This window comes from Trichoderma reesei (assembly GCF_000167675.1).
Source record: "Trichoderma reesei QM6a unplaced genomic scaffold TRIREscaffold_32, whole genome shotgun sequence".
NCBI lineage: Eukaryota > Fungi > Ascomycota > Sordariomycetes > Hypocreales > Hypocreaceae > Trichoderma > Trichoderma reesei.
In genome coordinates, this window is record NW_006711179.1 from 15,584 (window position 1) to 150,535 (window position 134,952).

Genomic DNA, 134,952 nt, shown 5'->3' on the forward strand with positions numbered 1-134,952 from the left:
CCAAGCCCGTCGCGAGGCTACGTGAGGATCCGTTCAAGGATGAGATGGTGTAGCCACAAATGTGCTGCGGCCTATCATTGAACGAGGCTGGTTCCTCCATCCATCCACGCATCCATCCCTCTAGCAAAGGTGCACGTTATCACTATCTAATATCTACCACTTCTTTGATAATGGAAGTGGTGAGATATAGTAGATGAGTGGTAACTGAAGCCTTTCGCTGCCTCAGCCTCGCTGATCCTGCCCAAGGGCCAAGACGCATCATCTTCTGACGACAAAATGTCACGTTTACGACTCAGTCAAAGGCCACACCAGACTTGTTGTTGCATCTCCTCGGACTCTGATTTTCCTTTGTTACTACTCACTACCGGCCTTCATCTCTCGTTATCTCACCCCCACACACACACACCCACACATCCCCTCCTGCCGGCACCGGCTAATGAGGGAAAAAAAGACTCCATCTGCGGGATGCGGGGCGATTTCACCTTGGGGAACGAAAGGCTTTTCTTTTGCCAAAACAGGGAACAGAACGAGCGCATCTGAGCGCTTTGGACATGGTTCACCGTATCGGCAGCGATTACTCCAAAGTTCGACGTTGAGCGCATGAGAGAGAAAATCTGCATTTTCTTTTGCCTCTCTCTTTGAGAAAGCAGGTTTCCAGCCCGGTGCAAGGCTTCTTCTTTCAGGCTGGTGCATGCTATCTACCCCATTACAAGTACAACATACGAGTACTAGGTCAGGGGTGCAGGGGGGAGGGGGACCGCAACGGGTGAGAAAAGAGGGCTAGTTCAGGCACGCGGAGTTGTGGCTGCTTGGAGGGGGGGAGGACAAAGTTGGTGTGTGGGTGCGCGGGCGTCGGAACCAAACAAGAAACCCAGAAAAACTGGTGGTGTAATATATGCAATGTCCGCAATTCATGTGAGCTATCATCATTTTGGGCTTAGGTGTCGGGAGTCGTCACTTTTTCTGGTCTTTTTAGGTCATTGGCGGATTTTTTTTCCCTTTGTTATAGTAGCCCCTGGTCACGTTCAGCATTTTTGCAGGTCCCGAGGCATGTGAGGAGATGAGCTAGCTAAGCTGGGCAGCGTTCAGGGCACGGTCAGGAAGAGGAAGGAAAAGAAGGAGTTTCTTGTTTTGTTCGAGGTTGGGATGGGAGGGGATGGGAAGGCGGCGGGACCCTGGGGAACTGGAGGCGGGAGGTGCTGAAACACGATATAGAGAGGCTGGTAGACTGGATATGGGATATCATACTTACATAGACGGAGACAAAGATGAGCAACTCCTTGAACAATAAACGATCAACAACAACTTCGTCATAAACCTGTCACTCACCTCGTCCACTTGCTGCCGCTCAACTGCAAATCCGGATTGCCATTGTCATCGCGATCATCGAACTGGAAAATGCATGGTAACAACCCTGGAATCAGGGCCTGGCAGCACCTCGGCGAAGTTGTCCCATCTCCTCGGCGTGTGGAGCTCCCCTCACCCCTGCTAGCTCTTGCACTCTCTCTGCCGTTGCAGAATTCAAGAGATAGAGGCAATGGCAATGCGACTACCCCTATCGGCACTGGGCAAAAGGTCTATGGCCACTGGGTGGAGCATACTAAAGGCTTAAGCTCATGACGGCGCCGCACTAGACAAGCAATACCTGAGAGCCCTTACAAGCAAAGAGCAGATCCAAGTACCTACCAGTACTTCCTCCACAAGTCCTGAAGTGCAAGTGCAGCTTCTACTGCCTTTAAGTGCAGCTTCCACTACCTTTAAGTGCAGCTTCCACTGCCTTTAAGTGCAGCTTCCACTACCTTTAAGTGCAGCTTCCACTACCTTCAAGTGCAGCTTCCACTACCTTCAAGTGCAGCTTCCACTGCCTTCAAATACAGCTTCTACTGCCTTCAAGTACAGCTTCAAGTGCAGATGCGCTATAGGGCACCAGCAGCAGGGCTTCCAGTGCCCCAGGCGCTATAGGGCATCTCAGCTGCCAAGGGCCCTGGAATCAGGTACACTCTCCAAAGGTCCTGCAAGAAAAGTGCTGCCTTAGCGCGGCACGGCGCCGAGCTAATGGCTCTAGTATGCTCCACCCAGTGGCCATAGACCTTTTGCCCAGTGCCGATAGGGGTAGTCTGGCAATGCAGGTACAAAGTACGTGCAAGTGGTTTGAGCTCGCTTTTTTTGACAAGGGGGCCATGAGGGCGAACGTGTTCGTAGTTCGTATTATCCATAGCCACGGAGGGAAAGATACCGAGTTGCACTGAGGAGGTCGTCTGTCAGCAGAACATCCAGCAGGAAGCAGGAGAGAATCGCGGCGCTGTTCGCCCTCAAGGCTCTTGTCTTGTCCTCGTCGTAGCTGTTTAGGTGACCATGATACAAGCCAGGCCAATTGCGCCGGTTCTCCAAGCAAACACCAATGCGCCCTCTGCGAATCCATCACATCTCAACTCTGCCAAGCAGTGTGTGCCCTAGTCACCCGGTTTTCCACGGACTTTGACGCAACTGGAAAGCGCAGAATCTCAATGCCCTTCACATGACTTACAGGTTGTTCTCGTACGGGCGTAGCCGGTATAGGCATGCTTGACTGGGAAGTGCGGAGGACAAAGTGGTTTTTGGCGGGTAGAGTCGTAGGTGGTGGATTATTACATCGCCACACCCTCTTCTCCTTCTTCCCTCCCTCTTGGCGCGTGCCGGTGTGCCATCGTTCGTCAGCATCTTGTCCGTCACATTGCTACCAAGCTGCAGAGTAGCAGTGATAGATGGCTATAGTAATAGCTTAGTAGTAGTGGTAGCCAGTAATAGTAATAGTAGCTGGTAGAAGTAATAGCTACTCTCAATGGTAGCAGTGGTAGCTGGTAGCAGCAGCGCGTTACAACCGCGGCACACCCTGGCTTATGCTGCCCAGTTGCGACAGCAGGGCAGGCTTGTTCAAGACAAATTGGCCCTGATTGCTCTGCTTGCTTGCCGGTTCTAGTAATAGATGGCTGCACTATCAGAGCGCTGACCAAGTCGTTGCCGGTTTTCGAAACCTTGACTGGGTATGACAAACTGGGAATATCCTACGCGCGACTTGCAATATTGCGCGGATCCGTTGCGCTGCTGCACAGGTGTATCAGGACTTGGCCGATCTAGCTGAGCGCATCCGTGCGCGCGGGCAGGCGAGACTTGCCCCCAAGTGGTGGTAACCGTGCAAGTCGGGGAAGCGTGGGGAGGCCCAGAACCGGAGCATCGTGATCCGGCCCAGAAGGTCATGTTCCAAGCGGGAATCGCCTCGCTTCCTGGCGGAGGAAGCGTAGGGGCACCGGCTTGGTGGTGCGGCCGAGAGTGTCAACCAAGGTGTGCAAATCGCCTTGACAGATTCCCTTGGCCCTGGAGACCTCATCAAACCACAGTGGGCTCTCCAGGCCCCCGAGTCATGCGGACGCCCAGGTCTCGATTGTCCTAGCATTCTAGACAAGCTACTGCAAGAAATTGACCAGGCAAAGATGTGATAGATCAGCAGCCCGGACAGCAACGTTCTGGTACAGGAAAGCCTGATTTGCCCAAAGTTGCGAGAGCTGCATCCCCCTTGGACCGTTTTCCCGGAAGTGGTTCGGAGCACGAGCTGCAATTAGGACGTTGTTCTTATGGTTTCCCGTATTCCTCAGAGTCATTATATGCGTACTACTCGTGCTTGGAGCAGAGTGCTTTATGATGAACACACCGCTCGTCGTGGGGCATCTTCTTCATGGGCAAGGCCATCAGCTCGTGGTCGCGTTCGGTTCCCTCGGCACCTGGATGGAGACGAGAGCAGTGGCCCCAGGGAGCTGGATATATGATCTTCTCGCTTGGCACGTGGCGAGACGACCGCAATCGTTCATGATCATCAGCTATGCTGTCATTTCGAAATGTTGATCTGGAACTTTTTGCAAACAAGTATGAGTGTACTTGTATGTAGCTTGGGGGCGTTTGGCGTTGAGTTTGTTTCGCAAGTTGCGTTGTCAATGTCTGCATCTGAGACCATTGCACGTTACTGTTCCTTTGGGTAATAGGCCAATTCTCCTCGAAGGCGCAAGCACGCCTGAAAATATGGCAAGACAGGCAGAAGAGTTGGCAACTTGGTTCCACGTATTGACATGATTTGGTTTGTTCCGTACTCAGGAATTCGCTTCGTCAATAATTGCAAGCTCCAGAGCCCGACATTGTGAAACTGCAGGTGAATAAGGAACATGTTCTGGATTCAGCCCTTTGATTAGGCTGAGCCCATGATCAGGGCTAGGTAGCGTCGTCATTTCCAATCATACCTGGGACAAGCCGAGCTGGTTGATGGTCTCGAGGCGGTGAGGCGAGGCCTATGTTGAATTGAGACGTGTTACAGGTGAAAGACCGGGCAGCGCCGGTGGAGTTCACCGCGGTCAGTGAAAAGGCACGTTGCTCCGGCCATTGACTCAGGTAGTTGGGTCGCCCTCGATGCCTCATCCCTGCCGCTCATCTCTTTGCTTTTGCTGAGATTTGCTGTGGAAACACTTCCCTCCGCAATGCACGAGTCAAGTAGGCTACTAGCATACGCTGCTACTAGGACGCATGCGGGACGCTCTGCTGTTGAACGTGCATCTCACACCCAAAGCCTCCAGTTCTGCTTCGTACACGGGGCGATATGGAGTTCTCTTGTGGAACTTTCTGATGATGAGGATAAGAGCCGGCTGTCGGCCGAAAATTGTGACGCTATACGCAGATCGAAGGGGTTTAATTCAAGTTGGTAGGCAGCAACTTTGAATTTTGTATCTGAAGTTGACATTGCAAGAGGTTGTCGATCAGATGTATCGTGCAAACTCAACGACTTCCACACCCAAGCTGCTCCAACATGTATGGGCCGCACGAGGCATTCGAACTGCGTAGTAAATGGTCGATTGAGAATCAAAACCTCTGTTCAAATCTGAGAGGGCGTTGGCTGCCATCGGCAACCCACAGGGTGCCCTTTGCCAGGTTCATGCCAGACAGCGCGGGTTCTATCAGGGCATCGAGCCTTCACCGAGACATGGCTCCAGAGTCGACGTTCTCAGGCATTGGCGGCAGTCGCGACAACGCAAAGCTGGTCGTACCAGTCGCTTCAGTATCGTCCATGTCAGTTGCTTAGGACGCCTGGTTGTGCCCTTGATGACTTGTCGTTCATCCCAGCACCCATTGAACGGAAACCAATAGCTGATGATGTTTGACAACAGCTCCCAACTCTGAGTGACAGCGAATGCCCGACTTGGCGATTGCGAGCTGAATCTGACATCTCAAAAGACGCTCCTGATGCCCGGTATTACCTTGACCAACAGGGCTCTTCTTCTTCAGAAAGATGCTGTTTGCCACGTCAATACTATTGTCCTCGAAGGCTGGCGTTCGCAATCCAGATGAAGATTATCACTTACACCTTCAGATATTGCTGAACACATACTGATGAAACACCTCGGCCAATCAAGCTCCAGTGGAGCTAATGTGGCCACTGCCGCTCGTCTTCCCGCAGCCGTATGATTGGTGGCTGGTCATTTCCAAAACGGGACAATGGCCAAGAAACCGATCGAAACAACTCTCGGTCTTGATCCATTCTTGCACGCTTCGAGCCACCAACTTGCGATATTTGACATATCTCTGGTGAGATGGGGTTGTTCAGAGTCCATTCGAGCATCTTGGGCACTCAAAGTACTCAGCAGCGCTGACAAATGGGCCCTTTGTCATTAACATTCCAGTAAAGGCCGATTGTTTTGACGGAGATAAGCCGCTGTCTTGTGCCCCTCACGACTTTGTTGATTGGATAAGGATCGGAACTGCAGTGCCGTCAGGAGACGGCAGAGATTTCGCCGCGTCCTTGTAGAACGCAACTGCTGTCTGATAATAGGCGAGGGCGAGATTGCCAAGGGCCAGAGTTGTTAAGCTCCGAATAGCGTCTTTTGTTTTCTCCATTTAGACCGTCCCATCTCTATAGACGTGGCCGACCAAGAGCGAAAGGTGCCGAAACGAACATCAATGGCCACAGTGAGGGAGGAAGCGACGGCGGGTGAAAAGGATTCGACCGGCCTCTCCAAGCTCTTTTGGACACCGCCGTGGCTGAGATGGAATCCAGACAAGAACTATGAGATGTCGTGGGCCATGGCCTGTTTCTTTGGATTCGTAAGACTGCCCATCGTCGACTTTCCATGGCGATGCTGACTGACGATCATACATGTCTAGGTAGCCGCATTCAGTGTCGCAAACCTCTATTATACCCATCCAATTCTTCACATCTTGGCGCAAGACTTTGGTATCTCGGATGAGCGTGCTTCGCTGGTTCCAACGCTGCTGCAAGCCGGCTATGCCACCGGGTTGCTCTTCATCGTCCCCGTCGGCGACATTGTCCGTCGCCGGCCCATGATCATCAGCCTGGTATTCGTGACGTCTCTGATTGTAAGTTTGAGAGCCTGCCTCCTTCTCCTTCTGTTGGCTGACGCTTCGAGAAATAGTGGCTTGGCTGTACATTGGCCCAACAGTTTGAGGTATTCCTCGGCTTGTCCTATGTCATCGGCCTCTTCACCGTCACACCGCAACTCATGTTTCCTCTGACAGTACGCTATGCCCCTGCGCGGCACCGACCCACCATGACTGCCATCGTCATGTCTGGACTCGTCTTTGGGATTCTGGTGGCTCGTTTGCTCTCTGGTATTGTGGCCCAGTATAGCCACTGGCGCAACATCTACTGGATGTCGTTTGGCCTGCAAATATCCATCGTCATCTCCGCCTTGCTGTTCATGCCTGACTTTCCCGTGCTGAGGCCCGGCGCAACCTATCCCGGTATCCTGCTCAAAATGGTACAGCTGCCGTTCCAGCAGCCCGTATTAACTCAGTCAGCACTCATTGCCTTTCTGCTCATGGGAATGTTCACCTCGTTCTGGACTACCCTGACGTTTCAGCTCGCGGGTCCGCCCTTTCATCTCTCGACTCTGGTCATCGGCCTCTTTGCTCTGGTGGGCATGTCGCCGGTTCTCTTCAGCCCCATCTTCTCACGTCTCGTCATGACACGCCTTCATCCGAGCGCCACCTTGATCATCGGCCATCTCATCCTGCTCACGGCTGTCTGCATTGGAACCTTTACCGGGACGTTCTCGCTGGCGGGACCCGTTATCTGGGCCAGTGTCGGAGACTTTGGCATGAATGTTGTGACTGTGTCCAACCGAATGGCGTTTGCAAACATCGAGCCCACCGCGCAGAACGCGGTCAACTCAGTCTACATGGTGTCCACTTTCTGCGGCCAGTTGTTCGGCACGAGCGTAGGAAATACGCTGTATGCGGGTGGCGGATGGATCAGAAGCGGCTCATTGTCCATCGGTCTGGTAGGCGGAGGGCTGCTGCTGGTTCTTGTCCGAGGGCCTCACGAGAAAGGCTGGATTGGCTGGTCCGGTGGCTGGGAGGTGAGGCTCAAGAAGCTGCGCGAGCGAGAGGCGGAAGAGAATCAGGTGGCGGAAGAGACTCGAGTGGCATCTGACGTGACGGAACATCCATCCGACGAGGAGGCGGGCATCCGGCTGGAGAGCGAGGCAACGGAGAAGGTGTGAAGCGGTGAAGCGATGAAGAGGCATAGAGCTTGATGATTTCATGAGAGATGAAGATACACGGCAGGCATTACTAGAATTTGCTTTTTGTTCTCTCTCTCGTTTGATGTTTAAGATACCTTACGGTAAGGTAGACATGCTTAGGTAACGTAATGGTGCTAGAGTCTCGATAATGGTTGCTCTTTCCGATTCTTTGTGATTGATGAGTCCGGCGGGTGGCAGTTGATGCCGGTTTGCTCTTGCCTTCCCGTTGAGCAGCCTCTGCAGATGACGCACACCGGTTTCCTCACTACCTAAGGTACCTAGGTACTAGGTACTCGCAGTATGTGCTCAAAGCTGAGAACCTAATTCATGGATCTTGGCGGTCTCTCGACTCAAGCCGGCTATACTTTCATATCGGGTGCAACAAAGGATGGCTTTGGGGGATATAACTACCAGGTATAACAATCCCAAGGCTACAAACCGCTTCAATGAACTGTGGATAGGCACATATGTCCACGTGTTGCAGAATGGCTGCTGCTGCTTATGTAGACACCTGTATTTCCAACACAAAAGAGACGCTATGTGAGTGTGTAAAAGCAAACGCCGGATCCCTCCTCCAGAAATCTTCATCTTTCTCAGTAGTAAACATTTGTCAGGCTCATCACCATCCCCACCAATAGACTCAGCGCCACGCCAGAGCCCACAAAGACCTGCCACTTCTCGCTCCAGACATCGGAGCGAAGCAACCAGGCCAGGCTGCCTAGTGGGAAGAAGAAGCCCACCATCATGCCGCGAATCATCATGTCCAGCACGGTCGACATGCCGTTGAAGTCGTCCTCGGCAGAGGCATCCGCCGAGGGAATCTCGCCGGCGTTGCTATCGATCCAGGCATCCTCCATGCTGCGCAGAGTGTCTGGCGAGGGCATAGCGTCCGGTGCGAAGCCCTCTGTGCGGATGGAGGCGAACTGCGTGCGCAGCGTCTCGATCTCGGAGTGGGTGAAGCCAGTCTGGAGGAGGCGGTCGAAGCCGCGCGGCCGTGGGCGTGTCCATGCCGAGGGATTGCCGTTCGGGTGAGACGAGGCGGCGCTCGACGACTCATCGGGGGGGTTGGCCGCGGCGGCCTGCTCTTGGGCCAGCTCCTGGGGCGTCAACTCATCGCCGATGGAGCAGTTGATGTAGATCCTCACGGGAGCTACGGGAGCGTCAACAGCCTTGCCCTTTGCCTTGGATCTGCTCCAAGAGTCATCGCTCTTTGAAGGGGTCGAGGCCGGAGGAGCTGATGGCGGCTTGATGCTGGCGCTGAGGGACGCAGAGTCGGAGAGGAGGCGGCCCTGGTAGATGAAGCGGAGGCGGTTGCGCGAGGAGATGCGCTCGCGTATGAGGTTCTTGAGCGACGCAACTGTTGTGGTATGTGGAGATGGAACGTCCAGGTCGAGATCGGGGAGGGAATTTGAGAAGCGGATGGTGAGATGGTACGGGGGAGGAGCGGTTGATGAGCCCGAGGAGAGTGGCAATGCAGGTGCTAGAGATGCCATGGTGGCTGCATTGTTCGGTTCGCTGAAGCTTGTCCAAAAGAAGGAATGATGTGTGAAATAGAAGAATAGGCTTGAGCGAAGGAGATAGGAAGCGATTTGCTTATATGAAGGTGTGCATTTGTCTGCAGTCTGTTGCGTGAGTTGGTAGCGACCGAGTCTTGCTTCCGATTGGCGCTCTCGGTCTGGAGAGGTGAGGCGACTGGTGGGTGGTATGTGGTGTAGCAACACAAGGCGTGGATCAGATTGCTTCTCCTTGAATATATATATCTCTTCTGATAGGAGGTCTCACAATATCCGATGCGTCTAGACAGATGGGATTTGAAGAGTCCTGGGGAGAGTTCACGTCTTGAAGCTGATGCTTACCTACATATCAATGCCTCTGATATGTATGACGGACTGTAGTAGGTAGTCTTGGTAGTGTAGGGTGACGCTTGCACAGCTCGGCTTGAAGCTCAGCTCCTACAGAGGTACGTACGTCTGCCGCCCCACTTGCTCGACCCCTGCTTGTTTGTCCTAGAAAAAGTGGCCTTGACCGCCCGGCAGAATCGCCCCAGGTCCAAGTTTCCCGAAACTCCAAGCTGCAGCATCAAGCAATCAATCGCCTTCACTTGTGCTTGCATCTGCCAATCCCGTCGCCGCCTTTTCCCGCTAGTCGCCATCACGCAGCTTATCGCATCGAGAGCTGCGCGGCCTCTTGCGAGCAACTCGAGCGGCAGCACGGGCGCATCATGGCGCCCTTGAGGGGGAGGCTGTTGACCTGCTTCTACTGCGGGAGGCGGTCATCCATCCGATACGATGGCCGGATACGCGACTTTCTGTGCACCAACTGCGAGGCGACAAACTACCTCGACGAGGTTCGTCAACCGCTTTTCTTTGTTATTCCATTACAAAGATGTGATATGAATCTGTTTCCGATAATGCTCAGTTGGCTCACGATCATGGACGCAGAATGGCGACGTCACCGATCCCCCTGCCCTCGAATCGTCCACGCCGAAGCGCTTCGCCAAACAGCTACCATCCCGACCGGCGTCGCCCACAGACAGCGTCTTTTGTGAAAAGTGCCTAAAGAACCAACGCTTGTTCACAAGATCGCTGGCGCAGTATTTCCCCGACGACCCATCTCACCCAGACTACCCCGAGCTGGAGCGCAAATACTACCGCTATCGCAAGGACCTGGAGAAACGCTACCCCCAGGTCTGCGCCGACTGCGCAAAAAAGGTTGAGGAGCGCATAAACCAAGCCGGATACACGGCAAAAACGGATCATCTACGACGGATGATGGAAAAAAGCCGAAGCAGGAGGGCTCCTACGAAGACGACCCCCCTTGACGTGGCAAACGCCATGGGACGATGGCTGTGGTGGGGAGGCTTTGTTATCCAGATCGTCTGGCACGTGGTGAGCGCGTCGTATATGCTGGACAAGAACGAGAGCGGCATGTACGATCCGGACGACCAAAGCTACACGAAGCAGTTGATTACATGGTCGAACTGGCTTCGGGCTTTCTTGCCCTCGGCCGAGACCCTGATTGGATGGAGCATCAAGGCCGGGTTTCTCTCTGCATGGTGGAATCCGCACTTTGTGCAGTTCAACCGCGGTTTCACGCGGCATCTGATGGGGTTCACGCAGTGGTATTGCTTCCAGGGCCTCATCATCTTCTTTCGATACATCTTTCGCTCGGTTCTGGAAATGCAGGGCGGTCAGGCGCAGTCCGCGGGGGCGCAGCTTAGCGCGCACTTTGCCATGATGTGCATTATGGCATTGGTAAGTGTTTGTCTGTCATTTGATTCCCGTGGCCTGTCCCAGTTTCGGGTCCGTTGGCTGACCGTCCTCCAGATCTACTCCCTTGCTAGGGGCTCGATCAAGGTTGACACGACCCCCCTGTTTGGCGTGACTGAGCGGACAGTATCAGCAAAACATGTGCCTTCTTCGACTCCCAGAAAGAAGATTCGAGAACCAAGGACGCTCGCCGAGGCTCTGACCGAAGCACTCGAATCAGCAAACCCGTCACCGGTCAAGACGCCATCACGGGTGCCCAACTTCTCGCGGGTGCAGGATTCATCGGCGGTTTACCATCCATCGCCGCTCAAGGATTTTACGCCCCGGCAATCACAGAACCCATTGCTGGCGCCTCGCTTTAATCCTCGTCCACACCAGACAACGCACGATGAGCTTTCCTTCGCCGGCTTCAGCATATCGGACAAGTCGCCTCAGAAGCTTGTTCGCGGCCAAGACCCTGATGCGATGGACTGGTCCCCGGTGCCAAAGCATATGCAAAAGTCTCCCTATCGCGCATTTCAGGACGCTCCTGTGTCCCAGCTTGGCTCTCGTCCTTTTGGACAAGCTCCCACGCAGCCTGATGCAGGGCCATTCTGGTTCAAGGTACCATCGGCACCGACGAATCCGGCTCAGCGACTGCGCAACCCCCCGAATGCCCCGCTGATCAAGAGGGCGTTTTCCGTCGAGCCAGTCAAGGAAGAGAAGAGCTTCAGCTTTGGAAGAAGCTTCCTGGACGAGAAACGGGAGGAAGTGCCCCGAGCGAGCAGTGTGGACTTTAAGAGTCCCAGCTTCTTTGCGCCAGAACGCCCCGACGAGACGGATGCGCTTGCGGATGCTCTTGGGCAGAGCTTCAGCTTCGAGAGCGTGATTGGGGATGACCAGTCGGACTCTGAAGAAACAGTCGTCAACGAAGAGCTTCCTATTCTTTCGAGCGGAGAAGCGTCGCACAAATACGATCTCTACTTGCTAATTGCCATCATCCCGTCTTGGTTCCTCCCTCTGGCTATTGCGACTCCTTATACGCGGGAGCTCCGGCTTGCTATAGTCTCTATCGCAGGCATCATTGCCATCCGCAGCATAGGTGGTGCCACTCAGCAGCTCCTGGGTGGCGACTCCAAGTCGTCTAGCTTGGCCATGTACTTTGCTTCTCTTGCGAGTGTGGTAGAGCTGAGTGCTCTGTGCTGGACGGGCTGGCAGTTGTGGACGAAGGGATTGGATGTTTTTCAACATGGTGCTGGCGTCTTGGCGTTTATGCTGGCTCATCAAGCGCTGAGGGGTGTTTCCCTGAGACAAAAGCCATGATCGGGATGGCTTAGACTTTTCTATTGCTTTTGCTTTTTTTTTTTTTTTTTTTTTTTGCATTGTCTGCGAGGCGTAGTATATACTGAAGCATCGGGGCCTTTGAACCAGTGAAGAAGCAAGGGATGGGGCTTGTTTGTATAGGTAAGCATGGAGCAATGGGCACTGGGAGTTTTAGGATAGAATGGGCATGTATCATAGGCTCAAGCATTGTACAAGACTTTGTATGAAGAAAAGACATGGGAATTGGTTGCTTTACTTGAATCACGAGGTTGACACTGGTCGAGCTGATGGTGCATTGAACGTGCAACTCCAGCCCAGTGGCGCCCAGTTATACACGCCTCATGTCAAATCTTGAAAGATCACGATCCATTCTTCTTCTTATTGCTCATATTCCATTGCTATTCCCCTCCACCATCTCTCTCTTCACTCCTATTACCTCGCTGTCTTGCTCTCATGCATTCTCTGATCAGAAATCATCAACCAGAAAAGGCTTAGCGCCATATGCCGTCGGTACGTACCCTTCAACCTCCCCAACTCCACCATGCTCCAACCCGCGAATGACATGTGATGCAACCTCCCCAGACAACTCAGTACTAGCATGTTGAATAATCCGACAATTGCCCAGCAAGCAAAGTGAGTCTGTTTCCTGACAATCTGGCATGACATGTTGCTCACAGCCCATCAGATGCAAAGCCTGTCATACAAGTAGCATTCTGCTATTTAGTCCAGACGAATCCTCCAGTCTCCATACCCTCGACGTAGATGCCGAGGTCCAACTTTACCGCCCTCCGTCATCACTAACAACACCAACACATCCATCATCCATCAACCTTTCACCTCAACTCAGCCCATCCCACCCATCCTCAGCCTCATCCTCATTCCAACCATCCATCCTCATCATCTTCACTCATCCTCATCAACTCATCCCAGCTTTCAAACTTCTCTGAAAGAAATGTCCACCCCCCTCTTCACAGTCCCCATCCCCCCCCTCGGCTCCCACCCCGGCGGCTCCATCACCCTCACCGAGCCCCAACCCGCCGTCTACCTCCTCACCCTCGTCTCCCCGCCAGACAACCGCCTCACGACCGCCGTCTGCAAGGCCCTCCTGGCCGCCCTCGACCTCCTCGAGTTCGGCGGCCACCCGCCCGGCGTCCTCGTCACCACCAGCGGCATCCCCAAGTTCTACAGCAACGGCCTCGATCTGCAGCATGCCATTGACACGCCCGGCTTCTGGGCCCTGTTTTACTCTGTCTGGCACCGCTTTCTAACGTATGGCATCTCACTTTCTCAACCTTCCGTAACATCATAAGATCAAAAAGTTCCATTGACTGACATGTGTCTCTCTCTCTCTCTCTCAATTGATAAAGCTTCCCCATGCCCACCATCGCCCTCCTCAACGGCCACACCTACGCCGGCGGCCTCATGCTCGCCATGTCCCACGACTACCGCCTGGCCCCTTCCCCGCGCGGCTTCCTCTGCCTCAACGAGGTCCTCTTCGGCGCCGCCCTGCAGCCCCCGATGGCGTCCCTCTTCCGGGCCAAGCTGCCGTCCAACGCAATCTTTCGCAAGGTCGCCCTCGAGGGCCACCGCTTCACGGGCGAGGAGGCCGTTGCGGATGGTCTCGCGGATGGGCTCGCGCCGAACGGGGTGGACAGCGTGCTGGAGTTTGTGAAGGAGCGGGATCTGATTGAGAAGCCCAAGAAGGGCGTGTATGGGACCATCAAGGGCGAGATGTACAAGGATTTGATTCGGGAGCTGAGGGGCGCTGGCTTGGAGGCCGAGGATGAGAGGTTCAAGAATGAGATGAGGAGGGAGGCGGAGAGGAAGGAGTTTGGAAAGGTGTGGGTTGAGCAGTGGCGGAAGGAGAACAAGGCCAAGCTGTGAGGGACTATTTCTACCTACCTACTTACGTGTATGTATGCATCTCTCACTTTGCCAAATCTTTTATACACTGGTGCAATATTGTTCTGAAAGGACCCAACGGCAAGGGATCGAATGCCTCTCCTCTTCATGTGCCGCGGCGTATGTCTTCTGAAACGCATTGTGACCCCAGCAGTGTCGTGTTCCCAGACGCAGTTTTGTTTCCAATGATTTCTTTGCTGTCTCTCCCTCTCTCCCTTTCTCTCTCTCTCTCCTTCCAGTTGCCGTTTTGTTCCGTTCCCAAACAATTTCCTTTCCTGATAGTGGCCCGATTTGATCAGAATCTTCAGCGTTGTTCGCTTGTTCCTAAGCTCCTCGGACCTTTTCGGTGGCTTTCGTATTCACATGTTCAGTTTCAAGTGTCCCATCGAGTACTAGAGTTGTTGCTATACCTATAGGGCAAGATTTAGAGTAGGTTTCGTGCAACCGACCTCTTATCTCATCAAGTCAAGGTAGGGTAGTTAAAATAAGAAACATGGCGTAAGCCATGAACTGTCGCCTTTGTCACCGGAAATCTATCGTGTGGCTTGTTGACCTTACAAACTCTATCTCGGTTCCTCTTGTCACTCGCGTCTCAATCTTCTTGTTGAGAAGAACAATGTATGAACCTTTCTGGTACTGCTGCTGATCTGGGAACCCTGTTAACTCTGCTGTTAATTTCAAGCGACTGCAGTCTGGAGACATCCTCCGAGCGCGACAGCTGGTTGTGAAGCCTCTGTATCATTGCCGTACCCCCCTTTTCCCCAACTTCTCCAAGCATACGGCACTATGTACTGAACCTTTCGGGTATTTTCGTCTCATCTACATTGCTTAAGGAACAATTCTCCATCGCTTCAAGAACAAAAGGTTTCAATGTCGGAATACCTCCGGTCGGGAGAAGAGCTGGCTCACACTGGCTCCCTCTGGATATAGACGATGTGTGCCCCCCCTTCTCTCCTCCATCCCGCAGAGCAAATCAACGGATCTCCACAACAATTTTCATTTCAACTGTTTATACCATCATGATTGACGTGAATTGTCAGGGATGACTATCCTACATTACAGCATCAGGAATGAGGAGGGCTGGCAAACCGTCCTTGTGATACTGTGGAGGCGGTCTCCCACACCTGGGAGGAGACGTACAATCTCGCCTTGCAGTACAAGGGTTGTAACATGATACACTGAGTCTTCGATATCGAATGTGAGATCAGAGAGCCCGCCAATACTGGACAAAGCATTAAGGCATACCGCGATATGGTCCATGCCTGCCTAGATGAGGCATACGACCATTTTTTCTGGTTGAGCAACCGAAACAAGAAGAACTGGCAGATGGTTTTGATAAGCAACGAAGCCCAGCCTCAATCTTCTGATCGGCGAGCACATAATTGCCATGACCCTCTTCTACTTTCTTTAGGTACATATCTGATCTTGCTACTGATTGTTTATTGGCTGTCCTCTGCTCAACTGGTGGCGTTGTCAAGTTTATGCGAACGACATTGAGTTTTCGGTACAATTACAAAGTTCATCTTCTTATGGTAGTGATTCGTATGCTGTTTGGGGCTTAGTTGGCAACAGCTGCAAAGTCCTTGCGTGCTTGAGAAAGGGACCGGATCCTGTTGTACACGGCCTTATCAGATATTTAACTTTAGGGCCAAGGGGTGGCTCATGAACCGCCTTGTTTACGCCTTTCCCGAGATACATCAAGGCTTGTGTTGTTGATGGCTTGGCTCTATGGCATATACAGACAAGTTTCTCGGTTCAAAGGGCCCGGAAAGATGTACTCCTCTCTCTCCGAAGCCACCAGTTCCATGCAGCCAACCTCGAGGTGCCCAGATCATCTCAGTAGAGTCCGATAATGGCAAACCCCCTTTCCTCCTCCGGCGTCAACATAAAAAGGCCAGCCTTGAACTTTAAACCGGCGTTGAATAATGCTATCCAGACTCCCTTTGAGGAGTGATTAGCAGCGCAACATGTCCCCCCTTGGCTGTCATATAAGAAGGGGGACTCTCCCCCGGCCCCCAGTCAACTCATCTCGATCCTTTACATCCATCTTGAGAGACAGCTTCTGTACAATATTGTGTACAATAACAGCATACAACTGTCTTTGTACAACAATTGTACAACAACTCACAACTCTACGAGCACTATTACACATCAAGCTCACAACAGCCACAACCCCAATCTCTCAACGGAACCCAACCATCTTTAAAGAAAAAAAGAAAAGAAAAAAAAAATACAACATCCCAACCGCAAGAATGCCTGCCCCAAGCCCTGAGGAAGCAAACCTCTACTACTACGACGGCATCGCTCCCGGGCCCAAGCTCATCGCCCGGACCAGCACCAACGTCTGGGAGTTTGCCGCACGCATCTCCCTCCCGGTCACTAAGTTGACCCACCCTGTCCTCCTGGAGCGCTTCTTTTCTCCCGACCCGGACGACAACCAGTCGATCTTGATTGACGAGATCCTCGATCTTCTGATCGGGCAAACGGTAAGGGGCATGACCCTGCTGCATTACAGCAGCAGCAACCAGGAGGGCTGGCAGACCGTCCTTGTCATCACCGTCGAGGCGGGGACCCTGAAATACAAGGAGGGATATGCTCTTGCGATGCAGTGCAAGAAGTATGTGGAGAATCACGACATCTATGATGTTGAGTGTGAGGTTCGGGAGGAGGTGACTGATACTGATGGACAAGTGGCCAAGGCATGGAGGGATGTGGCACTTGCATGCTTCGAAGATGTCGACAACATGGAGGAGTTGATCTAACTTGCTCTATGAGCTTGTGAATGAGGATGGGAGGCAGAGGACTATCTTCATGGCAGGTGGTAGGGTTGAGGCGTTGTCTTGGGTAATGGATGGAGTAACTTTATACAGGAACTTCTGGAAAGTAATCATGGTTTGGCAATTCGAAGTTTTCGATTGACGGAGTAAAGGGGCAACTGGATTGGTATAGTCATACACTTCAGGTATCATGACAATATACACGAGTGTCATCAATAAGTGTCTCAATAAAAACTTGAGTGTCTGCAAGCATCAACTCAGCCAGGGAACGTTATACCACAAACAGGTAACACCAAGCAGACAATATCCTCAAAACCAGGTGTGATTAGCGTTATACCAATGCTTGTTCCTATGTGTCTATAAAATTTTTATCAACTGGTATTTCGATGAAGTGAACTGACAAAACTTGAGCTTCTAAGCTTGACGTTAAGAACCAGCTAGCAGGAGCATTATCTCTGTATACCTATCAGAGAATACTTTCTTTTCTCAAAAGCATTATATATTTTCATGTCACCTCGTAGTTAAGCAAGTCGCCTCTCGTTGCGAGAAGAAAACAAAAGGAATACATTGATATACCTAGTACACAACCTACGAGTCTAATTCAGCATAGCCAATTCCAAACAACTTCTTGAAGAGAGGCAACAGATCTCTGTGCAACCTCTCCCAGGTTCATTTTCTCTGCAGCCTCTCCTAGATTCGTCGGTAGCATGGGCTTTCATAAAGCCAATGAATCAGATCGTAAACACCATTCTTCATGTTCAACACTCTGCTGTGTTAAACCTTCTGCCAGAATCGACTTGTCCTTCTATGGAAATTTTGTGCTGTAATCAAAAAATCAGATCCTCATCAAAGGCTATCTGATATCAGAGTATAATCGTTATAATCAAGCATACAACCTCTAATGTGTAGGCATCAAGACATATAAACCGCAAGTGTAATCAAGAGAACCCCCAATACATACACCAAGATATCAAACAAGCAACAAACACAGCGCTCAACTTCCCGCCGCATAGACAAAAACACTACAAACTCTTCAATATCTTGTGTCAAGCATATGTGTATTCCCATCTAATACGCCATCCCAGCAACTCTGAAATCTCCCACCGTATAGTTTCCAAATGCTTTCGCTTTCGTCTTACAATCAATCAGCCAACATCTATTTCCCCCCCTAATGCCACTCCACCAAAACGCTCAAAAGCAGAGATCAAACAAACAAATAAATAAACAACAGAAAAAGCAGAATAGACTACAACGTGATGGGTATCATATTCAACACTCGTCCAAAACCCTTCTAAACCTCTACTCTTGTTCTTCCTCTCTGTCGCCCTCAAACTCTCCCCTACAACAACACCATCGTCTCGGATCCAACCCCTCCTACTCCTCATCTCCCTCCTCCCCTTTCCCATTCCCCTCCGCCTCAACACTCGACACACCACCACTACCATCCCTCTTACTCAACCCCAGCCCCTCCCTCTCAGCCTGAATCGCCTTGGCCCTCCGCGCCTCCACATCCTCCCGTCTAACAACCTTCCTCAGCCCCTCGCTCGCCTGAATCAAGCCGTCAATGCTAATTGCATGCTCCGTCATATGATGATTGATGTACGTATACACCGCCGCCGGCGTGTCGCACTGCAGGAGATTGCTCTCATTCAGCTTCAGCAGCGCCAGCGCGACCTGAAAGAGAAACGTGCTCCCGTCGTTTGTGCACAGCACCACGTCCCAGACGCGAAACAGCGCCTCCGCGCACAGGCAGTCCGTAAACACGGAGAGGAACCACTGGAACGTCAGCGCCTCGAGCTCCACGGACAGCGAGTCCAGGTGCGCCGACAGCTTGGGCAGCACCGTCCGGACATACTGCCTCAGCACCTGCTGGTCCGCCCTCGACGAGATGAGCGAATGGTCATAGTACCCCTGCGGGAGGATATTCTCGATAAACGACGCCAGGATCCAAAACGCATCCTCCGCAGACGGCGTAATCAGCAAGATGTTGGCCGCAATCAGGTTCATCCCCTGGCAGTAGCCCACGTCCTTGTTCCGCCGCGAGTACGCCAGCAGCACCTCGTTGAGCTTCTGCACGCCGGGCCCCTTGCGGAAGAAGATGTTGTCCGTCAGCGTCCGGTTAATGTCCATCTTGATCTGGCTCACCACGGCCGCGTCGTCGCCCTCGCCGCTCTGCGACACCAGGCTGTCGTAGTAGCCCGGGATGCGCAGCGCCGTCGCCCCGGAGCACTCGGCCCAGATCTTTGCGCGGTACGCCACGGGGATGCCGCCCAGCACCAGCGCCTTGAAGCCGTTCCACTTGGCCCGCCCGACCTTGCCCTTGTTGCCCAGGTTGGAGATGCCAATCATCTCACCGTCCGCCACCCGGGCCTCGGGCAGGATGATGCCCGGGCGCTCGTAGCGGGCTTCCGCCGCCGCCGTGGCCGCGGCCATGGCGGCCTCGCCCTCGCGGTGCCTCTCCGCCCTCACCTTGCGCAGGAACTCGTTCCACTGCGCCGTCTTGTCCCGCTGCAGAGAGTCATGCAGGTCGCTCAGCTGCTGGAGGAGCAGCTTGACCGGCTCCGCATCCTCCTTGACGAGCATACCCGACGTCAAATCTTGCTGCTGCTGCTGCTGCTGCTGTTCCGACGGCGGCTGCGTGAGCGTCGTCTCGTTGTCAATGGCCGTCGTGGTGCTCGCCAGGGGCACGAGCCCCGACTCCGTCGGCGTGATGGCCGGCGAACGTGCCGAGCGCTCAACGAGCCGCTGACTGGACGCGGTGCTAGCCCGGTCGTCGGTGCCCTCGGTCACGGACACGGCCGTGGCGCTGATGCCCGGCGTGTGGCTCAGCAGCTCGGTGGGAAACGTCGCAATCTTGAGGTAGTCCTGCCAGCGCTTGGCCTTGTCCTCCCCAGGACCTCTCTCCTCCTGCGAGCTGGGGCTGCCGGGCCGCGGCTCGCTCGACACGCTCATCTTGGGACTGGGCGGCTCGTCCATGACATTGGGCAGGATGCCCGCCCGGTTGCCGTTGCCCAGCATCTCTCGGCGATCGCCGTTGCGGAAGTTGTGCGCCATCTGCGCAGCCTCTCGCTGCCGCTTCTTGCGCCGCTGGTCGTATATGAAGCCGAAGCGGTCTGTGAGGTACTCGCTGTTGGGGTAGTTGTTGTACATCTGCGTTAGCGTCGGGGGTTGTGACTCGGGAGGCAGGATGGCGTCCATCTCGACGGGCCCAAAGTTATCGGGCCGCAGAGAGGACGAGCCGGGCGAGCTCCCGGAGCCGATGCCTCGCACCTCCTGGGTCTGCAGCTTGGCGCTGGCCGAGGCCGTCGACGGCGTGGACCGGCCCATAGCCATGAGCGCCTTGGGACCGCCGGCAACAGACACGGCGCGCGACGAGCGGCTGGTGCGGTTGCTGGCAACGGACCCCGTCCTGGCCGCCTCCGTCCGGGCAGCACTGCTCGCGGCACGCCCTCTGGCCTCGGCCTCGCGACTCGCAACGGCGCCGCCGGCGACGAGCCGCAGCGTCAAGCTGGCGATGGATTTCCGCTCGGGCGTGGAGGCCGAGTGTATGCTAGACGGCCGGCTGGAGCTGTTGTTGCCGGGGCTGCCAGTGGTCTGGGCCGGGGGCTCGAAGAGGTCATCCTGCAGCGGCGGACGTTGGCCGAGGCTCGAATGCGATCTTATGACGGTCGATCTGTTGGAACCGTCTCTCAGCGACGTCTTCTTAGATGTGCCGCCCCAGAGATAGTCCTTCCAGCCCTTGAGCGTGCCAGCCCCCTTTGGACTCTCCGAGCTGTTGCCCGGCGCAGAGGCGACGCTGCTGGCCCGAATCGTACCGCCCGCCACGTCCGTCTCGCCAACCGCGCTCTCCGTGACCGTGTCGCGCATGGCGTCGCTCATGAGGTCGCTGAGCCCGCCGCCGTCCCGCTGAAAGTGCCCGTTGCTGCGCAGCTCGCTCTCGACCACCTTGAGCCGCGTCTCCAGCTCGAGGCTGGACAGGCCGCACTCGCGTATGATCTTGCGCAGGGCCCGCTCGCGCTCGTCGGCGCGGCGCCGCAGGTTGGCAATCTGGGCGTCCCGCTGCGCAAGATCGCCGGCAATCTGCCTGACGAGGGACACGGCGCCGTGCCTGGCAATCAGGCGCTCGAGGTGCTTGTCGTCGGCCTTGTGCAGGGCGCCGGGGACTGTCTGCGACAGGGGCGCATCCTCAAAGAGGGCCTCGCGGGCCGAGTTGCGCCAGGTCAGGCTGTCGACGATGGAGGAGGAGCTGGCGCCGCTGAGGGCCTTGACGCGGGCGGGTCTGTCGTCGGGCTGGCGGATGGCGGCCTTGAGCTGGTTGTGGTCGGGGTTGTCGTGGTGATGGTGATGGTGATGGTAGTCGTGGTCGTGGTCGCGGTCGTGGCCGTTGAAGGCGTCGGCGAAGCGGTCGGTGGCGGGCAGTTCGGGCGAGAAGCTGGGGAAGCTGGTGAGGGACTTGTCGCTCTCGGCGATGCTGCTGGCGGAGCTGCTGAGGTGGTGGTGGTTGAGCAAGCCTGCGCGGGCCTTGCCGGGGCGGACGCTGCGGTGCGAGCGGTACGAGACGTTGCTCGACTGCGAGACGGAGCGTTCGAGCCGGGGAGCGACAGAGTCGGGCTGGTCCATGCTCCTACAGTCGCGCGCGAGGGGGCCGCCGCGGGCAGGACGCTCTGGCCTGGCGCTGTCGATAACGGTGGTGGTGGTGGTGGTGCTGGTGGTGATGCTGATGCTGTCGATGCTGTCGATGTCGATGAGGTGCCGATGACGATGACGATGACGATGACGATGACGATGCTGGGGTTGGAGGGGGGATTTGTTTGCTGTCGATGATGTCGTCCGAGTTGCAGCCGTTACACACACAGAGAGAAAGAGAGAGAGAGAGAGAGAGAGAGAAGAGCTGCGCACAGGGACAAACAAGAGCGCGGGCGTGACTCGAGGCCGGAGGAATGCAGAGAGAGCCCTCAGACGCAGCCGAGGGGCATGGCGATGATGAATGGGGGAGAAGCTGGTCGTCGGTTTGCTGGGGAAGAAAGCAGAGCTAATAGGGCTAAGATAGTTGGATAGGTAGCGGGCGATCCAGGGTCCAGGATATTACAAGTACCTTGAGTACCTACGTAGGTATGTATGTACCTTGGTACTAGCAAGAATTAAATCAAGACGAGGGAGGAATGATTCTAAAGGACCCTTGGTTTTCTCTTTCTTAACAATAATGGAAATGTCTCATGAGAAGCCGTCAAGAATGCGCAGCTCGTGATTTTATGTTTTTTCGTCTTAAGGCGATGAACAAGCTTGAAGTAACTACCTTAACAATCTGGGAGCTATGCTACCCTAGGTAGTTGGAAGGCGAAGAGGCGGGACGAGGGGGGCGAAAGTCATTGACATGGGCACTTCGTGCTACTGATGGACCACACGAGCTTCTTTTCCCTTCTCTTCTCTCCATACGTATGATCATCCATTTCTTTCTCTCTCTCTCTCTCTGTCATCCGAGAAATCTTCCAACCAAGCACCAACCAAACACACTTATGCTGGCAGACGTTAGACGTCACGAGAGCCCAACCCCACGACCCCCGTATTCCTGCCATCAAATCACAGCGCTGTTTCTCTTCTTCTTTCATCTTATTCGAGATTGGAAAAAAAGGCTCGCTTAATACGAATTAGACGGATTGGGGTTATCTCCAGTCATCATGACAAGCAGTACCTATATGACTCTTACTTTGTGCCTTATGCTTTTGTAGCGTACCTATAAACTGGTGCTCAAGCTGAGACAGGCTTGTATTATTACCACTACCTTAGTCTAGCTCCCCAGCGTCTTGAAGCCCAACTGCGTGAGAAATGAGGCCCGAGACTTCTCCCCATTGAAAAGCATTGGGTGCCGATTGAGCAACTCCAGACGGCTGCCTGCCAGGCACTCATACCATACTCATCATCCAGGTATTCACCGTCACCATCAGGCATAAAGCACAGTCATCACTCTCACTATTTCACATGCAAGTCCTTCACCTTGATACGCATCTGCAGACGTCAACACTCATGACAAGCACCCCCCACATCTTCCTCAAATCACACACCCACCAGTCGGTATAAACGAGTTCACGCCAACACCTTTTACCTCCGCTCCCATCATCATCATCCAGCCTTAGCACCCAACTGAAGCATCCAATGAAACAATCACACATACAAGGCGCATCTCTATCCTATCAATTAGTACCTCCGTGCCCATCCTCAGAGTCATAATCCTCAGTAGCTACGTCAAGAGAATGCCCACACTCACCATCTTCTTCACATGTGCCTCCAAGCTGTCAACAACACACATATCCCACCCACCATTCAGTAAGAGTATTAAACATACTATCATCACTAGCAATGATCCTCGCATAGGCATACATCTCTGGTCAAGTTACCTCTACTCAATCAATTGCATGAACCTTTTCAGATAATATCCCTCTCCCGCCGCCCTCTCATGAAACGCAGCACATACGCATTGCTCTCCCTCCTCAAACACCCCTTGACACAACCCCCAAACGCACCCAATCACAATCACACAACTTTCACATGAGGTATAATCACAAAGCAAACGTATAGAGACAAAGTCTATGCCTCATGAGAAGGCAAGGCAAAAAGAAGATTAATAACTATAAAAATCGGTGCTAGGTATGGATATCATCATTCGGACCCAAATCCCCTTCTAAGACTCTTACACAAAAAAACAAAAATGAAAAAACGCCCGGGTCGTCAAAAAGAGATCCAACACTAAAGAACAGAAAAGGCACAAAACTTTCCTTTCCATCAAGGGCTGCCAACAGTAAGAAAAGGCCAGAAAATCATAGCCCAGAACCCCAGCCCTCGTGCCACTTTTGAGACGAGAAGAGAAAAGAGGCAGAAATAAAGAAAACGCCACCTGTCAGAGCTAGAGGCTCCCTATCCTGCCCGCTCTTGTGTCATGACACGCCAATGCCATGCAAAACCGAATCCAATGTACTGCTCCATCCTGGTAATTACCAAATTACCAAAACGCCCAAACCAAAAAGAAAGAAAAAAAAAGCCAAAAATTATCATTACTTTTCTTCACCCCCTTATTTCATCCCCTTTTTGCAGAAAGGACGCTTCCTCCTTGGAATTGCCCTAGGCAAAACTATCCTCTGCGTACCACTGGCTGAACTTCACCAATACGCCACACTCTTCAGCAGGTCCCTATGCAGTGCTGATGGACGGCGATGGAGCCGCTCCGTGGTGTTGCTGTTGCTGTGCGGATTCAGACTCGCCAACCAGCGTGTCCTCCAGCTCGGGTACAAGCCCATCGTCAATGAGCCTCTGCAACAGCACGTCTTTGGCCAAAGTCTTCTCCCTCACAATGGCCAGGCCGTCCAGCCTGCGGAGGCGCTTGCAGCTAGCAACGTACACCACCTCGTGGAGACGACGACGTAGCCTCGTAGTCTCGTCCAGGCGCTTGCCAAAAGTCTCGTCTCGATCCATGTCCGCGTCTGGCATCACAAACGAGTCGGCGCTGCCCATCTTATCCGGGCTGATGAGCATCTGGACCGGGGGATAGAAGCCCTGGGTAATGGGGTTGTCCCGCAGATCCAGTTCCGTGAGATGAGGAAAGTCGGTCAAAAGCTCCGTCACCACCACCGTGTCTGAGAGTCGGTTCCCCGCCGCGAGCAGCTTCTTCAGTCGCGGGATGAATCGCAACGACGACAGATCCCGAATGGCGTTGAAGTTGAGATTCAGCGTGCGCAAGTTCGGCATCAGCTGCCCACACTCGTCGGGCAACACCTCCAGCCCGCAGTTTGCCAGCTCCAGGAGCTGTAGGTTGAGGAAGTCGGCCTGGAGCTGGAACGAACCCAGGTAGTTTCCAGACAGGAACAGCTTGCGTATCTCACAGGCACTGATCAAGAAACTCAGATCAAGCGGCGCGTCGCCCCGCTGTTCTCGCAAGGAAAGGCTGTCCATCCGGCGGACGTGGCGGAAGCCAGAGATGTGGCTGATGCGGTTCCGATCAGCGTGGAGCGTCTGCAGACTACCCAGGTGCCGAATGTCCAGGTCTTCGATATCGTTGTCGCTAATGTCGAGCTTCCGCAGCGTCTTGTTGACCTTGTCAAACACGAGCGTCTCAAGGTGATTGTCGGAGACATCCAGATGAGAAAGCGAAGGCAGAAGGTGAAGACCTTTGACCGACGATATCTTATTCGAGGCCACGTCGAGCTCCGTCAAGCGCCCCCACTCGATGTTGGAAAAGTCAAGCTCCTCAATCAGATTGTTGCGTGCTCTGAGAGAGAGCAGGCCATCGTGGGTATCCAGCCCATCAAGGCTCGTCAACAGATTGTTATCTGCCCGCAAGCTCCGCAGGTGAATGAGTCTCTTCAACGCCGACAAGCTCTTGACTTGGTTGTTGGAAATGTCAAGGTACTGCAGGTGGATGAGATGGTCCCACGATGTGAGCTCCGTCAGCATGTTGTTCGACACCTTGAGTTGCCGCACGCCTTCGGGAGTGCCCTCCAGATGCCCCAGTGAGTTCTTCGACACGTCCAGCGTGGTGATTCTGGAGCAAAGCTTGTTGAGGCCGTGCAGGCTGGTCAGCTGCTTGTCCTGGAGGGTGAGAGAGGTCATATCCTCCCAATACGGCTCGTGTGGCTGCGCCTCGGAGAGCTTCTCCACAAGGGTGCGCAGCGTCATGGACATCACCTTCTTGGACCCGTCGCCCGTCGCCATTCGCCTCTGTCCCATGACGTAGCTCACCTCGAGCCCAAACGACTTGTCGTGATTGTTCATGGAGAATTCGGACAGCGGGCTCAGCGAGAGCTTTCCGACGTTGCGGCCAATCATGAGACTGTCGTCGGCCTTGAGCGAGACGGCAGCGTGCGCCGGAGTGCTCATGAGGAAGCCAAAGCCCGAGCCGCCTTCTAGCGATTTGAGACTCATCATCGTGTTGTCGCCGATGAAGCTGAGGTGGCGGTCCTTCTGAGCTGGTGTTTGCTGGTGCTGGCTCCGGTTGCGACTCTGATTCGGCAGTTCCACCGTGCTCTCCTCATCCTGCTCGTCAATCCGCGAGACCGGCCTAGGCGTAAACTTGCCTGTAGACATGGACGTGGCGCGGATGGTCCGCAGAGGGTCTGGCGTAACTACCTTCGCGCCGCTAAACTGAGCTGCGTGGAGCGGAGGCGACTCGGATGATTCACCGGGCACGGGGTCGTCTTCCAGGCCTTCTATATCCTCAGGAAGCACGCCCAGGATGATCGAGGCAATGGGCGACGTGAACGATATCGTAATGTTGCGGCGCTTCGACGACAGCCCATCGCTGCTCGTCTTGGCCTTGAGAACAGGCAGGCGGCTCCCTCCGTCATCAGCACTCTTAGAGCCCTCACCAGGCTGGGCATCGAGCTTCTCAATCTCCCCCCTGGCCCTTGCCGCCACCTCGGGGTCAAGTGGCTCATACGCCGCGAGAGTCGTGTAACTCTTGAGTGAGTGCGTTTGGGCCGAGCTGTGGCGAGACGTCTTGCCCTTGCTGCTCGCCATGTCTTCGCGGCCGCGAGGGGTCTGTTTCAGATGCTGCATCTCTTCCGTCATGTCAACGGACAAGTCTGGGATGTTGGCAAACGGATCTTCCTCGCTGTCGTCGGACCCTGAGTTGTGGGATTTCAGAGAAGCCTTGGAGTCCTTGTTTCGAATCCAGATATTGTTCTGCTTGTCCAGATACATGCCGCCAATCTTGTCCGGAATCAGGTGGGACACGCTCTCGGGGGCAATCATCTTTCGCGATTCAGAGCCTCGAGACGAAGAGGTGGGAAACAGGTGGCTGGTGGAGCGAGCAGAAGCGCTGGAGAACAAGTCATGAACCGGGCTCGTCGTTTCACTCGCAGAATCATAATTCGAACCGCCGCCGCCGCCCCCACTGGATCGAATGCGGCTGGCTCGGTCTACCATGCGTTCAACCTCTTTGGCCGCGCGAATTGCGTCCTTTGCGAGGCCCATAGACCTCATTGACGAGGAGATCACATCACCCATGTCGCTCATCTCCTGGTACTTCTTGAGCCGTTTCACCAGCTCGGGGTCCTCTTGCTGTCGGGCCTGTCTGGGGATCGGCTTCCCGTCTCGACTGGGCGGTCGCGAGAAGGGCTCGGCCGTTGATCCGTCGGATTCCTCCATTGTAGCATTCTGCGAGGCAACCCCGGCCTCCAACTCGGATTCCTCAAGACTGGATAGCCCGGGCTGACTGACCTGGTTGCGGATCATGGCCATGATCTGGGCAGCTTGATCCACAAAGTCCTGTGTCCGTATAGACGGCTTGCGCTCGCCAGTGGTACCGGGGCTATCTGGTTCATCCTCTTCCTGGATCGACGACCTCGTTGGCGAGCGGCGCGCCCTCCCTTGAGAGACGTCATCCTGAACTGACTTTGAGGTGTGAGCGGAAGAATGAGACTGGCGCCTGGACAGTCGTTCTGCATCTTTGAGATCGATGGAGTTTGAGCGCTCCGCCTGAGAGCGCCTCCGCGATTTGGAGCCAGGGCGAGGCAGCTTTGGCACGATTGACTTGCGACCGTCGCTGCCGAAGGCTATATCGGAGCGATGGAGCGTTCGGCGACGCTTTGGTGTCGGATGCTTGGAGGGAGACGCTCTGGGCCGCTTGCCTTCGGACCCGTAATCCCGCTTTGCGGCCCAGGACTCGTCGTAGGCTTCATCCTGCGAGCTGACGGAGTTGGCTGGCGAGCTAGACATGGAATCGTATTCTTCAGCATCAGCATCGACCGAGGGAGTCTGCGAACTGCTCTTGCGACGGCTCCTGTGCACATGCAGGGAAACGTCGTCATGGAGCCACGATGACGGGGGGACGAGTTTGAGGGGTCCCTTGGCGGCCAAGGGAGGATGCAATGGAGTCGTCTTCTCCTTGAAAAGGAGGCTGGAATGTTCGGCGGGCGAGTGAGACAAGTCGTTGGTGAATTCATACCCTTCCAGTTCACCAGCCCCAAAATGGCTGACATACCTCTGCGCCCCGGAGCTGCGGTCAACTCGTTTCTTACTCGGGTCACGGCTGGGCGTGGAAGGCGAAATGTCTCCTCGCGAGTTCATGCCAGACAAGCTCTCTTCAAACTGACTGATGCGTCGCAGCAAGGTCTGGTTGGTAAACGTGTCGTACGGCCCAAACAGCTTCAGGGGGCTCGTGCTGTTGGACTGGTTGCTCGTTTCGCGGAGTTGCCTCTTGTCAGGGCTTGGAAACGGTGCGTTTGGCACGTTAGGGCTATCGAAGAAGGAATTCATCACGTTCGAATCGGCGTCCTGGGTCCGGAGCGTTGGAAACTGTTTCGGCGTGCTTGCCTGCAGAGAATCCTCAGGCAGCATCTCGGACCAGTCCTCGCCCAAATCAGGACTCAGACTGCGGTGCTGCAGTGACCCCTCAGGTGAATCATTGCTTCCGTATGAGGTGTCAAAATGATATTTGATCGAAGAATCGTCGCCGGCGTCGGATTTTGGAGGTTTCGCCTCCACTGCGCTGTCGGAGGCATTGTGCGAAGGATCCAGAATCATCTGATTGAGCTGCAGTCTTTCGAGTCTCTCCCGCAGCTCTTCCGTCGGCATCTCCAGGGGGGTGAACTCGACCCTTCCGTCCTCGTCGCTGCGCTTGCCGATCAAGATGGGGCTGAAGTCTTCGTTTCGCGTATAACTCTGGCCACTGGCTTTTCGAGATACGCCTTCAACCAAGGAGGGGATGTCGAGGTAGCTGCCCTCTTGAGCGACTGCGCCTTCGTCTTGCCTAACCTCTTCCTGCTCTTCCTCTGCTTCAGGCCCTCGGGAGTCTGTTTGCTTGGCCTCGTCTTCTCCCTCTTGTTTCGTGGAGTGAGCGGAGAGATTGACGGGGCTATCACTGCTCAGAAGCGATGCGTCTGAGTGGTCGTTTTGGTCATCCTCAACGTTGAGCTTGTATTTGATCTCCCGCGGGGGCCTCCTAGGGCTCGGACTCGGTGTGACCTGGTTCGGGGAAAATTCGCCGTCCTCCTCGTCAGCGTTCAGCTCCTGGTCGGGGTCAAAGGTATTCGTCGGGTTGTTTTGCCCTGGCGGGCTCGATGGCAAATCGGTGTCGTATAAATCTGCAGTGGCGGGGGATTCGAGGTGTAGAGAGTTGAGATTGGGGAGCGGCGAACTGGGCAGAGGAGAAGGGGGTTCGAAGTTGGGCGATGGAGACTCGAGGTTGGGGGAAGGAGAGTCGAGGTTGGGAGAGGGCGAGTCGACGTCGGCTTCGCTTGACGGCGGCGGCTTGAACATGTCCTGCAGGCCAACAGCCGCCGAGCTAAAGAGGTCGCGCTGCTCGCCATATTCAAGCTTGCCGTGCACCAATCGTCGCTTCCACTCGGGCGTCTCGGATCGCCCGCGGGCGGCAGGCGTTCGCTGCCGGGCGTTCTTGTGCACCACGACGGAGCCCGTGGTCGAGGAGAGGGAGCGCCCTACGTGGCCCTTCTGCGACGGCTTGCGATCCTTTGCGAACTTGAGCAGGCGCTTCTTGGGCGACTTGTTGTCTTCGGAGCTTCGGTCGCCCTCGAGAATCGTCATGCTCTTGTCCTGCGGCGGCGGTGCAACTACGCCGGGATGCCTCCAGCGCGGTATGCGACTCGGGGTGATTTTCGGCGACGGCGTCGGCTGGCTCTTCTTGGTCGACTTGACGAGGGGAAGCGGCGCGGGCGAGGATCCTCGCTCCGACACCCAGTCCTCGGTCAGCGAGTCCAGCCAGGCGTGCGACGACGACATGGTGACGGCCGGTAGAGACGCTGCTGACAGGGGATGAGATGCTCACGCCATAGATGGAGGTGCTGTAGAGATACTGGACAAAGGCTATGCGGGGTCCGCGTCGAGGCAGGGGGAGAGGCAGAGCGGCGGCAGAGGCAGCAAAGTGAGACAGGTTGAAGCTGCTGGCGATGCGCGCGCACTGCCGTCTGGGCGCGCAGAGGGAAGAAATACTCGGCGCAGTCGGGGCGCGGACACGGCCGAAATGGCGGCGTCAAATGTCGGCAGAAGATAGCTGTATAGTAAGATGCAGGCTGAAGATGCGGGAGCTGGTCGCATGGGAGCGCATGCAGGGGATTCGGTCGGGAGGCGTCGTTAACGGTACTGCTCCGTACTTGTACATACGAGAGGGAAGCGATGATGCGCGCGGTCTCCAACAAGTGGGAAAACAACAGGGTTGCTCATTGGCCGTGCGAGGGGTTGCCCTGACAACTGTGCTCGCACATCACGTGCAAGCTCTCCGTACTTTACGGTACTGCAGTAGGTACCTAAGGTAAGGTACCTAGGTACCTAATATGACAGATGGAGCGAGACAAGGCTATGATAGATGAGGTAAAGAGCTCTAAGATTGCCGGAATCTCGCCAGTCTTAGCTGTCATCTAGTTTGCGACCCATCGAATAGAGAACTTGACGTATTATTGGAAGTCCGTGCTGGATCATCAGGTTGATAGTACTACTCCTTTTCATGCAGTGTCCGTACCGTACCTTATGTATCCCCTATATGCACAGCAGGCAGAAAAAGGAGTAGTACTAAGGTAGCTGATGCAGCGTACATGTACCTTAGAGACAGGTAAAGTGCTCCATGCATGGATGCTTCCATTGCTGCAGCTCGCCAGCCATCAGGGAGGGCTCCGCTCTTTACGCGGGCTCACGTGACCGCGCGGGACGCGTCTTTCGTCATGGGCGGATCGCGCCAAAGCGGGCTAAGCCTAGGTAGAGCTTGCCTGACCGTAACTCACCTTGAGGCTCGAAACAGTTCTCATCTCACGACCGCTCTCAACTGCCCTCGGCTGCCCTCAAGCTGCCCTTGCGTCAACCAGTGTCGCCCCTCGACCAGCCTGGAGTGAGACGCAGATGAGGGGCTTCTCTCAATCCCTTGGCTCGGCGCCCGCGGTGTTGTGAGCCTCTTGATGCCGCACGCATCCCTTCGATAACCCGTTGATGCCTCAGCACCACCACCACCATGGCCGCGACGGTGCGAGGAGGCTCAATCTATTGCGAGGCGGTCCTCCCACCGGAAGACGTCTTCTTTGAGGGTTCCGAGGACGAAGACTACGAGAATGCAGCGGAACGGAGGAAGAGGTACGAGGCTGCCGGGCAGAAGTTCCTCTCTGGCAGCGTCCCATTTCTGCTGTCTGCGAGCTTGAAGGGCCCCTTTGACGAAGCGTCTGGCTGGGTCAATCCGTGGCGGTCAAAGAACCGCACCGCTCATCCGCAACCCCGACTGGAGTCCCCAAACCTGGCTTCTCAATGCACTCATCCGACGCGGCCTGTAACGTCTGCCTCTGTCGAAACGCAGGCCATAGAGGTTCTCAAAAACGCAGAGTGTGCCCTTCCCAGTCCGGAAAGCCTTAAGCAGGCTCCCTTCACTGCAACGCCGTCACGGCTCCGAGGCAAAGTCGCTGTTGAGGATGGCTGGGGAAATGACATGGCGTCTCTGACGTCGACCAAAAACGACACTGACCCCTGGGTTGCGAGCTCGCCGTCACGGAAGCTGAGGAAGAAGAGATCAAAGTCATCCATTGGCGTGAGCAGCGCATCGAAAAAGCGTCGGACAACTAGATCAGAGGAGATGGACATTAGCACTCCCACCACCCCAGGACGTCGGGCTACAGCATCAAATTCTGAGGAGCAACGCACAAATATCAAGGATGATAAGAGTGATTCCATCTATGCTCATATCCGGGAGCTTACTTCGAAACTTCCAAGGCAAGGCCATTCGAGCGACGAGGATATTCTTTCTGATGACGACGACAGTGAAGCTTTCCTTACCAGTCAATCAGTCGCTTCGCCCTCAAGAAAGCTGGCTCTGTCGCCCTGGAGAGTCTCGCCCAACGAGCCAGTGCGACGAAGATTGAATCCACCCTCGTCTTTTTCATCTCCACCTCCTCGGTCGAGCTTATTTGGAGCGCTGTCTCCCGTCTCCATGTCTTCGGCCCAAACTCCCACTAAGCGGGCGCTTCCTCCAGCCTCATCGCCCGGCCGCTTACCATCTATGACTGGGCTATCCCCATCCAGAACCCCAACACGACGCTCGCGCATTCCCGACCAGGATATGCCCGATGCGGATGATAACCATGGCGGCGGTGCCAACGGCATTATATCGAGGGCAGAGACCCAATCACAGGAGCAGGAGCTCCCGTCGCTCAAGCCTCTTGATACATACGACGTGGATCATACCAACGACACTCCAGATCTGGATTCCCGTGCAGCTACCGCTTCACGTTCTAATCGTGAAGAGCCTGCATCAACTCCAGACGAAGCAACCACATCCCGCAGCGCCCAGGATGATTCCATGCGCGGTCAGAAAGCCAGCCACGAAAAGATCAATGCTCACATCAAGCCAATGCGCGCCACACCACCTCGACAAGTTACACATCCCATAATATACGATGAAGCTGAGGGGGTCAACCGCCCGTCTCCTAGCACTAGCATTATTACAGCTCGATCAAGTTCGCAACAGCCGGCTAAGGGTCAGAATGAAGTTACCCAGTCTTCCAGGGACTCCAAATTTGCAAAGACCAACGGATTTCCGAAGTCGTCGGCTCTTCAATCCTTGAGCCCTCGAAACGGTAGGATCAACTCGCGGCCTGCGCTAAAGAAGGCTGTGCGGTCTTATATGTCGTCGCCGCTCAGGCCATCGGCATCCAGCGCAAATAGATCCCTCTTGCACACGGAAAATAGCCAGCAGTCAAAGGAAAATGTTGAGACCAAGGAGGCAAATGAGACCTTGTCACCGCCGATAAGAAATGACAACATCACAACATCACAGCCGACTCGGGACGAAGTACTCGCCACCTCAACTCCCGAAGCTGATTCAGCCAAGGTCGACAAAACCCAGGAGTGCGATGTGGCTCCCGATGCTGCATCTTCATCAACTGCCTCGCCTTCCAGCCTTGCGCCATCGGAAGTCATCCAGCCTACAGGGATGGAAAATACAGTCCAAGGCCATGAGTCTTCTAACGTACCTGGATCGGTAGAGCCAATTGTTGTTCGAGAGGAACTTCCCACCCAGCCTAGGCCATCTATTTCCACGACAGACGCAGGTCCGGGCACGCCTGCAATGCAGGCATCCGGAGACACGTCAGAAATGCCAGATGGGTCTGACTCAACAGGCCCTATGACTGATGTCCGTGGCTTCACGCAGGAGCAGCATGAGCAAACACTCGCCCCTGTCGACTCCGGCGAAAGTCTCGTCCTACCACCGCAAAGCGTCGAAACACACCAGCCGCCCTCTGAAGATATGCCTCCACCCTCCAGCGAGGTTTTGAAGAGACCGTCCACGCCGGAGCCGCAGTTTGCCTTTACGTCCTTTTCATCATTCATGTCGCCTTCTCCCAGCCATGGCCGCCAGGTCCGCTATTCCTGGGATGGGGTGCCGAACGGTATCGGTCCTACCTCACGAGGCATCCTCCTCTCTGGCAAAAAGGGTGCATCGGGAAGCACAGCTTCCAAGAAACGGGTCTCCTGGGCTCCCTTGCCGCATGAAGAGACGGCCAGCGCCGGCGAGGAGGTTTCGTCGGAGACGAACACGTCATCATCGCCGTCACGAGGCAGGGAGCGAGCAGTTTCACCACCTCCGCCGCCGTCTACCGGCCTCGCTTCTGATTCGCTCGAAGAGAGAGACATGAAGTTCAGTCACCACTTTGCAGCCGTGGCTGACCGTTGCAAGGGCACACAACTGCAGAGTGCGCCAACCGCATCGGGAGATGGATCCTGCAGCCACGGCCCGGAGTCCCCCGTTACTGCAGGAAAAATCGCCAGCTGGGCTGAGATCACAAACAGCCCCCAAGTGAACCTGCAAGAGGCGGAAAGGGGGGCTGCAAAGTTGACTGGTGGATGGGACGGCGGCGAGGAGTCCACAGACATTGTGGAGGACATTTTCAACGAGATGGACGACTTTTTGCAGATCTGGGATGTCGACGCGGAGCTGAAGGAGGCGCGGAAGGCGGACAAGGCCCGGGCTGCTGGCGAGAAGAAGCAGGATGAAACCATGCCGGAGGTTGATATGGGCATGGACGTGGACATGGACGCGGGCTTTACTCCGCAATTTTTCTTCTGAGCCCCATCTTCACAAATGGGAAGGGATTCTGTTTCTATTTTCCCAACTACACGACATTAGGGGAGTCATGATACCATCTACTTGTCATTGAGCATAGCGTGCCGGCATTTACGTTGACGACATCCTTTCTATCTGGTTCTCACCGTCATCTTTCTCTCGGCTCGAATATCTGGTCATTCTATGAGAAAGAAATGTGTTACCACATGTACATTGCATCGAATCAAGCCAACAAAAAGACATGCTTTCGTATCTTGCCCTCTTCTTCAAGGTTTCTACCTTTTTCACATGTCTCAAAGTCTGCAGACCACATTGGGTTTTCTTCACGCTACGTGGAATAGGAATCCAATTATGCCTCTTAGTCTCTCTAGTGTACATTATCCGAGAAACTCTGAGCAGAGACAAGGGGCCCTGGTAATGCATTGTGTGGTTTTTGGAGGTGGGAAACGGCTGGGGGCCTGTTTCATGCCTGCTATACGAAGAGCATGTGCATATGTGCGTGCGTAGATAGATAGGTAGCTAGGGGGTAGCTTCAAGAGTGGTACTATATACAGGTAGGCAATAATATCGAAGTAAATGTAGCCCGGTTTCGCTGTGCTTTTGCATCACTGAAAGCGGCATCTCGGCAAAATCCACGTTATACTGGGATGAATGCCGGTTGTGAAGCATCTGTGTAATGAGCCTTTTGTAAGCTTGGGCAACGGATTGGACGGATTCAGGCTTTCCGCTTGTCTGATGCATGTTTTGTTTGTCACAATGTGGTTGATTCCCATGATTTTGTGTGGTTGTGTGGTTGTATCTGTTTTGCTATACCGTAGGTAGATAAGGGTCAATGTTGGGAGACGCACTCAAACTCGTCATGGCCTCGACACTGCTGAATATCAGCACATCGGACGACAACCAGCACCACATTCTACAGCTTCTTTTATTCGCAGTCTCTTTCCTTCTTTTTCTCTCTTGCCGGCTCTCCCCCCTCCTTTTTTTTTTTTTTAATAAAAGGGCCATAACCTATTAGGTTTCGACCGCCCCGTCACATTTTACAGGGTAAGCCAAATCTAAGCACATGAACCAAGCAAAGCTAAAAAGAGAACTCCCGTCACTTCTTACAAGTTTTTACTTAAGGTACATAGGTATAATGCGCAGAATGGGCACTTACATTAACAACATCAACCCACGGTAGCCCCAAATCGAAAGGCGGAAAAGTGCCTAGAAAAGAGGAGCCTGTTGCTGCCCTGCATATGACGACAAGCCAACAGAAATGGCGTCCATACACACATATCACTCTTGTCGCAACAAAGATAAAAGATGGAGTTTGTGTTGCTGCAGTGGGCTTCCCCCCAACCCGCCCTCCCTTGCTCCGGCATAGACGGCTTTTTTTTGGGTCCAATGGGTGTGGGTGGACAAAGAACGTGGCTTGCTTGCTTTGCTGGCGCGAGGAAACGCTGCTTCATCCCGAAGGGGGCCCTTTTCCATCTGCCGCCTTTCTTATGTACATACATACTCGCTCTCATGCCTCACTGCCCGCTTGCTGGCATTTGGCATTTAATTAGGCTATACAGTACTTACCCCTACTACCTAGGTACCGGATGTGTCCCCTCTCCCCCCCTTCTCCAGGGGATTCAGGGGTTCCCTCGTCGGATAATGTCCCTTGGAGACAGAATGTGGTGGGAGAATGTCACCTAATGGACGGGAGGATCTGTCGAGATGAGCACATGTATGTAAATCGTCCGTATGGGGCCATGCTCCCGGTTCTCAAAGCTCCCACCTCTTGTGGACCGACACACATGGGAAAGCCGGCTCTTGATGGCAACCTCGTGCTTCGCACACATTCGCCGGATAAGCTGCAGGCAAATACTTATCCGAGTGAAACTCTAAAGCGAGCAAGCGCTTGGTGACGTTGCAAGAGGCACGAATCCGACAAGGGAACGGCATCTGACCTCAGGAGGGCGCAACCTGTTACGACAAATGAAGCAGGAGGCCAAATGTTGATTTGGTTAACGCAGATCCCCCAGCCGGTCCATTTCGACCTGTCTCCTTTCTCCAGACCTGAGGGGGCATGCATAGGTCCCGGCCATCCTAACCCTAACTGACGTCCAGCGTCACCAGAGTGTCCCCCATGTGGTGTCGTTTGTTATGTGAGAATCATACCAAAAGACACTCCCCTTGGATGGCTGGTGAACCCAACTCCGTCTCATTGGGCTTCGTGTGCAAACGCTATTTGCGCACGATGGTATGCGTCTTCACACGTGCAGGAGACAGCGCAACTCTGCCCACCAACACCTCTCGTGAGAAAGTCAACCAAGCGACGTGGCTGCGTATTCCACCCACGTGCCCGTGAATCGCTAATCTCACCTAGAACCCAAGGTCTAGATGCCCTGCCTCTTGGTAGTCTGGGGGCAGCTCGACGCCTGAATGATGGTCGTTTCTGACTGCCTAATCCGGTTCCGAGGAATACCAATCGTAATAAGCCTTAGATGACTTTGAATCCCTGTTGAGATCCAGGAGATCGGGGACACCGCAAGTCCTATGAAATGTACCTGGTGTGAAGCACACGGCACGAAGAGCGCTTGTGCATTGCCTGTCTCTTTGGGTTACAGATGTGTGACGTGGATGATCCAGGATACGTAATGATGCACTGGACGGCATGCACCAGTCAAGCATTGTTGAGGCACACGTGGGAGAAGGAAGAAGACGTCGGTGAGCTCGGCAGCTTATGGAAAAAACCAGGCACCCTGTTCCGAGTTTCATAGAGCCGTCTCGGATTTGGCTGCTTCTCCAGGAACGTTGCTGACGCAATTGTCTGCGAATGGTCGGGCAGTATCTGCAGCGTGGTCGTTCACAGGCTTCTCCGTGGATGAGTAGCTGGTTCGGTTGCCCGGCAGTGGTGAGGCATGCTTGCAGATGCACTCTGCATTGCGATTGGGAATGTGGCGTCACCGGTGAGCTCGCCTGGCGACGCAAAAGTACTGGTAGGCTTCGCAACAGTATGCCGCAACTGCCGTACAACATGATGGGTAGGGCTGCATATCGGCTGTCAGTTTGCAATCGATACCTGGTATCCTTGGACTCTTGACGGCGTGCCCCGGTCGTTGGACCTGTGATGTTGTCTGTTGCTCCAAGCTATGTACGAGACTCTGGGGAAGGCCTGCCTTGCCAAGCAACCCCTTTGTCGTCGGTGACAGAACAGGTTGTAGGTCGGACTGATGGGCGTCTTTTCCTGTTCCACGTGGGCTGGAATGACGTCCAAGCTTCTGGAACACGACGATAGGCGGTGGAGTTGGCAATAAGCTTCGCACCCCCGTGCCAGCATTGATGAATGCGCTGTAGCACGCCGAACAACCATTGGGAAGGGGGGGCCAGCTGAGGTAGCCTTGATGAAGCAGCTGGTTTCCATCTTGTTCTGTTCCTTGTGAAGCAAGGCAATGCACTGGACAGGTGGAATGTCAATGACACTGCGGGTCTGAAACAGCGAGGAAAGAAAGAGGCAAAGCCGTCAACAACGAATCATCGAGATCGGTTGATGCCCTTGGGCACCTGCGCCATCAAGCCACGTCTTGTCCTAGTGCTGCAGTCAACTCTTCCCAAGCCCAAGCTAAGCCGGGTTGCTAGCCATACCGTAGGTGTTAGCGGCAGTCAAGGGAGAAGCTGGAGGTGTAGCACTAACAACTTTGATCCTCCGTACCTGGCCATCGTGTGCCTGATAAGCTCAAAGCAAGTTGTGCGTTATCTGCGAGCTGTTGAGCTCCGTCAGCAGGCCGGCGAGCGGCTTCGTATCACAGCGAGCGCAGGTAAGACAAGGGATTTGCGGTCCCGCCAAGCGGCTCCGGAAGTGGCCCAAGGGTTCCGCGACTGCTGGGGGGCCTCATCTGGCCTGGAGCACCTGCTGGCGAGTGTCCTGGAGCCGGGGAACACGGGAGAGCGTCATGGCTTGCTCGTGTCTTTTCTTTGTGGTTTGCGTCGTGTTTGTTGGGGGCTGGTTCGCTGGTGGAGGTCAGTGGACGTCGACCGCTGTTCCGCAGACGGGCTGCATGAGCCAGAAGCCGACGCGTGTGACTGGCTGCGTTGCACGAAGAAGAGGGCCGGCAGCATGTGTCTCGCCTGGCGCTCACCGGTGCTTTATCTCTTGTGTGTGGGCTGCAGCTTTGGTGTCCGGGTTGTGTTGCACAGCAAGAGGAAGAGGAGGCCCCGCCATCTAAGGTATCAGGGCGGTGATGGGTTGGTGACGGTTGATAGCGGAGTGAGTGCCTTAGGCAGTAATGGCAGCTGGTGTCTACTAAGTGCTTGTACACTTCATGTGCATGCATCAGTGACGGAGATAAGGCGACAATTGGACTCGATTGGATGCATTGATGTCTCTGCTGCATCGATTCACTGCCATTGGCCTTATCAGGGCTGTTTCTGGTCCTCTGAAGGCGATGGAGTTTGACAATGGGGGCCCTTTCATTCCTCTGGACAGGTTCCATGTCAGGGAGTAAGGTACCTAAGGTAAGGTCCCTTAGCAAACTTCCAGCAACATCCGATAAGCCGTGGATGGAGTGGATCGAGGCTTTGCGCTGGCTTTCCTGAAGTATGACAACCCAGGACATCAGCAAGCAGACGCCAATGGTATTACTTGACATTCGCAGCTGTTCCAAGCCCTGTGCATCTTTGAAACGATTGCAGTGATACAGACAACCAGATTCACTCCAATGACTGCGTGTCCATGTCCATGTGCGTGCGAGTCGTCAATCCGATCCAGTGGCAGAATCACTCCCAGCGGTCCCTCACTGGCCGCCCGGGCAATTGACGCCCCAGCATGCCCTGCACCTGTAGCGCAGTCGGGCCACTAAGACCCCGCAGCCGCGCCTTGTGCCTCAGCAGCCGCCTCTCACTGCTCTCATCCATCCCGAACATGACATGAACCTACATGTACATACCTGCCCACTGACGGCAGCGCCCCGCCCCTGAGCAGAAGCGCAGTGAGTCTGCTCCAGAATCGAAGCTCCATGTTGCGGCTAGTCGCTGTCATGCAACCTCGAACGTGCTGCTGGGCGGCCGGGGTGATTCGGTGCGAGACACAGGAGGGAGTAGAGGAGTGCCTGTAGCAGCCCGCCTGCGGGCAGCGTTTGAGAGCCCGGCCCCTGTCCCAGTTGGGCACCCGTGGACGGGACCTCAGTACATGTACATGTATGGAATACTCGTACAGCACCCTCAGGCTCTGTAGCATGAGGTCTGGTGCCCTGTAGCAGCCCGTCGGTAGAGAGCCCGTAGCGCCGTCGCCGCCCTGTGCGGGCTCCCTGTGCCTCCCTGTGCCTCCCTGTAAAGCTCGCTGGACGGCACCTACATGGAGGGCTAGCATCGCGCGTCAAAGGGCACCCGACCTCACCTTACCTTAGCCAGGACGTGCATGCAGGTGGCCATACATGCGCTAACAGCCCAGGGCCCCACCTGGCGGCGCGCAACTGAGTTCCCCCATTCATCCATCCTGAAAACCTGGCAAACCGCCTCCCTCCATTTTCAATCCCTCCGCAACCTCCAGCTCACGGCCTGCTGCCAACCGTCTGCCCGCGAATCAAGCCTCCCACGCAGACGCTCTGCCGCGCCAGATGTCCTCCCCATGTCCAGCTCGCCTTCTCACGCCGAAAATGCCGCACCTGCTGCGCTGCTGATCGCCCACGCCCACGCCCACGCCCATCCCCATGTCCAGCGCCAGCCCGACGGACAGCCGCTGCCGCTGCAAGACGCCCACGTCCACGCCCACGCTGCAGCTGCAGCTGGTGACGCCCCCGAGGCCGCAACTGGCGATACTACTACTACTACTACTACCACATGCACCATGGGGGCCAACACCTCTGCCAGCAGCAGGACTGAGGCCACACCCCCGACCCCGGACACTGAGGCCGCCGTCGCTGCTGCCAGGGAGGGCCTGAACTCAAACCTGGACCCAGACGGGGGCCGCGGCCAGAACCAGCCAGACGGTAGCGGAGCAGACTCTCCCTCGTCTCGTCACCCAGCTGCTTCTGCTCTTCCTCCTCCTCCCCCTACTACCACCGCCACGACCACTCATATAAAGACGACCCCTAGCGCCGCAGCCCGCCAGCGCCAGCACGGCCCTTCGCTGCTTTCACAGGCCTTGGCATCTGCTCGAGGCATCCTCCGTACAAACTCCTCTCCTGACAAGTCGACGAGGCCTGCGCCCACTGCCAGCCCGGCATCTGCTTCCCCGTCAGCCGTCGATACGAGGCCTGTTCGGTCTTCACCCGCCACCCCTTCTACAGAGGCGCGAGATGCATCGGATTACATCGACCTCGACAGTGCCCTGACGCGAGGCGATTCGCAATCTTCCACAATGGCCACGGCGACGACTACCATCACAGCTCCGACGATTCCCCTCACCTCCCCTCTTCCGGTGCGAGACCGTGCCGCTGCCACATCATCGTTCAAAGCCGAGATCTTGTCCCATGCCAACGACATGCTCTTAGAACATCGCGAATTCCTGGACCGAACCCGAGGCAAGGCATCCACATCACTCGACCATGACCCCAAGCCTTCAGCAACGCCACATCACGACCTCCACTTCTCCCACTCGTCTAGCCCCGAGGACTCGATGACGCCGACCAATGGCAGCTACTCTAGTGCTGTGCTGTCCGCCGGCCACTCTACCGATGCAGGGGACGAAACCGATTCACAAGACTCGCGCCGCGAGCATCACACAATGACTGCCACGCCCGAGAAGACGGAGAAGATATGGTCCATTGGCTCTGGCGACGGGAGCGAAGAGAATGGCCTGGTGGAGCAGTCGGTTGCCGAGGCCATCGCCGGGGTTGAACACAATGCACGCAGTCGCAAGTCCAGCTACAGCTTGCGCTTCTTCAAGGAGGGACTGCCGCCCGACGACAAGCCGCGGCGCAAGGACACCAAAAAACATGTGCCGACCATCGATGAGGAGCCCTCGACTTTAACGGAGAAACAGCCACTGGAGCAGTCACACAAAGCCAGCGGCAAGGCCACACAGGCAGCAGACACGAAGCCGCCGGCGATCCTAACCAGGACGCAGTCGTTCCCCATAGGGGTGGCTGACGAGCGGCCTATTGTTGCCTCACCGCTCGAGGAACAGAGCTTCGCCCTGCAGCAGAAACAGCACGCGGAACAGAGTGGCGACAGAGGCTCGGCGCAGCAGTCATCATCCGCCCATCATAGCGAGGCCAAGCTGGAGCCACCGCTTCATGCTGAGGTGGGGCCGGCGACGGACCTGGACGCCGAGGTGGAGAAGCAGCGGCCGTCACATGACTCCGAGGTCGGCGGTCCGCAGCGCCATGCCGGCGACAGGGATGCACAACCGGGCACGGCTGCGGCTGCGGGTGCGGGTGCCGAGGCTGATGCTGCTGCTGCTGCTACTACTACTGCGCATGCACCGGCAGTGACCCAGAGCGATACCAACGCTGCCGGCGCCCGTGCCGAGGCCCAAGCCACCGACGCCAAAGCCTGTCCTAGTTCCCATGTCACCGACAAGGCCCATGCTGACTCCGACGCAGACACCGAAGGCGATGGCGACGGCGATGCGGACGAGTCTGGAGAAGAAAAGATCTCGTCCGCCGTGTTCCATCCGCATCAGGAGCTGGACGACGGCCGCGCGAGCGTGAGTGAGGGCAGTGACAACGAATCGCTGCGGCGGCCGCGGTCGCGCTCGCAGACGAAGAGTCACCCGTGGCTGGTCAAGGCCGACGAGCCTGAGCCCGAGATCCAGAGTAAGGATGAGAGTCCGTATCAGGTGTCACGCGTTGCCTCCCGTGAGAGCCTAGCATCGCGACGTACAGAGGCCCCGGCAGAGGCCCATGTCCCGCCCGAGCCTGCCGTGGACGTCGAGAATGAAGTGAACCAAGCCACCCCTACTCCCAAGCCTCGAGCTGTGACCCATCATGAAGACCATGTCCATGAGCACCAGCACCAGGCACGCCGACCGCTACAAGCCATTGAGCTCATCCCGTATAAGCATCAGGTCGGCGGCCACAACACTCTGTGGCGGTTCTCTCGCCGGGCCGTTTGTAAGCAGCTCAGCAACCGAGAGAATGAGTTTTACGAGACAATTGAAAGATATCATCGTGATTTGCTGCCTTTCCTCCCTCGGTATGTCTTGACCATTCACCAACATGGGGCTGAAGCCCGCAATGTTGCGACGATCCTAAACTTGTTTTGCTTCTACCCTCGCACTGCCCTCTCTGTTCTTGATCGAAACGCTGCAACTCGCCCTCGTTCATCCCCGATGGTTGTCAACGCTAACATGCCCCTTTCTAGGTACATTGGCGTGTTGAACGTCACCTTCCAGAGGAAGCCTCGTAGAAAGAGCACCGTCAAAAAGGACGAAACGGCTGACAAGCGCCAGCCAGAGTCCAATGGCGGCAACGAGGCTGGCCAGGCGACGGCGGCCCCTTCGCGGGTCATCAGCCAATCGCTCTCCAGCTCCAACGTCCCGATTCCCACCGTGACCTTCGACGACAACTGGCATATCCTCCCTCGCAACCTTCTGCAGCCGTCCCCCGCTGTCGACTCGTCGCATCGCCGTAGCGTGTCGCTTAACAAGACTCCGTCCGCGGCGCCCGCCTCGACCGGACCGCCAGTGCGGCCTACCATGGAGGAGCGTCCCAACAGCTGGGGAGCAACGACGGTGAACAAGCGACTGCGCAACGAGGTCTTCAACGACGCGTTCCTGAAGCAGCCCATCGAGGTCCAAAAACATCGTCGGCCGTATCAGCGACCTGTCCCTTCGCCGACTCTGCAGCGGCTGCTCCGCACCAGCAACTCGGACCCCAGCCTTGGTCAGGGAGCGGACAAGCATGCTGCCAATGCGGAGAGCGGGCATCACGCGGCCAGCCCTCTAAAGCCATTGACGCCACTTGTACAGCAGAGGAGCGATTCTGGAGCCCAAGCCGATCAGCAACCAGCCGAGCAACGAGACGACACTGTCGAGGTCAAGGACGTGACGGGTACTAGTGCTCCCGAGCCAGAGACATTGACAACTAACCCCGTGCTGGCCAAGAAGAAGCGCAGGTACTCTGGAAGTGGCCTTCGACGCAAGCCGCAGGATGTGCGAGACTCTAGGGGAGATCTCAAGTATTTTGAGGAAGCGGACGACGTGGGCTACAAGGATGAGGCGGAAATTGGTGGTGAGCGTGGCGAAGGAGTTGCGCTCAAGACTGCTGCTACCTCGGCCAACGACTCTCTTGGAAAGGTGGTTTCGGCTTCTACTTCCACCAACGCGAACACTCCCACTACTACCGACGCAGCCGGCGCTCCGCAGGAGTCTCACTGTGCGGATAATGCGACAGCAGTTCAACAGGCCCTTCAACATCCCTCGGTCGAGTTCGCGCAGATGCCAGTCCTGCGACCGAACAACCCCAAGGAAGCCAAAACGCAGCGCGACCGGGTGGAGTACTTCCTGCTGCTGGAAGACCTCACTGCCGGCATGAAGCGGCCTTGCATGATGGACCTCAAGATGGGGACCCGCCAATATGGCGTTGAAGCGTCTCCTAGTAAGCAGAGGTCTCAACAAGAAAAGTGCCGGACAACGACGTCATATGAGCTCGGGGTGCGCATCTGTGGATTGCAAGTTTGGAATGCCAAGACGCAGACGTACGACTTCCAAGACAAGTACTTTGGTCGAAAGGTCCAGGCCGGCAAAGAGTTCCAGGCAGCTCTCACGAAGTTTCTCTACAACGGCGTTGACCTACACTCCATTCTCCATCACATTCCCGTCATTTTGCGAAAGCTTTCGCAGCTGGAGCAGATTGTGAGCGAGCTGCGCGGCTACCGCTTCTATGCCGCGAGTTTGCTCATGTTCTATGATGGCGATGCGTCAGATGAGGGCGGAGGCTACGAGACGGCCTACGACTCCATGACGGATGCCGCGACAGATACCGAAGAGACGGTCAGAAAGAAGCGGAACAAGCGCGAGATTGACTTCAAGGTGGCCGACTTTGCCAATAGCCTCACGCCGCTGGACAAGGTGCAGGACAAGCCGTGCCCTCCACAGCATCCCAACCAGCCAGATCCCGGCTTCCTCAAGGGTTTGCGCAGTCTGAGGAAGTATTTCCTGCAGATCCAGCGCGACACCAGAGCCGAGCTCGGGCTTGATCCGCGCGGCTGGACTTCGTCCCAGGGCGGTGATATCATGTCCCTGGAGGATGAGGAAGATGAAGGAATGATCAGTGTATAATCTGTCCTCCATAAGAGCTAGCCTGGGCGTGGTCCCGGCTGGTTTTCTCCTTTTTTCTTCTCTCTCTCTTCGTTTGCGTATTTTTTTTTTCCCGCGTTTGACCGTATCTTTCCTTTCCTTTCATCTTCTTTCTCCCCCATTTACTCTTCTACTTTCGGACGACGTACCGTTTATGATTTTCTTTGTCTGCTACGACATATATACCATGCCGGGTGGACGCATGATGATGTTATTATCATTGCTTACACTTGAGCGAATGACGACTCACGAAGCCCTCTTGTAATCCTGAGCACCACCCAGTTACCCCTTGTTCCATCTTACGTCCTTTTCACTCTATTCTACTCTTAATTTGTTCTCCCTTGTCGTCATGGCCAGAGGGAGGATCTGACCAAAACACCAAACTCACTTGTTCCTTCACGCGTCCAGGGCGGCGCAGTCTCCGGCTCTGCATCACCATGCCTCTAGCCTTTAGACGGGCACGCCAAGCGTGGAAATCAGACTGTCTTACTATGTGCTTATTTTTCTTCTTCTTTCTAAATGCTTCAAAGTCTTCTTGGCGGACAGGCGGATGGATGGCACGGCACGGCACGGCACGGCACGGTTATGGCATGGCACGGCAACTGGGCGGATCCTAGGGGCGCAGGTTTCTCTTTTCCAGTCCTTGTTCTGCGGAATTGCTGTTTGTACTGGGCCTGGTTTCGTAACTGTTGTTTCTTTCTGTTATCTGTGTTTTGATATGGTTTTGTGTGTGTTATGGAACGGGACGAGATTGATACTCTAGAGTGGTAGATAAAAATTGACTTGACTGTTACTGAGAATTCATATGTGCGCTCTTGATTGATGGTGAAAGCTGTTAAAGATGACACTGACAAAGAGAGCACTCATTAGAGCAGCTATCTACATGTAGCATCCTGGCAACTAACTGTTCCTTAGATACAGGATGCTACATGTAGCTTGCGATGGATGTATTTCTGCACGCATACATGCAATCTTTCTCCGCATCCTTGGTGGTGTGGATGATAAGCTGCAGCTCGCCACTAATGTCGTGGAGCATCAATCGAACCCCATCTCTATAAACGAGACACTCACCCGACATGCATCTCTCACTGACGACAAACAGACAACATATTCATCCCACTGGAAACCACGGCATCAACGCCACCATCATCGCCATCATATCAAGAAACCGCTTCATCGTTGAGTAAGTAGCACTCCGAAAAAAAAATGGGCGCAGTCATATCCCACCTGCGCGGCATCTACACGTCCTTCACGGCCCTCATCCGGACCCTCTCCGCCCTCAACGCGCGGTACGGCGCGCTTTTGGAGAGGGTCCACGCCGGGCCGTTTCTGCCTGTTGAGAAGCCGACGGAGTCGTTTTGGATGCGGGATCCGCCGTTTCCAGAGATGGGGGACGTTGTTTGGGATGGAGCGCCGTCTGCTTCTGCTGAGGATCGTGAGGGGGGAGGGGTTGGAGAGGATGAGGAGGAGGAGGAGGAGGTGGATGTTGTGGTTGTGGGGAGTGGAATTACGGGTGTTTCTGCTGTCAAGACGATCTTTGAACTGTCTTCGTCTTCTTTGACGAAGCCAGAAGGGCAAGGTAATGACGATCAAAGAGGTATACCAAAGATCATGGTCCTGGAAGCACGCCAGCTCTGCAGTGGCGCGACGGCGCGCAACGGAGGACACATCAAGTGCGCGCCCCACGAGGAATTCGCCCGGCTGCGACGGATGCTCGGCGATGACGAAAGGGCGCGGAAGGTCGTGCGCTTGCAGATGAGGCATCTTTCTGCGCTGAAGGAGGTTGGCGAGAGGATGCCGTGGGGGGAGGTGAGAGAGGTTGAGACGGTGGATTTGTTTCTAGACGGGGATGGGTTTGAGAGGGCGAGGGGTAATGTTGATGAGTTGAGGGGGTGGATGCCGGAGGTGGATGTCAGGGTTTGGGAGGGGGAGGAGGAGATGAGGGAGAAGGTGAGTTTCTTTTTCTCTTTGATGATGTGATGAGGCTTGATGAGGTTTGTTGTATGAGTGAGATGCTTATTCTGAGGGGGTGATTTGTGTAGTTTGGGGTTAATCGGCATGTTGTCGGCGCGATATCGTATCAAGCAGGCGCTCTGTGGCCGTATCGACTCGTCACAAGCCTATGGCACGATCTCAAGACGAAATACCCCAGCCTCACCATCAGTACCCATACGCCCGTCTCATCCATCACTCCCAACGCCTCTCCGACCCATCCCTATACGATTCATTCTCCCCGCGGTAAGATCCGTACCCGACACGTCCTTCACGCAACAAACGCCTACACAGGCCATCTCGTTCCCGCCCTGCGAGGCTGTCTCACAGGCGTACTCGGACACATGACGGCACAGAAGCCAGGGAAGGACTTTTCCCCCGTGTGTCATGGGGGAAGGTCGTGGTCGGTGATGTACGGGACGGGATTCGACTATGTGACGCAGAGACCTGATGGAGAGGATGGGCAGCCGGGGGAGTTGATGCTCGGAGGGGGCTTGTTCCGGAGTAAGGAGGACGGGCTGGATCAGGTTGGGGTGTGGGATGATGGGAGGGTGGATGCGTTTCCGCTGATGCATCTCAGGGGGAGCATGGCTGCGATATTCGAGCCGAGATGGGGCGCGGAGGGGAAGCTGGAGGGTGCGTGGAGTGGGATTATGGGGTTTACGGGGGATATGTTGCCGTTTGTGGGGGGGTTGCCGGTTGGGGTTGGGAATGGGAGGAGGATGAGGGAGAATGTGGGTGGTGTTGGGGATGGGTTTGGGGAGTGGATTGCTGCGGGTTTCAGTGGCGAGGGTATGGTTTGGGCGTGGTTGAGTGGTGTTGCGGTGGGGATTATGATGATGGGGAGGGAGGATGATGAGTTGGTTGAGGGTGAGGGACGGCCTGGGGGGAGGTTGGGAGAGTGGTTTCCTGTGGAGGAGGTGAGAGTTGATGCGGGGAGGTTGAGGAGGGCGAGGTTGGAGAATTTGGCGAATGAGGTTTGAGGGGAGGTTGGTGATGTTGGATTTGAGGGCATCAAGGGGGCGGTAGGTATTATGGTATTAGGCTCTTGGATAGGCACTTGTGTAGGATACCGTAGTTCAGTTCTATATGAGGGGAGGGATAGGTAGGACGATTGTGAGACTGGGGATATGAACCGAGATCCATATCAAGAATCTCATCAAATGAAGCAGGAAATTGCCAAGTTATATGAGTCTCTCCGATGACTTACTTCATAGATACATCAAGCAGATCAGTTACAGCACAAGGTTACTGTCATTGATCTCTTTCAATACTAGTAAGTAATATTGAAAATACTAGACTAATGTTAGAGAAGAGGAGAATATGGCCTATCGAAACAACCGGAGAGGCGTTCTAAGCGCCCTGATCGCATCCCTCAAATTGCACCATTCGGGTATCCGCAAATCTCGCAATGCACATCTTGAACACCGTGACTCTACAGGATTTTCTTGCACTGCAGAGCAATCCGGCGGCCGTCCTCCCCTGAAAGCGTATACGGCTTCACCGAAATCTGTAGAATAATCTGGGATTCGCCCTTTTGCAGAATCCGCATGATGTCAATGGCCGTCAATCTAGTATTGTCGAATGCCTTTCAAATATGGCCTATTAACGATTTTTCATAGTTCCAGAGGCGCTTCAAGAGTAGGCGTTAGTTGCTGGTGTTGTAAAGGCGGCTTCCCCCGCTGAAAGTCTTCGATTTAGTTGCCAAAGCAAGTTACTCAACTTGGACTGCCCTCTCAAATGGAGCCTTTTGAGCCCATGATGACAGCATGAGATTGGAAAGTAAAGACGAGATAGACGATCTGCTAAGTTTAAAGAATGGCAATTCAACATGAGGTGGGCATTGAGGATGCCAAGGGCAAGTTTTCAAGAAGGTGAGTCTGAAGAAGAGAGCATTATATGCATATGTACGAGGTGGTAAAAGGCACCTTATACTTCCTTAAGAAAACCAATTTCTCAGCTTACCTAGCCATTTGCCTCAAGGAATGCTTCTCTTATCGGGTCAACTCGCTATATGCCTGGATATGTCCTACACTTGAGATTGTGTTGCTACTTCAAGTTGAAGCTGGACGAGGTTGACAAGGTAAGTACCTACGTACCGGTGAATGGCCACCCCACAAGTACACTAAGCCAGCCTTGGACTAGAGCCATCTACCCCACGGTGTGTCTCTATTCGTCACCAAACAAACGTCGTGAAGCTCTTCAAGCTCCAACCTGTCGAGCTTCCCTGCAGCTGCATCTCCAGCGTCACCAGCACCTCGCAATGTCGTCGCAGGTGGACGCTCCTCCGCCTTCCGGCTCGCCTCGAGGCACAATCGTCTTCTTCCATCCGGATCTGGGCATCGGCGGCGCTGAGCGGCTGGTCGTCGATGCGGCGGTTGGGCTGCAGGAGCGCGGGCACCACGTTGTCATCTTCACCAACCACTGCGACCCCAGCCATTGCTTCGACGAGTGCCGCGATGGTGAGCCCTCAGGATGACCAAATGAAGCATGCTCTACAATCATACTCATCACCGTCATTTAGGAACCCTCGATGTTCGTGTTCGCGGCGCCTCGCTCGTCCCCATGTCCATCTTCAACCGCCTCACCATCCTCTGCGCCATCTTGCGCCACTTCCACCTCCTCCTCCAGATCACGCTCTCCGGCGAACTGCAGCATTTAGAACCCCGCGCATTCGTCGTCGATCAGTTATCCGCAGGCCTGCCCCTGCTGCGCTTCCTCTCGCCCGATGCGCCCATCCTCTTCTACTGCCACTTTCCGGACCTCTTGCTTGCGCAGGGTCGTCAGTCACTGCTCAAGAGACTCTACCGGGTGCCGTTCGATTGGATCGAGGAATGGTCCATGGGATTTGCGCAGGCTGTGGCTGTGAACTCGGAGTTTACAAAGGGCGTCGTTGCTAGGACGTGGCCGCGACTGCAGGAAAAGGTCGATACCAAGGTGGTGTATCCGTGCGTCGATACGACGAAACAGGACGAATTCCCTGGCGAGAATGTTGCTTTGGGTGAGGGTGACCACAAGATTATACTCAGCATCAACAGGTTCGAGAGGAAGAAGGACATTGGGCTGGCTGTCAAGGCTTTTGCGGCCATTCCCGAGGCGAAGCGAAAAGCAGTCCGTCTAGTGCTAGCAGGTTTGTGACATCTACTCTCCCCAGTTTACTATCGCTAAACGTAACAGGCGGCTATGACCATCGGGTTGCCGAAAATGTCGAGTATCACGCCGAGCTCGAGCAGCTGGCCTCTTCCCTCTCTCTCAGACACCACACCGTCACAACATTCGACGCCTCCTCTCTGTCTTCGATCCCGAGCGATGCCTCCGTCCTCTTCCTCCTCTCCATACCCAACTCCGTCAAGACCTCACTCCTCCGTACAGCGCGCCTGCTAGTCTACACGCCGTCAAACGAGCACTTTGGCATTGTTCCTCTTGAAGCCATGTTGGCTCGCGTGCCCGTCCTTGCCGCCAATACGGGCGGTCCCGTTGAGACGATACGGGATTCCAAGACCGGCTGGCTGCGGAACCCTGACGATGTCAATGCCTGGTCCAGCGTCATGAGCGATGTGCTGAGCATGCCCGATGCTGATCTTCGCCGGATGGGTGCTGATGGCGAGGAACGCGTGCGATCTCTATTTGGTCGCGACAACATGGCCTTGCGCTTGGAGAAGTCGATAGACGAGATCCTCTCCAAGAAGCACGCTCGTCCATCACTAGTCATCCCCATTGGGGTCATTGTCTCCGTGTTATTGGCTGTACTTGCAGTCTGTATGCATTTCTCATGAGCGTTCCCGTCCTTTTCTTTATCACATTATCTCACATTCTTGTTTCTGGTTCATGTATCACATTCTGAGGACAGTTTCTGGCTTTCGACATGTGGAAAGCATTTGATAGATACCAATAAGGACCAGGTCACGCATAGAGAGGCGCTCTCACGCAACAGTTGCACCCTTTGATACACTTGTCATTACGCTGATCTTGAAAATGTTGGAGGGCGCCTTTTCGGTGACGGCAGGCAGGCGGTGAAACACGTCAGAATTGGGTCCAAGGTACCTTCATTCAGCCGCCTTCTCTCCTCCGTTCACCAGACTCCTTGCTCTTCATTTCCTGCCATATTCTACTTCACATTCTTTCAATTCCACATAGCCCGATGTCATGCACAGCAATCCGGCGCTGCGCCTTGCTTCAGTCACTCTACGTACAGCCGCATGCCCACCCGCCTTAAACACCGACGCCTCTTGTCCAATCAACGGCTCTCCTCCAGGCCACCCATCATGCAAGGAGTGCATATTCCGCCTACTCTTGAGCAAGCACCAATGGCAGCAGTCTTCGAGGGTGCTCACTTCAGCCTGCTGCCTGACCATGAGAAAGCCGAGACGGTTACGGCTAAGCGGTCTGGCAGCGACAAGCAGCCCAATGTGTGGCATTTTCTCCTCACACAGACGCAGCCCAACCTGCCACAAGTCTCAGAGCGTTCTTGCTCGCCAGTTGATTCCCCCAGTTTCGTGAAGCCTCAGACTTGATATTTCTACACTGAAAGCCGAATTCGGCGGATTCATCTCGGTATTCAGCGGTTCATTATGCGTCTAATTGACACCAGCACACTGAAACTGAAGGAGTTTTCAGAAGACAGCATTCCGCCGTACGCGATTCTCTCCCATACTTGGGGGAACGATTTCGACGAGCTCACTTTTCGCCAAGTGGAAAATGGGGACATCGACGAACAAAAGCTTGGATCAGTCAAGCTTCGGGGATGCTGTCAACAAGCTCAGAAAGATGGACTGGGTTATGCTTGGATTGACACCTGCTGTATTGATAAGACCAACCTCGTGGAGCTCAGCGAGGCCATCAACTCCATGTATCGCTGGTACAGTCGCGCTGCTGTCTGCTATGCCTACCTGTCTGACGTTCCGGATGACGATGACCCCCCGAGGCAAGGGTCCAAATTTCGATCGAGTCGATGGTTTCAGCGAGGCTGGACTCTGCAAGAGCTTCTTTCCCCGAGGCACCTACGGTTCTACAATTCGAAATGGCGGTCCATAGGCACCAAAGGCACTTTGTGCTCTGTCCTCAAGAATATCACCCGCGTGCCGCAGCAATTTCTGCTCGGTATTGCCAGCTTACATGGGGCAAGCGTAGCGCAGCGTATGTCATGGGCTTCGCAGAGACAGACGAAGCGAGCCGAAGACATTGCATACTGCTTGCTAGGCATCTTCGGTGTGACAATGCCAATGATATATGGAGAAGGTGGCAAACAAGCTTTCTTCCGGCTCCAGGAACAAATCATGAAGACGACGAGGGACGACTCCATTCTGGCATGGAGCCTGAGCGACGAAATCACCAAGCCTGCGATGAACGACAAGGGCCAAGTCATCGGGGGCGAGGTATTAGCGGCCGGTCCGTCCTCCTTCGCGACCTCTGCACAGATTGTGGCCCGAGAGCAAAGTGCCAGTCCATTGCACTCGCTCGATATCGTTGGTGGGAGTGTGCGCCTCTACTTGCCACTTCTTACAACGTCTGGCGGCGAAACGTACGGGCTACTTAGCTGCGGCCCTAGGTCAGACAAAAAGAAAGTAGTCGGTATCCCTCTTGTTAGGGCAAATCCAGGGGCTTCCAGCGAGTATATCAGGCCAGTTGGATGCCCGTTGGTGCTGCAACCGATAAACTCTGCTCCCTCTCCGCCTGAGCTTATTCACATCAAGAGAGACGGCCAAAGGGTTTCATCCTCTGCGAAGCATCACCAGTACTGGATTTACGATGATGACTTGTTTGCCCAAGTCAATCTGGCCTTGGTCGACGTGGAGCCTCCTTCGTGCTGGGATGAGCAGATGAATTTAATTTCTGCGGTACGCTCCGATGATGACACTGCGGAACGAGTCTTCCTACGTTTCCGACACGGCGAAGAGGGATCTCGGGACTTTGTGATCGTACTGGAAGTGACGGCTCCAGCAATAAACAACGATTCACCGTTTCATGTGGTGACCTGCAGTAGAGATACGCCGTTGCTGGAGCTGGTTGAGAATTATGTTCACATCTTGTCCAAGGCATCGGGAAGAATCAGTGCCAGCAACGGCACACTTCACCTGCGAATATCACTGGAACTTATTGAAGAGGGACTGATGTCCATCAACCCTCATTCGATGGACAGGCGGCCGGATGTCACTATCGACGTTTCTTCGGAATTGGAGAAATTATATTTGGTTACAAAGTTCAAGCAGCTCCTCAGGAATAGGAGACAGGGAGAAGAAAAGGAGGAAGAGCTGCGCGTCAGAATCAAACTTCACAAGGATCGCTTACAACTGGTTCAAAAAGAACGGGAGGCAGTGGAAGACCAGATGAGACAGCTCGAGGAAAAGAGAAGAAAACTGGTCGTGGAGGAAGATGATCGTATCCGGGAAATTCAAGTTGCGGAGCACGAGCACGAATCGGTTAATGAGAGGCAAGGCGACATTCTCAAGCAACTGTCCCAAGTAAATGATGGGTTGGCCAAACTACAGCTCTTCGACGATGCCAAAGCGGGGGAGGCACTCATCAAAGAAGTTGAAACGCATGGAGATACAGAGGTGTTTAGGCTGTTTGATGACCAGACTGCTGAGGCGTTGATGATGAACAAGTATGGGACACCGTTGACTCCGGCGTGCAGAGGGGGAGACGCCAACCTAGTTCGGCAGCCACTCGCCACCAGCGAAATCGGGATTGACCACAAGGATAGCAAGTTTGGTCGAACGGCGCTTGGTTACGCGAGCGCAAACGGTCACGAGGCTGTGGAGCAGCTACTCCTCGATACCGATCAAGTGGACGTCAACTTAACATACAACGATGGCCGGTCCCCGCTGCGCCGAGTATCCAGGAGGATTCATGCCAAAAGACGGCTTCTCATGAATGGAAATGCCGGGATTGGCTGTCATCTGACGATTCAGAGCCGAAATGACGTCGTCTCGACCTTGGCCGTCGCGGCCGTCACCCATGACTCAGAGTCTTGCGTGTCAGGCTTGCCAGGGTCACCGGATAATGCTACCACGACCTATGATAGCTCAACATGCAAATGCCAAGGAGCTGTTGAGGACCTCTACGCTGGTGTCAAGTCGGTGGCCTTCCCCTCTGACTCAAAGTTTATAGCAGCTGGATTGAACGACGGTACTGTCAATGTCTGGAACAGCACGACGGGCGAACCGATACAGACGATAAAGAGCAAAAGACAGGTTCGATTTGAATTGGTGGCCTTTTCACATAATCCAGATTTTGTGGTAACGTGCTCAAGTCAGTATAAGATCGAGATCTGGGATCTTAGGACAGGAAAACGCCTGTACACATTTGGGGCTTGGAAGGAAGAGCTGTGCCTTGCCATCTCTCCCCACTCAAGGCTTGTGGCGTCGGGCTCAAGTTACGGAACTGTCAAGATCTGGGAGAGGACTCGTACGGCGGAAAAGCGCCTTCGGGAGCTGCAGAACCATAGGTACAGTGTCCATTCAGTGGTCTTCTCGCATGACTCCAGATTCATAGCATCTGGCTCGTCCGATGGTACCGTCAGGATATGGGATGTTGAGACGGGCGAGTGCTTAGAAACGTTCAATGGACATGAACGCCGCGTTAACTCAGTGGTCTTTTCGCATGACTCCACGATGATAGCTTCTGCATCGGCTGACAAGACCGTCAAGATCTGGAATGTTGGGACGGGTATGTGCCAGCGAGCACTCCAGGGCCATCGCGACGGCGTTAACTCAGTGGCCATTTCGCACGACTCAGGGATATTAGTTTCCGGGTCCAGCGATAAAACCATCAGGATATGGGACGCAAAAACTGGGCAATGCCTACGGGTGCTTGAGGGTCACAGTACGAAGGTTTCTTCGGTGGCCTTGTCGCACGACTCGACTCGTGTAGCATCTGGTTCAGACGATGGTACTATTAAGATATGGAATATGTCAATCTTGCTCACCATGCTGCCCGCCAGCGGCGTTGACACCCCAACATCTACCTCGTCGGACTTTTCTTAGGACTCTAACTCTTTAGAGAGTCTTGAAGGCCCAGGCGCTTTTTAGTTTGCTCCTCCCGATGCCTTCGACCCCATGTGGCGACAGCATTCTGGTCACTTCATGAAAGACATCTAGGAGGTTACAGTCAACGTCCTTTGAAAAGAACAAGCCAAGTTGGTCTCTTCCCTCACGCTATTATCGCCTTCAACTAACCGCCATGCGAGGAGAGGCCGCCTCCTCCGCCGCCTCGTTCTTCATTTGCTCCTGGAGCCGCTTCTTCCACTGAATGCTCACCTATCAAAAACAAAAGTTGCGAATGTGCTTTTATATCAAGACAATCAGAGGCCTCAATTGGAAGGGAACGGAAGCGCCAATGACTGCTCGAAAATGGTGGGCCAAGCTTCAATATGAAAACTCTCTGGCCGAGGTACTCTCACAAGATGATACTGTAGAAAGCTCTGGTGCTCATGTCTGACGAACATGAGAGAATACTTCAGATCTGCTTCACTCCAAGAAAGAGAATGAGAGAGAGAGAGAGGCTTCTGATCGTGACAAGGAAAACTAAAGAGGAAGAAGAGAAGACAGGAGAGGAGGCAGCACAAGGAATTAGAAGCGAGAGGCTGGGGGGATTTCTAATGTGTACATATCGTGCCCCAAGTAGACTGGGTGCTTGAAACTCTCTCGGTGGTTCTTCCTCGGCGGTGGCTCCCTAGATGTCATCGTCCCTGATGCCTCAAGCTTCGATGGAGATCGCGTCGAATTCACTTCCTTCATCAATCGATCAAGTCATCATGTTCTTGTACAAGGAGATCTAGCACCCCCCTTTTTAGTTTCCCTTTTTTCCCTTTTCCTCATAAAACTCCTGCACCCACTGCTTGATATTCGCGACCTCGCTATCAAACACGTTCCGCACGCCCTCGTTCGCATTCCTGTTCCTCACGAGCATATCTCCGCAATGCGCGGCCCCTGGAACCACCCACACAGGATGCTGCTTTGTCGAGCGGAGCGGTCCGCCCGGTCGATCGACGGCCATGACGGTCGCGGGCCGCCAGGGGTCGTACTCGCCAGCCGTCCACGCGAGGCGGTGCGTGTTGACGTTGTACCAGCCGCCGGTGACCCTGTTGACGCGGGCCGTGGTGGCGCCCTGTGCGATGCCGTACGTGTACTTGCCCTCGCGGGGGAAGATGAGGCCGCACTGGCGCTCAAAGTAGGGCTGGTTGACGAGGCGGGAGACGAGGTTGCCCAGGCCGCGGACCTGCCACCACTTGAAGCTGCGATAGGATGTCAGCACGAGAGATGCTCTGCGACGGAGTGAGCTGGACTTACGGCTCGTTGCAGAGGAACCACCACCATTGGCGGTTGCCCGTGTTTTCGGGGCTGAGGTCGGTGAAGAGGGGGCTTGATGCGTTGTACGTGTCGTAGCAGGAGGTGTCGTTGGGGTTGGTCCAGTATCCGTACGAAGCGCAGGCTGTTGATTGTCAAAGTTTGCTCGAGAACACTTCAGAGCAGTGAGAGAGAGAGAGATACTCACATCCAGGCAGACTGAGGGTGGTGAACCACTTGGCATATCCAGCCAGAGCCTTTGTCAGTCCAACGCCGTTCTTTCCAGGAGCGGGAGCAGTGCTACCCGGCCATTGGTTCTATTCTTTCATCAGTCCAAATCGTCCTCCTTGCAGAAGAAGGTATTCAGGGGCACTCACCTCGACATAATCGCACATTCGGTTCGTCGCGCTATATCCATCCGAAAACAAGACGCTCTGCCACGTATAAAGCCCACTGACCAACGCCGCGGCAAAATCATCGTCATGCTCCACATCCCCCAGGTTGAACGATGCCTTCAACTCGTCCTTGGCCTTTTGGTTGTGGCCCAGCAGAACCCCATCGATATACTGGACGATGCGCGCGTAATCCGCCGTGCAGTTCTGCGGCATCGCGAGCTTCACCTGCTCAAAGTACTTCCACAGGGGCCCAATCGCCTCGACGACGGGACTGGAGCACTGATACGCCCAAAAGGTGCCCGGGGCAAGATCCTGAACCCAGGCAGCGAGGGCACCGCTGTAGGAGCACCCGACGAGAACCCAAGGAGCCTTATCAGGCGTGCTGGTGCGGTTCTGGTCGAAGGGCAGGACGACGTTCTGCGCAAAGTAGACGAGGTCCTGGACGGACTGCTCGAGGGTGAGATACCTCATGTTCTCCGTCGTGAGGCTGTCAAAGGGCGAGCTCTGGCCCCAGTAGCGGTGCTCGATGATGAGGGCTCCCGCGCCGAGCTCCTGAGCCATGACGCCGGGGAGGGTGAGGTTGGTGGTGTAGCGCTCGTACCCGTCCAGCGCGCTCTCGTTGGGCCCCATGAGGATGATGGGCGAGCCGGGGCCGGCGTAGAACTCGTCGTTCCAGACATAGCGCTGGGAAAAGGTGCCCAGCTCCGGGTGGTCGTGGTCGATGAGCTGCTGGAAGGTGCCGTAGGTGGGAGTGCTGGCTGCGGCGGCGATCCGGAAGTTGTTGTCGAGGTCGACGTCGGGCTTGGGGGGCCGGAGGTCCTGGAAGAGGAGGGCGGAGGCTGTTCCGGCGAGCAGGAGGAGCTCTGCTGCTACCGCGAGGGACCACATTGTGACGGACTGGGGACGAGGGCCACCGATCCAACTGACACTGAGGATTCTGTGTGTCGGCGCCTTGATCACGGCTTCTTCTTCTTCTTCTTCCTCTCTCTCATGCTTAGACACGAGGCCGAAGCCCGGCTTATATACCCCAGCCGTCGCCATCACAAGCCCCCAATTCCAGCCTTTCCCCCCATGAAGAACTATTGCATCTTCAAGGTAACATCGCACAGCGCGCCCATCTACTAGCTACTCTCGTCGCCAACACAAAAAGTACCACGGCATGCGCGAATCCCTGGACAGCGCCTCGCCAAGTGTGCCTCCTCCATTGTGCATAAGCGGATAGTGTGTCCGGGGCTGGGGAGGGAGGGTTCAGCCTACCGAGAGGAGCACAATGCCGTGATGGCATCTCGCCGGCCTTAATCCCTGCCTCTTTTTCTGGAGGGGAGCGGCCGCTGTTTGTTGTTATGGACTTGGCGTGGCTGCGGAGCGATAGCCTTGTCGGTGAGTTGAGCGTGCGGTGTGGCCCGGGATTGGCGAGGAGAGAATTGTTTGTTGCAGCCTTGGAAATTGCAGAGGATTCTCTGGGCAGGCTGCTTGCATCAAAGGGCGAAGCCTTGTCAGCCGAGACCTATAATACGACAGCCCCAAACAAAGGGGAGGGGGGGGCTCTGTTCATACCCCGTTTGTTGTCCACAAGAGGAGAAGATTCTTGCCTTCCCTCGAGTTTTCCATTGTTAATCGCTGCCCGTGTCCGTCAAGTCAATTCAAAAGATCCCGCGACCCGCAGCTCATGCCCAAAACCATGCATATTAGCTCCCTCATCTTTGCACGTCTATTTGCGACCTTCCTGATGGGGCATGATTTGCAGAGCCAGGGGCATGTCGGCCCCTGCCGGCCGGAGGCTTTTTGTTCTTTTGCTGGAGAAATGGATCTAAAAGAGAGTCTATGGGAGGAGAGAAAAGCAGTTGGCTGGCGGCGGAGTTGCCGGTTGGAGGAGGACTTTTGGCGTTGAGAGCTGAGGATTCTTTGTAAGGAGGCAGGGGTTGTTGTTCACGATGGCTGAATGATTGGTGTGCTCTGGTGCGAGAGGCTATTAATGCTGCATCTGCGATCATGATCTATTATAAGATGATGTTTGTCGGTTTGATGTAGGAAGCTCATCTTTTATGTTTGTCTATGATGTTTCGGTGGCGGCTTCGATATATTATGCAGGCCTTATGCTTACCTTTGTTACAGGGGTTGCGGATGCCATACTGTATACTCGGACATCGCCATTAGCAAACGACAGATTTTATTGTTCCTACATATGCGCGCAACCGCCTCTTTCTGGCCGAGAAAAGATTGTTTGTCTGCACGTCTTCGGACTGCTCGAAATTGCGCCGGTTTCAGCCCATCTATATAGATGCTGGTGTTATTGAATAGCCACTGTTTCCCCCGCTCAACCCTTTATTTGACCTTGAGGAGGAGCATCCTTTTTGTACGACAATGTCATGGATAAGCAGGTTTTTTTTTCGCCCCAGACTATAGAGACTCTAGTGCTACGACGTGTGAGGGAAGTGGGTGTAGAAGATGATGAGGATCACGGACAGAACAAGGTGGTTGCAAGGCTAACACATGCATCCCACCAGTATTGGCATGCTTGTGCGTTCTCGCTGGGTTTATAGACCTATTCGCCTCTTGGCGGAAGATCACACCAGAGCCCCAAGGCAGCTGTGGTTTTATCAAGGAGCTACTCAAGCCTTCAGCATTTCAATTACATGTGGCTTGGCTTGATGGGAATATACCATCTTGAGAGCTGCCGTACATCACCGCCGGGGTGTGTATGCTGGGCTGTCTTATTATGCTTGTGTCTCGCTTGGCTGATTCTCAACGTAGTGAAGGATAATAGCAGCAGAGAACGGCATGGTATGAATCTGCCAGGGTATCGCATTGCTCTAAAGCAAGTCTAGGTCCACTTCAGAGGTTCTGCATGATATTTCAATCCATAGCTGCAGGTACCCAGCTTGTGATGTTGCGAGTGCACGCCCCTTGGTTCATGGCCAGAAAAGCTGACGTGTGTGGGACGAGTGCGGGTAGCCTGCTGATGCTTCTTCTCTGTCAGATATAGTAAGACCATTGGAAGCACAAACTTGAATGATCGATCGTGAGTTATAAGAACAAGAGGAGAATGGGAATACTCATTGTAATCGTTGGACTTGTTGTTCTATAACCCAGCTGTATCTCCATGTCTGCGGTCCTGCCATAGACTGGCTGGTCTTCCTATCTACTATGGGAGCCCATTCTTAAGGTCGATTAGGGAGAATGAATGCAGACTCGATGCCGTACAATCAGCGATTAAGCAGCCGTGAGCATCGCTGTGGGCAAAGAGATTGGAGCCAGACTTTCACGAAACCTGCCCTGCTTTCACCCATCTCACCTTGAGATTCAACCCAGAGCTAATGTAGAGTATCGTATAGGCACTTCTACATGATCGGAGTACAGCCGATATAAACCTAGGTACCTTATGGAGATAAAGACAACATAGTCAAAAAGACAAAAACAACCCGCCTGATCTCGCCCACCTTATCAACCTCCAAAACCGAGTTCAGATCGCCGCGAGCCCAAACGAATCCACAGACAAGACACGGCTTGACGGTCATCCATCCATTACAGGAGCCGAGGCAACAGATACGGATGCTCGTCACCTCGATCCCAAAGCCCCGGACAACATGAAGACAACAACAACAACCCACCTCAACTAATCAAGAACCGGCAACCAACCAACCAAGGCTCCATCTCCAATCGGCGCCCTCCGTTTCCTTTTTGTGCTCAATATCTACTACTAAGCCATTCTGAGCCCACCTTATCGAACTTCCCCGCATGATGATGAGCGGGGAGAGAGGCTGGACAGCTCCAACAAGCGCGGCGGCTTCTTCCCCACGCCTGTTTGTTTGTCTACTACTAACGGCTTACAGGGATCTTGAGATAGCTGATAAGTAACCTGTCGCTGCTCTAGAATGATAAACGAGCCATGATGCTGGTACTATCAAATGATACGGTTCCTCATGCTAGATAGTTGCCGTTTATCAACTAGCCCCCGGTATTCACAGTGTTCCTATACGCCCTCTGATCCTTTTGATGGCTCGTCCGGCATTAGCAGCTCGACTTACACGCCGAGGTCGGTCATCCAGATTCCACTCCATGTCGGAATCCACGCTGATCCGGCTACTGTATCTCGTACGCGAAACCGTTCACATACAATCCTTGACTCGCACAATCGGTCAAAATGTGACCCCATTTTCATGATCAGAGAACCGCCCCCCTCGATTCGGAAGACGGCGCAGGGTCGAGGTTGGCCGAGCGCCGGTGAACTATGGCCGGGGCTATCATCTCTCTAGTTTGATGTCCTCTGTGTTATTATTCCCAAGTAATAAAGAATCTCCTCCCTGGTCCCAATTATACTACATCCATTTTCTCTCTCTTCTCTCCGTCCCTACATTGCTGACGTTGCGTCGCATTGTCTTCTGCAAGGAATCCCCGAATGACATCGCCGCCTACCTCGGCAGAGGAAGAACAATCATGAGCGACGAGTATACCAAGCATGAGAATAGTGACGACGCCCAGCTGGCGGCCATGGGTCACCAGCCGGAGCTGAATCGCAACTTTTCCACCTTGTAAGCCCGATTCACACAATGCCTTGATTGCATCGAGATCAACTCAGGTCCAACTCACATGCGTAGATCAATGCTAGGACTGGCATTCGCTGTGCTCAATGTAAGTCGTACCGCCCTGTCAAACAGTCAAACGAGTACAGCCACAACTCAAAACTAAACCCCCTCCCAGTCCTGGACTGCCCTCTCAGCGAGTCTCTCCCTCAGCTTGACCTCCGGAGGTAGCACCGGAGTTGTCTGGGGTCAGTAGTCACCAACACCAACACCAGCACCAGCCCTCATGCAGGGGCAATCGCACCAAATGGTTGCTCACACTGCATTTCTAGCTCTCTTGTGTTGGTCGTGGCTAATGTGTGTATGCACGCGTGCGTGTATCGTGGTGTACAGGTCTAGTTACGGCCGGTGTCTGCAACCTTTGCATTGCTGCGTCTCTAGCCGAGTTTCTGTCGGCTTATCCAACGTGAGTCTCTTCAATGGTGGAACATGAGTAACACTTGAGTAGCTTGTGCTGATGACGGTAATGAAGTGCTGGTGGACAGTACCACTGGGTTGCAGGTAAGTTGCCTTATCCTCATACGATGCCAGTAAAGATATTGACTTGTACATTGCAGCAAGTATGGCCTCCTCTCCATTCAATTGGTAATATCCAGCTCTTCTAACAAACAGCCTGTAGTCTCCTGGCCTAGATGGGTTCCCGTCCTCTCATGGGTAACAGGCTGGGTCAACGTCGCCGGCTGGGTAATCCTCAAACAGTCCTTAACTTCAACCCATCATCTCTGACAGTCTTCACAGGTCGCCCTCGTCGCCACAAACGCTCTACTATCCAGCCAGCTCATCCTCGGCATCATCTCTGCCACTCATCTGGTCAACTCTCCTTTCCTCCACCCATGTAACAAACCCCATCATCCTAACACGTCTGATAGAACTACGAGCCCCAGCGCTGGCACCAGTTCCTCATCTACATCGCCTTCACCCTCGCGTCTTTTGTCATCAACGCCTTTCTCAACTCCTTCCTGCCTCTGCTTTACCGCGGTGCCTTTGTGTGGTCCATTGGCGGCTTTGTCCTTGTGTCGATTACGGTCCTGGCGTGCGCTTCGCCGGACTTCAACACGGCCTCTTTTGTGTTTCGAGAGTTTATCAATCAGACGGGATGTAAGGCTCTGTCTCTGTCCCCTTATACTCCTCATTCAGTCTAACTGATATCAATCAGGGCCCGATGGTATTGCCTGGCTGCTTGGTGTGCGTATCCAGTCACCAGAACCAGGAGTCTACATGTAGCGAGACTGACAATGTCCAGCTCCTCCAAGGAGGCCTCGGAGTAACGGCCTTTGTAAGTCATTCTTCCAAACTGCCATCCACAATACTGACCATTCCCAGGACTCTGTCGCCCACATGATCGAAGGTTTGCAGCCCCTTTATGAAAATGGAAATAAAAACGCAGCTGCTCACCATCACAGAAATCCCCAACGCCGCCATCCAAGGGCCCAAAATCATGGTCATCTGCGTCGGCATCGGCACCTTCACCGGCGCCATCTTCCTCATCGTCCTGCTCTTCGTAGCCGGCAACATTGACGATGTCATCAGCTCCGCCGCGGGTCCCCTGCTGCAGATCCTGATCCATGCCACGAGCAACACTGCTGGCGCCATCTGCCTCCTCATGTTTGTTCTAGTACACTTCGTCGTCTTGGGAATGATACTGACAGTGATATGCAAAGGCTCCCGCTTGTGTGTCTCATCTTTGCCACGTTTAGCGTCATGACGACGAGTAGCCGCATGATCTTTGCCTTTGCCCGGTATGTTCATACCACTCAATCTCGTGGGCATCAAGGACGAGACAGCTAAACTCCTTGCCAGCGACGGCGGTCTCCCCGCCTCCAGAGTCTTTGCCCGCGTCCATCCCAAGCTCGGTCTCCCCCTGAATGCCCTCATCCTCACCACCGTCGTCGTCATCATCTTTGGGCTCATCTTCCTCGGCTCCTCAAGGTACCTAGGTTCCTCCTCACACAAACATCCCACGCACCCCTTCGTCGACTTACAGTTCCCACAGCGCCTTCAACGCCATCATCTCCGCCTCCGTCGTCACCCTCGACCTCTCCTACGGCCTCCCCATCGCGGTCAACTGCCTCCAGGGCCGCCGCAAGCTGCCCGAGCGGAAATGGGTCCTGCCCAGCTGGTTTGGCTGGACCGCGGACATTATCGCGCTGTCGTACATTGGCCTTACCACGGTCCTCTTTGTGTTTCCGCCTGTCTTGCCTGTTACCGGCAGCAACATGAGTACGTCTTATCAAACTGAACATTCGTTGATGGAGTGGTCGTTGCTAACCACTTGTCTTCAAGACTACTGCATTGTCGCATTTGCCATCATCATCGCCGTCTCCCTCTTTCAATGGGTCATTGACGGCCGCAAGAACTTCACCGGCCCTCGCGTCAACCTCGTCAGCGGACAGATCATGGGGGAGAACGTCACGGAGGTGACCAGTGTGGAAGAAGTCTCCGCTGGGAGCAAGGAGGCGTGATTGTTTAGGGCTCTGGGGATACCTTGATCGAGGTAGTAATGTTCCTCTTCAGCAATGATACAATGGGTTCCGTGGCTACGTGCTGCGACGAATGAGTAGAGTTTAACATAGACAGTCTGTATATATCAGCTTTGTATTATATGCAGACCAACTCAACAACCTCTCAGCCACGAAGACTGCCCCTCAACGCCCAAACTCTCCGACCGCATCGTGATAAGGAAATGCTAGATGTGGTGCCTGTTCTCCCAAAGTGCAAGCCTCCGTCACAAGAGATAAGTCAAGAGCAAGCGGTTAGACTCGTCTACGCCTCAAAGTACAGACCAGCTGCGGCCTACCCCTATTCCGCTTGGCCTCTACAGCACCAAACTCTATCTCACGATGCGCCTCAAACTCAAACACAACAAAGCAGTAGCAGCAGCTCAGTACTCTCAACTCCGAGATATAAAAGGGGCAACACATCCCTTCTCTTTAGCTACTCACTCTCAGCTGTAGACATCGCACACTCTCAAGATACTCTGTAAAAGTACAGCTCACGTCTACCTGCCATTGTCCACATATCAATCGACAACTGGCTACGACCAAAGACTTCTTTGCCCCCCTGAGCTTTCCTTTTTACAAAGCTCATCCCCTGCTGAGCCTCCTTCTCCACGGCTCTCGACAACATACTTCTCTCCTCCTTTGAGAACCGCCACCGCGGTCGACACCACCCAGGCAGCCCCTTGTCTAGCCTGTCCCATCTCGATATATCATCATCATCATCATCGAGACAGGACCAGACAGACACTCGCAATGGCCACCGCACCCATCCCGATTCCCGCGGCCAGAGCCGCAGCCGCAGCCCCTCAAAGGCCCCCATGTGCCCCGGCCACCCCCGGGAGCTGGAGCTGGCGCTGCCACAGGTGCCGCCGCCGCTGGCCCCTTTACATCACCAAGTGCCTCACCGACGACTGCGGCCACGTGAGATGCTCCCTGCGCGAGGGCCAGCCAGAGCACAGGCGGCACTGCCAGGTCCGCTTCGACACCGAGGGATGGCGGGCCCACCTCGACTGGCGCCGACAAGTCGTCGTCGAGGAGGAGCCTCTGCCCGACGCCGGCGCCAAGATGCGGGACGGCACCTATCGCTGCGAGAACGACTGCGCGTTTCCAACAGAATGCCACGAGAAGCGCATCGCGGCGCGGATGTCCCTGCTGGCGTTGGACTCGGAACCCCGGGTGGACAATGTTTCTCCGTCCTCCTCCTCCTCCTCCTCTCCCTCCTCCTTTTCCTACGCAACCGGGAAGGAAAGGGCGTCGTCGTCTTCCAAATCGGCGATACGGCGCATGAGAGAGCACGTCTACACCCCGTCACCCCTCAACCCAGCATGGAGACCTGAAGACATTTACATGTAAGCGGTCCAAGGGGGGACATTGCCGGGGCGACGAGTTGAAAAGGGGGGAGGGCAAGTGAGATGGATTATGTTTTGGGACAGAAGGAACAAGATTGGCTTTTGCTTCTAACACGCCAAGTTGATGTTTCCTGTTTATCTTGTTGTTTACTAGATTGGAAAAGTATTCGCGATACGCTGTGCTATTACACAGACAAAGAAAGTTTCTTATTTCGTGCCTGCTCTTTGCATTGTGTGTCGACACTCTCGACGCTTTCTGTGAAGTGATCGCTTTTTTCTCCCTTCACACCTACCATATCCTTTTTTTGGTCTCGACATGCTTTGACAATGGACGACGAAAACAGACTGGACAAGCCATTTTTACCCTTTCCGGCAGGGATGCGGCCAAACGGTGCCGGACAGCCAGAAGCCAGAAGACGACAAGCCCCTTTCGAACGCGCTCATAACGACGAATAATGACAGCGGACCAACCGCGCTCACACCTTGAAGGCCCAGACGTCCACCTCCTTCCATGCCTCCAGGGCACGCTCCTGCACCTCTTCCGCAGTCATCTCGAAGTCCCAAACCCTTATCTCGTCGTCGTCGTTGTCGCACGTGGCCTCTTGAGCCTCGTTGGCGGCGGGGGCGAGGGGAGTTCAAAGGATTGAGGAGCCCTTGTCTCATCAAAAATACTTACTCTTCTACTCAAGAAGATGAAGACACTACATCAGAGCCATGGCAGCAGATCAGCTTCGTTTCACCCTTGGACACTCGCTATGATCCTACAATTGACGCGTGTCTGGAGATGTCATGTATTCATTCTCTGACTCAAATACACAACTTGACCATTTGGGCCAAGGCTGATGATATTTCTTCGAACCTCTTCAGCGAATTGGGGGTATCACCCAATATTACGCCGCGTCTTACACGACAACGACAATGATGACGATGGCGATTGCCCTGATCCTGGGCTCTAGTGAACACTGGAGGAGATGTTGGATCCAAGGATAGACAAGAGTATCGCTGTGCTTCTCCGGGCTCAGCTGCCTGTACCGCGCGGCAATAGGCCTGGACGAGATCTGTCCCGACGGGGCCTTGCCCCTGGATTCCAAGCAGTTGCGGGAGAACCTCAAGTGGCTCTCTCAACACTGGTATATCGCTTTCAAGTCTGAAAACTCACCTCTGTGCGAACTCAACGAGTTGTTGGAGAGACAATTCTGATCTATAACGATGGCAGACCAGTGCAGGGTACGCCCACATCATCTTTCCGTTCGAGACCTAGACTAATCATCGTTATAGTCCTTATCGAGGACACACGAGGGAAGCAAAGCCTGTCGGTTCGGACAACTCTCTCACAAGTGCCATTGATTGCTGGGATTGCAATTTCGGGTGATGTCATTGCAAGGAAATCATGGTTACTGCACTACAAGACAGCAGACCATCGCGCACTACCCGACGATGTCTAAAAGGACCGGCAAATCGTATCATGGCGTTGACATACTCTTGCCAATCTTCTGGCAATATCCGACTGGCAGATGCCCAGCCGAGCCGGTCAGTTTCCGAGACAATTCATATCTGTTACGTGATCTAATAGTCTGGTATGTGCACTCAGCAGCGACGTCCAAGTGTCTCCCACAGCCTCAGCCTCAGCCCAGGCCCCAAAGTCTCTTCCTGCCGCTTCTTGTGATCCAGCTTACGGACGGGACTTGAAGATACTGGGCTTCATCCACCATCTGATGATGGACGGGCAGAAGATTTGCTGAGAACCAGAGCGGGCTCGGCATATTTACCCTCTCTTTGGTCTCTGACTTGGCCTCAGGGGGTGTCTCATGTCAGAAACCCACCAAGAGCAGGTTAGGCTTGTCGCTGGAAGGGATACCAGACGGTCTGCGGTCGAGAGCCTGTGTCGCTTGAGAGAGAGCAAACAAGGCACGATTCTATGCATTTCTTTTTGGCGAAGCATTCTACATCAACAGCCGACCCACTCAGCAAACGTCCTTTAAAGCACTTCGAGAGAGTGTCTTTACCAAGCCCACCTTGAGTCTTAACATTTCTTCTCCTTCCTGCTTTCTGGACCACAGAGTATCTCGTTTGCTTGTCTCTGCTTTCGCAAATCAATCAATCAATCATCAGTGAGACTTATTGAAACGCCAGCATTATCCTTTTGCTCGCCGTTGTCGGTCATTCGACCCTTGCGTCAAGATAGAGGCAACGGCGTCGCGGCCAGCAAAGGCAGTGGGCAATGCAGCAACTCAAACAAGGCATCAACGTCATGGCAACAGCTGACTTGTTGACTTTTTTTTTTAAATCGCCTGGATTACTGGCCTGAGTAATTGAATGTTGGTTGTGTTCTTCTGGTGGCTTGGGAGGAAGCAAAGTGCACCCATCATCACAACCACAACCACCACAACCACAACCACCACAACCACAACCACAAACGAAACCACATTAACAAGAATGAGGACAATGACAGCTACAGCACCAATCACAATAACAGCACTAACACCAACACCAACACCAACGCCAGCAGCAGCAGCAGCAGCAGCAGCGGTAGCAACAACGCCAGCAGCAGTATCAGCAGCAGTATCAACAGCAGCATCAGCATCAGCAGCAGCATCAGCATCAACAGCAGCATCCATCAACAGCAGCATCCATCAACAGCAGCAGCAGCATCAACAGCAGCAGCAGCATCAACATCAGCAGCAACATCAACAGCAGCATCAGCATCAACATCAGCAGCAACATGCGTAGATTTTATTGCCGCTCCCAGATCTAGAGGTGCTTAAATGGCTGGATTCTTTCGATTGTTTTCCTTTTTCTAAAGCTCTAGAGTTACCATCGACTTCTCTTTAACATTTGCCTACCTACCAAATGGTAGCAATTGACCACTGTCCTTGTGTGTCGCTATCATCGTCAGAGGACCCGAGGTAGGTTGATTCCCTTACTGGCACTTGTCACTAGCAGACAATCCCAAATGGCAGTCATACAACTATAGACGCTGTATGAATAGCAATGGCAGGGCATTATTCATGTTCGGACACTCTGTGGACTGCATAATGTCAAAGGTGGACGAAGGGGTCACGGATATCTCGACGTCTAATTGACCTATATGGTGAAAAGGCCGAGATCAACGTGGAAGATACGGAATATCACACGCAATGGCGCAAGATGACAGAGAGAGCCACGTTTTTTTTTTTTCGAAAGGGAAAAGGTGCTACTGTAGGTAGGGCGGTCGCTGGACTTTGGCTCCTTGGTATGTGATGTGGGAGTTGACGCTTTTCGAGGGTGATTTTTGGGTTCAATGAGCAGTATCTCGATTGTACGCCTTATGATTGGTTCCCTTTTCATTGTGAGCAATGGTTGATGTTCTAGTCTGTTGGGTTGGTTCATTTACTCGCTTCAGGGTAGAAGAGTATCATGCCATCTTGTAAGGTCGTTACTTGGTCATATCAAGCCCAAGTCTGGTGTATAACGGAGGCATGACAAAATCCCGGAGCCTACCAAGGTTCGAGGGCTTTGTCCCTGTATAAGGTGTCATGCATGCATAAACAAGATCGCATTCAGAGTAATTGCTTTACAGGAGAGGAGAGTACATTGAATAAATATAACCCTATAAAACGGCTGGGCAAGGCAAGGATCACGCATATGCAGTCCCTTTAATTTGTCCCAGAGAGGCTTCACTGGACCATCGCCAGCATCGACTGCAGTTCTGGTTTGGGGGCTGCCCTGTCCCAAATGCTGCCCTCTCTTTAAATGGTGTCTCGTTAACCAACCCCGTATCGCCTCGCCGGGCCTCCTCTTCCGCTGTCTTACCCATGATATGGACGAGATTAGGCAGCGCCGCAATATCCCACAAAGAGGCCTCATAGACTAGTAGCGGCATTATATGCGCACACAAAGAAAACGCGTTATGTCCTTTTTTTTTTCTCCTTTTTGATTTTCTAAGATAACCGCAAGATCATCTTTGCTATGCGTTAGCCGCCTAGCAAGCTGGTTTTTTTTTTCGTCACCTATAACTGCATAACCGACATCTCCAAGCATCGTCGAGCACCGTCAAACAAAGAAACCAAACAAAAACAACTGTTGTACATGGCTCGCACGGCAGGCCAGAGGATCAACCGGAAGACAAGAGAAGTGACGGTGCAGCCCGTCTGTCAGTCTCTTGTCCTTTCGCTGCCGTGCGTCCAGAGCCTGCACAGCTGTCCAAACCGCGCCCGGTCTCTTGCCCAGTGACAGGTTTGGAAATCTCTGCAGAAAAGATCAAATGATGAAAACTTGCATATCCGCATGTCCCAGCCCATCCCCAACAAAAGCCCCGGGATCCGAGCAAAAGGTATTCAAGGCATTAAAAAGAGCGATAGCGATTCGTGCGCGGGAGAGGAGAGAGAGAGGCAAATCGAAGGCGTTTACGCTTCCAGAGCCTTGGCCTTCTTCTTCTGCTCGACCTTGAGGAGGAGGGCGCGGTTGATGTGAGGCAGCACACCACCAAAGGCGATGGTAGCACGGATCAGCGTATCGAGCTCTTCGTCACCGCGGATGGCCAGCTGGAGATGGCGAGGAGTAATGCGCTTGACCTTGAGGTCCTTGGCGGCGTTCTACGTGACAGTTAGCATTGGCCGGGATGCAATGCCAAGGGGACAACTTACGCCTGCCAGTTCCAGCACCTCGGCAGTCAGATACTCGAGGACGGCTGTGACGTACACGGCAGCCTTGGCGCCGACTCGCATCTTGTTCTGGGTGTTTTGCTTGAGGAAACGCTTGACACGACCGCAGGGAAACTATATGCGCCGGAAGAGAAGAATGGTTAGTGACGTGACGCTTCATTTTCTGAGAGGCCCCAGCAGCTTGAGTACAAAGTCGAGAGAGATCCGGTCTGATACTGTGACTCGCGAGAGTTGCGTGAAAAAAAGTTCTCTCCCCTCCCTGCGCCCGGCAACGCGACTAGGCAACCAAGCTCCCAAACGGTCGAGTTCCGCACGGTGACACAATTGCGCGGCCTGAGTCCTTCGAGCTCCATCACCAACAGGCCGCTGCATTCCCAGGTCAGGTCGTAGAAGCGGCGGCGAGCGACTGGCGGACGCGTCCGGCGGAAAACTCGTCCAGCAGGGCCATCGCGGGGAGGCTGGAAGCTAAAGCGGGACTCGCAGGACGTGCAGGCGGGCGTGCATGCGCGCAAACCGTTTGGGCATCAAGCAAGGCGAGGGGATCCGGGCCGGGAGGGCGAAAAGCACGAGCAACAAGCTGCTGAGGCTGTCGAGCACCGAAAACTCACCTGAAGGCCAGCTCTGGCCGAGTGGCTCTGCTGCTTCTTGTTTCCGTCGGCGCTCGTCTTACCGCCGGAGCTCTTTCCTCCAGAAGACTTGCCCTTGCCTCCAGCCATTGCGTCGTTGGTGGTGATGCGGTGCGGGACGAGGGGACGGTGATGTAAGATGCAGATGCGGGTGCCGATGCGGATGCGTCGAGATGGATTGCGAGAGGCGACGAGCGGGAGCGGAGGCTGATGCGCGTGCGGAGGTGGTGATGATGCAGTCGGGAGGTGGGATGTTTGGTCGAGGGCGCTGGCGTGGTGGCAGAAATTTATTAAGCTGGCAGCAAATCGACGCAAGCGGGCAGTCCAGTCGTTGTCATGTTTTTTTTTTCCGCCTTGGTCCTGGCCTTGGGCTTGGGCGTGGCCCGCTGCAAGGAACACCTGAGCCAGCCTTCCCGTCCGCTATGGTGCCTGCACTGTTGCTGTTGGCCTCGCCTCACTGTAATGCGTCGAGCACTCCCCCAGCCTCCCCGAAAATCCCAGTTGCTAGGGGGGGGCTCTAGCTGGCCCAACAGCGAGCGAGTGCTGCCTGCAGTGTTTGCCTGCGCGTCCAGTCGAGCCAGCTCCAGTGTCCGATCGGGTCGAGTGTCTCGGGCAGATGCTGCTTAGTGAGAAGGGAAGCTTGGAATGCCCGAGGCTAAAGAGCCGCAGTATTTCCGAAGGCTGGCCGCCACTGGCGCATTGCAGGCAGCTGGAGATGGTGGCAGGCAGAGAGCGCAGCGCTGGCCATCAGTCAGGAACCAAGGCAGCAAACAGCTCAGAGAAGATGCCGGAAGATGACTGCCGAGCTGGTCTCGAGGACACAAGGTCGGTGAAGCATCGTGGAGGCATCGCCAGAGCTGAGAGACCACCGCCGATGGCGACTGAGAGCGTGAGGATATACTGACCAAGCTGCTGGGCGGCGAGCAGAGCAGCAGTGCCAATGCCGTGAGCTACCCCATGGCGGTGGGAAAGGTGAAAAGTGAAGAGAGCAGAGTCAAGATATGACGCTCATCTGGCCCAGCTGGCCTTGTGCGAGTTGCCGGCGTGAGAGGGCATCGTCAGCCTTGATGAGCTTGGAGTTCATTGTCTGCATGATTAAAGCGTTTCTAACTCGGAGACTAGAGTTGGCCTTGTCCCGCTGTGGCTGCGGGCTGTGGCGCATGCATGGCTAAGGCCCGGCTATTTGCCGATTGCGGGCGCCCAAGCCACCAGGCTGGACTTATGTCAGCAGATGCTTTGAATGCCAGCGGCAGTGCTGTTTCCGTGTCATTGGTGCCTTACACATGGAATAAGCCGACAAATCCAGCAGATACAAAGCACAGAATCTTCAGACAAGAATTGGCACAGTCTCATCTAAATGCAATGCAGCAAACAGATCATCCGTCGCTTTCTCCTGTACTGTACCAACGATGTGCCTTAATGCATGCAAAAGCATAGGTACCTGTAGAGTGCCGTATTCGGCTTAGACGCCTTAGCCAGACGTCACTTCAAGGTTGAAGCGCACGGACCAATCGTTGGGTTTTGTACTTTGTACATCCTCGCATCGCGGATATGGGGGAGCTTCATCCCACCTAAGCTACCTACCTACCTAGTAGAAGTCAGTCTCCTCTACCTACCTTATCTCGGTACACCCATCTCTTGATCAACTTCCAAATACTAGAGAATCAAGACAACGCTGATCGATAAAAAGAGCCAATCCAGCAATATGGCAAGCGTAAGGCTGCACCAGACCACGCCTTGTTCCCGTCGCATGCCCTCTGCCCTGCCGAGATGGCGGCTAACTCACATGGCCACGACCACAGCACGGCGTCACCCGCACTACCCGAATACGCACCGAAGAGCAGCGGCTGCAAGACCTCGAGAAGATTGAAAAGTACCGCAGCCTCGAAAACCAGATACGCGCCCAGGTAGCGGCTGGAACCTACGACTTGCATCTCTTCGACCTCACTACCAAGCTCCTCCGCCAAAACCCCGAATACTACACCATATGGAACGTTCGGCGCCGTTGCTTGCTAGCATGTCGCTTATCCGGAGCAGCGCATAAAACAACATCAGACGCTCAGGGCGAGACATCAGAGACACCAGAGGCCAAGACTCAGCAGACAGACGGCGATGTGCTCCAGACTGAAATCGCCTTCACCATGCCGCTGCTCATGGAGTTCCCCAAGTGCTACTGGATATGGAACTTCCGGCAATGGCTTCTTGCACAGGCCATACAGCGACTGCCCGTCCCAGTCGCGCGCAAGATCTGGGAGACGGAGCTGGGCCTGGTGTCCAAGATGCTGAACAAGGACCAGCGCAACTTTCATGCCTGGGGATATAGGAGGCTTGTAGTGGCCAAGCTAGAGAGCCCCGAGCTCGACGGCAAGAGTATGGCCGAGGATGAGTTTGCGTACACGACCAAGATGATTCGGCAGAGCTTATCCAACTTTTCTGCCTGGCATAACCGCAGCCAGCTCATTCCAAAAGTGCTAGAACAGCGAGGCGCGGACGACAGGGCCCGAGCAGAGTTTCTCACCCAAGAGCTGGATCTCGTGCGAGATGCTCTAAACGTCGGCCCAGAAGACCAAAGCCTATGGTACTATCACCAGTTCCTGGTATCCAACATCGTGGGAGACGGGAAGAGGCCCAGCATCACACCAAACTTGACCGTCGACGAAAGGGTTGCCTATCTGAAGCATGAAATTGAGGAGATCAAAGACTTGCTGGAGGACTACGACGACATCAAGTGGATTTACGAGGCTCTTTCAGACTACACAGTGGCCTTGCAGCGGCTACAACAGAGCAATAGCAACAGCGGGGACCTGCAGGTCTGGCTCTCGAAGCTGCGGGCTTTGGATCCGATGCGCACTGGTAGATGGAACGATGTCCAACTGGCAGCCTGATGGCGTTCCTCGTGCGACCAGCGTCGAATTACATCAGTCAGTATACATACTATTTGGCATTAACAGTTATTGGGTTGGCGAGCAGCAACTACCGGGACATGTATGTATAACATGTTTGATGAAGATCTGCGGTTAGCGTTCACTCTCATGCAAGGTCCAACTGCTCGGCTGCACGATATGGGATGAGATCAACGTGTAGTGTACACATGCGATGGTTGTTCTTGCGCTCGCCTGGCCTCCTGCTTTCGAACAGCAAGCTCTCTTGTTGACATAGTCGACGCTTTTGAATCTTGCTCAAGATATTCATGTCTCTCTCTAGTGACATCAGGCTCATAGGTCCCGCGTCCTTGCTTTACAGGATCGATCAAACGACCCTGTTCCCCATATCTCATGGTACAAGGGACGCGTGATGATGTTCTAATAAAGTCTCAATGCCCCTATATTGTCCGGCATTGCATAGGTACTGTGCGTCAGGAGTGAAGTATGTGATGAAGGTCGAGCTACTTGGTACGGTATCAAGAGGAACCTATCAAATCGAACCCTTGCCCTTAATTTAGCCCTTGTTCAGCGCTTACTTGGATCGACTGCGGAGTAGGAAGCCCGGGTCTTTTGGTAATATGTTTGGACTAGTGGTCTCTTGACTTTATGTTGCGAGATGCAAGACAATTTTCCCCGGATATCGTTGATAGACAACCTCGATGTATGATAGACTTAAGGAGGTTTACATGGAGTGTCGAGGTCTGTCTTGTACGAACCTACCCTGCATTTTGAGGCAGCACAATGGCTGTATATCAGGACGATACAATTTGGCCAAGAAGGCAAACGTCTACTAGTGACATTGTACTGCAACGGACTTTTTCCTTTTGCGCAGATACCATATGAGAGCTGTGTAATCTAGCAAGTCACGGCGGAAGAGCCGTGGACACAAGATGGGGTTGGCTACCTTACCTTACCTACCTAGGTATGGAGCCGTAACTGGGTACATATCAGACCCCCGTCTGCTCTCCAAAAGCCAATCTGTAGCCGCAACAGTGTCGGCACATGCAAAAAGCTAGGGCTCCGTATTTCTCTGTCATGAGCCGAGCCAGCCAGTTGGTACCGCAGATATGCAGGCTGCTGCACGTCCTTGCGTGCATGATCGAGCGTGCCCTAGATAGGGAGCCAAGCCGAAGCGCGGGCTTGTGGGTATGAGCTTCCTACAGAGAGTCCGGGCCATGGTGTTTGGCATTGTTGCATGGATGGAGAAACTGGCTAGTATGTGTGTGCGCGAAGCAATACATGTCCCGATACAACACGAACATGATGGCAGAGCTTGGCCATGTCTTGTTGAGTTGGTTACCGGAGGGCTACCAAAGCCCCTCCTGGTTCATCGTGACTGTGCTGCCTGTTGCTTCCTAAGGTACCTAAGGTAGGTACTAAGGTAAGTAGGGGGGAAAAGCAGTGACACAAACTAATTGAGGCATTCCCACGTTGCCAACAAGTAAACCTTGCCTTTGACTGCGTGTCTCTGGCCTGACAACGCCTTTCAACGGGCTGCAGAGCCTTCGTGCTGTCTCAGACACATTGCCCCTTTTGCACGGGGTTGGGCCATGTCGCCTTAGTAAGGTAGTTGCCCTTTTCCTTGCGTAGGTACTTATTGCAGGTAGAAGACAAACAACAATAACAATAACAAACCTAAGTCTTGTCACTCCATGTTTCAAGCTATTTCAGTCGTCAACTGTTGACATCTGCCTCGGTTCACGGGATGCAAGGTCCGGAGTCCTGGATGCGGAACGTTGAGGAAGCTGTGAATGTCAAGGCTCTCAGAGAGCGGCTTCAGTGTTTAGAAAACCTCATTGGCACTGCAGGCTCGACGAGATCAAGGAGGGTTCAACCGAAGCGCGGAAGGGGGCTGAACTGAGCTTGTATCAAGCTGGACATCACAAAAAGAAAAGAAAGGGAAAAAAAAAGGAACGAAAATTGATAGAGTGAGGGGCTCGTGGATAGAGGACATGGGACGTATACAGTGCGATAAGCATCATCGATAGTTGCATCTCCTCTATCAAAGTCTCTCTCAACTGAGGAGGGTGGGGGAGGGGGGGCCTCAGCTGGTCTGGTTCTCGTGGACTCAAGACGGCGCAAAGTAGAAGCGCGTGACTCTACAAGCGAGTGCATGCTGCGTTGCCTCCAAACATGCGGCTGGCGATGGAGGCTGTCGTCTGACTGGGCGAGCTGCGCCAGAAAAGAAACGAGGCGAGGTGCCGGATCCCTGCCGATTCGGCCAGCTACGATTCCGATTCGCTGCGGCATACCCTGATCGGTTGGGTGGGCACTTGGAGATCCATATTTTGTGATTTGGGAGGGGGGCTGAAGCTGTCAGTTAATATGTAGTATTGGCACAGCAGCTGTGTACAGTATGGGTGCAATAATAGGTACCTAGGTCTGGGGACTTGTCGCCGAGTGATTAAGGGGGTTCAAGTTGGGTGAAGGCTTCTGGAAATGAGAGACTGGCAGCAGAACAAGTTGGATGGTGCGCCTTTTCTAGACTCTTGGCGGAAGACCAGCGTGTTCATGGGACTTTGCAGAACTCTGTTCATTGCAGGATTCTGGAGCTGCTACGCATGCTCGATGTGAATCTCGGACCATCGTGCGAGAGGGAGCCAAAGGCCGGGATCTAGTGAGCGCCAACGCCGTCCCGTTGCTCCAAAACATAAACTATGTGCTAGGACGGACGACCGGGTCAGGGCTTGTTATCCATCGTTGCCACCTCGAGATGGTACACTAATGATGGCTGCTGGCGCACAAAAAGGAAAAAGGGAGGCGGCAATATTGGCCATCTGGTGCAACTTGTTGATAGGTAAGGTACATGTAGGTAAGTAGGGGAGATGACGATTGGATGAATTCACTAACTACTAGACAACATCACGCCCTACAAAGCAGCATGTCAGAGTGCTGTACTAGGGGGCTCTTGTCTGCTTGTTGCTGTCAAACTGCCGTTTCCTACCTGAACTTACCTTGGGCTTCCCCCCCTTTCACGCCGGGCAGCCAAGTCTTATTATTACAACCATCCATCGTGTTTCAGGGCGCAGAGGCAGACCATGCCAGATGCCGCTAGAGCGAGGACATGTCGACGATCCCGAAATTTGGACGGCAACGTGGCGCTGCGCGGGATACTGTACCACTCACTGTATGCCTCTAGGAAGGTATCATGAGTTGTCGTGAAAAAAGGGGAGGCCAAATTCACGATTGGACTGTGAGAGGGATCAAATGGCAGTTGGGTACTAGTAGGTTGAAACGAGATGTGCTACTGCAGAGGCAGCTGTTGATGCAAGGATCTGGCAAGTCTAGGGGCGCTCATGCAAGCGGAGGAGAGACGAGATCCACGGCCATACACGACTGAGGCGTCGTATCCCCTCTCTGCAGTTCGTGCGCATGTGGCGTGCAGCGGACGCTGATCAAGCGGAGAGAGGAGGGAATATTCTGGGAAAATGGCCAGCGTGATGCCTGAAAACGCGTGCATTTGACTCTTACTGGACGTGTGTGTGGTTGCATCTGAGCCCCCAAATGAGGCACCCTTGCGCCTGCATATGGACCAGGCAAGGAGGTGACAAGTCTGCATGTCTTCAGCAGGACCTACACCCATATTAAATGTTTCGTACAGTACGTGTCCTACCGCGATATCAAAGCAAGCGTACCTACGATTGAACCAGGGAAAAAATAAGTAGGGGCGAGCCAGCTATGTAATGTAGATGAGTCGGCGCAATGGCGATGCGAGCTGCAAAGGGTCATGTTGAAGCATCCTTGAACGAGTAAACAAAGCCACAACGACGGCTATCTTTTACAGATCTCAACGGCTGACAACTCCCGTAGCCCTCTGCACACACAAGGTCGAACCTTTTGCATGGAGTCGCAGATGCCATCACGGGATCGGTAGATAGGTACGCACACACGGTGCACGCTTGAAGCCACAGTTGTAGTCGTGGCACACACACAGTGCTTATGCATAAGGGTAGGTACCTCCTTATAGTACCTTATGTCCTCTCTCCTCAGCTCCATCCCAAGACTCCGTGCCAATATCATGGATATTGATAGAGTGCCTGGTCATTTCGCAGCAAATATAAAGTAATAATTACAGCCGCGCCAAATAGGGGCAGGCTTCCATTTTCTAGAACGACGGCAGCTCAGGGGGCGGAGGAAATAACGAGACCCAACTGAGATTGATGGGCCTGCAATCGGAGCATAAGCGAGAATGCCTGCAGAGACAGGATGCCGGTACCTCTGCTGCCCCGCTGTCGTGCACCGGCTGAGCAGGTAGATTCGCTAAGCTGATGAGCTTCGTCAACTGAATCGATGCTTGGTGTAAGTGCATACTGTATTATGCCCAGCAGCCGTTGGGGCGAGTGTTGCGACAAGCCGAGCTGGACAGAGACAGCACAGACGAGATGGCACGGGAGATGGTCAGCGTAAGACGGACTTGAGTAAGGGACAGCGGCTGTGTGCAATGAACGCCGTTTTGAGAAAAAGACACTCACGAGGATGGGAAGAGAATATGCCATGCCCGTAAGAAGACGGAATATGCTGGAAAGGAAGAAGAAAAAAAGAGAGAGAGAGAGAGAGAGAAAATCAGATCCTGATGCTGTGCTGCTACTATGTACTAGCAGGTACTAGTAGGTGATGATAACGAACGGCATCCGGCTACAGGGCTCAGGCGCATCAAGGAGGCATCCATCGCATCAACATCAACATCAACACCAAAGGGCTCAGGGCACCGCTATTGCACGAATAGGGGCTCTGCGCATTGTGATTGGCCGTGTTCCATCCCGTATGCACCAAAGCGGCAGTACCTCCCTCGTGGCGGCAGCCCCTATCATCTAACTTGTACCCTGGCCAGGTCGACGCCAGTGGGGCAGCAGAGAGGCTTCCCCCCCTAGTAGGTTATTACCTTTGCTCTGCCGTGGAATTTTTCTTCCCTTAGCCTGTCTTCAACCCGTCTCTCCCTCTCTTCGCCAACCTCGGAGGCTGTTACTGTCCTTTTGCCCTTCTTGCCTCGCCCTCATCGCCTCTCCTCCCGCTCGCCCTCTCGTGCCCTGCCCTGAGCCGCTCCGCCTGCCTCGCGATCCAACTGCCTGATAAGAGCCGCGTGCGGGAGCCGTCTGGACCAGCGACAGCTTTGCCATCTTTGTGGACGCGGGTGCTGCCGACTTCACGCTTTGGAGCCCGGTTTGTGCAGAGCTCCGCCCTAGACTCTCGCGCGATTCTGCCCGCTTCGTCGTCTGTCGGGTTCCGATCACAGATCAACACGCACCGACTTTCCGAGCCGCGCCTACACGCAGCTTCTTGCAGAGACTTGCTTGGGTTCCTCCAACTTGGCGACCCTGCCTCGATCTGCTCTGACCGACCTCTGACGCGGCGACGTCAAAGTACAGAGGAAAGAGGAGAAGAACGCAAGGAAAAGGAGGAAGAAAAGGATATCACGCTTCACCAACCGTCGTGGATTCCCGGATCCGTCCATACGACATCTCGCTCCCTATCACGTCTGGCACACAGCTCGCCAGCTAGCTTTTGCTCTGCAGTCGGCACGACTGCTCCCTTGCTGGGTTGGCCTGAGGTTCTCGCCGGCACCCGTTACGACCGTCACGACTGAACGAACCGACCAAGTGCATCGTCTATGTTGCCATCAACCCGTCCGTCTCTATCGCGTTCCTGAGTACAACCTTCCACTGCTGGACTAGAACATCGTCGTCGCCCTCGATTACGTGTTCCTTTCTCCACCCCTTTTATTGCGCATCCTCATCCGCATTCACCCTCCTTTTTCTTGGTCATTCCCGGAAGCGTTTTCGCGTCGCAAGGTAATCACTGCCATCTGTGGGATATTGCGACATGGCTCAGCAGCCTCACGACATGAGTTACCTCGACTACGGCACGGCGCCCAACCGGTCGCCCAGTTCTTCCAGACAGAACTATGCCAACTTCCCTTCCGGCCTCACCATGCCCCGACAGACCCAGCGGCCCTTCGATGCGCCCCTCCCCTCGAATGCCCTCTACTCTACCGATAGACTGGCCAGCAGCTACGGCAGCCGAGCCATGGACTCTGTTGGTGCGCCCAGCAGCATGCCTACCTACATGATGGATAACAACCAATCGTGGAGTTACAACGGTTCCGGCGTGGCCACCGTTGGCGGCGCTGTGCATGGCCCGGGTAGGCAGCGAAGCGTCAACCGACGAGCTGCTTTGCCAACTGTATGTATAATCTCGAACCGCTGCCGGCGGCAACGTTGTTTGTGCTGACTGGAAAGATGCAGAACTGGACCGATCACGGCGCAATGGGTATGCCTAACCTTCAGTCGTACTCGAACGGCCTCGGCGCCGCAGCCATGGCCAACGGTGGCCTCCGTGTCGATGGCCCCGGATCTCACCCGTCTCCCAACAGCCTCCAGTCTGCCGGCAACGATGCCGACCAGCTCATCCCCACGGCCATCGTGATCAAGAACATTCCCTTTGCTGTTCGCAAGGAGACGCTTGCTTCCATCATGCTGGAGATGCACCTCCCCCAGCCCTACGCTTTCAACTATCACTTTGACAATGGCGTCTTCCGAGGACTCGCTTTTGCCAACTTCCAGTCCGCCGACGACACTCGCCTTGTTATCGATGCGATGAACGGAATGGATGTTCATGGCCGGAAACTGCGGGTTGAGTACAAGAAGATGCTGCCCGAGGCGGAGCGTGAGCGCATCGAGAGGGAGAAGAGGGAGCGCCGAGGACAGCTCGAGGAGCAGCACCGCGCTCCTTTGCTGCACAACCAGAGCTCGATCCAGTCTCTGAGCGGCATGTCTCAGGCCCAGCCGCGCACCGCCAGTGCTGCCGCTGGTCCTCCTACGTCTTCTCTTCTTGGTAGGTTTTGACCTTAACCTGAGGATGACTTGCTGTGACATGCTAACGATACCCTGCTTTAGGTGACATTGATATGAATGACCCCCAGACGCTCGAGTTCTACACCGAGCTTGCCATGTTCCGAAGGGATGATAGCCGGGAGATTCTTGTCTTCCCCCCCGGAATTGCCCCTGAGCATCGACGATGCATCCACATCCTCGCCCACCACATGGGCCTCGAGCACCAGTCTATCGGCGAGGCCGACTCACGACAGCTGACGGTGCTCAAGCGACAGCAGCCCTCGCCGACGGCCAACCTTCAGACACCCCCTGCCAGCAGCCTCGATGTTCACAAGCGGGGCCTGAGCCGAGCCGCCACTTTTGACTTTGCCGCCGACCGGGAGTCTCGCACATCCAGCAGCACCTATGGCCATCTCGTTGGTCGACACGGGCCCACGCTCGAGCTCCCCGGCAGCCCGGACGGAAGCGGAATACCCAACAATCTGCGTGCTGCCAAGAGCTTCGCCGACCTTCGCTCCTTCACCCCTAGCCCTTCTCAGGCTTCGTCGAGCTATCTTGCTCCCGGCAGCGGCTTGAGCAGCATTGCCCCGACCTCCACGGCCCGGTTTGGCGACTACCTCAGCAACAGCAGCCAGTCGCAGAGCGGCAACCCCAGCACTCCGGGAAAGAACGACAACGGCCTCGTCAGCGGCCTCAGCGGCCTGAGCCTGTCTCCGTTTGAGGCGAGCTCGCTGCAGTCCCAGGCGCGTAACACCCCTGGGGCTATTGGCAGCCAGCGGCCCAGCGCCAACGGTAACGGAATCAAGAATCCCCCCGAGAGGCAGCCGAGGAACCCGGAGTGGGAGGCGTCCAACGGATTTGGCCGCACCCGGGCCAACGGCCACATGCAGCGCGGTAGTGGTATGTCGATGTATTGATGCAACTTGCTCTCTGTATCAACTAACATGATTGCCAGATTCCTCGGACAATGGAGCTCGCGTCGGCACCAGCTCCACCAACGCTTCGAGATATCACTAGAACCGTCACATAACGCGGTTCACCTGCTCTCTCATATGGGAAAGCTGATGGACTGCCTTTTGGAGGGGGCTAGACCAGGTTTCTGCGTCGCATCCCACGCCTTGCTCTCAACCATTGCTTCTTATGAATTGTAATATTGATTTTCACCAGGACGACGAAGTGTCTGGCTTTTGATGATGCATCCGGTACGACACCTGCAGCCGCTGGAGATATCGGGTGTTCGTCAAGGACCGGCCTCCGCCGCTCCGTAGCTGGAATTTTTGATGATGATGATGCCACCCCGATGAGAATGTGGAGAAGAGGATCAGGATACAATAAAAGTTTCGTTCGACAAATGGGCAACCGTTACGACAACACGACGACGCGGTTCCTCGCGCCCAGCCTGGAACATCCCCCACCCCTCAAGCGTACTTCTTCAACCCGATCTACGACCGATTCTTGACGATTATGACATTGATTTTCACGACTTTTACGTCTAGACAGCTGCAGCGAATCCACCTCGGCGTGCTTCGCATCTCATAAGCACTGAGTGGAGTGGCCTCGGCGACGATGACGAGCAGTTACCAATACCCCAACGAAGGAACAAAAAAAAAAACTTTGATTAATACCCCCATGTCTGACGTCCAGATACGACCGTGACGACGACGAATTGAGACAGACCCAGCTTCTTGCGCATGCTTGGGAAGCCAAAACGAGAGTAGCGACGTGTTTATTGGTCCGATGCAGTGGGAGGGAAGAGAGCCACGCAGTGGAAGTGAAAAGGAGGAGAAAAGGGAACCCAATTCCCTGTTTGGTGCATGGTATACGTGGTCCCGGGAGAGAGTGTGTTTTGCGTTGATTAATATGTCCTGTCTCTGGCTGTCGAGGCGGCTTCCTCACGCGGTGAGGGAGGAGGACGATTCCGTTCAAAGGGGACGATTCTTTTCTTTTCTTTTTTTCTGCGGCGTTACTCTGGCAGCATTTGGGCTTGCTGTGCTTTTATCTTGGGCATTTTTTCTACTCTTGGAAATATGCATCTATGGTTTATTCCTTATTCTCAAAGACTCAACTTGGGAGGGGTGATTGATTGATGGGAACAGACCCTGACGTGCTGATTTGGTGCAGGGAGGAGATGGGGAACAAACGCATAAACAACTGATACAGGGCCATGGCTATGGCTAGCAGGGATTCATGTGGGAGAAGGGGAAAGAAAAGGGATGAAAGGAAGAGGGACGCGGCGAAATAATCTTGTCTTCTTTTCTTTGCCGTGGGCTTTACTTTCGTTTCATTATCTCTTGTTTTAGTTTTCTGTACATCTTTCTCATTTTCCTCCTTTTCTCATTTCAACTGTTTAGTCACTGTATTAGGTATCCTACTGAGAGTTTTTATTCCATGACGTCCATACCGATCGTTTCTAATGCAAACTGGTGAACAAGTGTCGTGTGACTCTTGTAGATGACATACAGGGAGCTTCAACCTCTGGTGTTTTAGTTAATGCTAAATTGTTGGCTTGAGTCGGTCGGTTCCTGGCGAGATGGAGCCGCTAAACTCGGTGGGGAGAGGACTGGTGGTTTGAGTGGGTGATTGCTCGTGTCAAGCAGAGGTGACGTATGTTTTGCTGTCGAGGTGTCATTGGCCAGGCGGCTCGACTTTATATGCACACGCAACGCCCTCTCTTCCGTCTCGTACCATTTTCATCTTCTCTCTTCCATCCTCCTTCATATCAACGATTGAGGCATCACTTTCCATTTGATTCGAAAAGTGATCAAGTGAGCCATCTTGTTTTTGGCTCTTGAAAAGGGGTCAACAAGAAAAAAGGGGGGGCTATGACTACGGTCCCCGCATCGGGAGCTCCAGATACCTCTCAAAAGCAAGACACGCAACGGGGAGACATTACAAAAGACTGCCAAATCGTAATGGCGCCGACGAACAAGCAGTGGGTGAGCAAGCTGGATGGCGTGGCCAAGCTGGAGATGGTGGAGGGCGAGATGCCCGTTCCCAAGGACGGAGAGGTGCTGGTCAAGATTCATGCCGTGGGCATCAATTACCGTGACATTGAGGGTTAGCTTTTCACTCTTTTGCTCAATGACATTCAGATGAAGTTAAGGAATTCTGACATTTCCAAAACAAGTCTGCGAAGGCAAATACAGCCACCACCAAACCCCTTCCGACTCGCCCTCGGGCGTCGTCATCTGCTCCGACATGTGCGGCACCGTCCTCGAGACCAAATCCCCGCTCCTCCGCGCCGGCACCCGCGTCATGTCCGTCTACCTGCAGACGCACCTCTCCGGCGCGCTGCGGCAGTCCGATCTGGAGTCCGGGCTGGGGTTCCCCTTGCCGGGCGTGCTGGCGGAGTTTCGGTGCTTTGATGCGAGGGCGCTGGTGCCTGTGCCGGAGTACCTGACTGACGAGGAGGCGAGCTGTTTGCCGATTGCGGGGGTGACGGCGTGGATGGCGCTGAATTGGATGAGGCCTATTGGCAAGGCTTTCCAGAAGCTGGATCTGTATGGGCAGGGTGGGAAGAGGGATGATGATGATGATGATGGTGACGAGGACAAGAAGAAGAAGGAGAAGGAGAAGGAGACTGTGCTGTTGCAGGGGACGGGAGGCGTGAGCATTGCGGGACTGCAGATTGCCAAGGCGGCTGGCCTCCGGACAATCATCACGTCGTCGTCGGACGAGAAGCTCGAGCAGGCGAAGAAGCTGGGCGCGGACCACACAGTCAACTACCGCACGTACTGGGAGTGGCAGGACCAGGTGCTCGAGGCGACGGGCGGCAAGGGAGCGGACTACGTCCTCGAGGTGGGCGGCGCCAAGACGCTGCGCAAGAGCTTTGCGAGCGTGGCGTTTGGCGGGACGATTAGCTGCATCGGCTACGTCTCTGGCAAGGAGGACGATACGGGTGGTGAGGATGGCGGCGGTGGTGGTTCTGGAGGAGGAGGAGGAGATGGAGGTGATGACAAGGGGGAGGCTGCGGGGTGGAACAGGTTGAATGTGAATGTGCTTGCGCTGAGGAGGAATGTGACGCTCAAGGGACTGATCAACGGGGGCAAGGACCGGTTTGAGGAGATGGTGAGGTTCTATGAGGATAAGGGGATACGACCGGTGGTGTGCAAGGTGTTTGGGATGGGCGAGGGGAGGGAGGCGCTGGAGTATGTCAAGGGCGGAAAGCACTTTGGCAAGGTTGTGGTGAGGGTCGATAAGGAGTGAGGATGGTGAAGGAGTAAGCATCGCGAACAGCATTACGTTTACATGGTATCGCGCATAGTGAAGAGGGTGATGGATAGATAGATCTCCAAGGTACCTATGGTGAGTGTCGAGATGAGGCTGGTGTTGTCGGATGTACTTGTGACTTGGTACGGTGACACAGTCACGTGTGGGAGTTGACCGCCTTCCTCTCCGTCTCATCTTCTGCCTCGTTTAATCCGAACCATATCTGAACATCATCATCACCATCGTCATCATTGTCTGCAGCTTGGCGAATCCCAACAATAGCCATCACTCACGATTCCATCACACTTGATTCCGTCTGTGGGGTCTCCTCATAACCTCAGCGGACCGATCCTCAATCCCACAGCGGGAAATGGCCCTGAACGCTGTCCCTCAAACCCAAAACGGTCAAGAAACGAACAGGGGCGAAGGAACAGAACAGTGAAAAGTTCTGCGTGAGTGTGGCATACGCTTTACATCATCTCTCCCGACTGTCGTTGCCGTTCGTCTGTGCTGTTTCTCTTGTCAAGTGTTTGACGATCAACGACCAATTTGCATTCATTCTGATCTGACAGAATGGACATGGACGTGGAGTTCATGGCGGGGATTTCCTCTTGTGCTGCTGCTGCTGCTGCTGCTGTTGGTTCACACAAGTTGACATCAGAGATCCCTGCTCAGATAAACGAACAAGTCGGATTGATCCATCACAGGCGGTCAGATTTTTCTCCATCAACTTCTGGGGTTCGACGGCCCGGTTACGCCAAGCAACCCTGTCAAGGATTGATTGTCTGGACAACCCAGAAAGGATTGTCGTCTTTCAGTCTCCGCAACTTCTTTTACGTACTCACTCATTGCTACGGGGATGAGGTTGATAATTCGCGCTGAATGATTGCTTGCACGGAGTAGGAAGTCCCACTTCCACATGGTGGTCTGGTGGGTGTAACTGCATCTCCTCCTCATCCAATGCAACCGTCTGGGGCTCGATATCTCTCTTGTGCTGGACCTTGGCAGCTTGGGCTGTGACGTTACGGATGGATGCAACTCTGCCTCCACCGACAAATTGAGATATTGACACATCATAATCCTCAGAAGAGACGCTCTTATCAATGGATTCAGTGGCAGGCAAGGGCCCGTTGTTCCTCCTCTTGGCAAAAGAGGCCTCTTCTGGACGGTTCGTGATAAACACCAAAGAAAGCCTTTTTTCCATCCACTGACTATAGAGATAGTATTAGCCACCCTTTCATATACTCAATGTGAGATTCGTCTTGTCTGCTGGTCTTCTGGACTGTGTCTCCTCCGGCAGCAGCAGCAGTGACAGCAACAGTCATTACGATAATCAGCAAGTTGCATCGAGACCTTGGCTTCGATTCATGTCTGCGGCTGGTATTGGCTCGGATACGGCCCGCGGCTACAAGGTTCCATGCAGCGACAGGGAGCCCCTGCTCTATTGGATATGGCAACGAGGGCGAGGGGAGTAGACGAGGGCATGTGCATCGAGGACGCCCGGGTTGTTATAAGTGCTGCCGTGCCTCGGACATGAAAGGCAAGCTGCCATCTTCCATCGGTCCTACGCTGTCAGTCAAATCGCGCGTTGGCTTCTTCGCCACATCTCTTGGATATGGCGAGCACGCTCATCACCCAAGCCCTCATCGTCCTGGTGGGCTACCTCGTCTACCACCAGTTCATCCGCAAACCCAAGCGCAACCTACCCCCGGGACCAAAAGGCCTCCCCCTCCTCGGCAACATCCTCAACCTTCCCCCCAAAGGCGTCCCTACTCACGTTCACTGGAAGTCCCTCAATGACAAGTACGGCCCCATCGCCTCCGTCACCCTTCTGGGCCAGCCCATGATCTTCATCGCAGACAGAGACGCCGCGCAGGAGATCCTGGAGAAGAAGTCTGCGGCTTCGTCCGGCCGTCCCGCCTTTCCGTTTGGCGATTACTGCGGCTATGGAGACTTGCTAGCAATGTATCAGCTAGAGAAGAGGCTCACGGCGCAGCGCAAGGCCATTCACAAGGCTGTTGGCACCAAGACCCTGGCAGCCAAGTATGCCGACATGCAGGAACTGGAGGCGGGACGGCTTCTGGTGAGGACGTTGGACGAACCTGACAAAATTATTAAGCACTTTGAAACGTGAGCCAATCTACCCTACTTGCAAGCCGAAATAGGCCAAGAAATGCGGACTGACACTCTGTTCAGCGAAGCCGGCGCAGTCATCCTCAAGATGGTCTATGGCTATAACGTCAACCCTCGCGGGCCAGACCCCCTGGTCATCCTTATCGACTGCATGATGGCCAACTTGTCCCGCGCGTGCGTCCCGTTCGCGCGGCCCATCGACTTCATCCCCGCCCTGAAGTGGCTTCCCGATGGCTTCCCCGGCACCGGCTTCAAAGCCGAGGCGGCGCAATACCGCGAAGAGATCCGCGCCGTCATCGAGGAGCCGTACAGGTTCGCGCGGAAGCAGATGGCTGAGCACAACTTTACGCAGTCGTACGTGGCAAGGCTTGTACAAGAGTATGCGAATGATGAGGGCGAGTTGAGTGAGGAGGATGAGTACACCCTCAAGTGGTCTGCCGCAGCTCTTTACGCCGGCGGGGCGGACACGACCGTTTCGGTTCTCATCAGCTTTGTCCTAGCCATGACCCTATTCCCCGAGGTTCTACGCAAGGCCCAAGAGGAAGTGGACAGAGTCACTGGCGGCACTCGCATCCCCGTCCTCGCCGACAGGGAGCAGATGCCCTATGTCGAGGCCATGGTGTCCGAAGCTCTCCGGTGGTGCCCCATCTTGCCCATGGGCGTTCCCCACGCCATGTCGGAAGACATGACCTACGGGGGCTACGACCTGCCCAAGGGGGCATACATCATGCCAGCCGTCTGGACCTTCACGCATGATGCTTCCGTCTACGCCAACCCTGACGATTTCAACCCTGAGCGCTTCCTTGCTCCGCGAAACGAGCCTGATCCGCGCTGGGCCATCTTTGGGTTCGGCCGACGCGTCTGTCCGGGACGGTTTCTCGCCGACTCTTCGCTGTTCCTCAACCTGGCGTGTCTCGTGTCTGTCTTTAACTTTGACAAGGCAATGGACGACAGGGGCAATGTGTTGGAGCCCAAGCTGGAATTTGAGGCGGGCATTATCGCGAAGCCAAAGGCCTTTCCGACGAGAATCACGCCGAGGAGCGAGAAGCATGCGGAGCTGATTCGGGGATTCGAGAGGGAGCATCCGTGGGAGGAGAGCGATGCGGCGCAGCTGGGCAAATTGCCGATTCCCGAGTATCATTGAGTCGTGTATATGCGTTGCCCCCGTTGCCCCTGAATGTAGAATAATGACACACTTTGATGCCCCCAAAAGCAGAATGAAGATGAATTGACATGGTTCCTCATATTTCCTCAAGTCTATGTATACACATCGCTACGCAGTGAACACCACCATCTCCCATCTCAATCACTCCCAAACGCCAACCTTGGGATCCATCCTCTCGACCAGCGGCGCAAACACCCACTCCTGCACCCTCTCCAGCACCAACAACGCCCTGTTCCACCGCCACCCCAGCAGCGGCACGACGGCTCCCGCAACGAGATCCAGCACGAAGTGATTCGCCGTCGCCACAACCGTGACAAACATGGCCAGCGGCCACAGCGGCGCCAGCACGCGAACAAGCACATGGGGACTGAACCTCGCAAGACACACCGCGAAGAAGAGCGACGTCCCGAAATGCAAGCTCGGCATCGCGGCAATCGTCAGCCGGAACCGATTGTCCGTCCAGACGGTCTGCTTCGACGCATGCAATATATCCACGAATCCAAACTCCGGGGGCAGCATCCTAGGCGGGTAGCACCTCCACAGGGAGATGACGACAAAGGCAATGAGGTTGTCCATGGCAATGGTCCTTCGAATGCGGCGGAAGAGCGGCGCGGGGAGGACGGTGTAGGTGTATACGATGAAGACGACGCCGACGATGATGTGCGACTGGTAGATGTGGCGGAGGATGGGCATGAGCTTGGGGAAGTGGGTGAGGATGTAGGACTGGAGGGGCTGCTCGATGTCGATGTGGAGGGTTTGTTCGATGGCGAGGAGTTGGAGGGCGTGGTGTTTGGCGAGGAGGTAGATTTGGGGATGGGGGGCGATGATGCGTGCGGAAAAGGCGCGGCTGAGTTGGTAGATCCTGGGGGGGGGGGTTCATGATGTTAGAACTCCGAATCTACTGTGCTGGTGATGGTGGTCTTGGTGTTGATGATGATGTTGTTGTTGTTGTGATTCAGTGTTGAGTGGTGAAAAGGGGGGGCAAAGAGGATGATAAGGGGGAAAACGAACCAGTACGTCAAAAGCCAATACCAAATCTCCTTCAAAAACGGAAACGTCGCACATATCCACGACAAGACCCTAAACGCGAGCAATTTCGACCCTCGTTGCCTCTTCTTTCTCCGCTGAGCCGCCGATTCCGTCAACGACGAAGAAGATGCCGAGGAAGAAGAGGCGGACAAAGGAATACTATCCGTCTTCTTCTTCTCGACAGAAGACGTGTACTCTGGTAAAGTCTCGACATCGCGGACGGTGTGGTGGGAGGAGGAGGAAGAGGAAGAGGGGAGTTTGGTGCGCCGGCGGTTGAGTATCGTTCCGGCTGTGAAGACGAGGACGATTGCTTTTTTCCAATTTACTCTGTTAGTATTTCTCCTTTTATGATATTGTTGTGTATGTGATGCTGGGGTGAGGGAGTTGGTGGCTAAGGAGGTTAAGAGGAGGTTTACTTACCTGCTGGTTCAATGACATTCTTAAAGAGACCCATTGTCGATACTCCAAATGATGTCCCAACATTTACTTTCACAGTATATAAAAACCTCAAAAACACCGGTTTTCCTCTAGAAGAATCAAGATCCAAGATTTGCAACTTCCAGATCGCAAAGCAAAAAAAAAGGAGGGGAGAAAGGAGGGAAATCAAACGTCATCAGCATCAGAATCACAGTGTGCGCAGAGTATATATACCGCTACCTTCCCAATCACAAGAGTAAGAAGAACATCCAGGACGTATTGCAGCAAAAGTAAGATATATGACGACACCATCACGCTTTTGCTCTAAATTCAAACTATACCTTACCTTACCTTACCTTACCTTACTCTATACGAAGAAAAGAATACGGGCGAGGTGTTAGTAGTAGTAGCAGGGCGTTGAAGAAGTTTTGCGTATAAAGTTACCCCTTGGCCCTTTTTTTTTTCTTTTCCCTTCGGGAGACGCGGAAAGCTTCTTTTTGGGGGCCAACTTCTTAGTATAGAGATTAGGTACGGAAGCTGGATAATAATAAAGCCCACCTTTCAACGCCCAGCCACACGACTTTTTTTGGGCAGATTGGCTCTTTCACTAAAAGCTGCACTGGAATGTGCTCTAGACTATTGAACAGCTAAGGTACCAAGGAAAGCCTAAGTTGAAAGATGGTTGAATCTGATCCAATCCTCTCAGGTGAGAAAGATATACACTTCGTCAACAAGCGTCGTCATCACCCACTAACCCAGATACCAACACGCCTACAAACAACTACAAATGTCAAAGACAGCGTAGTACCTTATGTCCGAATTTCTTTCAAATGAGGATTGAAACAAGATGGTAAAATAAGAGGTTTTAATACCAAGAAAGAAAGAAAAAAACAATAATTGTGTGAGACGCAAACGCACGAGGTGTTCAAGAGGCGTTACGTGAGGAATTACGTCTGCGGCACACCACTTCGAGAAGCCTCAGCCATAAACGCGGATAGATAAGACGACTAGAACCAAGAGCGGACAACCATCTCATCAAATAGGGCTACTCTAACTTGCTTAGCAAAAGACAGGCAGACGTATTATAGCCCTTCATTTACCTTTATATACACTAGGTACCTAATAAATCACTCTTTCACTCTTGGCTTCTGATGGAAAAGTAAGGGCAAGGTATTACATTGTGACTAATTACTCTACATAAACACATATCCCACAAGAATAAAGAAAGGAAAAAGAAACCTCGCATCTCATCAACCTTCCTCTGCCCTCATCGCATCCAAACATGGGCGCGTGCAGACTGCAAACGAACTTTTTGGTATCATTGCTTCCCTCCTCACAGACTCGTTAATCAAGTAGTGCGAAAAAGCTTCCCGAAACTGCTCGATACAACCCTCCTCACAGAAGGCGGTATCCAGCAACAAGGGATCAAAGGCAGCAAAACAACAACAATGAATGAACCGCCATGGTTGGCTGTGACTGTGCAGCATAAATAAGGAACGTCATCATGCCATGCTCAAAACCAGTAGTTTCCATATGCGCAGCAAAAGCATATGCCAGGCTCCCTCCCCCGGATGTACATCGAATCGTCAAGTCCATAGGTACCCTCGTCTTTGCATCATGTCCAAAGACAAGCAACACAGCAGACGGTGAACACATCTCACGAGCCACAAGCCACAAGCCGCAGAATGCCCGCAAATGTCAAAACGATAACCCCTCGAAATGAAAATCAAACTTCCGCCGTAAAAGCAATAGCTTGGGAATCATGCTGAAAGATGCCGTAGAAAAGACATAGTAACAAAAGGTCATCGCCGCAATCGCTTAGGCAAAGGTGTTGAGAATGTGCCTCGACGACTGCACAATCCAGTCCAGCTTGCCTCGCTCGAGGTTGGCGAGGAAGGGGTCGGTGGGATAGCCATCCTGGATACCAGCAATCAGAGGCTGCACGCGGTTAATGAGCAACTGCATCGTCTGAGATGTGCTCTTTACGATTTCACGCGAGGTGTCATCGTCCCAGTTCTGCAATGAGAGGTTAGCATATTGGAAATCAACAGGACGAGGAGGAGCAACTCACGTAGTTGGGCAAGCTGGCGCCAAAAGCCCTCACGGCCATCTCGATCCACTCAATCTCCTCCTTGAGGCGCGGGTTCGGCTTCAGCTCCTTAGAAATGGTGGCAATCACCACAAGCAGCATCAGCGGCTGGAGGTTGTCAAACTTGCTCGGGGGGTAGCGGCTCAGGCAGCGGCGGAAGATGTCGGCCTCGCGGCCGCTCTGGATCCACTGGATCATGGCATCCTGCAGGCGGTTCTCGGCAATGGCCTGCTCAATCACGCGGATGCGCTGCACGAGGTCGTTGTCGGCCTCGGCTTCGGTCCGGTTCATCTGGCTCGCGTAGGCGCCGGCGAGCGCAGTCACGTTGTTGACGGGCCCGACGTGGTCCGAAGGGGCGGCGGAGCCATGCGGGCTGGCCATGTGCTGCGAGCCGCGCATGTACTGAGGGCTGCCGTACTGCGGAGGGTGGCCGTGGCTCGGGGCCTGGCTGGGCGGCTGGCTGGGCGGGAAGCTCGGCCGGTGGCTGGCCACGGTGTTAGCGTAGCCATGGGATCCGATGCTGTGGGCGACGCTGCCGGGGTGCGGCATGTTGTTGACGCCACCGGGGACGGCGCCCACGGGGAGCTCGACGGGCTGCTGCTTGAACTTGATAAACTCGGCCTGCAGCGACGACTGCGAGGCCGCCATAGTCGACACCATGTCCGTCAGCCGCGTCACGTACGACAGCAGCTGGTCAATCTTGTTGTTGTCCGCCGCATGCTGCGCCTTCATCTGCTCAAACTGGTCGTGGTACTGCTGGTGAATGTCCGTGGCCACGCGCTGGGCAGCCTGGGTCGCAATGGTGTTGAGCGTCGGCGCCAGGCGCTGCGTCAGCGTCGACAGCACCTCCTGCTGCACGCTGGCGGACACCACGTTGCTGACTCTATCGGCAATGGCGTTGATGAAGTCGTTGGATCGGAGCGAGCGGCTGACGGCGTGCGGCAGGGCACCCTGGATCTCCTTCTGCACGGACAGCATCATGTTGGCCTGCAGCTTGTTCAGGACCACGTCGGCGACGGCCTGGCTGGTCTTGTCGCTGATGGAGGGAATCACCACGTCGGTAAACTGCTGGTGGATCAAAGCCTCGAGCACCTTCTGAGTGTTCTCGCTCAGTATATCCGAAACCATGTCGATGAGTCTCCGCTGGTGCTGGTTAAAGTTGTCGTCCCTGGCGCGAGCATTGTCGTTGATCTTGTTGTGGAGGTTGTTCAGCGACGACTTGAATGTCTCGGCCAGCGTCGCCCCGAGCCTCGTCTCCAGACTGCTCATGGTCGACTCAAAGGCCTCGGCCGAGAGGCCACCGGCGCCGGAAAGGCTGCCGGGAACAACGCCCCTGTTGGCACCAGGCTCGCTCTTGTGCGACGGCGCCGTACCATTGGCGTTGCCCTCGGCATCCTTGCCCTTCTTCTTACGTTGCTTGCGCTCGGGCTTCTCGGTATGATTTTCCTTTGACGACTGTCCAGGCGTCTCCGCCTCCTTGGCGTCGTTCTTGGGCTTCGAGGGTGTGGCCGCGGTGGCAGCCTGCAAGTCGATGACGCCCCGAGGAGTGACGGCTTCCGACGAAGAAACGGCGGCGGCGGCTTGGCCAGACTGCGGCTGAGCAGCATCCTTAATCACCGTGCGTGTGGCAATGCGCACCGGAGCAGAGGCAGATTGCTGCTGCTGCTGCTCAGATGCGCCATTGACAACGTCCGTCTGCACGGGAGTCTTGAGCTTGGACACGGAGACGACGCCCTCGAGGACAGCGTCAACGGGATCGAGCACCTTGTTGTCCTTGGACCATCCCAGCTCGGCCTGCTTGATCATCAGGCAAGCAACGCCCTTGGAATGCATGGCATACAGCTCAAAGAGAGTCGGCTCGTCCGTATCCTGGACCATGGCGGGATTGGCCAGGATGTCCAGGCTGCGGAGGATGCCGCGGTTGTCAAAGGAGTACTCGCGGACGCCGCTGATGACAGCGGTGCTATCGGGCTGAGGGATCGAAGGGTCCTGCGAACACAGCTTCTGGATGTACTCGGCCTGCGACACGCTCTTGAGGTTGTACTTGGGGGCCGAGAGATGAGCAAAGTAGACCGAGTTGCGGGTCGGGTGGCCGATAATGATCATGCCGCTGGCCGGGTGATACATGACGCTGCAGACGGCGTCAGACTCCTTGCTGTGCGGGAGGTTAAACTCCTGGACGGGCTTGCCCAGGGCCAGATCCCACAGCTGCAGGGTGTGGTTCTGCTTCATGCCGACAATCATGTACCGCAGCGCGCACCGCTTCTGGTACGGGCGCTGCTTGTCGAGGAGCAGGACGGACGTGGGCCAGGCCTTTTCGCCCTCGGGCGTGCTGGCCAGGGTCATCAGGGGCTCCTTGACTTCGAGATTCGAGTGGGCAGGCATGGGGTTGCGAGGGTCCGAGCCCTCCTTGACGGCGGTCAGGTCGCGGACGTCCCAGAACTTGACGCGGCCCGACTTGTCGAGCGAGACAACGACGGTGTCGTCCTGGCTAAAGGTAAAGTCCTTACCAGCCTTGCCAGTGTTGATCTTGAGGGAGCATTGGCTCAGCAGCGCCTCGGTATCGGCGACGCGGTCGTGCTCGTGGCCGGGCTTGAACAGCTTGTTCTGCAGGATGAAGGAGGGCCAGATGAAGTGGATCGACTTGCCGCGGCCGACGGCGAAGAACTCGGGGTGGTTGGTCGAGGCGCGGGCGCGCGTCTTAAGGGCACCGCCGGGGGCGTCGCCCTCCTGGGAGTTGATCGGGGGCAGGGCAAAGCCGTACTGCTCCAGGTGGGGATCCTCGAGGTGGTCCTTCTCGCCGTCCTTGATCAGAACCCAGTAGACGGTGCCGCTGATGCCGGTACCGATGATAGCTTCCCGGGCAGGGCCATCGTAGTCGTTGGGGGTGACGGACATGGCGACGTTGAAGATGCGGTCTCTGGTATCTCTAAACACCTTTGCATCTTTTCCGTCGTCCTGCCGAATAACGCGCAGGCCGCCCTGCTTGGACATGCCGTGCGTCATGTACGTCTGGGAGGCGGTGTACAGGTTCCGGTCAATCTGGTCAAAGTCCTTCTTGAGGTGCGCAACGTCCATGATCGACTCCTCTCGGAACTGCGGGCGGGGCTCGGTCGCGTCTTCCTGGAGCGTGATGGAGATCCAGGGCTTCATGGGGAAGTTGTAGACCTTGACGGAAGCCGGTTCCTTCTCCTCGATGACGACAATCTCGTCCTGGTCGGCGCTCTCCCAGCTGTCTGCGATGTTGTTGTGGTTGTCAGCCTCCCTCGCCTCGGGAGCATCCTTGGAGAGGCGTTCCTCGGAGGAGCCGAAGCCACGGTGCTCATAGCCAGACTTGATGTCCTCCAAGTTGTGCTTCTCAGTGGAACGCGTAGCGTCCGAATAGTTGGACGGCTGCACCCAGTCGCTCTCGTCGTGAGGCTTGACGGTGGCGCTCTCGGCATAGTTGGACACGGTCTCGCGCTCAGCTCTGTCCAGAGCCTCCTGGGCGTCGCGGTCGGCGCGGCTGGCAAGGTCATGGACCGCCTCGGAAACAGTCTCCCTGTTCTTGTCAATGTTGACGAAGCTGCCAAAATCCGACGTCGGCGGGGTCGGCTTGAGAGGCTGCTGCGTCGAATGGTGAGAGTGGTGCGAGTGGTGGGAATGGTGAGAATGCAGAGACGAAGTGCGGTCGAGGCCGTGTCTGAACTGCTGGGGAGGACTCTGCAGAGGACTGCGCTCGCTGCCACCAAAGGGATTGGAGCCGGCTGGCGAGCCCTGATCCTTCTTCAGGATGTGGAAAGGGGGCGGGGCAGAGCCGTGGACGCTGCCGGTGCTGTGCGGCGACATCTGGTTAAGAGTGCCGGCCAGCGCCTGGTAGAGAACCGAGACATCGGGCTGGTCCTTTTGCGTAGGCGAGAAGATGGGGTTGATGCCGGAATGGCCATGTCCATGTCCGTGCCCAGCAAACGCGTCTGCCGGCTGCTGGTAGTGCGGCTGCGCTTGGTACGAGCTCGCAGCTTGCTGCTGCTGCTGCTGCTGCTGCTGCTGTTGCTGAGGAGCTTGCTGATGCTGCTGCGGGTGATGATGTCCGTAGTAGCGGCTGCTCGTCTCTGACAGAAGCTCCTGTGACTGCGGCGTGTGCTCGGCAGAGCGCGACGTTTCGTGCAGCTGCGGCTGATCTGTCTGGCTCGGCTTAGGTCTGAGGAGGTCGAGGAGATAGGTCGTGGTGTTGGCAGGCGGCGTTCCGGCAGCAAAGGGGTTCGCGGGCTGTGCGTGAGCCTGAGGCGGCGTGGGAGCAGGCTTGGGCTCTTCCAGCTCGTGAGCGCCTCTCATGAGGGCGGCGAGCAGCCCCGAGGGATTGTCCGCCGTGGGGGCAGGCTGGTGGATGCGAGTCGAGAACTGGTTGGACTGCATCTGGAGGAGCTGAAGGCGCCGGTAGCGCTGCTCGTCTTCGTCGTCTTCGTCGTCGTCTTCCTCATCCGTTTGCCGCGATGGCTGCTGCTGCTGCTGCTGCTGCTGCTGTTGCTGGGACGACGAAGCTTGAGGTTGGGAGTGAGGCTGCGAGGACGACTCGGCGTGTTGCTGCTGGGCAGACGACGAGGACGACGGCAGCGGGGCCTGATGCTGGTTTTGAGCCTGACCTTGACCCTGACCCTGGCTCTGCAGCGGCTCCTTGGACGTGCCAGGACCACCAAACTTGAGCAGGTTCAGCAGGTTGGCGGTACGATCCGAGTTGGGCCCAATGCCGCCAGAGACGGGCGGAGTGGGCGCAGGAGGCAGATCCATGATGGAGAATGGAAGCTGCGAATTGGGAGACGCGGCGATGCGATGCAATGCAGATGACTGCCGCTTCCGCGCTGCGCGAGAGGGCGAGCGAGGGTGGACGAAGTGGAGAGAGGCCCAGCCGTCGGTTGATGTGGTGATTGATTGGGGGGGTGGGAGGAGGGGATGGATGCAGATGGAGGGGTGAGGAGGTGAAGGCGAGTTTGGAAGAGAGATAAGGGGGGGATAGATGCGAGAAAGGGGAGGGAGAGAGAGAGAGAGAGAGAAGTGTCGGTGTTATAGTCGAGGTGTGGTTGAGGGCAAAACACGGGACAGATTTTGGAGGCAGAGAAAAAAGTTGGCCTTGGCCCAGTTGAGAGAGGTTGGGTACCTCCAGCTACCTAACAATTCACCTAGTCACTGGCGCTTCCGGGCTGCTAGCGGTGGGCACATAGCCTCGAGCCTCAGTGAGTTGAGTGCTGGGGAGGGGGGCGCAGTTAGTGCCTGGGATTGGGCGCACGGCGCTTGTTCGCACTGGAGCCTCCGCTGAAGCTGCCGCCTGGGATCCCACCGGTTTGCGGCTCGACAGTGCGCACAGGCGGTTGCCGATAGATGAGTAGGGAGATGCAGTACGGCCTTGACAGGGGTTCACGTTGGATATCTCACCACCAAGAGAGGGGGGAAATCTTGTAAATTGCTAGCAAGGGACTGGGGCAGTAGAGGTAGTCATTGGCAGAGCAAAGGAAGAAGAGAAAATATGCGTGTACATACGCACGAGGCATCGCGTCAGGCAACAGGCCATCACCCCCCAAAACCTGGAAGCCAAACAAACATAAGAGCTGCGTGCGTCTCCCACTAGCACGTACATGTATGTACCCACCGCTGCCAGCTCACACACCCAAAAGCACGTCACAGATGCCCAACCACAGCGCCCGAGAGCGACAGGCTGATAAGGAGACAAACATCTACAGTGCATGTAGGCAGCATGTGACGACCAACGAGGCAATCAAGGCCCTTTATAATATACGAACTGGGAGTATCGCCTTGATAAGGAAAGCACCCGTCCTGTAATAAAGAAAGACAGCCAAAGAGCAGGCAGCCGTGCATTTCCCACAGCAATGGATGGCCCTTCAAGGTACAACTACCTACATGTGCACGCCCACCGCAGCCTCGCCTCGCCTCGTGTGGCGCAACCTCGCGAGTCTAGCCTCGCCCTGTGCCACGGAGTTTTTCCGTTGGATTAGAAAGACATCATGCTACCTTACCTTAGTATTGATGGGAGTCATCGATCTCAACCTTACCTACCATACCAACCTCACGCTCTTTCGGCATCATTCACTCCTATCTCGGGCAACCCATTACCTGTGCTTCTCCTTCTGACAGACGACCTCTTGGTGAAGAACCAGCTGCTCGTAACACAGACCGGACCTTTTGCCCGTCACAAGCCAGACTCAACTCTCCCTGGCACCGATCTCACCTTACCCACCTTCTCCTTCTACTGCTGATCGTCAACCATTGCCTGGCTCAACTCTCTCTCTCTTCCTTTCTTTGCGCCTCACAAAACGAACCTCGAGCAATTGCCCCGACTTCGCTTTCTCGCTCCTTCGGCCGCTTCAACAGTTCCATTTCCACCGAGGTCCTTGATGCTGCTGCATCCTTATGCTACAAATCCGACAATCTTCAGCGCCTGAAGTCGCAACAGTCTCGCCACCTCGCTCTCATCACAACCCACAAACCACCACCGAAAAGTCCGAGAAAGCTCCCAAAAATAAACCACAACCATTAAAGAAGCAATCAACCACCATCGCAATCACACAACCACAGCCAGCAAACACAATGTTCTGCCTCCGCAGGTTTGTCTCCCTTCCTCTTGACGAAACCCCAAAAGCAAACTCCGGCTTTTGTCCCAAATGTCGCAATCACTAACCTGACGACGTCTCTTTTTTTTTTTTTTTTTTTGCAGCTGGCTCCCGCTCCTCTTCATCCCGACAAACGCCTCGCCCGCCTTCATCTTCCTCTTCTTCATCTGCACCTACTTCCTCAACCGCCCCTGCGTCTACTGCTCCGTCCTCCTCGTCATCCTCTTCCTCACGTCTTGCAACTGGTCCGACCGCTGCTGCTTCGACCTCAGCAGCAACTGGTTCCTCCCTCGCCCCCCTACTACTACCACCACCACCTTAACATCAACAACAATAACAACAGCAGCCTCCTCCTCTTCCTCCCCGAGTCTGCAACTACCGCCCGACCACGACCATGCCTTCAACGCCACAGTCGTCGACATGCTCAACACCACCGCCAAAGCCGCCGCGCGGGCCGCCGCTGAGGAAATCGCCGTGCTGAGGAACGAGTGGACGGGCTTGGGTGTCGAGTGGCTTAGAAACTTGCTGGGCAAGCGGGAGTGGAGGATTGACTGCATGGACATTTACATTCGATTGTAATGGGGCGGGCGCGGACGGGAGATTGATGGGGCTCACATGAAAGGGAAGAAAAAGAAAAAAAAAAGAGAAGCATGTTATGGATGGATTCACGTGTATGGGATTTCTGTTTAATCACTTGGGGGCCAAAATTGCTGGGCTTGCTTTTGCTTTGTTTGAAGAGCGATGTGTGGATATATATAGCGTTTGTATTATGCATGCATACCCAACTTAATATCCCTAGTATTGATGCTGGCTCATGCCCATAATGATAATACATGCCTAGTTCAAGACTGCCTCCAATTGATCGCAATGCGCTACCTAGATATAAAGTAGGAGACACGGTACCTTTTCATGTATGCCAGTTAAGGCTCCTCTTCCATACCTACCTCAGATAGGGAGAAGAAGCAGCGGAGGGAGATGCCGTCAGTAAGCCGTATCAGCAGTTCGCAGCAATTCTTAAGCAAATGCACAACGCGCAGGCAATGGCATGCATTTCCCGAATCACGCAAGGCTTCGAGGATGAAGATGAACAAGGATGGTAAGTATTCTAGTCTTTGCTACGCTATTGAGTTTCAAGTGATATAAACATGGACAGACATACAACCAGCCACATATGAATTCCCACCAAGCAAATCCACCAATCTCAACTGCTTTTGTCCTCCCCTCCACCATGCATTTTATTCAAAGAAATTCCCTCCATGTCCAAGCAAAAGGAACGACAAGAAACCAAAGCTCAAAGGTCATCGCGGGCGTGTTTTTTATCAGGCATCTGTATCCAGCTCATTACATACAAATTCATGGTATCCTTCATCCATCATCGCTAGGGGTCATGGTGATTGTACGCAGGGGCAACACTCCATAAAAAAATACTTCCAAAGAAGAAAAGAGAAAAAAAGATATTAAACAAGCAAAAAAAGAAAGAGAGAGAGAAAAAGCAGGGAAAAGGAAATCAGCCTCTACCAAGGAAACTTGAAGCGAGAGCCCCATTCCCAATCAGACTGCCCGTGAGTCTGCTGCTGCTCGCCGGCATCCTCCTCGCCCGGAAGCCCATCCAGATAGTGCACCCCATCTGCATCCTTGGCTCCCTCAAAGCTCTCGTCGTCAACCTCTTCATCGCCGGTCTTGGTGCCAAACAAGTCATCGTCGGCTTCCGGCATGTCGGTTTGCGCGACAGTCGTCCTCTCCGTCACCGTGGCCGTCAGCCACTTCTCCACCGTCTGCGGCTCCATGGCGGCGCACGGGTTCTCGCCGTCGGCCTTGGCCTGCGGCGTCAACAATATCTCCACCACGGCAGACGTCGGCGAGAAGGAGACGTCGTCGTCGCCCTCGACGCCCACCTCCACCTGCACCGGTCCGTCTTCGCCAATGGCCTCGCTGACAACCGTCGTCGGCGTCTCGCTGGACTCGGTCAGGACGGGCTGGAAGGCGGCAATGTCGTCGTAGAACGGGCTGTTGACGCCGCCGCGGACCGCAACCGCCACGGTCAGGACGCTCAGAAGCAAAATCGCCAGGTTCCGCTTGTCGTCTAGCAGCGCCTTGAAGGCGTTGACAATCATGTCCGGGAAGCTGCCGGCGGCGAAGCGGCGCTGCTTCTTGTGCTGCTGGCCGAAAGCATCCGTCTGGGCAAAGCCCGTCGGTGGCCGGCCGCCCCTGGAGGCCCTGCCCGACGCCTGCCGGGACTTGGCCCTGTACGTGTCGCCGTAGCCCTCGAACGAGGTGCGCGGCGTGCTTCCGTCCTGTGGCATAAACGAGTCGTGGCCCATGGTCTCGTCGCCACCGGCCGGGTCGTCGAGGTCCTCCTCCGACTCCCGCTCGTCCTCGACGTCCTGCACGCGCGACGACAGCGGGCGCCTGCCAGCCCTGCTCTTAGAGTGGATGACCCTATCCTGGCGCGCCGCAAGCCGCACGAGCTCGTCCTGGAGCTTGGCGTCCATCATGGGCTCAATCTCAATGTCGACGCGCTCCATCTCCTTCCAGCAGGCCTCCCAGGCGCCGGCCCGCAGCAGGCCGTTGCTGGCGTAGACCTTGACGCGGTAGATCTTGCCGGCGCCGAGGGCGTCGAAGCGGATCTCGCAGTGGCAGGTCGAGCACCAGTGCGTCTGCTTCTCGGGCACCCGAGGGCGGGCCGGCGCGTCCTCATCATAGGGGTCGGCATCGACGTCGTCGTCCTCCTCCTCCTCGTCGGCAAAGGGCATCTCGTTGGAGGGGCCCAGGTAGTGGCCGCACTCGAGGATGCGGGCGCGGCGCTTGAAGGGCAGCTCCAGGGCCTCGAGCAGGCGCTCCTCCATGGCCTCAAAGTCGTCCTGCGGGTGCGGCAGCAGCACGCCGCGGTCCTGGATGGTGTCGCCAATGGTGTCCTGCAGCTGGCGCCAGGCCTCGCGCAGCGTCTTGACGCCCTCGCTGAGCTCGCTCGTCTTTGCGTCGTCGAGCACGTCGCCCCAGCACCAGCGCAGCGGCAGCAGCGTCACGTGGAGCAGCACCAGCGGCGGGTCGTTCTTCTTGAAGCGCGGCGGCGTCTTCTTGGGCGAGTACTGCGTCGACAGGTTGGGCGAGCCCAGGCGGGACACGGTGGGCAGGGCGCTGCGGCGGCCGGAGCGAGGCTGGGGCTGGCCGGCGCCGACGACGGAGGGCGCGGGCGACGAGGACGAGGCTGCCGCGTGCTGGGCAGCCTTGCCGGCGGAGGAGGAGGCGGACCTCAGCGACGACCGCGGCTCGTCGTACTGCTGCTGGATGTCGGAGATGCGCGGCGAGCGCAGGCCGTCGTGGGCGGCCTTGCGCGGGTCGCCCTCGGACACGGAGCCCATGGAGCTGCGCGGGCTGTTGTTGTCGCTGAAGACGTCGTCGTCGTGCCCGTGGTGCGAGCTGGTGTCGGCGGCGTCTGCGTGGGACATGGTGGTGTCGTCGTCGTCGTACTCGTGGTCGTGGTCGTAGCGGTAGTCTTCCATGCTCGAGTGAATGGCAGTGTCCGGGTCCTGCTGCCTCGTGCGCCCGGGTTTGGAGGCGGAGAGACAAGAGGATGGATGGATTGGGGGAAGAAGAAGAAGAGGAGGAAGAGGAAGAAGAGGAGGAAGAGGAGAGAAGCGGGACGAGAATCAAGCCGACAGGTGGCTCTTTTCTATCATGTACGAGTAAAGAAGAGGAAAAAGCAAGGGCTGTCGCGTTGCTTGTTGACTGTCGTATCCGCTCTCAGCCCAACAAACGGCCGGTATAACGACGACTGATATCAATCAAGTGGACTGGTGTGTGTAGGAGGTAGGTAAATACAAGTCCCCTCCTACTTGAGTCGAGCGAGGAACAAAACAGAGAGCAATGAACAAGATATGAATGAATAATTACCGTAAAAGACGACAAGAGGGCTAGATACAGACAAGGCACAAGGGGGAGAAAGAGAGGATCAGAGCCCGACCTCGCGTGTGAGATGTGACGGCTGCTGCTAAATAAGGGCATGAGCTGCAGTGCGTGCAGATGTGGCCTAACACGATAGGCCCAGCCACCTCGAGATTGTGGGCTTGGTGATGCTGGTTGCCGGGCCGATGGGGGTTGGGGGTGAGAGCGGCGCTACGAAGGTGCTCGACAGGAGACAGAGGGTTGATGGCGAATCAATTGAGGTGAGCCTTACAGTAACTGCTTGATGATGATGGATTGCTGCAGAGACGGGAGAGATTCTTCAGCATGTCATTGCGTGCATCAGCATGAGTTCATGTAAGGTGTCAAGGTACCTAGTTGTAGAAGTTCAATTGAGTTTGCTGTCAAAGCTTACCGCAATCTTGCATGTACTAGAGGTGCCTACTTTATTTGCTTTGTACACTCCACTGACACAGGCACAGACACAGACGCAGAGACAGAGACAGACATTCAGCAGCAAAAGAACCCAATGGTTTGTGCTTCTTTTTATTTTTTTTCTTTTTACATTTCTCTCCTCTTCCTTCCTGCCTGAAATCCAATCGGTCGATGCCCTTACAGGTTGCAAGTCAACAAAGTCGCCTCATTGCCTCCCCCTGCTGTGCGCGATCCACAAAATCCGGTTTTTTTTGGCTGGCAGGGGCATGAAACGATTGACGAGACGCGGATCGTGGGAAAAGTCGCTGTTTGTTTACAGACAGTGCCTTTGCCGGCAACGGCTGTATTGTAGACGGTGAACCTGGGGAAGTCGTTGAATTGGCTACCTATCACTTGATATCATTTGTCGTGTCCCAATCGGCAGAATTAGATGACATTGATCGATTTGCTAGGTATGGAATTGTGTATAATATTATAGACAACTCTCGTGTATCTGTACCTTGGGTTGAAGCGCGGATTCTTCATCAGAAGCGTGACAGACTAGCCTCAACCCAGCAAGGCGAGCACGTCAACACTCTTCACCGCCAGATCCAGCAACTAATTGGCCGCGTATCTTGCCAAGTCCATGACCACCGGGAATGCAATATCAAGCTCTTTTTTCTTCTATTTTTTTTAAATGCCGATTGTTTTCATTCATCAAGGGGTCCTCCCGTTTAATCAACCGTCATCAGCTTATGACCTGACCCTTGGCAGCCTCTCCCGCATCGCTATCCCGGATTCGGTAATCTGACAGGTGACGATGGACACACTCGCCATGAGACTTGTAAACTCAAAAACTCTATGCAGACTGACGGCTTCATGTTTCCTTTATGTGAATGGAGCTGGCGTTGTGTCAATTACAGCTTGACAGAATTTGAACAAGCTGTGAAACTCCAAAAAGACGGCATCTTTACCGAAGTTTTGTGCCTCCTGCAACAGCACAGCCATCGAACCGTTCGAGGTCGTCGAGTCCTGTGCAACTTGGCCGTCGTCGAGTCATGTCCGAGTCGTACGAATGTTTCCAATCTGCTGTGTGATGATTGTTGCTCTCCAAAAATCATGGCCAGCTTAAAAACTTTTGAACCAAGACTAGATATATTGCGCTTCAACTTTATGCAAAGAAGTAATAAACAGAACAACAGCCTCTATCAAGCGACAGTCTCCCAGCGACTGTCCCCCATATGCATACAAATGATATACACCATTATTCAACCATACAAATCCCTCCCCCCAACGTGTGTCCCAACAGATAGTATACACATACATGTACAGGCCAAATAGAGTACAGCTCATCGACATCAACCCGGGTTTACTTGAGCAGAGAGGCGGCGTGCTGGAGCAGATTCGCCTCGCCAAGAGTGTTCTGGGTGTAGCGAGAGTTGAACTTGATCACGTCCTTGACGCGGTGGTACGTGGTCTCGTCGATCTGAAGAGGCTTGCTGCTGATGTACCAGGTGACGCCCTCTGAGCAGGGCGGTGTTGTCAGAGAGCCAGAGTACCTGTATGAGCGTTAGCCGATAACTCACTATTAGGCGGGAAGAAAAGAAGGGGCTTACGTGAAGATGGGATGAGCCTTGAGATGAGCCTCGAGAGGGGCAAAGACGAGAGGGCCCGTGGTGGTGGCCGAGCCGGGCGTGGAAATCATGCCGACGGAGGCAAAGACGGCCGTCAGCAGGGGATCCGGGAGGCCGAGCTCGATCAAGAAGGAGACGACAGCCGTCGACTTGTCTGTGATGACAAAGTCAGTAACCGAACATGTATAAGACGTAGTAATAAATATAGATTCCATAGGGCTGCATATGAACCAAATGTCTCAAACTAAACCGGGTACTAGTCGTAGTACTAGACTCACCAGGGGCGGAAAACACAAAGTGCGTCTCCATGGGGAAATACTCCTGCTCCACGCGATGCTCGCTGGTCGAATGAAAGTGAAACTGCGCCAGCTTGTACATCTTGCCATCGGCCCAAAGCGTGCCGTTGACGGGCACCTCGACCGTGGTCCCGAGGTTCTCGAACTCGGCGCCGTACGGATACGCGTCGACGACGAACTCGACGGAGCGGCCCTCGATCCTCTGGATGCTCGAGTCGATGTTGATGGGCGACTGGTGCTTGCCCGTGGCGCACAGCGCGTTGGCCGTGGCGTTGAGGCCGTGCCAGTTCAGGGGCCCGTCGAGCGCCGTGTAGCCAAAGGTGCTGATGGGGACGGCGCCCTCGGAGCGCGGGTTGAGGTGCGTTCCGTAGTCGCAGGCTGCCAGCGCCGGGGCGACGAGGGAGAGGGCGGCGAGGGCGAGGGAGGTGAGGCGAGGCATGGTTGGCGTTTGTCTACCTAGTAGGTGGTGGTGATGGTTGGAAAATGGTGTAAGTGAGGAGCGTAGTTGAAGGGAATACCAAGCATATACAATTATATATATATATATACAATCGAAAGCGAGAAGCAAGGGAAAAGACAAGAAGAAGAAGAAAACAAAGATTGATGATTGTATGTAGTCCCTTAGAAACCCCAATTAATAAACCAAGAACAAAGACAAGAGAGAGACGCAGTTGAAGGCGGACTGCTGGCTCTAATTGTAGTCCCGGCAGATAGGAGACGGAGCTTACATCTGGCTTATGATCCCTCCCCCATGCATCATCATACGGGTTCTAGGCTTCTAGCCTCCTCGACCTGCCCCCCCCCCCTGGCCACCCACAAAACCCCGTCGTGTCAGTCAGTCAAAAGCTGCCCGCTGCGCCGTGGACGGAGTTGTCAATCTCCCGGGACACTCGGCCATTGCCAGCCAATCTCGAAGCTTGAAGCCCATAGCGGAAACAACTCGTCACCTTGGCGAATGGCTCCGGGGGGGGAGGGAGGCAGCTTGCCGACGGCGTCAAGGCACGACACGACACGGACAACTCCTGGATTTTCGACTATGCTGTAAGTACGGGGTAAGATAGCCGGCGGCTTATAAGCTTGTAGCCATTGCCGGATTGGCACCGCCACATTGCATGACATTGCCATGCCACGGCTCATCACCACAAGCGCCGGCGCGACAAGTTCAAGTCAGCCACAGCCCATCCTCTCATCCTCTTGTCAAGTCCTCAGTACATCATCATCATATTTGAGTCCGGCAGTGGCTCGTTTTCGCTTCTTCAATTTCTTCTGGTGCTCATTGTTTTCTTTCAAGGCTGACCAGCCAAGAGGCCGCCTCCGCCCAAGGCCCCGGAAGCCCGGGTCCACGTCAAAATTATTAGTAGTAGTAGTCATCTTGAAGATGAAGCATCCGCAAGATGAAACAATCTAGACTCTGTCGAGCTGGAAACGCACTCCCTAGAGTCTGTGTGGAGTCGGGAGCTGTTGCATGAGACAGTCGTCAAACACTTTTATATTTAAGCTTGTCTTGCGCATAGATGGGACGCATCAAGCGATGTATCAGATCGGGCGCTACCAGTGACAGTCTTATCTAGGTACAGTACAGTATCGTGCTCTGATCCTGGTTCCATGTGCCGAACCTCTGTGAGGCGATGGAGTATGTGATATCCCAAGTCTTTAGAGTTGGAAGATGATTCTCCGGAGATTGATGATGGAATGTAATATTACGAAAAAGTGGCGTCTCTGGATGAATGGCACGTTCAGCTCAAATTGATGGCTTCCCCAGGCCCCCTTTTCCGGCTTTTGCAGCGGCAATAGTTGTGCCACCGCGGCGCCTGATCTAAGCCCCATGGAGAGCGCTGAAGATTTTCCAGATTCCAGTCCCATCCATTTCTCTTTCATCCACTAGAATTCCGTCGATTCTGCAGCGGCTGAGTCCGCGTTAGTGCTGCCACATTTGATGCTTAGGTAGGGAGGGTCTGTTCGCGCGTCGGTCAAAGCCCTGCCCACATGCTTGCGATTGGAGATGCATGGGATTGACATGCCGTCGTTTGATGTCTGTCTGACTCGGCACGTTTTGGCTGGGGATCAAATGCGCAGGGTCCTTTCTTGGCAGGATATGCGGGGGGTTCAACCGATTGAATGGCCTCAATTCTAGCTCTGCTGGGACTGCAGGTTGGGGATTTACGATGGAGGCGGAGGCCATCACATATAAGCCGCCTACATGGATCTTATATGCGAACCACACCCAGTAAAAAGCCATTCATCACACTCTGTTCAGTCCAGTTTTTGCATCCCCTTGATAAAGTACAATTGATACTATTGATGAAAGCATCAGTATCTCTAAAGCATTACATGTTTGGCTCACAACCTTTACAAGTGCAGACGACATTCAAAAAAGTCAAGTAAAACCTTCGTCGTCATGAACATGCATTCAGCTCTTTCAAAATATGCTCGACATTGTACAGATGCCTGCTGTGCTTGACATTGACATCTCTCTAGCACAAGGCGACCTATCTTTCCTTTCTAGATGCGGGAGAGTACAGATCTTGGCAGTGTTCCATGCCCAGTCGAGCGGTTTCACAATCGGCCTCAGCTTCACCGGATGCCGCGAAGTGGTCTTGGCTTGGCCCTGGTGCGTCTCCTCTTCAGGCGACCCGAGTAATAACAAGAGCCAGGGAGTTTGCTGCTATATATGGCAAGGCCCAGCCAGAGGCCATCTTGGACCTTGCGAGTCTCGACCTTGCCCATCTACCCGAGTGAAAGGGAACAAACCATACAGAATCACAGCGAATGAAGTCCATTATTCTGCTGGGATAACTATGAGAACATGAACATCATGCTACACGTGAACGTCAAGGTAGATACCTCCTACAAGGTACCTAGGTATGTCCAACCACAAGTACAAGTATAAATGTCTTCAGTAAGCTGCGCCAAGGGATTTACACCAAGATGAATGCCAAGGAGGCCATCGCAAGACCAATCATGCAGTCATACTGCCCCCAAAGGTAGCACGGAAGACGTGCATGCATGTGACACATGTGTATATAGCCATAGTTTTGCAACTCTGCACGGTTTCCTCAACAACTGGGGAACATGGCCGCTGAGGGCATATATCGACGCGTTCAGACTCCTGCTAGGACGTGAGTCACCTGAAATTCTTCTCCTGCTACACTATACAGATTTTGTAAGCAACAGTTCAGTCCGTTTGTATAAGAGTTCTCCATGTCGTTGCGAAATGGCAATCAGCTCTTTCAAGCGTCGCTTCAGGCTGGCTCATAGCATCAAGCATCCCCTCGAAGCGACCAAGCCACCACCTTCATCCCGATTCCAACGTGCTATTTACGCCACAAGTCTCTGACCTTTGAAAGGTCGTACGGGGCTCGGCTTTCCCATTCCCATCTACACCACGGCATCATCCATTCACAGCTCGCAGTAAGACTGAGTGACGGTGACAATTTCGGTCTGGGTCGGAGTAGAAGCCGTAACGGTAGTGGCGTGAATGCCCCAGCAAGAGCAAGCAGAGGAGTAGTGAGCAACGTCGCAGGGGTCGGCATAGTTGGGGATGGCCGTAGGAGTGACGGTGATGGGAGCGGCATTGGCAACGGCGCGCTTGGCCTTGGGGGTCACCTCGGGGTCGACAGTGATGGTGATGGTGGTGGTGCTGAACAGGAATGTTAGCGATGGAGTTGCTTACTTGATACTCAGGGGTTCGATGCGATTGTGCTGAAGATTTGGCATGATGCCATAAGATGGGATCGGAGCCGTGGACATACGTAGCCTTGGGAGTGACAGTGGCCTGCATAAAGCTAGAGCAGTCGGACTGGCGAGAGGTGATGGGCAGGAGACCCTCGCGAGTGCCGGTCACGGCACGGGCGCAGTTGTCGGCGTTGCATCCATTGGTTCGCTCATTAATGAGACCAGCCATGGCGGCGGCGACAAAGGACAGGACAACAGCGGCCTTCATGTTTGCGGTGTCTGGGCTTGTCTCGAGGGAAGACGGGTGCTGTGATGAGCTTGAGGTTGGCCGGCACGGGAATACAGAGAAAAGCAACGACAACGGGCTGAGCGAGACGACAGGTCTATATAAGCAAGCAAAAAGCGCCGACACTGGAGTGGAGGAGGCGAGAGCGAGCGACAGCTGGACAGGACCGAGCTGGACCCCGGATCAAGGCCGGGATGAATGTCCATTCCACGAATCCCTGCAGACGCTCACGGTGCGACCAGCCGAAGCGGAAGCGCATGGCCTCCCTGCCAGGCTAGCAGCAGTTCTTGGGAGTCAGACTCTCAAAGGTCCATGTCCACCTAGTATCAGGGCTGAGGACAGTGGCATGAGGCGGAGATGGCGAGCAGTCCGGCAAGCAGTCTGACTTCGCGTCGAGCAGTCTTTATCACCGGCCTCAGCATCTGCCATCCTTGTTGTGCGTATTTGCGTAGTGAATGACCTCCATGACTTATAGGAACGCGTCCAGAACGGAGAGAGACTGAATTAGACAGGCGTGGATGCCTCGTTCGGTGGCCACGTTGGGGAAGATGGAGACGACGCTGCCTCTCGCTCGCAGCCAAGAGTCAGCCAGACTATTGAAGCCGTGCCTGTGAGACGGACCAGGGCCCCTGTCCGTCAAGGTCCATTGAGCAATCAAGACAGAGAGACCCCGGCTAATGTCAGCTGCTGAACACGATCCCATCATCGAACGCTTTCCTGGCTGGGATGTAGTAATATGGAAGTGTGTCCGTAGGATCCGTTGCCAAGGAGAGCGGGAGGGCGAGGCCATGTCAGGCCGTATTCTTCTCTGTTCTTGCTTGGTTTGTGGTGTCATGTATGTAGTCATCGTTGACTTTTTCGTGGAGGCTCGATCAATGTCAGTTTGTTCCGGCTTTGCCATCCACATCTTCGAGCCTCAGCTTGAGATGTTCGGTTGCCGGCAAAGGAGGACACCGATTAAGAGCCAGACATTGACGCCATGGATATGTTGATCTAGTTTGGGCTCGAACATTCACCACCAGCCTCTTGCAGCACGGCTAGTCGGTCAGTCATCATGACCTGTGCTCATGCTTTGACGCCAAAAGGGCCCAGGACTCGGCGACTCGTCTCGTCTGCCTTTCTGTGCGTGTCTGTCTATACGTCAGTGTACAAGGCGTCCATCTCGTATGCGACGACGAAGCAGATGGGATGTCAAGATGAAACCCATGCCATCATCAATAGGCGGAGACGTGGTCTTAATAGCCTGGTGAAGCTGTGTTCGATGCAGGTGGAAATTGGCCGTCCACGGCTGGATGATGCGAGCTTGAGGTCCAATATCCTGCAGTGGGGTCTCCCGGGTGCTAGAAACCGCTAAAAGGGCACCTAGCCAACAGCGCTACAGCCCGCTGTGGCTATTCTGACAGCTGGAAGTGACGGGACCTGGATCGGATGAAGTTTGATGCTGGAGTTGAGGCGGAAATGACCTTCAACCAGCCTCAGCGTCAATTCGACATCGCTCAAGCTCTGACAACGTCCATCAGCACGAAGAATTGGAGCAACATCACAAGCCAAGAAGAGCGAACAGACTAGAATTCACCTCCATGCTGCCGGATAAAGACTTGCCCCCAAGAAAAAAAAAAAAAAAAACACAGCACGAAAGAGCACATACATCATGTCAAAAGTTCCCATGCCAAGGCGCCGCCTAGAATAATCAACCAGGGGCACATCCATGCCTTTCCCGCGTGATGACCCTTGACAGTCCATGCCCTGTCTGAATCGCCAGCAGAGCAAATGTGAACCCTCTGCCGCACGTGGCGGCCACGCTTCCCACCGCTTCTCGATGTGAAAAGTCGTTCCGTCCGCAGAGAAGCACGGATACCAAGACAATGATGGATGGAGCTTTGTGGCCTACGAAATAAGACGAGTGCGAGCATTACAGTACAGGTAGGGAAAACCTCATACAAGACGTAGAATAACCAATAGTAGGTACTAGGTAGGTAGACTGGCTCTCCTGCATTAGGGAGGTATGTAGGTGATGCATGTATCAGAGAGGAGCTGAGTGGCCACGATGCAGTCATCATCCGCAATTTCATGTACCTGCTATTACTACCACTCTCTTCTCCCATGCCATTCCAAACCAACAAGAGACAATTCTGCCACTCAGCGCTTTTCCAGTGCAACAGTTGATTCTATGTACCTTGTCAGCGGAAGAGATTGTTCAGACCCACAAGTGTGTCCCGGCAGCATCCGAGCCGAATCGGGCAACGCGCACGCCTATCGATCGCGGGATCCAGCACCTGCCAGTGGTTCATGTCTCACAAGACAGGCGAAACCATCGGCGTCCGAGCGTCTGAGACTCTCAAGCAAGGATAGACTGACGATGACTTTGACCAATACACTGGAAAGTAAGTATATGTATGAACTGAGAGGCCGGACAGAAAACGGTGGAGCTACTAGTGGAAAGGACAAAAAAGACAAAAAATGAATGCTTGACCGAGACAGGGGTCGAACCTGCAACCTCCTGATGTACTTAATCGTAGTCAGACGCTCTGCCATTGAGCCACACGGCCATTTGAATTCGATGTGTTCCGACTGCCCCAAACCGCCACAAGAAGTGAGAAGGCAGAGAGACGGGCCAACCTGCCGAACCGGCTCCCATTTGCATACCCTGCAATCGAGCAGACTCGAGTTGAGTTATGATGATGCGCCTCTACTTTGTTGGTTTGAATCTTATTTTGCTTAAATAAATGAAAAACAGGCGGGGAGAGCATCTTCGCTTGTGTAGAAAGGGCAACGCCAAGTCGGTCGCTGAAGAATTGAGCAGAGCTAATCAGACCTGCATCGAAGCGACAACAGACCAAGAATTGGGCGGCAACTGCAAAACAATGTAGTATTACCTTTCTGTCACATCTCTATACGGGGTGCAACTGTCGTCCTTCCACACGGAACAATCCGCTGAGTAAACAGCCTGATCCAAGAATAAGCTTATAAGCACCCATTAAGTGGTAAAAGTACCTCTTTCGAGCAGTGGCAGAAAGCTGGTGTAAGTAACATCGTATGGAGATTGCATGCATGTGTGCAACATTCCTTTGCGAGAGTGATATTTGTCAACTGCAACTTGATTTCTTCAGCAAGATATTATAGCATGCACCGTTTGAATGGTTGGATTACATGACAGTGGCATAGGTAAGATAGGTACAGAAAATACCACACGACTTTAATCACAGTCACTGCACGGTTGAATCCGAATGTCTCACAATACACATTCAAGAGACACACATCGCTCTTGGGAATTTGGAAAGAAAAAAAAAAGTGGACGAAAAGTTTCGCAACATCCCAGCAATTGTTGCGAGAAACACCAAAAAATTGACCGAGACAGGGGTCGAACCTGCAACCTCCTGATGTACTTAGTCGTAGTCAGACGCTCTGCCATTGAGCCACACGGCCTATTTGATGCAAGGGGGCTGGCATATTGCCCACTCTAAAGCTAGCGGCAGCTGCAATTTGTTCCGGACCAGCTGAGTTGCCTGCATGCACTGATGATGATCAGCTTGAGAATACAGTAACCCAAGTCGCCTCATCTACCTATTTCATCAAATAGGGTTATGTCCAATTCGGTATGCGGTCATGCGTTTTATATTACAACGTACTAGTAAGAAACGCCATGCTATGCGATGCTATCAAACAACAGCCTCCTCCAAGCGGGACAAAAGAGAATTAGGGTAGGAAACTCTAAGATAAAACCTTCTATAGCACAATCATACACTTCCTTAAGTCCTCTTCGCCGCAGGACAAAAGTAGTGGCCAGGTCTACCTCCTCTCATCTCGGTATAGCCAATCCCAAGCCCAGTTCGACCGGCCACATGGTCACTAGACCCATAGAATCCGTGTGATTCCTCCTCAATCCGATAGTCATCCGGATCTGTGATTTCTGACGCCCGGAGCAATCCTATGCTCCTCATCCACTGGTACGCGAGCGGCGGTCGGGTGGCCACCTTCGGGAGGTCGGTGGGCGGAATGTCTTGAGCATTGTGTATAAGAGAGTCTGCTGCCAAAGTGGCCGCGTTTGACGTCCCTGCCAGTTCTTGCGCCAGCGAGCTCGCCTCAAGCTCTGAAGACGCAACGCTGAGCGGCGACGGAGAACTCAGCTGCCTCGGGGATGCATCGTTGTTGGCCGTGGGCGATACGACGTCTATCTGCCTTGAATCCGGTGGGAAAGCACCGTCAGTGTTGGCGTTCCGTGTCAAGACTTGGAGCGGAATGCCCTGAGCACCCCCTTGCCTCCCAAGCGCTCCTTGTATCAGAAAGTCGCCAGACCTTGTCGCGATACAACCGTTCCGCCGCTGACGATGACGACGGGTTGTGGATCTGTCCTTTCGACGTGTATGTGAACGCCGCGTCGACGCTTCAGTCGAGGCTGTCCGGGAGCTTCGGCTGCTCAAGCTTGACAAGCTTGTCTGCTTCGTTGCCGTTCTTGATCGAGATGATTTGGAGTTTCGAGACATCTGCGCAGCCAGCCTGTCGATGTGCCGGATCATGACACAAGCCGCAGCAATCACCAAGGCCAGCAGGGCGATGGCCCCTCCAATGATGCCTCCTAGCTGAGTTGTCGAGAGAGTCTCGTCATTGCCATCGTCTCCCGAAGAGGGTACATACTTCGGAACAGAAGTGGGTGTTGACTCGGCTGCTTGGCTGTCACTGTTGTCATTGGTTCGGCCATCCAATGAGCCGAGATCGGATGGGACACTCGCGCCATGGACAGTAATTGAAGTTTTGGTAATTGTAGTTACCGTGCCGCTTGCCGTTGTGGTAATGGGCGTCACCATCGTCTCGGTGACTGGATGGGTGGAATAGCATCGGCTGACACCACAAACCAGCCCATCAGGACAACATCCAAAGCCAACAGACGACGGACACAGGCGTTGGCCGTTCGGACAGGAGTAGATAGATGATGATGATGATGCGGATGCAGTCTCGGCGCTGCTTCTTGTTGGGAAACAGCCGCGTGACGTGCAGTCATAGTTGTTCGGGCAGCAGTTTCCACCCAAGCTCGCCGGACACAGCTTCATGTTGACGCCACAGACTTTGTTTCCCCGCTGCAGTAAGGTGGCAGGCTCTGTGGTCTGTGGTGGCTCGGCCCTCGATTGACTGCCACCATGCCGTCTGATAACCAAGGCGTCCACGATGAAGCCATGGATTACCGCAAGAAGAACCAAGCGGGAGAGTGCAGACGCAGGCACAAGCATAATGGTGGATGGCGAATGTTGGCCGCAGAAAATCACCTAAGGTCGGCCGGTAGATATAGGAAAGGCGACGTAGCGTTGATCATCCGGGATGGAGTGCTAGGCTTGGATGGGGAGAAGAGGTATTATAGACAAGGCTGTTGATGAAGAGCGTCCCGTTGACGGGGTCCAAGAACACAGCAAGGGAGATAGTTGAGCTCTTGATCTCGCAGAGCGCTTATCGCGTCTCAGATGGAAGTCTCTGTCGGTCTTATGAAGCCACCATGTCGATGGTTCACCAGACGCAACGAGGGGGCCGGCGACTATAAGGTCTGGCCATGTCGCGATAGCTACCAAGGTACAGACACGAGGCTGAACATCGAGGCTGTATAGTATCAGACGAAATAAGCGCCCTGAGATCGCAGATCGAGCGCATTACCGCCGAATGGCCGGTGGAGATGCTGGCAGGAACCCAGCCAGCAAGCAGGCGGGCTCCCGGCTTCGAGAACATCCGCCAGTATATTCCTCACCACAGCAGTCGAGCGTGGTTCCATTGCAGGACTCAGCACCGAGGCTGAGGTCTGCAGTGTGGCAGCAGTACCCATCTGCACCCATCTGCACTCATTCGACCCTTGCCACTCCTCGTCCCTGCCATTGGCTGCCCCAGTGCCGTTCGCATGGCTCCCGGCTGATGTGCCAATCGTGGGCGCCGTCTGGTGATGTCGAGCGTCCTTCTCCCCCACCCTCTGGCAGTTCATCGCACAAGGCCGCCAATAATGCAACGCTGCGGGAGAGCATCCCACTGCAGTCAAGTATGCCAAATATAGCTCATGGTACGAAGACTTTTGTGTGTCAGAAGGCTGGCCTTACTGCAGCCACGTCAACTGGCAGCAGAACAAGGTAGGGGATGATGGGGCTGGAGGCAGGGCAACGCAATGCGAAAGCCTCTGTTGACGATGCTGTCAGAGGGGCAGCTGAGGAGAGCAAAGATGAAGCCACCTCGTCGATGGATGATACGTTGCTCTCACTGCCTAAGAGTGCATGAGGTGCGCTTTGGGTGCAAAGTCCAAATTCTGCTCCTGAGATGCTTCGTCAAGAGACGGCAACCTGACCGCTTGCATCTTCCCTTTGATGTGGCCGTATTATCTAATCGGGGCAATGATGATGCGCAGCAGCCGAGCGGGAAGGAGGAGCCCACGGAAGGTGCCACTTTGACCACCTGCACTCAGAGCCGCAGCAAAGAGCCGTCTGTCGATGCTGAGATCTTTGCCCAGACACATCACGAAAGAATCATCAGCCGACCGGCGGCTGTTCAACCAACAGACCGTGACAACTGCGGCGGCCGCATTATGGAGAAGCTGCAGCGGATGACATACCACGATAACAATCGGCCGACGACGAGCGGACAAGGCCAAGCAAAGGAGAAGCGACAAGTGCCGGGCATGTCGAAGAGATCGGCCCCCTCACGCGACGGCAGACGCTCGACAAACGCTGTGGCAAGCCTAGGATAGATCTCGGCGAAGAGGGCCGACCCGTCGCTGTCGATACAAGCAAGTACAGCATCCATGCATGATGACTTGACTTGACCCGTACATACATGTAGCGGCTCAGGCTCTGGCCTCTCGAGGGCAGCCGATGTGACTTGATTTGACAGACAGCATGTCACTCGCCTCCCGGTACTGAGTACTAACGCATCATTACTGCTGCTGCTGCTGCTGCTATTGCCACCTTCTCGTCTGAGCAAAGGCACAAGCTAACAATAACTCCTCAGCAGTCCGCCATCCCGCCGTCCGTCGCATCGACAATCGCTGGAGTCGTCTTCCAGGCCCTCGTCAGACTCGCTGCGAGAAGAAAAACGTGGAGAAAATCCTCTCCACGAGCCAAACCCGCTTCCCCGCTCCAGTAGCCCATGGCTGACTCAAAAAGCTTGCGTTCTCCTGGACCAATGTCAAGGGGGGCTTGAGGAGAAGAGAGGAGACGTCTGGCGGCCTGCGACCAATCATACCGGAAGCGGTCATTTCTCCGTCTGTGCTGCGGAGTAGACACCAGTATGAGAAGACCTGGCTGTACCCCAGGTTTGTGCTTCTTGTGCAACGCACTGGGCCATTCAGCAGCAGAGTACATACCTCCGTAGAAAGCAGACAACACGGCTGGCCCGGCCGACGGAACCGCAAAGGACTGATATCGAGGGCCATGGCATTCGTCAAGCATTGATCATCACAAGGCCTCTCCTCCGCCCCCCTTATGCAGGACAGGCTGAAATAACCGTAGGAGTATTCGGTCCTTGCAGCTGGCCCGTCCCATGCTTAGAAGCACGATCTTCAACAGCAGCTGCTCGTTCCAACCCCGCATAGGAGCCTCCACCTTTTCGCCTCCAACGGGTCTAGCAACGTCGAGGGACCCCCGGTGCCTTGAGCGTGGCTTGAGCCGGTCGGTTCCAATACGCATCCATCGTGTCGTGGTGAAGAAATGCGTGACGTGAGTTGGTTTGGTAACTGTTTATGAGGCGAACAAAGTGGGACGTCGTGGGAAGGGACCGGAGAACGGCTAATCGTCCTTGTCGACGCCGGCCTCGAATCTGCTGACCTTTTCCCCCTTCATCTGCTCTTGTTCTCTTCGTCCGCTCGCCTGCTCCTTCGACAATCCTGCGGCCCGCCCTCTGCGTTCGACGCTCTTCCCGCCCGTCTTTGCTAGCGACATTATCCGCTTTAGAGGCAGCTCGTTGTCGCCAACACCTCACGCGGTTACACATTGATTGACTCGTCGGCGAAACCATCACTGGGATCCGGGTCTCTTCTGCTCTTGTCGCTGCCGAGACAGCGCGTACGAATCAAAAGCGCCAGCCGCACAAAAGCCGTGACGACACTGCGGGCTTGTGTCAGTATATGATGGGCTCTTGAGGCCTCTTACCACGCCATAGTTCCCTGCGCCAAGTCTTGAAACCACCAAAGGGACCAGAGGGAGGAATCTCTTTGACCAAAGGGAAGATGCTGCTGTATACCCGGCTTGCTCCTCCAAAGGTTCCAAAGCGCCGCTCCAGAGCCGGTAAGTTGACCTGTACTGCGCTGCTCACTTTGGCGCGTCGTTGAGATTGGGAGATCGGGAGTCATACTGATGTCTTTTGCCGCTGGACTTCAGGATGCAATTACTGGTAAGCTGACTTGTCTTATCCTTTTGTCGACTGTTTTTTTGGAGAGGATAATACAAGTCGCTAACGCATGACCCCTATTCATAGCAAAGAAAAGGTAGCACGACCTTTCTCGACTGCAAATTCTCTGTAGATCTCTAACATCTGCGTCACAGAAGAAGAAGTGCGATGAAGTAAGACCCATATGCAGCCGCTGCCAGGACCATGGGCAGAGCTGCGTATATGAGCCCATCAAACCCCGCCAGCGGCGCAGGCAAGAGTCATTCGACGACTCAGCACTGGACGACATCTCGACGGCCCTCTTGGGGAATCATGCGCTATCTCGAGCCTCTCAAAAGCGGTTATCTTTGGAGCACTGGGAAACGCCGCTGTGGTGCTCCGACACGGGCCTTGACAATAGCCTTCTAGTGGATGGAAGCATGCACCAGCCCGCGTCGCCGGCCGAATACAATCAAGGCCTGCTGAATGAAATCTTTACCACCTGGGCCGCCAACACTATCGAGCAGGATGCTGGTTTGGATACCATTGGCTTCGACTTCGACGTGCCAGTTAGCCCCATGAGGTTGGAGGGACAAGATGGTAACGACGATAGTAACGACGATCAGCTCGTTCCCCTCGACCATGTGATCGTCCCCAGCTCTGCATCGCAGCCTCCATCTCTCGCGATGATTGCTCCTGCAACTATTGCGTCTCCCACTATCGAGGTCAGAATACCTGCCTTCTCCGAATTCACCCAACAAACCAACAGACGAGCCCTGATTGCCCACTTCACCAACGTGCTGTCGCATCTCATTGTGCTGCGCGAGGACGAGGGCAACCCCTTTCAGCGGCTCGTTTTGCCAATGTCCCAGCAAAGCCCAGCGGTCTCGAATGCCATATTCGCCTTGGCCTGTGCCCATCTAGAACATCGAGGTGTCCACAACAGCGAGAAGAGTGTCTACTTTCACAACCAAGCGATCCATGGGTTGGCTGCTCTGCTAGCAAAGGGATGCGGTGCGAATAGGAACGAAGTACTGGCCGCCATCATCCTCTTGATCTACTACGAAGTGGTGGGTTTCAACTCCAAATCCACGAGTATCTCGCCAAATCTAACAGTGTTTAATAGCTAGTTCAGAGTGGACGTTCGAATATCGTCGACGGCCACTTGAAGGGGGCCATGGCAGTCATGTGTAGCAGCCAGGCGCTGACTGACCCAACGGCAGTCTTCTTAGAGAGGGTGAGTCTAGAGCATAATGAGTTCTCACATCATCATGGCTAAGCGGCAAACCTCTGTAAATAGGCATTCCGATTCTACGACGTTATTGCAGCATTGTCGTTCGACTCTACGCCGCTCCTACCTGCGCCCGAAAGCGGGAATTTGGCCATGTTCCCTCCCGTCAACTGCCGCGGCGCTACCGTCCCTGATGGGAATGTCGATACGCTACTTGGAATGGCCACATCCTTGTGGCCCATCATCTACCGACTGTCAACCCTGGGCGGCCTGAAAAGGAAACTTGCTTTGGCTGAACTGCAGGGTGATGAGGCAGAGACGGCGATGCTGCGAGCGGACTTTGAGATGACAGCTTCCTCAGTAGAGCTTGCCTTGGAAGAGTGGACGCTTCCCGCAGACGAATCCTTGCCCAAGGATACGGAGAATCCCATCTTGGCTGGGGTTTCAGCGCAGAGGCAAATGCAGAGCATTCTCAACAGCGCCATGGCCTATCGCCACTCTGGCTTTGTCTACCTTTACCGCAACATTTACGGCTACGATCGGCGCCATGCTGTGGTGCAGCACCATGCACACATCAGCCTCACTCACTGTGTTGGGACGGTCAAGAATAAAGGCCCCATGGGGGCTTTGCTGTGGCCGCTATTTGTAGCGTCATGCGAAGCGAATGACGAAGCCGATCGGGAACTTTCCAGGCAGGCGTTCGCTGCGGTATGTGAACGACAGGGAATGACGAACATTGAGCGAGCAAGGTGCATCATCGAAGAGGTCTGGAGACGAGCAGACTGTGGCGAAGATGAGAATGATTTGATGATGCATTTAGGCGAGCAGAGGAACGATTTGTGGCGGAGAGTCAGCCAAGATATGGGTGTTACCGTTGTCTTTGGGTAGGATAATGGTCTGGCGTTTTATTGCAGGCAGTGGGAAGATTAATGACGGGTCATCTTCCCCAGTTATGAGACGGTGGACGGGCGTACAGGAGTCAGATGGCGACCTTTATTTTCTTGGAGTGAGGCGTTGGGAGACTATCAGATGGGAGGACGGCCAAGATATCCATCTGCAAGTGGAAGGACACGGATGGAATGATGTACGTGTGAGAGAAAGAAAAGAAGAAAAGACTGAATCAACATATTCCCCGTTGCTCAATGCCCTTTTACTTGCTAGATATCCATTGCTACTTGATGAGGGGTGCTTATAAGATGATACCTCGTCGTTGACTGGGATTTGGAAGGCCCTCTCCGTGCTAAACACGCCGCTACCCACAGTATTGAGAATCGATGGCCACACGATCAAATACCGCAGTGAGCGGCTACAATGGCAGGTTTCGAGCGCGATAGGGATGGCAGAAGATGGTGATGGTTTGTTGTATACTTCGGATATTCGCTCCAAAGAACAAGTGGATCGCCAGCCGTCGGGAGAAACGAGCGAAAATGGACGGAGTGATGTTGCTACTGTTTTTAGGCAGACGTATTCACAAAAGGGGTAAAGAAGGCCGAGGAATACCTCGCGATTAGTCGTCTGTGTTAGTAGTGGTTGGTGGACGGTTTGGGAGAATAGCCTGAAGACGATGCTTGATTATATGAGCCGGAGTGGTGTACTCAGGGGGTTGGATCGTGGGGTTTCAGGAGAGAAAAGGACTTGTTTTCCTTCGTATGCTTAACAACAGTCCGTAGGTAAATGTCGTTCTGGTTCGAGATGGATGCTGAGATGAGGCAGTTTTCTGGTCTTGTATGTTAGCTGGAGCAGATCAGGCCCAGCCGAGGTTATGAGGTACATGTAAGGGAGGTAGTTTATAGGAGGTACCTAGGTACTATCAGCTGTAGGTGTGTACCTTAAGGTAGCATGAGAAGGGAGAAGAAGAGGAAGTCAGGTAGGGAGGGGCCACGTACCGGCGAGAACTGGAGACGACGCGGGGGTTCCAGTGTATTGGCCATGCACTAACATGCTCCTAAATTGGCCCAGTTGTTTGTTGACTACTAGGTACCTATTGTGACCTTTTCGAAGGTACCTGTTGATCGGGTGAGTTGACAGGCTGGAGTCGAGTTGTTCTCTTTCTCTTTCTACCTGATCCACATCTTAGACGGACCATTGAATCGACTCAAGAAGAGAGAGGGCCTAGAGGCTGATGGACGATATCCGAGCCAAGCTTTTGAATCCTAAATTTAGCGGCATTGGCTGCTGGGATCGAGGGGTTGCTTGGGTGGACTAGGCGCCTAACAAGGGGAGTCGAGGTCCGTATGACTTGAAGAAATCATCCCTGTCCTAAATTGCATGTCCTACGGGAGTGAATCTGCACATATTGTTGATACGCATATTGACACCTGGCACGTGTAAATATAGGATCCGAGACATGTAAGTACCTAAAAGGACGAAGCAACCTCTAGGTACTACCTCAGGTATCGATAGATGTGCCTACCTTACCTTGGTAATGTTCTAGAAACCGGTTTTGGGAGATATCAAAGTGGGAAGCACCCCATAGTCGCATGTACAAGTCGATGCATCGCTGGAAGCGGGACTGCTGCTTGCAGGGAGGGTAGCCGGTACCTCGAGCTGCTGCGTTGCGCACGCTCAGGGTGGAGTCTCAGGCACACTGCCACCCCTTCTTTCCCTGCGGCATGGGGTAGGCGAGGAGGTACCCGGTACTCTGCAATTTACCCACAAACTGCAGTGGAAGCGAATCAATCCTGCAAAGGCGAGAGTCTTGTCCTTGTCCTTGTCCAGCCTCAACCTCCAACCCCGTTCGGCCTCGATCGGGATCCCACCAAGAGTGCACCCTTCACCTGTCCGCCGCAGCCCTACTATTCGTCGCTTCTTTACGCCTTATACAGCTGCAGGCCATTACCGTACCTATTTGCTTCGAGACTGCCTACCGTAATACCGACATCGACAGACGCCATATCGATTCGCCGCCTGCTGTGCGACCTCGTTCTTGATTACGCACCCACGAGAGCCGACATCTTCAGCGCCGTCTCGCATGGCGTAACGATCCTTATCAGCCCTCGAGTGCCGACCGACCAAGATTGCGCCCAGCCCGCCTCCCCCAGCTGCAGACCACCTCTCCTCTCCACGCCCGCATGTGTCTCCGTCTCTGCTCCGCATCGCCTCGGTCATGATCATGGTCATGGTCTAGCCATGACAACGCTGCTCAACAACCCGCCGGATTCGGGTCCCCCGCCGCGCCAGATTCGCTTCGTACATAACCAGGGCCAGCCGCCGTCCAAGCGACGCAGGATCAATGCAGCGTATGTTCTTCTGGGGCTTCTCTCGCCTTGCTTCGTCTGTCTTGCCGCGTCACCCTTGGTGGCAAATGGCTGTCCTAGACAGATAAGTGCAAGATGGCGCGAGCATCAACACCATGCGGTTACCAGTGAAGCTATAAGTATGTAGAGCTAACCTCGTCTTGCGCGCAGATGCTTGACCTGTCGAAGACGAAAGACGAGATGCGCCGGCGAACGACCGCTTTGCACCACATGCACTAAGAACGGGCACCAATGCCTCGGTTATCCCGAGGACAGGAGAGATGGCGAGGCAGCGGCAAGGACGGGCGACGAGGAAACGACGCCAAGGGAGGATGTCAACCAAGGCGAGGACGACGTCGCCTCTAGAAAACCCGCTGCTTCGGGGCTTGCGAACCGTCCGACGTCCTCTGGGGGCAGCAATCTGCAAGCTACGCATGCTGCTGCCTCTGCTGCCTCTGCTTCACGGCCGCCGCGGCGCAATATCAAGCAGACTATCGAAGTCGGCGCCGATGCCAACCCGGGCGACGCAGAGCCGCAACAGTCTCCCGTACTACATCACCACCACCAGAGCCACCACCAGAATCACCATCCTCATCATCAAGCTCATCTCTCAGTCACGTCCGATGACTTGCCCAGTTCGCCCACCCTCCGCCGATCGGCCCCCAGCCGTCGCATCCCCTATTTCCGCTACTTTGGCTCCACGGCCATCGTCCCCGGCTTCAAGCAAATGGTGGTCTCTGTTCGCGACCGTCGCCGTTCGACGGCAGGCTCACATTCCGGCGCCTCTCTTCATTCGACGCCCAGCGGGGCGATGGCCAGTGGCTCGGCCATTGACAGCGACATTGTCCGCGAAGACATTCCCTCCTACGACCCCAACAACTCCGCCCCCGTTCATCCCTTAATCATTCAGCTAGTCAATACGTTTTTTGTTCACGTCGGGTGCAATTACCCCTTTCTCAAACAAGACAAGTTTCTGCAACATGTAAAGGAGAAACGGGTCGAGCCGATACTTGTCGATGCCGTCTGCGCCATCGCGGCGCGCTTCTCGGACCATCACATCCTGACGGGCGGCAACGACAAGATGCCCCGGACAGAGAGAGGCCAGGTCTTTGCGCAACGGGCCAGGCAGGCCACCGTCGACACTTTCCCTTGCCCTTCTGTGGGTGCGGTCCAGGCTTGCCTGCTGATGGCATACGAGGGCTTCGGGGCGGCCCAGGATAGCGCGCTGTGGATGTATCTGGGCTTGGCCATTCGCATGGCGGTTGATCTCGGTCTCCAAAAGTGCGTGGGCGTTCAATATCAAGGCGAAAAGGACCCTTGGTACACCCGGCATCGAAGTCGGGCCAACGACGATGATCAGGACAGCCCAGAGGCGCACAAGGCGGATGCCGTCGACGCCCCTAGCCCGGAGGAACAGAAGGAGGTAGAGCAGGAGCGCATATATACCTTCTGGTCCGTCTTCATCCTGGACCGGCTCATCTCCTCTGGCACTGGACGGCCGGTCACGATCCGCGACGGCGACTACGAGCTCGCCTTTCCCGAATCCAGCGTCGACCTCGCTACCGGATGGCCGAACCCATTTCCTGTTCTCCTCCAGATCATCCACCTCTACGGTCAAGTGTGCGATGTGCTGAACAATCTCCACGACGCCCAAGACCTTACCCAGGACAAGTGGGATCAGCTATCCGAGATGGAGCATCGACTCACGAGAATGTACAAGCACTGGGACCCGCGGCTTCAGTTCAACGTCAACAACTTTAAGACGTACCTCGGCATGGGCCAGGGCACCAACTTTATCCTCCTCCACTTTTGGTTCCACGCGCTCTTCATCATATTGCATCAACCGACTCTTCTTACCCCCTTTTGCGAACTGCGGAGCGAGCTCCAGCTGCTCTCGGACAGCCGTGAGCTGAGCATGAGCAGCGCAAAGACCATCTGCGACATTTTGTCCTTTGCCGACTTGATAGATCCGACGAGTTTTATTGGCAACCCATTCACGAATCAGCCCATTTATATCGCGGCATGCGCATTTCTCATGGAATCGAGCGCCAACAATGCATCTGAGGGCTCGTCCAGGGAGGGCTCGCCTCCCACTCAAGCGAGTCGCTCCAGGCAACAGACGAAGCACTTTAACAAGCAGTCTCGGCATTCGCTTCTCGCGTCGGCCGCCAACCAGAATTACCAGCGATGCTACAACTCCCTGCAGCAGATCCAGGCGTACTGGGGCGGAGTAGGCTATATCCTCACCGCGCTGGACCAGAAGTCAAAGGGCAAGTGGGACTGCGAGACGTATACCGTGGAGGAGTATGAGAGCACCAAGCTGCCCCCTCCTCGGCCGTCGATTGGTGAGCAGCTGTCGCGGTTCGAGAAGCAGTCGTCGCCCAAGATTGCCGGCTCACCGATTGCTTGGAGTCTGTCCGGCACGGCCAATTCGCCCAACTCCAGCCTGACACTCATGTATCAGGCTCTCAACGCCAGCGCAGGCGGCCACACTGGATTCCCTCCGCCTGTGCAGTCCGTGGCGAGGGCTGCCAATGGTTCGCCGGGGAGCATCGCGCTGGACCCCATTCGACACACGATGCCGGAAGTGGGAATGTTTACGTCGGCGGTTCCGCAGCCAAACATGTCTGCCATTCGAAACTCTCCTCGGCGGCCATATGCTGCCAATTCTATGAATGCCGCGGGGGCGAACTCGCGGAATCAGAATATCATGGGCTTCGAAGACATTCCGGAAGAGTCGCCGGATGCAAAGGGTCTGATGTCCAATTACTCAACCTCTGGCCAGCCCTACGATGGATATAATGCATCCCCGACCAGCGGCAATTCGGGCATGGGCAATTCTACAGCCGTGACGAGTGCCCCCAGTGGAAACACGACGTCGAATGCGAATACCCACAACAATAACAACAACAACAGCACCACCACCACCAGCAGCAGCAACAGCAACAGCATGTATTTCGCGCAAAACATGGCATCATATCAAGCCTGGGGGCCGATGACGGGCAACATGGACGCCATCACGTTCGACAGCCAGGACATTGACATTGAGGCGCTGGGGCTGCAGCAGCCGGACCTGATGAGCGGGTGGCTCGAGTATCTTCCCAGTGATGTGCTGGGGCTGTTTGACGAGCATGGCGAGTCGGGGCAGGGCGGCCATTGAAGCGCATTTTGGCTGCTTTTCTACCGCTCTTTTCCCATTCTTTTCTTGTTGTATATGTGGTTAACTTCATTCTCCTAAGGAGATGATGAATGTTTGTTTGGCGCTTTTTCTGATGTGTTGGCGATGTAAATAAATGGTGGTTTTCTTTTCCGGGGGATATTCGGACCTGCTACCCTTGGGTACAGATACATACATAGCTTAATGTCTACAGCATACGATAATGTACACGCATATATATCACAGCAATGACATTTACCTCGTATTTGACTATCATTTATGTTAAATTGTGCATATATCTCCTGATTTTTGGGTAGCAATGGATCTAGTGATGGTCGAGCTGCGGCTAGATGTCGGCCTCGTTGTGAGGGCTCAAGTTGGGCCGTGGCTAGGTACCCTAGAGTCGCCGGCGGCTCTAGGGTAAGTACTACTAGGTAGTATGTGTGAAATATCTACCAAGTGTATAGAACATAGAATAGCTTCACTTTTTCTCCTCGACTCACTTAACACACCACACCAACCACACATTTAACCACCATGATACCCTCAATACACCTCTGATAGAATCTCATTCATCCTCTCCTCCCATCCTGTCACAATGAGACCCTCACACCTACTGACCCGTAGAACCATCACCCGTCTACGCACCCTCTCACCCCTCTCACAGCATCCATCTCCCTCGCCTTCAGCCTCATCCACCTCCCGCTTCTCAACAGACGCAGCCTCCCACCCGTCCAACCGCGTGCAAATCCACCTCTCCCGCTCAACAGACGCCCTGCTCAACCTCTCCGTCGAGCACCGCCTCCTGCAAATCACGCCCCCGGACTCGACCGTCCTCACGCTCTACGTCAACTCCCCCAGCATCGTCTTTGGCCGCAACCAGAACCCGTGGCTGCAGGTCAACCTCAACCGCCTCGCGCAGATTGCGCAGCAGCAGAAGAAGAAGAACAACACGTCCGCTGCTGCTGCTGCTGCTGCTGATGCTGCTACCGGCTGGAATGACGCCGCAGCGATCCAGTTGGTGCGTCGAAGGTCGGGAGGAGGCGCCGTCTTTCATGATGGTGGCAATGTCAATTTCAGCGTGATTTGCCCTCCCGAGCAGTTTGATCGCAACAAGCACGCGGAGATGGTGGTGCGCGCGTTAAAGGCGCTGTCGAGGCCGAACACGCGCGTCAACGAGAGACACGACATTGTCATGGACGTGGCTTCGTCGTTGTCGTCATCGTCATCGTCGTCGAGCACAGAAAAGGCGGCAACATACAAAGTCTCGGGCTCGGCGTACAAGCTCACGCGTCTGCGGTCGCTGCATCACGGCACCTGTCTTCTTCGAAGTCCCAACCTGTCGAGCATTTCCGAGTTGCTGCGGTCTCCTGCTCAGGGATACTTGGATGCTCGTGGTGTGGACAGCGTGCGGAGTCCTGTGCGGAACGTCGATGTGGACAATGACGAGTTCAAGGATGCGGTTGTGAGGGAGTTTGAGAGCATGTACGGAGAGGTGCATCTGCGTGATGAGTTTGATGACGATGCAGCGCTGCAGGTGGAGGAGGTTCGGAAGGGGTATGAGGAGCTCGGTTCGAAGAGCTGGACTTGGGGCCAGACGCCGCGGTTTACCTTTTCGACGCATCCTACGCAGGAGGATCCGCGGCCGCGGGCGGAGGTGCCGTTTGATGTGAGTTTCTATCCCGCTCTTATATCTGAGCTTGTATCACGTTTTGCTGATGTATTGCTTTTTCCACAGCTAAAAATGCGTCTTGTTGCGAATCACGGCGTCATTGAGGACATGGAGATCAAGCATCGTGATGGCGCTGCGGTGGATGGCTTGGATGCCTCTGTGTTTCACGGGGCGCGGATATGGGAGATGGACGACTGGGCGGCGTCGCTTGCTCGAGCTGGTCTCGGGAGCAGCCTCAGCGACGAGGCAGGCCAATGGCTGAATCACATGTTTGGGACGGAATATACAAAACTGTAAGATACATATGTAGGTTGACTATAGAGGTCATGTATGATATAGCTGCCGATAGATGTTGCTCTTTGTACCATGGTGCTTGCTGCCCATAATAGGTACAATTCCGGGGAACCTCTTTCAGCATCATAAAACCCTGAAGCTGAACGAATCACGTCTTCTTGAACTCGACAATGGAGTTGAAGACGAGGATCCTATCGCCCGGCTGCAGAGGCTTGCCGCTTGGGCCTGTGCTTTCGCCCGCCCAGCGAAGGTTGTTGTCGTCGTGAGGGTAGATTGAGATGTCTCCCTCGGCAATGATTCGCGTCTGGTCCTTGATTTTGAAGATTTGCCAGCCGTCAATGTACCTTCTCTGGCCGTTCAACACGGCCGTCAGCTCTTGCGTTGTCATTTCTGCTTTTGCCGACATTTTTCTGGGGTTGTGTGTTTCCTTTTTTCTATGTTTTCCTTCTTCTTCTTCTTCCTCTCTTGATCTGTGATGAAACAGGCTTTGTGTATGTTGCAACACATGAGTGGTTGCAGTCTAATTATCGTATACGGACTGATTGTGTTGAGTATATATGGCTTGTGCGGTTTGTTGGGCACCAATAAGCCGGTGGATGAATTCTTGATGCCCAAAACATCCGGGATCTCTTCGTAGAGACTCCCCTCATACTACATACATACTACATACAACAGCACCAAACCCCGGGACGAATCACTTTCTCAACTCGACAATGGCGTTAAACACCTTGACCCTCTCCCCCGGAAGGACAAGCTCGCCCTCTTCCCCCGTGCGTTCGCCGTACCACCGTGCCGAGGTCGAGTCGCGATGGTAGATGATGAGCGTGAGCCCGTCGGCCACGAGTCGCTTCTGGTCCTTGACCGTGAGCTCGTGCCATCCTTCGAGGTACCGTCTCTGGCCACGCAAGACGGCCGTCTCGGTCTCGGCGTCGGTCTCTTGGGCGGGCATTTTTCCTGAAGGGTTGTTGTGATGCTTGTATTGTGTCTAGGTATGCTGAACAAGAGACGTTGTCTAGGTACGATTCATCGGCTTTCTGGGATTGATGCAGTAGTAATAATATCCTACGGGAATAATCGTTGTGTTCAGTATTGGGTCGAGCTGTGGTTTGTATTGGGCACCTATTCTGTGGATTCGATCTTGATGCCTAATTGCCCGGGGAATCAGGAGCCGAGCCGAGAGAATCCATGTCCGGGGGGTTTGTGTCAATGTCACGTAAAATAAATCCGTTCCATCTGCACGTCAAGCTGGATCGCAGCTCAGTTTGCAAAACAAAAGGGTATGAATTGCTGCAAGGAAATGCAGGTACAGCCCTTAGAACGATGCAAGGTACACAGCATGCCCGCATATGCATGTAAATACAGGTAGGTACAGCTGCCTCCATTTAGAGATGCCTCATATATCTGCTTCGGAAAGACAAGCGCCTGGTTCAAAGAATGGCACCTTGCACAGCCGAATTTGCCTGACTACAGTTATGGTGCGATTGTATGCAGTGTTTCTACGTTACAGACAGTGAGGAGAAGAGTCACCCTGATGTTGTACAGTAGTACTTGGGTAGATGGACGCCCGCGTCACTGTGGCTCGTGGAATACTTGCTCAACTGCAATCGCCCCTTGAGATGATTCAAATGCCTGCGCACTGCTGGTAGTGACCTCGGCTGATGCTGGTTCTACCTGTAATGAACTGGCAAGACCATGGCATACGGGCAAAATGACTTTTAAGGGGGGTTCAATGTGATGAAAAGGCTATCTAGTGCTGTAGATGTTGGGAATTATACTGCACAATCGTCTCGGGTGCGGTGCAGCAAGATTCGATATATCCACAGGACGATGCGCAGCTCCACGTGAGCATTTATCGTCATGTATATGAAAGCATAGTCGAAAGGAGTTGGAATCAAGGTAGACGCCTACATGAACAAATCGTCCTGCTCTTCAACAATGGAAAGCATCGGCATAACAACCCACACCACAAACCACCTCCATCCCCATCCTTCGACTCCCTCAACACTTGCTTGCTATTCATCACATATCGTAAATCACAGTCTCACACTCATTCTACAGCTCAAGTTACACTCCGTCTACACGATAAAAGAGGATAGAACCACCAGCTCACCAACCCCGTCAGCAAGTCCACGTCGTACAACATGGCTCGTCCCCTCAACAACACGACCCATACATGGCTCCCGTATTCGCAGCAGCCAGCACGGTTCTTCCACGCGGCCGGTCATACACGGCCAGAACCATGCAACACGTGTCCATGCATGGGGCATGACACACAAAACTCACTCGCAACTTCACAACAGACGCCCGCCACGTAAGAGCGAACAAAGAAAGATAGTATAAAGAAAGGCAGCAGTAGTGCGTTTGACGACGGCGAGCGTTGCGTCCACTGCCCATCCATCATCTCATGTATTTGCCCGATATCTCGCCCCTAGCTCTGTAGTCCTTGGAGCCAATAACAATCTCCCGTAACAAGTCATAAATCTGTAGCTGTCAACATCAGAGTGTCCCAAGGCTATGTGTGTGTGACCGTGCATGCGGTACTGTGCCCCGACAACGCCCGTTCCGTATTACTGGTACGTCGCATATAAAGCCCGTCACGCGCCTAAAAATAGCTGCTGCCTTGGATCAAGCACAAGGCAGTCAAGGTGACGACTGTGCAATGAACAAGGCTTCTGTTTTCCTCCAAATGCTCAGATTTGAGGAATGAGTGGTGCTGTATCTCAAGTCACCTCGATAGGAGAACCCCCCAAAAACGCCGACAGTAAACAAACGCTGCGCTCTCAATGATGTGCTCTATGGAAGGGGCGATGGGATACATGCTTGAGTGTGGTCATCGGCTGACTCGTGATTCGTCACTCTGGGCTTTGATCAGAAACCCATCGGTATAGCCTGATGAGACGCAGAATACGAATTAGCTGATCATTCCCAAACGAGGGCCCTTGTCGTCGAGCCGTAATCCAGCATGTATATCAAGGTTTCGGCATCAAGCCGTGCCAGTAGACTTACTTGCTTAGCTCCCGCCCATGGTGCCGCGAAATCGGCAGCCTCAACTGACAGTAACGCCGGGCCGCTATCTGGTAAGGACGGGGAGGGTGGTCGACGATGGTAGGGCTTGATGTGTCTATGGCTGTACGGCGTCTCGTGTGCGTCTGTCGGGATCCACTCCGACTCTATTGTGCTGAACCGGCCGGGCGAGAAGACGTTATCGGAGCCTTTGGCAATCAGTAGCCGGTTCGAGCGTGTGGCTGGCTGGCCCAACAAATGGCTACTGTCTAAGTCGAATGCGTGCTGGACTGATGAGTCGAGCACAGAACTTAGTAGTGGCATGGTACTACTAGTAGTAGTATATGCCATATGCTCCGAGGCGAAGACGGCCGGACTGATGCCCGATTTGCCAGACTCGGCAACCGTGAAGTCAGCCCACACTGATGGGCCCTCGAGTCTGGACGATGGAGCATGAGTATCTATTCTTGGCTTGATAGTCTGCAAGAGACTTGCCCGAGAGTGAGGGCCTACGACTGCAGCTAGCGGAGCACTGGCCAAGCTCGTCTCCGAGATCGCGTCTGGAGGTGCAGAGCCGCACGGATGGCAGGCTGTGAGCGGCGCCTGGAGGTCCGGAGAGGACGTGTTCCGAGTCACGTTGGCAACGATCCGTGTCGATGTCTTTGTGGTGTTTCTCGTCGTGGGTCGAGCCGTCGTCGTCTTGGCCGTGGACTCTGTTTCGGCCGCGATGGCGTCACTGCCGCTGCTGCTGAGCGTTGCGGCGTCGTCCTGGCCCAAGAAAACGGCATCGTAGTAGCGACACAGCTCAGCCTCGTCTGGCCTTGGGGGTAGCGAGTTGGGCTCCGTGTCGGGCTTAGGCTGGGCCTTGGACAGCTGGAGGGCGAGGCGTTTATGGGCCCTGCGCTTGCGCTGGGAGGCGACGAGCTGCATACGGCGGCGTTGGATGCGCTCCTCGGGCGTCAGGTTGAGCGAGGGCCGGCCCCGTTTCGCCATGCTGGCGACGATGCCGTGGACGATGCCGTGGACGACGGTGGTGATGGCGAGATCAAGATCGATGTCGAGATCGCTGGCAAGATCGATTAAGGCTATGGACGTGGAGAGAGAACCATGGCAGCTAGCATGTGATGTGCCTTTTCCCTTCTCACATGTTCTTTTTCTGCTGGGTCCAGGCAATACGGTATGGAGGTATGACGAAGGTCGGGGTAGCCGGGATATGCTCCGGATCGCGGCGGGATCGAGGGTGAAGAAAGAAAAGAAGCGGGGATGCTGGTGAGGCGCGGCATGTGATTGGCGGCCGGCATTATTCAGCAGACTGGCATTTGTCGCCTGCAGCACAGTTACGCTGTCGGGACTCTATACTGTGTTTCGATACTGTGGGTGTCTGCCGTGCAGTCGTCGCTGCTATTGTCTGTACGGTCGCATTTGCTGGAGCAGAATGGTGTCATTGCCTGCTGAAGCCGAGCATCGAGGTCATAACAAGGCGCAACAGCGTCGCATTCTGCTGGAGCCCTGCAGGCGGTCTTTGTCGTCGTCGTCGTTGTCGGCGCATGGCTACGGGGTACTACTGCTGCTCTAATGCTGCTCTACAGTACTGAGTAGGTACCTACTGCACAATAACTGCTGCTGCTGCTGCTGCTGTTGCTGCTAGCAGATGTGACTCGTCATAAGGGCGTCACAGTGCATTCTTTCGATTGGCCGCGGGCGCAGCTGTTCTTATCTCTGCCTTACCTAATTGCATCGCCTGTCCCGCCCCGACGCTCGCCATGGCCCCGAGAGGCAGAGATAAGTGCAAAAGGCGCGCCGTGATTGGCCTGGCGGTTTCTGTGCTGGCTGCGAGATTAATGGCCATGTTTCTGGTGACGTTTCTGCTCGTCTCTCTGCTGCAGGTCCACCAAAAAAGTTTCAAGGCGTGTTGCTGCTAGTAGAGGTACCTAAGGTATTGTACCTGCGGTGCTACATAGGTGGACAAAGGATTGGGTTCAGTGCTGTCAGTGCTGTCACTGTTCGTTATCAGCTGAATCCATTCAATCCTCAAACAACCTGGAACCAGGCCAGCGTGCAGTTACAGTTCAGGGCGGCCAGACATAAAGGTACAGCATACAGCTGGCATCGACTCCAGATGCCCTCATATAAATACCTGTTCATCCCATTCACCCCCTTTATCTCCAGGCCGTCGTCGATCAGCACCGTCACCCTCACGTACTCGTATGCCGATTACAGGCGCTGTCGCTTGCTTGGCACACACCAGTCGACACCACCTTCTTCGCTCCCTCACTCCAAGTCCAGCCCTCAGCTTATCGCCGGTACGTCGCCCCCAGGTACCTCGCCCGCCCCCGGCCGTACCTTGCGTTGCCCCTCCACGCTGCAGCAACGCTGCAACAGGCTGCAACAGGCTGGCACCTGTCCGCCCTTGAAAGCAATCCCTTGGCCGGGATAGTACTAGGCGGTACGTGGCAGCCAAGTACTGCGCAGGCGGTGGCCAGCAGCCCCCCCGCTTTAACTCCTACTGTGTGCCGCTTCTGGGCGGCCCCATCGCGGTTGGTAGCCAATCCAGCTGCCCACTTGATTTCTCCAGCAAGACTCGATCCTCGCAACCTTTCGCAAACTCCAAAGGCCTCAAAACCGCTGTACCGACCAGCGAGACACGCCGCGATTCGCTTCCTCGTCAACGCATTTCCTTTTGTATTCTGCCGCCCTCGCACGCCTCGACCGCCTTCCGGATCTCGCTCGCCCTCCCGACTTCGACTTTTTTTTATCGTTATCCTCCGGTCCCTGGTGCTCTGCTCGCCCGACGAGCCGCTGCCCCTCGAGCCAGATTTGCACGCGAGACGATGCTGTCCTAGCAGCCCACGCCTCGACAACCGCTGTGACCCGGCAATTTCGAGGCTCTCTTCTCTCTCTCTCGTCTCGATCCTCTCTGCCCTCACCCATCCGAACCGTTCCATCGCCGTCCTCCGATCCCGTCGCAAGCGCTTCCGCTCCGCCCAGCGCCCGCCATCATGGACGGCCAGCCGCAGCCGCAGCCGAAGCCGGCGCCCTACACGCATCTGTCGCAATTGTCGTCGCTTCCCCTGCGGACCGCCAACAGCACGCCCACGACGTCTCCCGGCCTCTTCAGCCCCGTTGCCAGGCACGGCCACATGCCCAACTCGTCCGTCTCGGAGAACAACTCGCCCGCCCCTATGTTTGAGAGCCCCTACCTGCACCCGCTGCAGACCCACCGAGTCCGAGAGTATGTCTTGACCAGCTTTTCTCCTTCGCTTGCAGTCTCTTCATCATTGTCCATGGCACGTCGGGATGCCGACCTCTGATCTTTTCTATTTGCTCTTGACTGTGCTGCCCTGCCGTCATACCTCTACCGCTTCACAAGGTTCTTCCAGACCAATTGACTGATTTTTTTTCTTCTCTCCTATAGGACCCATAAAGCTCTCATCGACTCCGACGTCAACACCGGCCGCAAATCGATCAATCAGTATGAAGTCATCGAAGAGATTGGCCGTGGCATGCACGGCAAGGTCAAGCTGGCCCGCAATCTCGAGACCGGCGAAAATGTCGCCATCAAAATCATCCCGCGCTTTTCCAAGAAACGACGACTCGGCAAGGTGACAGCCATGTCCCCCCAGGACAAGACCAAGAAGGAAATCGCCATCCTCAAAAAGATCAGACACCCCAACGTCGTCGCCCTGCTCGAAGTCATTGACGACCCCGAGCTGAAGAAGATCTACATGGTGCTCGAGCACGTCGAGCTGGGCGAGATTGTCTGGCGCAAAAAGGGACTGCCCCATGTCTGCCTCTACGAACGGAGGAGGGCCGAGCGCGAGATGCGCGGAGAGGCGCCCACCCCCGAGGAGCAGATGTACGACAAGATCCTCGAGCGCCGTCACGCCGTCAAGGAGCTCAAGAGGGCCAAGATGGCTCGCAACAACAGCGGCCCCGGCGACTATTGGAGCGTCGAACACGGCGCCGCCGACGACGTGAGCTCCGGCCCCTCCTGGTCCCGCATCTCCTCCAGGGAGGACTTTGCGGCTCCCGACGGCACCATGTCTCTCCCCATCTCCCGCCGGTCCTCCATGGCCCCCTCGCACTCCTACTCGATGGCTTCGTCGCCCGGCGCAATCGGAGAAGACGATTGGCAGGACGATGACCTCGTTACCCCCGGCCCCTCCCACCCACAGCCTCCCCCCTTGTCCACCAGCGCCCTGGAGCGTGCCAACTTTGGGCACCGCGCCAACAATGAGGAGACCATGAGCTTCCGCGACCGCTCCCCCAGCATGGCCGACTCCATCATCTCCCACATGTCCTCCATCGACTACAACCCCCGTGCCCACGACCCCTTTGCTGACGACTTCTCCTATGTCCCCTGCTTCACCTTTGACCAGGCGCGGTCCGCCTTTCGCGACACCGTCCTCGGTCTTGAATACCTGCACTACCAGGGCGTCGTCCACCGTGATATCAAGCCTGCTAATCTGCTCTGGAGCAAGGACCACCGCGTCAAGATCTCCGACTTTGGCGTCTCCTACTTTGGCCGCCCCATTCGTGATGGCGAGCCGGATGATCTGGTCTCCGAATCCGAGGCAAAGGACTTTGACGATGATCTGGAGCTCTCAAAGACCGTTGGCACCCCTGCCTTTTTTGCCCCGGAGCTTTGCTACACAGACCCTGACCAGGCTCAGCCCAAGATATCCGAGCAGATTGATGTGTGGTCCCTCGGTGTGACTCTTTACTGCCTCATCTTTGCGCGCATCCCCTTCCTTGCAGAGGACGAGTTCCAGATGTTTAGAAAGATTGCTACTGAGGAGGTGTACATTCCGCGCCGGAGACTGATGCCCGTGGACCCCTCAACCTCGCCTGCCGTGACGTCCCTCTACAAGCGCCAGAACACGCGCCCCTACCGTGACGACAATGACGTCGAATACGAAGACGTGGACAACCTCTTGTACGACCTGCTGCGACAGATGCTCACCAAGAATCCGGAGAAGCGAATCCGTCTCAAGGATATCAAGAAGCACCCCTGGGTCCTCCAGGGGCTGCCAAACCCGCGAGCGTGGCTGGAAGAGACTGACCCTGCCAGGCCGTCTAGCGGCCGCAAGATTCAGGTTGACGAAAGAGACCTGTCTTCTGCCGTTGTGCCCCTCACCTTTCTCGAACGAGCGCGCTCTGTTGTCAGAAAGGCCGTTGGGAGAGTCATGCATCCGCTGGTCGACCGCAGCGAGAGCCGATCCCGTCGACGGGCTGCCAGCAGTGTCGCCAGCTCCGGAGGTGACAGCATGCCCAAGCCCACCCTCCCCCCGGCCCCGGCCACGAATCCTCCTACCCCTTACATGGACAGGCGCCGCAGCCTTCGTCCGGATGACTACTTCCCCCCTGTGCCCGAGAGGAGCAGCCCTCCGAAGATGGAGCGGCACTCGTCCGACTTTGTGAGCGCCCACAGCGGCGGCGTGGAAGCTGTTGCCTACGACCCCATGGCTACCGTGCTGCCCCCCCTGACCACGCCGTCCGGCGTGACCCGGGGCCGCTCTCACAGCGAGCTGGACGAGGCAGCCACGTCCGACTTTCGGTGCGACCCCAACCTCGGCCCCGGCCGCAGCGGAACCCTGCGCGCCAGGAACTTTGGGCAATTTCTGCCCTTGACGCCTCACACCGTCCCCCCTACGCCCTCTTATGATAGGAATCCTCCTTACCGTCAGGAACTGCCGAGCGCCAGGTCAGAGCTCAGCGCTCTGAGAGTCGACTCCATGCGCTCTCCCTCCCCCCACCGCGGCCTCTTTGCGAGCCACGATAAGCGCGCCACTCCGCAAGTCGCCCTCAACACGGCCGTGGCCCCCGGCAACATTCCCGGTCTGCGAAGCACGCGCTCCATGCGCTCTGTCGACCTGGGCAGAAACAGATACGGCCACGCTCTGTCGTCGTCTCCCTTGTCATCGTCGCCCCAGTCCATCCCCACTCACTCATATCATCAGCACAGACACCTCCAGTCTGACCCCAACTTTCATCAGCGGTACCAGGAGCGCCCCATCACCGCCCACCGTATAGACAACGGAGGCGATGGCAAGTCTCCTGTGACTCGCACGCCTGCCACAATGAGCCCCGAGCCTGCCTACACTGGGTCTTACGTTAGCGAGGACGGCTCAGCCGACATGGGGAGCCAATGGTCTCGCATCGCCCATCAGGACTGGCAGTCCGAGGCCCCGTCGCGGAGAGACACCATGGACATGGCCAAGACCGCCAGCACCGATTCGATGGACCATCTGGGGACGCCCCTAACGAGCCCCAGCGAGACAGCCAGCCCCGTGGCTGCCTGCCCACCGGCCAACAGCGCGTCTCAGCGGATGCTGGCTTTCCAGTCCGACCCATCGCTGCCGGCACTCCTCAGCGGCGCCAGCTCAGTCTCGGCAGACTTGGAGGGCGAGCTGCTGCAGAGGCCGGGCACCGTGGATCCCCAGGCGCTCCTGCAGACCAAGGACTCGCTCACCCCTCCAGCGCTTGGCAAGGAGCCTACCAGTGGCTTTCCCCTCGACCAAGTCTTTGACAATTCCTCATCCATGGAAGGTGTCCCGGTTCGGGTCAGGGTGGACAGCTCTGGCCCAACGTCGGATCCGCGTGGCGCCCGTCAGCAGCAGCAGCACCACCGCAAGCAGGAGGACGACGACAACGACGACGACAGCGACGAGGGGCTCTTGCTCATGGCCAAGTCTAAGAAGCGACCGCCAGTTACGACGAGACACAGGCCCTTTGAGGCCAGACGGCGGGATACCAACCTGAGCAACATTAGCACAGCGAGCGATGAGACGGCCAGGAGAGTGAATATCTCTTAGAAGAGCGCTCCTCCTCCTGAATGAGGTGACAGACCTTTACTCTGCGGCCACCCGAGCCCTTTCGGCCTTTTCTTTTTCCCTCTACGGGCTTTCCTTCTTTCCTACGACAACTATCATTAGTGTGGATTCCTTGAAGCGGTAACTGTATGGATGAACCACGACACCACGAAGAAA

The 134,952-nt window shown here is 54.8% G+C and overlaps 33 protein-coding genes across 33 annotated transcripts in view; 21 read left to right on the top strand and 12 right to left on the bottom strand.

Moving 5' to 3' along the window:
- Nucleotides 1-6,189: 6,189 nt before the first annotated feature.
- Nucleotides 6,190-7,409, top strand: TRIREDRAFT_38603 (uncharacterized protein; the record flags this gene model as incomplete). Its single annotated transcript, XM_006969381.1, has 2 exons — nucleotides 6,190-6,393; nucleotides 6,450-7,409. Coding segments are annotated over 2 exons (1,164 nt in total), but the record flags the coding sequence as incomplete, so codon positions are not given.
- A 758-nt stretch (nucleotides 7,410-8,167) lies between these two features.
- TRIREDRAFT_41712 (ubiquitin domain-containing protein) lies at nucleotides 8,168-9,025 on the bottom strand (the record flags this gene model as incomplete). Its single annotated transcript, XM_006969385.1, has 1 exon — nucleotides 8,168-9,025. A coding segment is annotated over one exon (858 nt), but the record flags the coding sequence as incomplete, so codon positions are not given.
- Nucleotides 9,026-9,780: 755 nt separating this feature from the next.
- TRIREDRAFT_70026 (uncharacterized protein) lies at nucleotides 9,781-12,130 on the top strand (the record flags this gene model as incomplete). Its single annotated transcript, XM_006969389.1, has 4 exons — nucleotides 9,781-9,906; nucleotides 10,001-10,813; nucleotides 10,886-11,080; nucleotides 11,165-12,130. The coding sequence occupies 4 exons, from the start codon at nucleotides 9,781-9,783 to the stop codon at nucleotides 12,128-12,130; spliced, it is 2,100 nt and encodes a 699-aa protein (XP_006969451.1).
- Nucleotides 12,131-13,082: 952 nt separating this feature from the next.
- Nucleotides 13,083-14,014, top strand: TRIREDRAFT_5863 (uncharacterized protein; the record flags this gene model as incomplete). The annotated part of the gene is made up of 2 exons (XM_006969373.1): nucleotides 13,083-13,399; nucleotides 13,498-14,014. 2 exons carry the CDS (start codon nucleotides 13,083-13,085, stop codon nucleotides 14,012-14,014), a joined length of 834 nt encoding a protein of 277 aa, XP_006969435.1.
- A 2,270-nt stretch (nucleotides 14,015-16,284) lies between these two features.
- On the top strand, nucleotides 16,285-16,794 carry TRIREDRAFT_112049 (uncharacterized protein; the record flags this gene model as incomplete). Its single annotated transcript, XM_006969390.1, has 1 exon — nucleotides 16,285-16,794. The coding sequence occupies one exon, from the start codon at nucleotides 16,285-16,287 to the stop codon at nucleotides 16,792-16,794; it is 510 nt and encodes a 169-aa protein (XP_006969452.1).
- Nucleotides 16,795-18,198: 1,404 nt separating this feature from the next.
- On the bottom strand, nucleotides 18,199-21,399 carry TRIREDRAFT_35375 (RasGAP protein; the record flags this gene model as incomplete). Its single annotated transcript, XM_006969379.1, has 1 exon — nucleotides 18,199-21,399. A coding segment is annotated over one exon (3,201 nt), but the record flags the coding sequence as incomplete, so codon positions are not given.
- A 2,595-nt stretch (nucleotides 21,400-23,994) lies between these two features.
- Nucleotides 23,995-29,538, bottom strand: TRIREDRAFT_82153 (uncharacterized protein; the record flags this gene model as incomplete). The annotated part of the gene is made up of 3 exons (XM_006969416.1): nucleotides 23,995-28,569; nucleotides 28,651-28,855; nucleotides 28,979-29,538. 3 exons carry the CDS (start codon nucleotides 29,536-29,538, stop codon nucleotides 23,995-23,997), a joined length of 5,340 nt encoding a protein of 1,779 aa, XP_006969478.1.
- A 1,219-nt stretch (nucleotides 29,539-30,757) lies between these two features.
- On the top strand, nucleotides 30,758-33,856 carry TRIREDRAFT_112052 (uncharacterized protein; the record flags this gene model as incomplete). The annotated part of the gene is made up of 1 exon (XM_006969391.1): nucleotides 30,758-33,856. One exon carries the CDS (start codon nucleotides 30,758-30,760, stop codon nucleotides 33,854-33,856), a length of 3,099 nt encoding a protein of 1,032 aa, XP_006969453.1.
- Nucleotides 33,857-41,807: 7,951 nt separating this feature from the next.
- TRIREDRAFT_70076 (uncharacterized protein) lies at nucleotides 41,808-44,045 on the top strand (the record flags this gene model as incomplete). Its single annotated transcript, XM_006969392.1, has 3 exons — nucleotides 41,808-41,963; nucleotides 43,248-43,684; nucleotides 43,763-44,045. Coding segments are annotated over 3 exons (876 nt in total), but the record flags the coding sequence as incomplete, so codon positions are not given.
- Nucleotides 44,046-45,269: 1,224 nt separating this feature from the next.
- TRIREDRAFT_70092 (uncharacterized protein) lies at nucleotides 45,270-47,038 on the top strand (the record flags this gene model as incomplete). The annotated part of the gene is made up of 3 exons (XM_006969393.1): nucleotides 45,270-45,461; nucleotides 45,522-46,013; nucleotides 46,106-47,038. 3 exons carry the CDS (start codon nucleotides 45,270-45,272, stop codon nucleotides 47,036-47,038), a joined length of 1,617 nt encoding a protein of 538 aa, XP_006969455.1.
- An 835-nt stretch (nucleotides 47,039-47,873) lies between these two features.
- TRIREDRAFT_112055 (uncharacterized protein) lies at nucleotides 47,874-48,138 on the top strand (the record flags this gene model as incomplete). The annotated part of the gene is made up of 2 exons (XM_006969394.1): nucleotides 47,874-47,929; nucleotides 48,039-48,138. Coding segments are annotated over 2 exons (156 nt in total), but the record flags the coding sequence as incomplete, so codon positions are not given.
- A 180-nt stretch (nucleotides 48,139-48,318) lies between these two features.
- Nucleotides 48,319-49,831, top strand: TRIREDRAFT_70035 (glycosyltransferase family 4; the record flags this gene model as incomplete). The annotated part of the gene is made up of 3 exons (XM_006969395.1): nucleotides 48,319-48,517; nucleotides 48,580-49,185; nucleotides 49,233-49,831. The coding sequence occupies 3 exons, from the start codon at nucleotides 48,319-48,321 to the stop codon at nucleotides 49,829-49,831; spliced, it is 1,404 nt and encodes a 467-aa protein (XP_006969457.1).
- Nucleotides 49,832-50,626: 795 nt separating this feature from the next.
- Nucleotides 50,627-51,367, top strand: TRIREDRAFT_41699 (uncharacterized protein; the record flags this gene model as incomplete). The annotated part of the gene is made up of 1 exon (XM_006969384.1): nucleotides 50,627-51,367. A coding segment is annotated over one exon (741 nt), but the record flags the coding sequence as incomplete, so codon positions are not given.
- Nucleotides 51,368-53,125: 1,758 nt separating this feature from the next.
- On the top strand, nucleotides 53,126-54,040 carry TRIREDRAFT_70096 (uncharacterized protein; the record flags this gene model as incomplete). Its single annotated transcript, XM_006969396.1, has 1 exon — nucleotides 53,126-54,040. A coding segment is annotated over one exon (915 nt), but the record flags the coding sequence as incomplete, so codon positions are not given.
- Nucleotides 54,041-54,845: 805 nt separating this feature from the next.
- TRIREDRAFT_124051 (uncharacterized protein) lies at nucleotides 54,846-56,665 on the bottom strand (the record flags this gene model as incomplete). Its single annotated transcript, XM_006969417.1, has 4 exons — nucleotides 55,720-56,665; nucleotides 55,551-55,659; nucleotides 55,346-55,487; nucleotides 54,846-55,290 (listed from the first exon to the last, which is right to left on the bottom strand). Exons 1-4 carry the CDS (start codon nucleotides 56,623-56,625, stop codon nucleotides 54,846-54,848), a joined length of 1,602 nt encoding a protein of 533 aa, XP_006969479.1. The 5' UTR covers nucleotides 56,626-56,665.
- A 3,563-nt stretch (nucleotides 56,666-60,228) lies between these two features.
- On the top strand, nucleotides 60,229-62,782 carry TRIREDRAFT_70098 (gaba permease; the record flags this gene model as incomplete). Its single annotated transcript, XM_006969397.1, has 16 exons — nucleotides 60,229-60,269; nucleotides 60,336-60,369; nucleotides 60,439-60,508; nucleotides 60,654-60,726; nucleotides 60,793-60,821; nucleotides 60,940-61,004; nucleotides 61,059-61,130; nucleotides 61,190-61,418; nucleotides 61,477-61,505; nucleotides 61,564-61,596; nucleotides 61,644-61,668; nucleotides 61,724-61,925; nucleotides 61,982-62,059; nucleotides 62,121-62,249; nucleotides 62,314-62,540; nucleotides 62,604-62,782. The coding sequence occupies 16 exons, from the start codon at nucleotides 60,229-60,231 to the stop codon at nucleotides 62,780-62,782; spliced, it is 1,515 nt and encodes a 504-aa protein (XP_006969459.1).
- Nucleotides 62,783-68,509: 5,727 nt separating this feature from the next.
- On the bottom strand, nucleotides 68,510-69,628 carry TRIREDRAFT_124052 (uncharacterized protein). The gene is made up of 3 exons (XM_006969418.1): nucleotides 69,419-69,628; nucleotides 68,793-68,924; nucleotides 68,510-68,741 (listed from the first exon to the last, which is right to left on the bottom strand). The coding sequence occupies exons 1-3, from the start codon at nucleotides 69,524-69,526 to the stop codon at nucleotides 68,553-68,555; spliced, it is 429 nt and encodes a 142-aa protein (XP_006969480.1). The 5' UTR covers nucleotides 69,527-69,628; the 3' UTR covers nucleotides 68,510-68,552.
- A 1,610-nt stretch (nucleotides 69,629-71,238) lies between these two features.
- TRIREDRAFT_70040 (uncharacterized protein) lies at nucleotides 71,239-72,321 on the top strand (the record flags this gene model as incomplete). The annotated part of the gene is made up of 1 exon (XM_006969398.1): nucleotides 71,239-72,321. A coding segment is annotated over one exon (1,083 nt), but the record flags the coding sequence as incomplete, so codon positions are not given.
- Nucleotides 72,322-78,180: 5,859 nt separating this feature from the next.
- On the top strand, nucleotides 78,181-80,207 carry TRIREDRAFT_5868 (uncharacterized protein; the record flags this gene model as incomplete). The annotated part of the gene is made up of 4 exons (XM_006969374.1): nucleotides 78,181-78,540; nucleotides 78,603-79,191; nucleotides 79,254-80,090; nucleotides 80,146-80,207. 4 exons carry the CDS (start codon nucleotides 78,181-78,183, stop codon nucleotides 80,205-80,207), a joined length of 1,848 nt encoding a protein of 615 aa, XP_006969436.1.
- A 1,895-nt stretch (nucleotides 80,208-82,102) lies between these two features.
- Nucleotides 82,103-83,396, top strand: TRIREDRAFT_70025 (uncharacterized protein; the record flags this gene model as incomplete). The annotated part of the gene is made up of 3 exons (XM_006969399.1): nucleotides 82,103-82,247; nucleotides 82,318-83,088; nucleotides 83,140-83,396. 3 exons carry the CDS (start codon nucleotides 82,103-82,105, stop codon nucleotides 83,394-83,396), a joined length of 1,173 nt encoding a protein of 390 aa, XP_006969461.1.
- Nucleotides 83,397-83,991: 595 nt separating this feature from the next.
- Nucleotides 83,992-84,724, bottom strand: TRIREDRAFT_112064 (uncharacterized protein; the record flags this gene model as incomplete). The annotated part of the gene is made up of 3 exons (XM_006969419.1): nucleotides 83,992-84,184; nucleotides 84,245-84,610; nucleotides 84,645-84,724. The coding sequence occupies 3 exons, from the start codon at nucleotides 84,722-84,724 to the stop codon at nucleotides 83,992-83,994; spliced, it is 639 nt and encodes a 212-aa protein (XP_006969481.1).
- A 296-nt stretch (nucleotides 84,725-85,020) lies between these two features.
- On the top strand, nucleotides 85,021-86,680 carry TRIREDRAFT_52432 (uncharacterized protein). Its single transcript, XM_006969400.1, has 2 exons — nucleotides 85,021-85,529; nucleotides 85,596-86,680. The coding sequence occupies exons 1-2, from the start codon at nucleotides 85,243-85,245 to the stop codon at nucleotides 86,674-86,676; spliced, it is 1,368 nt and encodes a 455-aa protein (XP_006969462.1). The 5' UTR covers nucleotides 85,021-85,242; the 3' UTR covers nucleotides 86,677-86,680.
- Nucleotides 86,681-86,838: 158 nt separating this feature from the next.
- On the bottom strand, nucleotides 86,839-88,180 carry TRIREDRAFT_124056 (uncharacterized protein; the record flags this gene model as incomplete). Its single annotated transcript, XM_006969420.1, has 3 exons — nucleotides 86,839-87,559; nucleotides 87,709-88,036; nucleotides 88,147-88,180. The coding sequence occupies 3 exons, from the start codon at nucleotides 88,178-88,180 to the stop codon at nucleotides 86,839-86,841; spliced, it is 1,083 nt and encodes a 360-aa protein (XP_006969482.1).
- A 1,781-nt stretch (nucleotides 88,181-89,961) lies between these two features.
- Nucleotides 89,962-94,999, bottom strand: TRIREDRAFT_5871 (uncharacterized protein; the record flags this gene model as incomplete). The annotated part of the gene is made up of 6 exons (XM_006969375.1): nucleotides 89,962-90,159; nucleotides 90,215-93,529; nucleotides 93,659-93,934; nucleotides 94,182-94,185; nucleotides 94,329-94,752; nucleotides 94,855-94,999. 6 exons carry the CDS (start codon nucleotides 94,997-94,999, stop codon nucleotides 89,962-89,964), a joined length of 4,362 nt encoding a protein of 1,453 aa, XP_006969437.1.
- Nucleotides 95,000-96,811: 1,812 nt separating this feature from the next.
- Nucleotides 96,812-97,413, top strand: TRIREDRAFT_112068 (uncharacterized protein; the record flags this gene model as incomplete). The annotated part of the gene is made up of 3 exons (XM_006969401.1): nucleotides 96,812-96,828; nucleotides 96,939-97,115; nucleotides 97,203-97,413. The coding sequence occupies 3 exons, from the start codon at nucleotides 96,812-96,814 to the stop codon at nucleotides 97,411-97,413; spliced, it is 405 nt and encodes a 134-aa protein (XP_006969463.1).
- A 602-nt stretch (nucleotides 97,414-98,015) lies between these two features.
- Nucleotides 98,016-100,337, bottom strand: TRIREDRAFT_124058 (uncharacterized protein; the record flags this gene model as incomplete). The annotated part of the gene is made up of 1 exon (XM_006969421.1): nucleotides 98,016-100,337. One exon carries the CDS (start codon nucleotides 100,335-100,337, stop codon nucleotides 98,349-98,351), a length of 1,989 nt encoding a protein of 662 aa, XP_006969483.1. The 3' UTR covers nucleotides 98,016-98,348.
- A 2,183-nt stretch (nucleotides 100,338-102,520) lies between these two features.
- On the bottom strand, nucleotides 102,521-103,520 carry TRIREDRAFT_70090 (uncharacterized protein; the record flags this gene model as incomplete). The annotated part of the gene is made up of 3 exons (XM_006969422.1): nucleotides 102,521-102,710; nucleotides 102,768-102,939; nucleotides 103,064-103,520. The coding sequence occupies 3 exons, from the start codon at nucleotides 103,518-103,520 to the stop codon at nucleotides 102,521-102,523; spliced, it is 819 nt and encodes a 272-aa protein (XP_006969484.1).
- Nucleotides 103,521-106,480: 2,960 nt separating this feature from the next.
- On the bottom strand, nucleotides 106,481-107,024 carry TRIREDRAFT_124059 (uncharacterized protein; the record flags this gene model as incomplete). The annotated part of the gene is made up of 2 exons (XM_006969423.1): nucleotides 106,481-106,721; nucleotides 106,834-107,024. The coding sequence occupies 2 exons, from the start codon at nucleotides 107,022-107,024 to the stop codon at nucleotides 106,481-106,483; spliced, it is 432 nt and encodes a 143-aa protein (XP_006969485.1).
- A 9,020-nt stretch (nucleotides 107,025-116,044) lies between these two features.
- On the top strand, nucleotides 116,045-117,489 carry TRIREDRAFT_52438 (uncharacterized protein; the record flags this gene model as incomplete). Its single annotated transcript, XM_006969402.2, has 3 exons — nucleotides 116,045-116,440; nucleotides 116,497-116,607; nucleotides 116,671-117,489. Exons 1-3 carry the CDS (start codon nucleotides 116,057-116,059, stop codon nucleotides 117,487-117,489), a joined length of 1,314 nt encoding a protein of 437 aa, XP_006969464.1. The 5' UTR covers nucleotides 116,045-116,056.
- Nucleotides 117,490-119,730: 2,241 nt separating this feature from the next.
- On the top strand, nucleotides 119,731-122,997 carry TRIREDRAFT_70071 (N-terminal binuclear Zn cluster-containing/DNA binding domain-containing protein; the record flags this gene model as incomplete). The annotated part of the gene is made up of 4 exons (XM_006969403.1): nucleotides 119,731-119,840; nucleotides 120,009-120,336; nucleotides 120,418-122,714; nucleotides 122,781-122,997. The coding sequence occupies 4 exons, from the start codon at nucleotides 119,731-119,733 to the stop codon at nucleotides 122,995-122,997; spliced, it is 2,952 nt and encodes a 983-aa protein (XP_006969465.1).
- A 580-nt stretch (nucleotides 122,998-123,577) lies between these two features.
- On the top strand, nucleotides 123,578-124,657 carry TRIREDRAFT_82172 (uncharacterized protein; the record flags this gene model as incomplete). Its single annotated transcript, XM_006969404.1, has 1 exon — nucleotides 123,578-124,657. A coding segment is annotated over exon 1 (1,065 nt), but the record flags the coding sequence as incomplete, so codon positions are not given.
- Nucleotides 124,658-127,376: 2,719 nt separating this feature from the next.
- TRIREDRAFT_124061 (uncharacterized protein) lies at nucleotides 127,377-129,812 on the bottom strand (the record flags this gene model as incomplete). Its single annotated transcript, XM_006969424.1, has 3 exons — nucleotides 127,377-127,849; nucleotides 127,967-129,048; nucleotides 129,692-129,812. The coding sequence occupies 3 exons, from the start codon at nucleotides 129,810-129,812 to the stop codon at nucleotides 127,829-127,831; spliced, it is 1,224 nt and encodes a 407-aa protein (XP_006969486.1). The 3' UTR covers nucleotides 127,377-127,828.
- Nucleotides 129,813-130,962: 1,150 nt separating this feature from the next.
- Nucleotides 130,963-134,952, top strand: part of TRIREDRAFT_82175 (uncharacterized protein) — a gene marked incomplete at its 5' end in the record, with an annotated part of 4,383 nt that continues 393 nt past the window's right edge. The window contains 2 exons of the mRNA XM_006969405.1: nucleotides 130,963-131,195; nucleotides 131,379-134,952. The exon at nucleotides 131,379-134,952 is cut by the window's right edge and continues 393 nt beyond it. Coding sequence (XP_006969467.1) covers nucleotides 130,963-131,195; nucleotides 131,379-134,778 — 3,633 coding nt within the window. The 3' untranslated portion in view covers nucleotides 134,779-134,952. The remainder of the gene's footprint in view (nucleotides 131,196-131,378) is intronic.

What these genes read in the sequence shown, in the direction of transcription:
- TRIREDRAFT_124052 (XM_006969418.1), bottom strand. Translation starts at nt 69,526, where the DNA reads ATGGCTGGAGGCAAGGGCAAGTCTTCTGGAGGAAAGAGCTCCGGCGGT. An exon ending in CGGCCAGAGCTGGCCTTCAG is followed by an intron (nt 68,925 to 69,418) that starts GTGAGTTTTCGG and finishes CGGCGCATATAG; the next exon opens with TTTCCCTGCGGTCGTGTCAA. An exon ending in AGGTGCTGGAACTGGCAGGC is followed by an intron (nt 68,742 to 68,792) that starts GTAAGTTGTCCC and finishes ACTGTCACGTAG; the next exon opens with AACGCCGCCAAGGACCTCAA.
- TRIREDRAFT_52432 (XM_006969400.1), top strand. Translation starts at nt 85,243, where the DNA reads ATGATCTTCATCGCAGACAGAGACGCCGCGCAGGAGATCCTGGAGAAG. An exon ending in ATTATTAAGCACTTTGAAAC is followed by an intron (nt 85,530 to 85,595) that starts GTGAGCCAATCT and finishes CACTCTGTTCAG; the next exon opens with CGAAGCCGGCGCAGTCATCC.